Source organism: Geotrypetes seraphini, chromosome 8 (assembly GCF_902459505.1).
Source record: "Geotrypetes seraphini chromosome 8, aGeoSer1.1, whole genome shotgun sequence".
NCBI lineage: Eukaryota > Metazoa > Chordata > Amphibia > Gymnophiona > Dermophiidae > Geotrypetes > Geotrypetes seraphini.
Genome location: NC_047091.1, coordinates 27,140,504 through 27,284,682, shown reverse-complemented (window position 1 = coordinate 27,284,682; position 144,179 = coordinate 27,140,504). Strand labels below are relative to the sequence as shown.

Genomic DNA, 144,179 nt, shown 5'->3' with positions numbered 1-144,179 from the left:
GGCTGGCGCTTCTAGGGCTACTATTGCATGCTAGATCAAGGAGACTATTGCTTCCGCTTCTCTTCTGGGGCAGCAGCCCGTTCCGGAGTTTCTCAAAGCTCATTCTACTCGGGGTCAGGCGGCTTCTTGAGCTGAGTCGTCGCTCGTGCCTCCAGTGGACATTTGTAAGGCTGCGGTTTGGTCTTCCTTGTATTCCTTTGTCAGACTCTTTCGGGTAGATGTTCTGGCGCGTCAGGACGCGGTGTTCGGTGTGTGTGTTCTGGTGTCAGCCCTTCGGGGGTCCCGCCCGTGTGAGGGACTGCTTTGGTACGTCCCATTCGTAAAGATTAACCTCTACTGGTCTGGAGAGTGCTAAAGAAGGAGAAATTAGGTTCTTACCTGCTAATTTATTTTCTTTTAGCTTCTCCAGACCAGTAGAGGTCCCCACCCTGTCTGTTGTTGTTGTTGGGGCTGTTTCGCGGGCAGTTTTTGTTTTTTGCTGCGGGTTCTAGTATTTTTCTAGGGCCAGGGAGAATTAAAGAACAGCGGCTGTGGCTCGGCTGGCTTAGCTGGCGAGCTGTGGGGACATTTTCCTTCTGGTATTTCTCCTCTGCATTTTCCAACAGCATTTGGGTATGTTATTTGTTACTCCTGTTCGGAGTATTGTTTTCTTTCTGTTTTCCAGTTCTTAGTTCTGCTTGGCTATTCGGCAGACTGATGTAAATAGAGAAGGGAGTATATTATATACTGTCCCACAGTTTTGTTTTCAGTCTCCACCTGCTGGTCATGATTGGATATATACCCATTCGTAAAGATTAACCTCTACTGGTCTGGAGAAGCTAAAAGAAAGTAAATTAGCAGGTAAGAACCTAATTTCTCCTTCTGCATTAACGCCTTCCTGATCCCAAACCACTGTGGCCATGACCTTTCCTGATGACTTCTTTGGCCTTGCAGAACCTGAGTGCCACCATTGCATGGACTGTTGTTTTGTCTCAGAATTATAGTGGTGTAACCATGTTTCATCAACAGTAACTACTCATTCCAAAAAGTTGGCACCAGCTCGCTGAGAATGCTGCAAAATCAACTTGGAAATGTCCACTTGGGCCCCCACTTGGCTGACAGCTTCTGCATATCCAGCTGCTCGTATCTCTGGAATTTTGTAGTGTCTCAGCAATTGTTTTAGCTGATATTCACTAATCTGCCAAAATCAGGTCATGGACATGGTCAACAATTTCAGGAGTTGACACTGTTTGAGGCCTCCCAGACTTTGTCGCATCCAGGGCTGTGGAGTCTGTAGATAAATGTTCCGACTCCTCAGTTTTTTGTTCTTCAGACTCCGACTCCAGGTACCCAAAATTTCCTCCGACTTCTCGACTCCGACTTCACAGCACTGGTTAATTTTCAGATCGTTAAAATGGAATGTCAAGTTGAGAGAAATGAGCATTTTTGACACCACCTTCTTTTTGCTTTTAATCAAGGTTCTAAGGCCGCAGAAGCTGCTTGCAACATTTGTGCTGTGTATATAGTGGGTGCTATAGCTGAAAGAATCGCTCGTGATTGGTATGCCAAGTTCAAAAATGGAGTCGGTAGCTAAATGTTCCGACTCCTCAGTTTTTTGTACTTCTGACTCCGACTCCACAGCCCTGGTTGCATCTTCAGTCTCAAAATCTCCACACTCAAAGTTTACACACCACTTCTTCACTGTGGAGTATGATGGGCGTTTGCATCATACATCAATGAATTTCTTCTGGAGTTTTCCTCTGCAGGAATAGGAACTTCGTGATTGCTCAGAGTTCCACACTTGAAAATTCCACACATTTCATTGACGTGATTTGAAACAATGTGAAAACATAGCATTACGATTCTGCAAATTGGCATGTTACAAAATAAAACACCACTCTTTTCAGCTACAGTGGCAAATAACGCTCAGAATTTAGGAAGTTAGTTGGGCTGAGAACATTTCAGCACCCCCTCGTAGAGTCTTCCTTTATAGAGAGTTAAGAATGGATGAAAGCTTTTGTTCTTGTCTTGCTTCAAACTGTTGCCTTCTGCTCTTGCTGGTTCTCGTTATAGCCTTAATATTTAATATTGAAGATATATTTGCACGCAGAAAGATCCCAATTATTGTGGGAGGCACCAATTATTATATTGAGTCTCTCCTCTGGAAATTTCTGATTGATACCAAGGTTTGTTATTTTGTGCTTCAGCTCAGGACTGCTTTGATATTTTTGAAAAACATTCTTTCCTATTTGTCAAGTGATGTGAAATTATCTATTTGTGGGTAGTACTTTTGTAATTTGTTGCTAGAAATTATTTGTTTCGTCATTTCAGAAAATTGCAAGTGTTCAGTCATATTTGAGTGCTATAAGAGATGGCAGTCAGTCCATTTTGAAGCCTTATTGTTGACTTGGGCCCCATTTATAGAATAGCGCATGGCACAAGGGTTTCCTTGTGTGTATATTTAGGTTTGGATCCCCTGAAATCTGTAATACTTTGCGTGTGTCTGTTGATCGCCCCCTTTTTAGTTGTGGGGAGAGTGTGATTCAGTACCCTGAGGTCAGAGCTGGTATTGTGACATCATAATGCCTCATTCCACCAATAAGAGCCAACCTCATCAGTGATGTCAGAGTAGCTTCATTGTCTTAAACTTGGCTCACTTTTGCTACATTTTGATTTCTAGAGTGGTGCAGTGGTTAAAGCTCCAGCCTCAGCACCCTGAGGTTGTGGGTTCAAACCCCGTGCTGCTCCCTGTGACCCTGGGCAAGTCACTTAATCTCCCCATTGCCCCAGGTACATTATATAGATTGTGACGGGGAAAAATGCTTGAGCACCTGAATAAATTTATGTAAACCGTTCTGAGCTTCCCTGGGAGAATGGGATAGAAAGCTGAATAAAGAAATGATGCCCTTCTCTTTATAGAGTAGTGCTTGGATTCAAATTGTTGCCAATAATTGTTGGTGCTAATTGACTTGTTCAAATTGTGTGCCCAAATTTGCATGCCATCTTAGGGCTGTCTGTTTCTTGTATTTTACTGCCTCTGTTTAAGACATATATGTGCTTATGTTTTCTGAAAGATTGGCCTGTAATATAGAGTTAAAAATAAGATTGTGGATTTAGTGCGTCTGCAGCATATTTCTGGTGGTGATATTTGTACAGTGTACTAGTTTGCCTCTTTTTCTGATAGCATGAGAGACGGGACCGGGAGAACTTTTGTTGTTTAATGTCTGACCTGTAGGTGCTTGAAAAATAGTGGTCTAGTAATATTTGAGCTTTTGCTGAAATTCCTGTAGGAGATTTCTAATGGAGATACGAGCAAGCCTACGACTAGCAGGACATTGGAACTAGAGCAATTGGACGGACCTGAGCTCTACAGACACCTCAGCCAAGTGGACCCACAAATGGCATCCAAGCTTCATCCTCATGACAAGCGCAAACTGGCAAGGTATGACCCCCACACTGTATCATTTGTAGCTAAACTGTTCAGACAGAATTAGTCTCCTGTGGCAGAACTGCTGCTCACCTCTTTTGCTTCTTTTTGGGAGTTACTAGCCTTCACATCTTCCTGTTACAGTCACTGGTCTACTGTCAATATCTGCCCCTGTCCAAAATCCTCCTGCTGCTGAACAACTTTTATACAATACTGTATCTTAATAATCCATTGCTAATATCACAGTCAATCATGCTATCGACATGGCGTGATGTCAGATCAGATAATGGGTTGACATGCACTGACAGAGGAGATGGCCAGATCCTGTGCATCCAATCTGATGTCCACATTCACAGATGGGGTACTGAAATGGGAGGAAGACCATTAGAGGAGGAGGAGGAGGCTGTGGGTAGCCCAGGAAGGCAAAGATTCAGGCAAACTGCCAGTAGAGGTTGCTGATAACTAGCGCACACAACTGACCCCAGAATGGTGTGTGTAGAGAAGAGGGTACTGGCCACTAGTTTTTAATTTAAAAAGATATATTTTCCATTCTTTGATAATCTGCACATGTTATAGTAAAACAGTAAATCAAAGGGGTTTACAATATAAAACAAATTTTGAAAGGAACGCCATTAAAACAGATAAAGCCACCCTATCCACACCACACCTGCCCTACTCTCTCAATACAGCCTGACACATCCCTTCTATTTCTGACCCTCTTGTAAATTTCCATGACACAGTATTGTACCATAGGCTGCACAACTTCGAGAGTCAACAGAGCCAGATCGATTGCTGGTGGTTTTAATGGCTGTAAGATAGAGCTTTTAGGAGGAGCCAGAGGCAGAATATTTGAGTCTGGGAGCAACAACAGAAGAAAAGAGCAGGGAAGGAAAAAAAAAATGAAAATCTTCCATGTAATTTACCAACTATGGAGTCCTAATCACAGAATCTGACACTAAGCCAAGCTGCTATAAGGAGGTGGGAACCTTGGTGGTAATATTGTTTGTTCTTGCTTTGTTTCCCCTTCTTACCTAACAGTGTGTCTGTGCTGACACAGTGAGTGAGGAGGACACACTTTTGTTAGTATAATGTACATAAATCTCGAGACATCAATGCATTACACCCGACCTGCTGTTTGGTGGAAGCTAAAGAGGGGCATGGGGGCCAAATTTTTCCCCATTCCCGTGGGAACTCATTTTCCCATCCCATTCCTGCAAGCTCCGTCCTCAAACATTTTAAAATCATAAGTGTCCAAGGCTTGTGCTGTTGAGGCAGAGCTTACAGGACTGGGACAGCAACAAAACTCATGGGGACGGGACGGGGAAAAATTTGTTCCCGTGTCATTCTCTAGTGAAAACAAACATGAGTGTCTTGGTTCTTTTAACAAGGTCACTTTGGCGTCCAGTTTCTAAGAGGAAAGGGAGAACAGTGCAAAACTAAGGAGATGCCAGAGTGAATTGGGAAGTCACGGAGAACTTCTGAAACTGGAAGAGATGCTTTGTGAAAAGAGGTTATGTTTGGTCTGGGTTTGCCCATTTTCAGCCCTCTTTCCCTTCCGTTTGCTTCATTACTCTTTCATATTGGCTGGAATTCTTATTTTGTAAACCACTCTCCTGCTAAATTGTTGAAAGATGATATATATCAAACCAATGACATCTAATGAAGTGTACTTCCTGTATGTCTGCCTTGTTTGGTTCATATGCATCAAGAATGTGGTCACTAGGGTTGATGGTTGTGGATCCCTCAAGGTGGAAACATTGCTGGCCTGAGGAACAGAAGCCTGATCTAAGAATCGAGGGTCAGATTCAATAAACGGTGTCTAAGTGCTAGGCCTGCTTGTAGAATCATGCTAAGCACCGGTGAGGTAGGCAGCAATATATTAGGCCAGGTTTTACCAGGCTAAATTACCGGTGGCTGTCTCACACTCCTAGCGACACCTATTTAACACGACCAGATCCATCCCAAGCTTCACCTACTATACCATCTACTCCTTATCAAATCTAAAATGTTCAAATTACCCAACATGTATTACCTAATTTCACGACAATTCTTATGTAATCCACCTATATATCTTGTAACTTCATGACAACTCTAATGTAATCCGCCTTGAACTGCAAGGTATTGGCGGAATAGAAATCACTAATGTAATGTAAGTCAAACATGCCTATTCTCTGCCCCTAACCATGCCCACTTTTCAGGTAGGCGTCACTAGGTGCTGCTCTGAGTTCGGTGTGGTCAATTACCATAACTTGGGTTGCATATGGATTTTAGTTAGGCTTTGCCAGGTATCCACAATTAGAGCACCTGGTAGCATATAACAGTCGTCCTTTCTGAGGGGATGCTGAAAAGTTTTCAGCCCAACCAAGAAGAGAATGACATGGATATGGTTCAATTGGTGATCTGAAACAGTGTCAAAACATAGAATATCGTTTCTGCAAATTGGCACTTGACAAAATAAGATAACACTCTTTTTAACTACAGTGTCAGAATAATACTCAGAATTTAGGAAGTTGGTTGGTTGGCTGAGAACTTTTCAGCACCCCCTCATGTAGAATCTGGCTCCAACTGCATAAGAGCAGGATGGGGTGACTTTTTTTTAATGCTTAGCATAAGAGCATAAGAATAGGTTTACTGGGTCAGACCAATGGTCCATCAAGCCCAGTTGCCCGTTCTCATGGTGGCCAATCCAGGTCACTAGTACCTGGCCAAAACCCAAGGAGTAGCAATATTCCATCTACCAATCCAGGGCAAGCAGTGTCTTCCTCCATGTCTTTCTCAATAACAGACTATGGACTTTTCCTCCAGGAACTTGTCCAAACCTTTCTTAAAACCAGTTACGCTATCCGCTCTTACCATAATCTCTGGCAATGCGTTCCAGAGCTTAACTATTCTCTGCATGAGAAAATATTTCCTCCTATTGGTTTTAAAAATATTTCCGTGTAACTTTGAGGGGGACCCTAGTCTTTGCAGTTTTTGACGGAGTGAAAAATCAATCCAGTTTTCAAAAGAAGTAGTCATTAAGTTAGAAAATATTGATTCAAATTTGAAAACTATTGAGAAACGTTCCCTGACTATGGATTCGCAAGTATCAACATTACAAACTTTATCATCTTCTGTCCTTAAAGATTCACATATTACCTATACAAAATTTGAAAAGATGGAGAATATACTTCGGGCAAAGAATCTGAGACTGGTTAACTTTCCAAAAACTCACTTATTGACCCCAGAAATTTTGATTCGTAAGTATTTTAAAGAAGTTTTGGGGTTACCAGATCCAGATTATTTGCCCATAACAAATATGTATTATATCCCGCAGAGAAAGAAAGTTTCGGCAGAATTGGGAGTAGACCAGTTGGAACAGATAGAATTTGATTTAACTGGTTTTTTAGAAGACTCACAAGATGTAATCCAAACTAGGTCTACTCTATTAATAACTTGTGCTAGGGAATTAGATAAATCTTTAATCATGAAAGCTTATTTTCAAAATAAGCAAGCAAAGTTTTGTGGATATAATGTATTAATATTTCCAGATGTAGCCCAGGCAACACAAATGAGAAGAGGCATTTTTTAATTTAAAATCAAGATTGTTAGTCTTAGGAGCTACTTTTTATTTAAAATTCCCATGCAAATGTTTAGTGAAATTTAAGAAAAGTGATTATATATTTTGGGATTCTATACAGTTGGAACAGTTTCTAAAGCTTCATGAAACACAAGTAATTGCCACTTGATTTAATTATAATATGAGTTCAGTAGAATTGTGCACCGTAAAATTGATCTTAGTTTAAAGATCTTGATTATATTTTTAGTTTATAGTTGAAGTTAAGATCAGGATAATCTCCCGTAATGAGGACTAGAGGACAATGATAGTAATGTAAGATTAACTTTTATTATCAAAGATTGTGTTATTATGTTCCTTGTATTATTATTTGTATAAATGATAATGTTTAAAATTGATAAATTAAAAAAAAAAAAAAATCAATCCACTTGTACCCGTTCTACTCCACTAAGGATTTTGTAGACTTCAATCATATTTCCCCTCAGCCTTCTCTTTTTCCAAGCTGAAGATCCCTAACCATTTTAGTCTTTCCTCATACGAGATGTGACTTTCAACCAGTCTTGGAAAATAAAGCTGCTGTTGTTTGCTCTCAGCAGGAATGTTATGTCCTCTTGCTCCTTTTTTGTAAATTACATAATGAAAGGATTACAGTTAACTGAGTAAAAGTTCTTTAAGCAGCCCTCGTTCTTCTGAACCTCTCAGAGCAACTGTGATGGTGAGAGAATCACAAGTTGCCTGACACTTGTTAATCTGTTTCCTCCACAATTTATATTACTACTAGTCTTTAAGCCCATTACATTAACGGGTGCTAGAATAGATGTGTCTGTCTGTCTGTGTTTCTTTATCTCTCTCTCCTTGGCCGCTGTCTCTATCCTTCTGTCTCCCCTTCCCCCCCCCCCCCGAGCAAAGCTGTCTGTCCCCAGCACCTACCTCCCCCCCAAATGTTTCCCCATGGCCCTCTTCTGTCTTCCCCCCCCAGAGCAAAGCTGTCTGTCCCCAGCATACCTCCCCCCAAAGCAGCCCCTTTTCCCTATCTCTCCATGGCCCCTTCTGTCTCCCCCCCAGCACACCCCTCCCCCCAAAGTAGCCCCCTTTCCCTCTCCATGGCCCCTTCTGTCTTCCCCCCAGAGCAAAGCTGTTTGCCCCAAGCACACCCCTCCCCCCCAAAGCAGCCCCCTTTCCCTCTCCCGCTGACTCTCTCTCTGGCCCCCTTTCTCTGTCTGTCTTTCTGTCCCTCTCCCTGCCCCTGTGTCTTTCTTTATTTCTGTCTCCCTCCCTCCCGCTGTCTGTCTGTCATTTTTCCCCATTTCCCTGTGCAGCAGCATTTCCATCCCACTTCCCTATGCAGCAGCAACAGCATTTCCCTCCTATACCCCCTTTCCTGTGCAGAAGCAGTAGCAGCATTCCCCCCCCTTTCCCTTCTCTTCCCTGCTCCGTTTGGCCCCTCCCCCTTCTTTTACTGCTGTTGTCCTGCTCGATCTGGCCTGCTCCTGACCCTCCCACCGCCGACAAACCTCAGGGCTCCAGCTGCGTAGGCAGCACTTTAAACACGCTGCTTCGCGGCCTTCTACTGCCGATTTCCTCTGCCGCGTCTGTCTCCGATGATGTCATCAGAGACGCGGCAGAGGAAATCGGCAGTAGAAGGGCACGAAGCAGCGTGTTTATAGTGCTGCCTACGCCACTGGAGCCGGGAGGTTTGTGGAGGGTCAACAGCTGGAGCGGGGCTGCTGTCCACCACTCGGTTGCTGCCACTGGTGCTGCCTACGCCGCTGGAGCTGGGAGGTTTGGAGAGAGAGAGCACAGTCGCGCACATGCGCCTCCAGCCCCTGCAAGCGCCGTGAGCTGTCATTTAGAATGTTGCCACAGAAGCACACCTCACGGCGCCAGGACTCACAAATTTTTGAGAGCGCATGCGCGCTCTAGCATTTTATTATTATTGATAAACATCAGACAGATATTTTATATCAGTGGTTCCCAGTCGGTTTTTTGGGATAGCCTTGATGAATATGCATGAGAAAGATTTTCATATAATGGAGGTGACAGTTGTGCATCTCTGCTCCATACAATTCATTAGGACAGGGTTGGGAACCACTATTTTTATATCATAGTGTAATATTTTGTGTAGGTTTAAATAATAGTCTAATGTAAAAATTAAATATTTTGTAATTTACAGAATTTACTCTGTTTAATTCTTGGAAAGACTGAGAGCAAAACTATACAAAGATGGCTTGAAACAGTCCAGACAATGTTTTTTGCAGAAAATACAGGTCCATGGATTGTGCCCTTCATAGGCTGCTGTATAGCTGCAAGGTTCACAAGCTTGTAGAGTCCTAGTATTCCCTATCTCTGCAGCAGCAGAGAGTTGGAGGAATTGGAGTGGATTCTATGGGGCAGGGGTTTGGATGGTTCAAGGCAGAACAGAGGTTACTGGCATTGCAGGGCAAGGTTCTAGATCCCTCTCCCTTTCTCATCCATTTTCTCTACTTTATTCCTGCCCAAGCCCTTTGACAGCACAATCAATTTTGAAATTAAAATAAGAAGAAAATATAGGCAAAGCAGATACAATAGAGGCTGCAGTATCAGTAGTGAAGGATGACTTGGGCTATAATGGCTCACTGTGGGGCCTGTATTAGTACCTTATTGAGTTGGCCAGAGAGATGCTTACTCCCTCTGGCTCTATTCAACATAAGTATGGAAGGTCTCAAAACATTTTCAAAGTAAACAGTAACTTATAACTCACGGACCTCAGTGGTACCGTCTGCATGCCACTAAACTTTTAGAACATGCAGAGCCAATGGCACCCCTAATCGTCATTGGTCCCTTATATTTTTTGTCATTTTTAAAGATAATTTAGTTTTAATTTATATTTATATTTCAAAAACGTATGCCAGTACTTATCTTTAGCTACGCGGGTGTCTTAGGTACCTGAGCCAACCGGAATCTTAGGCCTCTCTTACAGTGCATTCTGGGATGCACTGGGAATAGCTTAACATTCCGATTGGTCAGATCCCTTAGGCCACCCCCTTCTCTCCCTAAGAGATCCCACATGCCTATCACAAGCCTTCTTGAATTAAGACACAATCTTTGTCTCCACCACCTCAACAGGAAGACTATTTCACACATCTACCACTCTTTCTGTAAAAAAGTATTTCCCTAGATTACTCCTGAGCCTATCACTCCCTTATCCTATGCCCTCTCAGTCAGTCAGTCATTTCATTGGTTTTCTATCCGTTTCCAAATACAATTCAAACTCTTACAGACCTACAAATGCATTCACTCGGTTGTCCCTGCTAGAACATTATGAATTCATGAATATTTGGAGGCATAGGTAGAACAAAAGGATTGAACCTGTTTTTCTCAGTCGCACAACCTTACTGAAGAAGTATGGCTTCAAAATGTAATTCATATGTTACATTTTAAACCAAGTAATACAAATAATTCACCGGAAAATATATAGAATTACAGATGGGATATTCAGACTCCCATAAGTAGTTGCAAACAGTCCTGCCTTACATTTTTATGTAGTGATAAGACATTTTGAAGGGAAGAGCTGGCCTTCATGATTTGTGGGTATTGGGAGAATGTTACAAGGTAGAGGAGCCACTGATGGAGTAGTAGCTCACTGGGTCCCCATTTTAGAGGGTTTTCAGAAGCCTATAAAAGATTGATCATGGTAGAATGAGATCTGCAAAAGCTGAGCTGATCCTTACATAAAATCGCTTTGAATTTTGATAGGCGGGATAACAAATTTTAATAAACTTGAAACTTTTGAGAATGGTTAGAGCCATGGATAAGTTGAAGTGGGGGGAAAAGCAGCTGAAGATGCCAAAGATTCATGTACTAGTCATGGAAATCAGAAGTGGTACAATGCTCATGGGCATGGAGGATCGAAAGACTAAGACCTTGCTGAAACAATTCTGGAGGTTTTGGAGAAACAAATGCAGAAAGAATTTCCATAGGACTCTCGCCTGCTTAACTGTTTTTTGAAAGTTCAAGAAAGGGAAAAGCAAAAGCTAAGTACGATAGCTAGATGGTTCAGAGAAGCATTGCTTTGGCCTCTGTCATGAGTGGTCAGCAACCAGGGTCATGCAATCTCTTGAGCTGAGCTATGCCCAATTTCTCAGGCGGAGATTCAAAGGGCAGTCGTCCTTGCACTTGTTTTTAATGCTACCTGAGCACATACATTGAAGATTTCCTCTCAGTTGAATGGGTTCCTTTATTAAATCCTGTGGTATAGTAGGACTCGAGAGGGGAAAAGACCAAATCTTACTTTCTTCTCCATAATTCTCCCGAACTCTCTCTCTCCCCCCCTCCCTCCTGGCAAATTCTCTGACCAACCCCCTCTCACTGGCCCCCCTGACTCCCACCATGAAGCCATCACTCTGGCCCCTTATTCTCCTTCTCTGCTCCCTCACAAACACTTCCCATTGCCAAAAACCTCTCCCCCCAAACTCTCCCGATACTACATTCACTAATAACATCTGCCCTGGCCTCAGAATCCCCACGCTAGTACTCACCAGAACCCACCATTTCAAAAAGCACCGAGGAGTCAACCTCACCTCCTTAAAGCCTGTTCCCCCAGCAAACCTACCCAACCTTACCTCTGACTCTCTCACCCCAGTCCCTACACTCTGTTGTAACGCCAGATCTGTCCGAAATAAGACCCAAATAGTAAAAAAGTTACTCGAAGATTTTGATCCTGGTTTTTTGTGCATCACTGAATCATGGATCGAAAAAGATGACTTACTCACTCAAAACGAACTCTGTCCCCCTGGCTACCATGGCCTCTTCTCTCCCAGAATAAACCGGAAAGGAGGAGGTCTGGCCCTACTCTACAAATCATTCTTTAATGTCGAGCTCCTCGAAAAGGGCAGCCATTCTTCCTTAGAATTCATGCTAGCTTCAATAAATGACGAACTTCATCCCCACCCATTAGGCATCCTGCTACTTTACCGCCCACACACCCCCTGGAATGTATCCTCTGAATTTGTTCTTGAGACCATAACAAGGGCTATCTAAAATTCCATAGACTACTGATTATTGGCGACATAAACCTTCACCTAGATGATAACACCAACAAGGACACAACTGATTTCAAAGACTTCCTCACTTCCCTAGGCTTCACTGCTCCTCCGCCCACCCCTACCCATGAAAAGGGGCACTCTCTTGACATCATCAGCTTTCTTGACCTGACTGAGCACAAAACTTCCACTGATGAGACCCGTTGGGAACATGTCCCCTGGTCCGGTCACCTCCTAGGCTCTTTCTGCCTCCCCATCTTCATGTCAGTCCTTGGTACCCCAACCCGAGCCACAAACTCTATCACCTACCGCAAAAAAATCACAAGTGAACTGTTCTAGTCCCAGTTTCTCAACAAACTCCCTCCTCTTCACAAACACACGGACCCAGACTCAAACTGGCACAACCGGGTGACTCTTTCCGAGATCACGTACCATGCTTTTGCCCCTCTATCCACTAAACCCATCTCTTACTCTCACAAGGCTCCCTGGTATCTCCCATACCACAGGGAATTAAAACAGAAATGTCGGGCCCTGGAGCGAAAATGGAAAAACTCGAAATCCCCTTCAGATAGACAATCCTGGAGAGACAACACCAAGTTCTATAACTCCGTACCAAAAAAAGCTAGGAAGAATTTCTATGGAGGTAAAATCTCCAGGTCGAAAAACCAAAACAGTACATTGTTCCACATCTGGCGCAACCTAATTTCTAAAAATGACTCCTCCTCCTCCCCCTCCCTCCCATCTCCAAATGACCTAGCCAAATTTTTCAACGAGAAGATCACTACCATAAAGAGTTCGTTCCCCCCAGCTATCTCTTACAACTCTCTTCCTTCGAAAGACTCCGACCCTATCCCTGCTGACAGATCATGGACTACTTTTGAACTCGTAGCCGAATCCCAGATCTCTAAACTTTGTCTCAAACTTAAATCCTGCAAATGCATCCTAGATCCTTTCCCATCCTACCTTTACGAAAACATTCCTGCGCAGGCCATCTCTTCCCTTACCAGCCTTATAAATAAAGTTTTACTATCAGGCCTGTTCGCCACAGAAATGGGACACATTGCCTTATCCCCTCTTCTGAAAAGAGCCGATCTCGACCCTTCCTTACCATCGAACTACCACCCTATAGCAAACATCCCTCTTTTAACAAAACTTCTAGAGACCATAGTCGCTACTCAGCTCTCCTCTTACCTAGAGAGATTCTCCATTCTACAACACTACCAATACGGATTTAGGCCCAATTTCAGCACCGAATCCCTCCTAGTTTCCTTAATCTCAAAGGTGCAACAACTACACGCTCGAAACAAATTTGCTGTTCTACTACAGTTTGATCTCTCCGCGGCTTTCGACGTCGTTCACCATGACATACTAATTTACCAACTTTCTGAGATAGGAATAGACTCCTTTGCCCTAAAATGGTTCTCAAACTTCCTTTGCTCTCGTTCCTACATTGTCAACACAAATGGCTCCAAATCCGCTTCGTGGACACCATCTTGCGGTGTCCCACAGGGTTCTCCCCTATCCCCTATTCTCTTCAACATGTATATGACCTCCCTGAAGCTCCTCAAACTATCCCCCCTTGAAACAATATACACATACACTGACGATATCCTTATCCTCCTCGAAACAGACCAGAACCTCACAAACCTCCAAGAGAACATCACTTCATGCATAATGAGACTTCACGCCTGGTCCCTCTCTGTACAGATGAAATTAAATGAATCAAAAACAAAATTACTCTGGCTCGGCCCAAAATTAGAATACCTGCCCACCCTCTTCACACTACCCACAGAACCTGCTCTGCACCTTGAGTTCTCAAGCAAGGTCCTCGGCATCATTATCGATTCTTCCCTCTCCCTCAACGATCACCTCAATTCCTTGGCAAAATCATGCTTTTTCAGCCTCCACATGCTGAGAAAAGTAAGATCCTACTTTCACCAAAAACATTTCACCGTCCTTGTACAATCCATCATCCTATCCAAACTCGATTACTGTAATGCCATTTATTTATGCCTAACAAAAAAAAGTCTTCATAGACTCCATCTTATCCAAAATATTGCAGCCAAGCTGATTTTTGCAAAACGCAAATTTGATCACGTCTCCCCACTACTTACCAATCTTCACTGGCTCCCAGTACTTTCCAGAATTCATTTCAAATGCTCCTGTCTGGCTTTCAAGATCATTCAAGGCATCCTTCCGCCCCTAATCCCTCTATCCTTCATCGCCTCGACGCCTGCTACCACCAGATCCGCCCACAGACATAAACTATCTTTCCCCTCTCCACACGGTATTCTCTACGCAGGCAAACTGGGAAATCCCTCCTCTCCAAAATCACGGGCCTTTGGAACGATCTCACTATTCCGCTGCGGAACTTGGGCTCCCTCCAATTATTCCGCAAACAACTGAAAACCTGGCTTTTTTCTAACATATAACATTTCTTCTCCTGTTTACATCCCCTCTATTCATATGCTCTTGTAAATCTTTCTCCTCTCTGTTCTATTTCTGATTAAGCAGTATAACAAAGTTTTAAGAAACCTTGATGTATTTAAGATGTATTGCACAGTAAATGATCCAAGTTTCCTTTAAGGATATTGTAAAACAGCACAATTTGATCTTTGCTGCTCCTCTTGCTGAGATATTCTTCTGATGAAAATAATTGTGTTAAGCATGAGATGCTACAGGTATCTCCTTTTGATGCAGGAGTCTGGAAATTTTTGAGGAAACAGGAATCACTCATAGCGAATTTCTTCTTCGTCAGCATGCAGAGGAAGGAGCAGGGCCTCTCAGCGGACCTCTCAGATATCCAAACCCCTGCATTTTGTGGCTTCATGCAGATCAGGCAGGTAAGGTGTCTGCGCTCTTAGTGCATGTTGGGGAGGGAGATGGTAGTAGAAGGGGCAGGGATTGGAAAAGCACTGCTGGAGATTGCAGACGAGATTTTAAGTTCTTCTTTACGTGGATACTTATAAAATATCACAGTTTCATAAATTGTGGTTTATACTACATATACTTCATCAAACCTGTGCTTCTGCTGTTTGCAGTGTGGAAAACCAATTTAGAATAAATGGAGTGGAATTTTGAATAAACGGAGTCTGCCAGTTTGTTTTAATACATGCATTTGACTCCGTCATTGGGGCATACCAGGCCAGTCTGGTTTTCAAGATCTCTTCAATAAATATGCCTGAGAAAAATTAGCATTCACAGCCTCCATCGTATGCAGATGCGATGCAGTGTCATCTGCCACCTCCCAGCAATTAGGTTCAAAGTGGATTAACAGTTAGAACTGATCTACAGAAATCTTCAATCTTTTCCAAAAAGAGAGATATGTAAATTCAATCCTTATTGCAATCGGTAAAGAAGACCAAAATTGAACTTCTGGTAAGAAAAAGCTAATTGCAAAGATTGCTTATATCTAATCCCAGAAAATAATGGAAAGTAAAGCAATCGATGATCTTCAGCCCAAGAAGATACAAGGATTAAAGGAAAAGAAAACAATCCAATCATATTTAGGACAAATTCCTGCAAAAATTCTATAAATCCACTGTGGCAGTTTATCTAAGATTTAAAACTTTACTGGTAGCAAGTGTAGCCTTAATAGACAAGGAGTAATGTAAACTAACACTTAATTCGCTTTTCCCCTGTAAAAGTCCAAAACGGCTTACAATTTTAAAATTATATTAATAGAAATTACTAACAAAATTTTATACAGAGTATCGTCACAGATTTACAGCCATCTAATTTTTCTACCTTATAAATCAAACCTTTTTTTTTTTTTTTTTTTATTAAACACTGTCTTTGCTGCTGTATTTTGTGCAAACTGCAATCTAGATAATAGATCGATAGAAAGCAATAAAGACCATTATAATAGTCCAGAGAAGACAATGATTGGGTTAAAATAGCAAAATGTTTTTCAATAAAAAAAAGAACTGAACATTTCTAAGTTGGCATAATTAAAAAAAACAAAAAAAAAAAAAAGGCTCATAATCGCCACATTAATTTGTGGTTTTAAAGATATGGCATCCAGTTAAACCCTGAGGACTTTAGATATACACTCTGACGTAAATCTGTCAGTAAATGTTAATTATGTGGGGTAGAATTTCCAGAGCAATTTTGGTTTTTTTCTTTCTTTATTTTTAAACCATGTGCTGTATTCAGTAACTCTCTGTCTTTTTAATGCACGGAGAAATGAAAGATATATTCATAGTGGGAAACTTGACTGGCTGGTTATATTCTGTGAACTATGTTGAAAATACCGTGAAGCAAGACATAAGGAACGAAAAATCAACCCATTTGTATTGGAATGGGCTCAGGCATTATGTTAATGGAACAGAATTTCTGCCAGAGATGGTACCTAGATGAGAGTGGATGCAGGGAGATTGTCAGCTCTGCCACCCCTATTAATTTTCTTATTTGGCTTCTGACAGTTCTGAACAAGCGGTTGAGTAGCAGAGTGGATGCGATGATATCTGCTGGATTGCTACGTGAACTGCAAGATTTCCACCAACGTTACAACCAGTGGAAAATTGCTGAGAATTGGTGAGTAGTAGTGCTGCCCGATTCACGATTCAAATCGATTCAATTTTTTTAAAAATCGGCCTCCCAATTCAATGGCCGACCCTTCCCCGTGCCTTCCTAAAGCAGGAGCTGCAGCACTGCCTCTTGCTGGCCGTCCGCTGCTACTCCTGCTTGAGTGGGGAGGGTCAGTCAGAAAGGCCTCCCCCAGCTTGCCCACTCTTGCCTCCCCCAGCTTCCCCACTCTTGCCTCCCCCAGCTTCCCCGCTCTTACCTCCTTAAGGCTAATAGGGCAGCCTGCAGGCTCGCTGGTGTTATAGCGATACCTGCAGCTGCCCGTGGTCCTCAGCGGTATGTTCTTTCTGCTATGTCCTGCCCCTGCTCTGATGTCAGGGGCAGGATCGCAGCAGGCCTTTGTGGGGGGAACAGGTCTTCACAACAGGGAGCAGGCCTTCAGGGCAGGGAGGCAGGCCTGTGCAAAGGGAGGAGGAGGAAGGAGTAAGAGAGGGGCGGGGAGATGCCAGACCTGGGGTGAAGTGAAGGGAAGAGAGAGACTAAGCCAAAAAGAGGGGGAAGAAAGCAGAGGAGAGGTGTTGGACTAATGGAGAGAGGGGGAGAGAGAAATGCAAGACCACAAGGGGAAGGGTATAAGAGGGACAGATACTGCTCCAAAGTAGGTGGGCAGGATGGCAGGAGAGATAGTAGGAGAAAGCCTGTACCTGGGGAAGGGGATACAGGAGGTAAGGAAGAGAAAAAGGTGATGCTGGATATGGGGAGAGATAAGATGCTGGGCATGGAGGGAGCATAGGAACAGGGACACAAGGGGAACAGTACTGGAGAGGAGAATAGAAACACAGAAGATAGATGCTGGATGAAAGGGTAGATGAGAAAAGGAGAGATGTTGGATGGTGGGGTCCATTGCTGCAGCTGCGGGGGGATAGAAATGAAAAAAGGAAAGATGCCAGACCTCCGGGAGAGGAAAGAGAAATAGAAGGGAAGGACAGAGATGGAAGATGGATGGTTAGCATGGAGAAAGAAGGAGAGCCTGATCAGAAGACAACCAGACCAACATGTGACCAACAAGATTTGAAAAATGACCAGACAACAAAAGGTAGGAAAAATAATTTTATTTTCTGTTTTGTGATTACAATATGTCAGATTTGAAATGTGTATCCTTCCAGAGCTGGTGTTGGACCACAAACTGGAGCTAGGATTTAATAGAGAGAGGAAAAGTATTTTTTGTTTGTTTGTTTTGTTTATATCACAGGACCAATGTGGGTAGGAGAGGGCAAAGGGAGTGAAGAGGCTATAAAATAAACCCACCAGGATGTTTGAAAAAACCACCCAATTGGGCAGGAAAATCGAATTGAAAAATCAATTCAATAAGCTGAATCGAATTGAAATTTTTTTTTCCCCTGAATCGGGCAGCACTAGTGAGTAACTGCAGCTTGGTTATTTCCTTCAGCGATAAGAGGATATTTAGCTTGTGTATTGTATCATCACTACTGGAGCTCATGGAAACCACTCAGAATTGACTCCCCATTCATTAGTAGTGGTATAGAAGCTTCCAATAAACAATAAATATTGTTATCCATCTGTAAAGAAAAATATATTTCTCAATGCTGTTCTTGGCTAGCTAATATATTGATAGGGTATTACTGTGAGGACGGTTTTGTAATTGAAGATATATAGTTAATACTGATGGGGCACTGTCATGAGGAGGTCTGAATATTTATTTAAAAATACATTTGCAGCATGAGAACAGAGTTGGAGCCCTAATTGGGGAAAAGAAGGTTCAGCCTTGGAATATGTGTGGAGCAAAACTCACTAGAGTGACTAGAGAAGCAGGCTGAGAACCAAGGAAGGAACGGTTCAAATCCCAAATCTCCACTGACACTGCTTTTGGCCTTGGGCAAGCCATGCCACCCTTCATTGCCTTAGGTAAAAAACTTGTAAGCTCTCTGGGGCAGGAAACATACCTGCTGAATGAAATAACTTTTTTTCAGGCTTGGAAAGTGGTATAGAACGGGTACAAGTGAATCAATTTTTCACTCCATCAGAAATTACAAAGACTAGGGGACACTCAATGAAGTTACAGGGAAATACTTTTCACTTAGAGAATAGTTAAGCTCTGCAATGTATTGCCAGAAGTTGTGGTAAGAGTGGTTAACGTAGCTGGTTTTAAGAGAGGTTTTCCTCCTGGAGAAAAGTCCATAGTCTGTTATTGAGATAGACATGGGGGAAGCCACTGCTTGTCCGAGAATGGGCTACTGGGCTGGATGGACCATTGGTCTGACTCAGTTAGGCTATTCTTGTATTCTTAAGAAGAATTAAATCTCTCTCTCTCTCTCTCTATTCCCTTAGTCAGAATTATCAGCATGGCATATTTCAGTCTATTGGCTTCAAGGAGTTCCACGAATTCCTGACCACCGAACCGATGTGTCCACAAGAGACCAGGGACTTGATGCTTCAAAAAGGTGTGAACTCCTTTAACTGAACCATAGGAATTATTTGAAAGGTTTCTAGGGAATGGTCGCTACTTTAACTATCTGCCATGGAGTTTGGGCAAGTGGGCAGCAGGTAGAGAAGACATAGATGGATTCTTTGCATTTATTTGTTGGGTTTGTACATTGGGGAAGAGGTTGCTTTTAGCAAAAGGGCTGGACACATAGTTCTGGCAGTGGGAGTTACAGGATGCAGTCCTTTAACTCCATTTCTGTTACAATGCCGTAGACCACATTTAGGGAGCAATTCATCAATGGGCGCTTGTTTTCCCTCTACTTTTCATAACCAGTAAGTTCTCTGTGCTTATGCCAGCTTTTCTTCAATTCGGTTACTCTTTCTGTCTAAGACCACTGAAATCCATGCCACATTTCAGGCACAGGAAGGAGTTGATGCTTAGTGGTTGGTTCAAATTTTGCTTCTTGTAATCTTAGGCAAGTCACTTTGTCTCAGGGAAAGAGTGTTTGTAATTCTCCTTGAACTTGCATTTGGAAAGATAAGTAATTTTGAATCTGAAATAAAATCCACCACCTTTTCGGTGAAGAAATATTCTGAGTCTTGTCTTTTTGGGAGCCTCTTACTGGAATCTCTTGTTCTTGTACAACAACCTCTGCAAGCTTCACATGTGGGTTTTTCATCTATTCCAGCCTTGGCTGCAAAACATAGAAATAAAACCAACCCCATCTGCGACACTCCCTTGAAGCTCAGTTTGTTTCTGCAGCCTTGCTGAGAATTTCTAGTTTCTTTTACTCGTGATTTTCTTTTTCTTTTTTTTTTTTTTCAAAATCTTTACTCATTTTTATATCTCACAACAAGTGAACAATAATACAACAATTGGTTCATACAAATCACTTGAAAATCTTTTCTATTATCATTGTAAATACATAAATTTAAGTCCCTTCCCTACCCTCCCCTTCCACCAATAATAAAATTCAAGCATATTATATATCTAATATAATAAAACTCTAAGCCGCGCATGCGCACTCCCACCTGCGTGTGCCCGTTTTCTGTGAGCTTTAGGGCACCGCAGGTAGGAGTGCACATGAGCGCAAAGCTCGCTCTCTCCCTCCCCGCCGAGGCGGCTGTCGGCGGCTGCAGGCTTGGCGGCGGGTTGGACAAACGTACCCAGAGCCGTGGCAATTGGCCACAAGATATAATTGCCTATTTCTATGACTTCAAAGTACTGATCTCCTGGCGCAAAGCCCAGTCAAGCAACCGACTTAGCGGATAGGATACCGGGAAAGATGCGACCATCAGAAACCGGGTAAGTTGGACTGTTGTTGGGCCTTTTGTTACTGCTTCGGGTCCGGGGGTAATACTCTGTTTGATTGCTTACATTGGATAAGTGTTGGGGTTACTGTTTGAATGATTGTTGTATATATGGCCTGAGCACATGGAGAGCCCTTTCTCCTGAAATCTGGGCATGCCGGGGGGAGGAGGGTCTACCTGTGATGGAGAGATGGAATGGGGGTGGGCGAAGAGTGAGAGGGGGGAAGTACTTGAGGGTAAGCTGTGAGATAACCACAGGGATCAGCACTAGCAAGGTAGGGGGTCTTTCTTCTAACCTAGGAACCTATTGGGAGTGTTGGGGGGGCTGATGGCTTTCTTATTGCAGCTACATGGTAGTTGTAATTAATGGGTTAAGTGTCTGAGCTGAGGCTTCTATGGATAAATGCACGATGGCTTAATTTTGGACCTAAGAGACATCTGTTGTTTCGGGAATTGTTACGTTTCAGAGCCCATATTGCTTTACTTAAGAACATAAGAATAGCCTTACTGGGTCAGACCAATGGTCCATCAAGCCCAGTAGCCTGTTCTCACGGTGGCCAATAAGGCACTGGGAGTACTATGGCCACAGGACGGAGGCACTGGGGGCACTTAGGACATGGGAAGGGGGCACTAAGGACATAGGATGGGACAGTATGGACATAGGAAAGGGGCCACTGAGAAACAGGCAGCCATGGCACAACAGAGAAATACCGGGGGCCAGGGAAACAGAAACAGAAAGAAAGATAGACAGGGGGCCAGGGAGAGACACAGACAGAAAGAATGACAGACAGACAGCATCCAAGGAGAAAGAAACAAAGGAAAAAAAAAAACCCCAAAATAAACATCTACTCTAGCACCCGTTAATGTAACGGGCTAAAATACTAGTAAATTATATTCAAAGATACTGAAAAGCCAGTACCATATATACCCCCCTTTCCATTCTTATAACATACTATTTGTGCAAAAAAGGTGTCTAATCATCACAATATGCTGTCAATGGCCCCAAATCTTTTAAAAATTATTATAGTTCCCTTTTTGTATGGCAATTATTCTTTCCATTTTATATATATGGCACAGTGAATTCCACCAGAAGGTGTAATTAAGTCTGGTGTAATCCTTCCAATTGCTGGTGATATGCTGAATGGCAACTCCTGTCATTATTAATAAAAGTTTGTTATTTGCTGAAATTTGACTTTTTTTCTCATAGATGTTCCAAATTAAATTGTGCAAACCACACAAAAACAGAAGGTCAAAACAGTTTTCAATATAGACTTCTTCAGCTAAAGCATTAGCTCTTAACTCATGGACCTCAGTAGTGCCATTCCATGCTATTAAACTTTAAGCATGCAAGACCCCTGATCGTCATTGGTCCCATGTAATTGTGATCATTTTTTAATAGTTTTTACTTTAAGTTTATAGTATATTTAGAAAACATATAACTTATCTTTTAGCTACGCGGGTGGGGGTACGCACTCCCACCCGCGTAGCTAAAAGATAAGTTATATGTTTTCTAAATATACTATAAACTTAAAGTAAAAACTATTAAAAAATGATCACAATTACATGGGACCAATGACGATCAGGGGTCTTGCATGCTTAAAGTTTAATAGCATGGAATGGCACTACTGAGGTCCATGAGTTAAGAGCTAATGCTTTAGCTGAAGAAGTCTATATTGAAAACTGTTTTGACCTTCTGTTTTTGTGTGGTTTGCTGTATTTGATTTCGGAAGGCTCTAAGAACACTATAGCCACAGCGAATTTGTTTGCCAAATTAAATTGTGTCATACGATAGAGCTACATGATTTTCTAATAAACAATTAATTTGAGACCAAATTGAATTCCAAAAGGCCATGATGCAGGGGCAGAAAAATATTAAATGATCAAGAGTCCCTGCTTCCAGATTACAGTGCCAACATCTATTAGACTTAGAGCTATCTAACTTTTGTAACCTAACTGGAGTCCAAAATGCTCTTTGTAATAAAAAGAACCAAGTTTGTCTCATAGATGCAGACACTGTACATCTCATTCTCCAAGACCAAATACGTGGCCATTGAGATGCAGAAATTTGATGCTTAATCTCAATGCTCCAAATGTCTCTAAGACCAGTCTTTGGTTTTTTATTCATATATCCAGATATTAATTTATACCACTGTGTGGCTTGGTATCCCAAAAAATCTGCCTGAAAGCACAAGAATTCCAGACTATACTGACTATTAAGAATTTTCCCTCCTGAAAAGTCTGCTTCAGCTGCAACCATTTAAAGCTTCGTGATTTGTTTAGACCATATTTATGTTGCAACTGTGAAAAATCAAGCAGTTTACCATTGGAAATAACATCATTTAAAGTTCGTATGCCTGCAATAATCCATTGCTTCCAGACAATTTAAAAACCGCCAATTTTGATCTTGGAGTTTAGCCAAATAGATTGGGGTTTGTTTGTTTTTTAAATCTTTATTCGTTTTCATATCTTACAACAAGTGTATAATATTCAATCAAAAATAAATTTTACAAATCACTTGATATTCTTACTTATAATCATCAAAACACAAAAGAATCCCTCCCCACCCATCCCACCCATTAGTAATAAACCAGTTAAAACAAATATCATATATCCCAATCCCACCCTACTTATAACCTTATATAATAAAAAAGGGGTGGTTAAGGTGTCTGATCATTAGAATATGTAATCAATGGCCCCCAAATCTTTTTAAAATTATGATAATTTCCTTGCTGTATAGCAAGCACTCTCTCCATTTTATAAATATGACAGACTGAATTCCACCAAAAGGTATAATTAAGCTTAGTATAATCCTTCCAATTTCCAGTAATATGTTGAATGGCAACCCCCGTCAGTATTAGTAAGAGTTTATTATTATTTGCTGAAATTGGACTCTTTAATCTCATAGATGTACCAAATAAAATAGTATCATAGGAAAGGGCAACATGATTTTCTAACAATGAATTAATTTGGGACCAAATTAACTTCCAAAAGGCATTTATATAGGGACAGAAAAAAATTAAATGATCTAAAGTCCCAGCTTCTAAACTACAATTCCAGCATCTATTGGACCTAGAGCTATCCAACTTCTGTAAACGAACTGGGGTCCAAAAAGCTCTATGCAGCAAAAAGAACCAAGTCTGTCTCATAGATGCTGACCTTGTAGTTCTTATTCTCCAAGACCAAAATCGTGGCCATTGAGAAGCAGATCATTTTGGTAGACCTTTATCTGGAGAAGTTGTAAAGCTGGCTTGCTTTATTTCCTTTTAAAGTGACATTTTTGTTTTTAGCTATCCAGACCTTGAAGCAAGTGACACAGCGATATGCCCGAAGGCAGAACCAGTGGGTTAGGAACAGATTTCTGAAACGTGAGTACTTTTTCTTCATAAAGAATTATGAAGCATACTCATATTTTTTAGGAGATGTGTATACATGCATGGAGGACCCGCATACATTCAGGCTTAAAATTGTATGAGATAATTAGAGACCTGTTCTGTAAGTACACAGGTGCTTATGTTGCTTTTGTAAAATATTTATTATTTAAAAAACATATACCCCACTTAAACCTAAGTGGTTCACAAGATTTATACACAATTCTTAAAAACAATACAATGAATATTTTTTTAAAAAATTCTTCAACAGTATTAAAGTGAGCAGCTTTCAAGAAAAGGCCTCTATAAATAGTTGTTTTTAATACCTTTTTAAATCTCTGAATGTCAGAGAGCATCCTAAGTAACCTGGTCAGATTATTCCATAGTAGCACCCCTGCCACTGAGATTACTGAAGCCCTCATTTTTGCGTAATGAGGAGTGTGTGGCGCAGTGGTTGAAGCTACAGCCTCAGCACCCTGGGGTTGTGGGTTCAAACCCCGTGCTGCTTCTTGTGACCCTGGGCAAGTCACTCAGTCCTCCATAGCCCCAGGTACGTTAGATAGATTGTGAGTCCACCGGGACAGATAGGGAAAATGCTTGATAGGCGGTATATAAAAACCTAATAAACTTGAAACTTGTCAGCCCTTCACTAACTACCCATAATGGCGCTTCTGACCTCAGTGCGTGACCTGGTTGATATACTTCCTGCATCTAAGTTGGATACCAGAGGATATAAAAGTGTATCACTTTATAAAGTTCTTTTGTTGATTTTTTAAACAATCCAATATTTCACTGGTAACCAATGAAGTTGTTTCAGTAAAGGTGAAATATGCTTCCTCCACGGATCAACCGAGCTGCTACATTTTGAACAACTTGCAAAGCTTTACATCTGGCAGCCGTAATCCCCAGATCCACGCATTACAGTAATCTGATCGTTGAATGATAACAGTTTGCACAGCAATCCTAAAATCATAATGTGGCAACATCACTTTTAATCTACTAAGCACTGATCATAGCCAACACCTGTGCCTGCATACTCAAGGTAGCATCTAACCAATCCCCCAGTATCTTAAGTTGCTTATGTTTTGGAATTCTCATATTATTGATTTCAACATATTGAGGCCACCTATAGTCGTCATCCGTCCCATTCAACATTACATCAGTCTTTGTAAGATTGAGTGCCAATTTGTAATCCGTCATCATACACACACAATTGTCAGAATTCATTGAAAAAACTTTCGCTTTACATCCCTGCCAAACAGGCTTTCGTTCATCACATTCAACTGAACTGTCTCTGCTAGGCCTTATTTCAACTCTACACTACTATCTTGACTACCAAAAATCTGTCCTTCTTATCTCACTTGACCTATCTGCAGCCTTTGACACCATTGACCATTCGCTTCTCCTAAATAGACTTAAAGAGTGCGGTATCACAGGAATGGCACTATCTTGGTTTTTATCTTACTTTCAAGAACGCAGCTTTAAAGTCTTTGCCAGGAATGAAACCTCTCCACCTATATCATTAACGTATGGGGTCCCGCAAGGTTCCATTCTTTCCCCATTACTATTTAATATCTTTCTATCTCCACTCTTAACTTTAGCACAATCTATCGGATTCACGATCTTTGCCTATGCAGACGACATACAACTCCTTCACCCAATCAATATTTCCAATACGTCCGACATAAAAGATATAAACAATAAACTGGACTCCATAAACGATTGGCTTCATTCTAATAAACTTTCTCTCAACATAGATAAATCTCGTGGTCTTCTATTTTCAACCAAAAATTCTGAATTTCTCCCAGAAAAAATTTATATTAAATCAATCCCAATTCAAATGGAGACAAAAATAAAAATCTTAGGAGTTATCATTGATAAAGATCTATCATTCCATGACCATAGTAGTTAAAACATGTTTCTTTAAACTACGCATAATTCGTTCATTGACCTCAATTTTAGAAACCGAATCTATCAAAATTCTTGTCCATTCTTTAATCATCTCTCACCTGGATTACTGTAATTCCCTACTCAATGGCCTCCCACAAAAAGAAATTCGACGTCTTCAACTTATACAAAACACCGCAATAAAACTCATCTATAACCTAGGTAAATATGATCATGTTACGCCAGCTCTGAAAGAAGCTCACTGGCTACCCGTGACGCATCGAATCACCTACAAAATTATCCTTTTGTCATTTAAAATAAAATCTTCTCACCTGCCGCTATATCTTCACAAACTTCTCATTCCTCAGCGCGCAACTCGAACTTTGAGATCTTCAAATCAAAATCTCTTATTGATTCTGTCTATAAAAGAGTTTTACTACACACGAAAAATAAATTTTGCGGTAACAGCCCCGACATTATGGAACTCTCTTCCACAACCACTTCGAGACGAACAACATCTTGACAAATTTAAGAAAAACTTAAAAACATTTTTATTTCGTGATGCCTTCTTTATTATTTAATTTCTCTCTTTTTAATTTCTCTTCTATTTAATTTCTCTCTTTTATAAACATTTCATATATTTTATCCCCATCCAACTTGTTTTTCTCCCAACCCCTCTTTCTCCTTTTTCTACCTACAATGTAACTTTACCCATCCATTCCCTCTATCCTCACTGTCAAGTCCATCTTGTTAATGTCTTTAATGTTCACTATATATTATTCAAATTACTAAATAATTCTTCAATTGTTCTTATTCTTATCTGTCTTTTTTAAATTTAATGTAAACCGTCCAGATATTTGCTTGATGGTCGGTATATTAAAATCTAATAAACTTGAAACTTGAACTTGAAACTTGATCTGTGTATTGACAGTTTTGGTTGCAGCTCCATTGTCTAGTCATCCATTGCAAAAAAAACCTGGAAATCACTTTTAAATGTTGAAATACATTTCCTAATGATACCAGATACAAGTTAAACATTAATGCCGGCAACACAGACCCCTAAGGAACCCCCCTTGCAAATGGGTACAACTTCAGATACTTGGTCATTTAGAAACATAGAGTATGATGGCAGAAAAGGGCCATCGGCCCAACAAGTCTGCCCACTCAAAGAACCCTCCCTCTAAGAATTTCCCGGAGCAAACCCACTCCAAGAACCCTTCCTCAACAAGAACCCTCTTTTTAAGCATTTCCCCGGAGCGAACCTACATGTTTATCCCATCGTCCTTGTATTCGAATCGCGCATTGTTGGAATTAAAATACAAACCAAGCAAACACTGTAACATCTATTCCCAATGTCCTAAATTTACCCAATAGACACAAAGTAGCAGCTTATTTGGACTTTAGCACATGGTAGCCCTTTATGACATCACCCTCTTCATTCCGGTTGCCTATTCTGCAAATGGTCTGCTGCAACAAATGGTTATTGGAAAATTAATGGAAGCTTTGCTGAAGGAAAGATAGGGAATTTCTTCAAATCTAATGGGTTACAGGATCCGAGGCACATGGCTTTACTAAAGGTATATCGTACCAATCAAACCTGATTGATTTTTTTGATTGGGTGACTTGTGCTATTTGTAATTTACTTAGATTTCAGCAAAGCCTTCGACACGGTTCATCATAGGAGGCTCCTAAATAAACTTGATTGGCTGAAGTTAGGGCCCAAAGTGGTGAACTGGATTGAAAACTGGTTGAAAAACGGATGCCAGAGGGTGGTGGTTAATGGAATTCACTTGGAGGAAGAAAAGGTGCGTTGTAGAGCTCCTCAAGGATCGGTGCTGGGGCTGATTTGTGAGCAACATTGTCGAAGGGTTAGAAGGAAAGGTTTGCCTTTTTCAGATACCAAGATTTGTAACAGAGTGGAGGGAGTGGAAAACATGAAAAAGGATCTTCAAAAGTTAGAAGAATGGTCTAATGTCTGGCAACTAAAATTCAATACAAAGAAATGCAGAATGATGCATTTGAGGAGTAGACATCCAAGGGAGGTGAGAGGGACCTTGGGGTGATAGTGTCTGAAGATCGAAGTGTTGGGTATGTGGGGAAATGTGGTGTGTTTTGTGGAGGAGAGGATGTGTACGAGAGGGTGGGTGTGCAGCGGTGTATTAAGGGGGGGCAGGGGCGGACTGCCCCATGAGCTAGCACCTCTCCACCCACCCCCGTAGCTCTTTAAAATCTTCACCAGCACGAGCAACCACTCTAGCCTGCTGCTCGTTCTGGCCTGCCTCCCTCTGAAATCACTTAAGAACTGCCATCTCCGGATCAGACCCATGGTCCATCTAGTCCGGCGATCCGCACACGCGGAGGCCCTATCCGGTATATACCTGATGTAGTTTTAGTCACCCATAACCCTCTATGCCTCTCGTAAGGAGATGCGCATCTAATTTGCCTTTGAATCCTAACACAGTGGATTCATTAATAGCCTCCTTTGGGAGAGCATTCCAGGCGTCCACCACTCGCTGTGTGAAGCAGAACTTCCTGACATTTGTCCTGGACTTGTCCCCCCTTAGCTTCAAACCATGTCCTCTTGTCCGTGACACGTTGGACAATGTAAATAATTTATTTTTCTTCTCTATTTTATTGATGCCTTTCAGTATTTTGAACGTCTCGATCATGTCCCCTCGCAGCCTCCTCTTCTCAAGGGAGAACAGTCCCAGTTTCTTGAGTCGTTCCTCATATTCCAAGTTCTCCATACCTCTTATTAGCTTCGTTGCTCGTCTCTGAACCTTCTCCAGTAGTTTTATATCCTTCTTTAGGTTGGGAGACCAATGTTGGACACAGTATTCCAAGTGTGGTCTGACCATTGCTCTATAAAGCGGCATTATGACTTTCTCCGATCTACTCGTGATTCCTTTCTTTATCATGCCTAACATTCTGTTTGCTTTCTTTGCCGCTGCCGCGCATTGTGCCGACGGCTTCAGGGTCCTATCTATCAGTACACCCAGGTCCTTTTCTTGTTCGCTCTTACCCAGAGTTGCGCCTGACATTCTATACTCGTGTTCCTTATTCTTATTACCTAAATGCATTACTTTGCATTTCTCCACGTTGAACTTCATCTGCCATTGCTCTGCCCATTTCTCTAACCGATACAAGTCGCTCTGGACTTCCTCGATATCCTCCTGCGATCTGATTGCCCGGAATAGCTTTGTGTCGTCTGCAAACTTAATGATCTCACTGGATATTCCGTCTTCCAGGTCATTGATATAAATATTAAATAGGATTGGTCCAAGTACCGAGCCCTGGGGCACACCACTAGTCACCTCCTCCCAGTCTGAGTACTTCTGGGTTGTGGGGCCAGGAAGTGACATCAGAGGGAAAGCCAATGCCTCAGAAGCTGCTCATACTGCTGAAGATTTAAAGAGGTACGGAGGGAAGGGAGGGCGTGAGGGTGGCAGAGAGGAGAGTGGAGAGAAGTGCTCTCTACTACACCGGATGATTCGGTTAAAGCGTTCGGACTATGGAGTATCTTAAGAAGTGTTTGCTGCCATTAAAGACTGGTATGTGACTGGAAAAGTAAGATATAAAAACCAGGGAGGTTTTTCAGCCAAACGTGATGAGAGGAGACTTGAACATTTCTTCTGACCCCCCCAAGTCTGAGGCTAAAGAGATTTCAGAATATGAAAAAGAGGTTAACAGTGGGTAGAGATTATTAGCTGTATAGGAATAATATTCAGTCACCAACTGGTACAGTTAATGTTTAATATTGCAAATAAACAAGTGGCTTATGCTTGATTTCAGGAATTATTTCTGTTATTTTCTTTTAAAATATCTTACTGTCAATCACTACTGCACAATGTGATTAATTTTGATTAAAATGTTTAATCTTCTTTCAGCCTTAGTAATTACTTTGACTGAATGTACCGAACTGTACCAGCTGATTAACCCTTCCCCTTAACTGTATCCATGACATCCTGTTTAGATTGTAAGCTCTTTTCTTCTTCTTTGTGACTCTGGTAGCACTATAGCAGTGGTCTCAAACTCGCAGCCCGGAGGCCACATGTGGCCCACCAGGTACTATTTTGAGGCCCTCAGTATGTTTATCATAATCACAAAAGTAAAATATAAGTTTCTTGATCATATGTCTCTTTAGCTATAAATGACAATATTATTATTAAGACTTAGCCAAAAGGAAAGATTTATAAACTATAAAGAGTTTTATCTCATGCAAAATTGTCATTTCTTTAATAAGACATTAACTATTTTTTTCTGAGGCCCTCCAAATACCTACAAATTCAAAATGTGGCCCTGCAAAGGGTTTGAGTTTGAGACCACTGCGCTATAGAAATAATTAATAGTAGTATCACTACTCAAGCCTGCTGAAATTGTATCAATGATTTGATTCTATTCTTATTTGTTTCTATTCTGCACTAATCTCATAGTAGATTCTAGGCGAATAACAATAATTAAACAAAATAGTGTGTCCAAACAATTTCTGTTGTCTAGTTGCTGTAACCCACCCCAAACTCTGCTTGGGAGGATCTGGTGGATTTTAAAGCCCGCAAATGAACTCATCCTTCCCAAACCTAATCATGTCCTCCCAGGCATATCCAACCATATTAAGACAACAGAGCAGGTCCATTGACCAAGATCAAAGTGCACAGGGAGGAAGGACCATGGGCTGATGTTGCTTCTCTGCCAATCCAATCATTGGAATCACTTCAAATAACAGATCTAACTCCCACTGAGGCCAGCACCATGCATTGGCCGATTTATTTCCCAAGCCAAGTTCATGACCCTTTGCATTTTAATTAACACTCGCAAATAAAAGGTTGGGATGGTTGGTGAATTTTGTACAATGTATGATCAGGCGCTTGTTATTCTGACTGTGTTCCACAGAGAAGAACTACCATCTAGCCCTGATTCTGATACTTCTGCACCCTATTGCTAATGAATCAGGAGGTTTTTATGTTTTTATTGTACACCACTGAGAACCTTGGATTGTGTGGTTATAGAAATAATTAAAAATGGTTCGTGTTGCAGGTCCTGGACCCAACATACCTGCTGTCTATGGTTTGGATGTTACTAATATTTCAGATTGGGAGGAAGATATAGTGAAACCTGCTCTTCAGCTTGTAAACAGCTTCCTCCAGGTACTTTAATGAAAATGCTTTGTGGAAAAATTCCATTCATCATATACACCTGGCTGTAAAAGCATTTTCTCCATTGAAAGACAGAAAGATTTGGTGCCAATATAAATGCATCTCAGCTCCAAAAACTAAAGAACACCCCTAAAATGCTAAGACACCTATTATATTCCTTGGGTTGTCTTAGCATATAGCATGCACTAAATCAATTACCGCAGTCACCAGCTTAAGCAAAACCCTGATGTTGAACCTAGGAATTGCCCTACTGGGACAGACCAAAGGTCCATCAAGCTCAGTATCCTGTTTCCAGCAGTGGCCAACCCAGATCCTAAGTACTTGGCAAGATCCTAAGTAGCAAAACAGATTTGACAGATTGAGCCATATATTTTGCAGGCTTGAAATAAATTCATAATTTATCCAGATAGTGGCTGAATTGCATTGCTATCCATATACATTTTGGCCTGCCCCCACTCCTCACCTTATCGAGCCCACAAAGATTTTGATACTATCTGCTTATTTAGTGATTTAAATGGTGTGTTGATATCCATATTTCAGATCAGTTTTCAAAATACTGAGACCATAGGTACTTTTAAAGCTACATTTTGTTCCAAATGTCATAGTATTTTGAAATTTGGCTTCATAAGAACATAAGAATTGCCATCTCCGGATCAGACCCTGGGTCCATCAAGTCCGGTGATCCACGCGGAGGCCCCGCCAGGTGTACCCTGGCATAGTTTTAGTCCCCATATCACTGTATGCTTCTCAAGGGAGATGTGAATCTAATTTACCCTTACCACTCTATGCCACTCTTAAGGAGATGAATTCGATAATAGGCTTAACTGGTGATTAATACAAGGAGAATGCAAATTTTCACTATGGGGGTATTCTGAACCACCTTTGGATACCCTGTATCAGATAAATTATTATTGTGTTTCTTCACGGCCCTCAGAGATGCCACCAAGGGTTCACATGATCATAACCCCTGGCTTTATGCACCCAATCGTCACCAGGTCGATATTAGTGCAAAAACTAGTATAAAGTTTTAAGATGAACTACTTTAGTTAACTTTTGAAATTGACTTAAAATAATAAATATTGATAAAGAATATTAAATCAATACTTAGCTTAACCGGGGTGGTGGTTGACAAGGGATATAACAGCCAACATGTTTCACCCGTAGAGGGGGTTTCCTCAGGGCTACTATCCCTACAACAAAAGACTAGCTTTAGTGAGGGGAACGGTAAGCATGATATTGAAAAACATCCACACTAGTTATACAACTATAAACTCGTACCTTTCTGTTGTATTGTTGGATAGAAATTTGATTCAAAACGTTGTCCTTAGGTCCCCCTGGGGGTTGCGGTGACGTAGTGGGTTGTGACTTTAGGTCCCTCCCCCTGCACACCCCGCTTCCGGTTTGGGGATATTTAAAGATTTCTATACCATGCCGCGGCCATCTTGAGAACTTAGATCGGGTGGTCATGTCGTGAACAACAATACAACAGAAAGGTACGAGTTTATAGTTGTATAACTAGTGTGGATGTTTTTCAATATCATGCTTACCATTCCCCTCACTAAAGCTAGTCTTTTGTTGTAGGGATAGTAGCCCTGAGGAAACCCCCTCTACAGGTGAAACATGTTGGCTGTTATATCCCTTGTCAACCACCACCCCGGTTAAGCTAAGTATTGATTTAATATTCTTTATCAATATTTATTATTTTAAGTCAATTTCAAAAGTTAACTAAAGTAGTTCATCTTAAAACTTTATACTAGTTTTTGCACTAATATCGACCTGGTGATGATTGGGTGCATAAAGCCAGGGGTTATGATCATGTGAACCCTTGGTGGCATCTCTGAGGGCCGTGAAGAAACACAATAATCATTTATCTGATACAGGGTATCCAAGGGTGGTTCAGAATACCCCACATAGTGAAAACTCTTAAGGAGATGTGCATTAGAGAATGACACGGTGACGGTTTACCCGCGGCCACCGCATTTAAGCCGCGGGTCACCGCCGAAAACGGGGAAGAAAACTAGCAGTCGCTGCGGTGACGGGGACAAGGCCATTCACCGACCGCGGAAACGGTGAACAGGTTTGTCCCCGCGGGCCAATGTACCCCCTTCTAGGAACCGCTATTTCACCGTGCTCCTCATTTGTCATTTCAACCCTTCCTGCCAATCGCAGCAGAAGGGTACCCAACCCCTCCTGCCGGTCCTCCCAATGGCCTCCCCTAAGATCGCCGGCAGGAGGGTACCCAACCCCTCCTGCTGGACCCCCCCCCCAACGAACCCTCCCACCCCGGAACCCCCTTAGTCTTACTTTTCAAGTTGGACCGGACAGCTCCTCGCTCGTCTGGCCAGCAGGCCTGCCTCCGTGCAAATGAGGCGGGCCCGCCCCTCCCCTCCCCTGCCTAACCCACAGGATCCTAGGGCCTGATTGGCCCAAGCACCTAAGGCCCCTCCTATAGCGGGAGTGGCTTTAGGTGCCTAGACCAATCAGGCCCTAGGATCCTGTGGGTTGGGCAGGGTAGGGGCGGGCCCGCCTCATTTGGACGGAGGCAGGCCTGCTGGCCAGACGAGCGAGGAGCTGTCCGGTCCAACTTGAAAAGTAAGACTAAGGGGGTTCCGGGGTGGGAGGGTTCGTTGGGGGGGGTCCAGCAGGAGGGGTTGGGTACCCTCCTGCGGCGATCTTAGGGGAGGCCATTGGGAGGACCGGCAGGAGGGGTTGGGTGCTGCGATTGTCGGGAGGGCCGTTGGGGGGGTCTACAGGAGGGGTTGGGTGCCCTCCTGCCGTGATCGCTGGGGGGAGGGGAGACTTGCAGCCGTAGCCGCGGTCACTATGCTAATCACGGCAGCATTTAAAGTACATGTCGTGTTTGTTTTTGCATTGCTAGCCCCAGGGGTGGTGGAAGATTAGTGATTGAAAAACTGTATGAAAAATAACTATTTTAAATTTAGTGATCAAAATGTGTCAGTTTTGAGAATTTTTATTAATTAATTTTTTCTCTGCGTGTTTTGTTTTTGTATAGTTATTAACTAATATTTAACTAAGTTTTAAAGTTTTAAAGAATGTTTCCTTTATACGTAAATAAAGAAAAGTGAATGGGATTGCAGTGGCGGTGACGGGGCGGTGAATGGGGTGGCAGTGGCGGTGACGGGGCGGTGAAGAGGATGGTGAGACGGGGACGGGGCGGTGACGGGGTTGGTGAGACGGGGACGGGGCGGTGACGGGGATGGTGAGACGGGGACGGGGCGGTGACGGGGACCAATTTTTTCACCGTGTCATTCTCTAATGTGCATCTAGTTTACCCTTAAATCCTAGAACAGTGGATTCTGCAATTACTTCCTCTGGGAGAGCATTCAGGTGTCCACCACTCGCTGCGTGAAACAGAACTTCCTGATATTCGTCCTGGACCTGTCCCCCCCTCAGCTTCAGTCTATGTCCTCTTGTCCGTGTCACATTGGACATTGTAAATAACTGCTTTCCCTGCTCCATTTTGTCGAATCCTTTCAGTATTTTGAAAGTCTCGATCAGATCCCCTCGTAGTCAAGGGAGAACAACCCCAGTCTCCTAAGTCGTTCCTCGTAGTCCAGGTTCTCCATACCTTTCACTAGCTTCGTTGCTCGTCTCTGCACCCTCTCTAGCAGTTTTATATCCTTCTTTAGGTATGGAGACCAATGCTGGACCGCAGTATTCCAGGTGCGGTCTGACCAAGGCTCTGTAGAGCGGTATTATAACGTTCTCTGATCTACTTGTATTCCCTTCTTTATCATGCCTAGCATTCTATTTGCTTTCTTCGCTGCTGCCGCACATTGCACTGACGGTTTCAGTGTCCTATCAGTACACTCAGGTCCTTTTCCTGTTCAGTCCTGACACAAGAGTTTCTTTATCTTAGCCATGTGCATACAGTTTGCCTATACTGGCGCTTCAGTCATGGGGCTTGAAAATTGATCACATGTGAGGGTGGGAGATTTAGAGATCCTCAAGACAGCGGTAGTTACTATTCCAGGTGACTGGAATTACACTAATAGGCACAGGTTCTGGATCTCTTTAGAGGAATCCCAGTCTGGTCGAGGCGGCAGCTCAAAGCACAGGTATAATTTCTAGTTTATCTTTCTCAGCACGTTTGCAGTCATTACTGTGGGATGTTACTAGAGAAACAATTGCTGAGTTAGCTAAATCTATGATTCCTCAGGTAAATCCTTGTGGATAAAAGTCCTGCACTCATCGGCCCCAGTTCTGGCCCTTAAGCAGTGACCTCCAGCTCTGCTGACCTGGGAAGCAGACTCCATCACCTAAGGAGAGATGTTTCTGAGCTCAGAGTCCGATTTTCTTATTTGCAGTGAGAATTAGTGTTTGTTTGACTTGGTTATAACTTTTATCTTGCCTGTCTTTTCCTTTACAGGGTCAGAAACCAACAATAGAACCTGTAATGATGCAGAGCAGTATCACTGAGGGCAAGTGGACTCGTCATACGTGTGAACTGTGCAATAAAATTCTCATTGGGGATGAACGGTGGGCAGGTAATGTTCTGAAGAGAGCAAGAATGGATCTTAGTACCCTAATCTAATCTAATCTAATCTAAATCTTGGGTTTATATACCGCATCATCTCCGCAGATGGAGCTCGACACGGTTTACATGGTTAGGGAAGGAACGGAACTCCAGTGGAATTATATAAGTATGAGAGAAGAGAGGTTGGTGTGAGAGTGCCAGGAGCGGGACGGGGTTACGTTCTGGAGAAGAGCCAGGTCTTCAGATGCTTACGGAATGGTAGAAGGGGGCTCAAATTGCGGAGAGGGGAAGGGAGACTGTTCCAGAGCTGAGTGATTCTGAAAGGGAGGGAAGAGCCAAGTTTACCAACAAGGGAGATGCCTTTTAAGGAGGGGTAGGATAGTTTTAATTTTTGAGTGGATCTAGTGGAGGTTGGATTTGAGGAATTCCAGGATAGAGGGATAAAAGGAGGAAGGATACCGTGGAGGATCTTGAAGGTTAGGCAGGCACATTTAAAGTAGACCCTGGAAATACCCTCTAAAGACTGGGTTGTTGTGATCAGAAAATGTGTCCGGTATCCTGTGAACTCTACTTACAAGAGCCAGTTCAGCACACACCTCGACAGGGTGTCCATATGTGCTAGCTGGAACATGTGAACTCTGCCAGCCTTCCACAGATGACCACCATCTTCCTGGAATAAATGTCTCGCATCTATCTTCCTCCGCTGTGACTCTTACACACAAACACCATCATTATCGTCATAATACATACTCCCCCACCCCCTTCAAACATACATTTGTACATACTCACTGTTCCTACATCCCCTCATGGGTGTATAACATAAGAACATAGAGTTGCCATACTGAAACAGACCGAAGGACCATCAAGTCCAGTATCCTATTTTCAACCGTGGCTATTCCTGGTCATAAACACCTGGCAAGCTTCCAAAAGAGTAAAACAGATTTAATGCTGGTTATCTTAGAAATAAGCAGTGGATTTTCTCTAGTCTATCTTAATAATGGATTATAGATTTTTTAAAAACCCTGCTAAGCTAACTGCTTTCACCACATTCTGTGCTTATGAATTCCAGAGTTTAGCTACACATTGATTGAAAAAATATTCTCTCCAGTTGTTTTAGATTTACTACTACTACATTTTTGGAAGAGTAAACAAATGATTTACATCTACCCATTCCTTTCCTGATAATTCCTAACCTTCTGTTTGCTTTCTTGACCTCCAGAACACACTGAGCAGAAGGTTTCAATGTATCATCAGTGATGACACCTACTGTAGATCCTTTTCCTGGGCAGCGACTCCTAATGTGGAACCCTGCATCACATAGCTATAGTTCGGGTTCCTCTTTCCCACATTCATTATTTTGCACTTGCTCACGTTAAATGTTATCTGCCATTTTGATGCCCAGTCTCACAAAGTCCTCTTGCATGTTTCATAATCCTCTTGCGATTTAACAACTTTGTGTCATCAGCAAATTTGATTACTTCATTGATCACATAAATATGTAAAAAAAAAAACCTGGTTCTAGCACAGATTCCATGATCTACCCTTCTCCACTGAGAATATTGACCATTTAAACCCACTCTCTGTTTTCTGTCTTTCAACCAGTTCTCAATCCATAAAAGGACATTTCTGTATCGCTTGGTAGACTGGTCCTTACAAATGGTTATATGCCTCACTGCTACCAGCAGGTGGAGACTGAGCACAAACTTGTATATCAGGCTAGAATCTGCCTAGCAATTCAGTCTTCCTCAGTCTCCATTAAGCAGATGGTAAGACTAATTCGGCTCCCCTCTTAGTACTGATGGAATTTTGTTTTGGACTCCTGGTTTCCCCTTTTGTGTCGGCTAGAGCTTGGACAGGTTCTGTTTGGGGATCCATCCAACCTCAGGGGTGTTAAACTCGGCGGGTCTCGTTGCTGGGTCTCTCCCCCCACCTTCCTCCCCACATTTTTGTAGAGGTGCCTCAGTTGGCAACCTGGCCCCCCTGGTTGGTCAGCTTTGAGAGCTATGGATTCTGTTCTGACTAAGTGAGAAAAAAAATATAATTATGAGGTGTGCCAGTCTAAAGGGCAAAAAGCTGCAGTTTTTGTTGGATTTTTTTCTGTTCTTTCCGCCAGTCTAAAGAGCTCAATTCCCTTTAAAACTGCCATTTGTATTGTTTTTTTCTCATCTAACCAGCACTTTTATTATAGTTAGGGTGTTTTTCAGCACAAAGAGCACTTTTTAAGGGGGAAAAAAATGCTCATTGTGCTCCAGACGCAAGGTACTCGTGGCCAGCCTGTGCAAGCGTTATGCAGGCCGGAGCGGTGGGGGAGTCTTGTCAGCAGTGGTTGACCTTTTGACCCATCCTAAATTTGAAGGGGGTCAATAGGGCTCTTCATGTGCCTTCCTTCCGCATGGAAACTCTGCGGTCTGTGATTCTGGCAGTTCAGCCGGGAGAGTTTCTGACCTCTCTAGATCTGACCGAGGCCTACTTACACATTCCTATTCGGGCCTCCCATTATCCCTTCCTTTCACTTTGCAATCTTGGGGCAACACTATCACTTTTGTGCACTTCCCATTGCTCTGGCCACGGCTCCACTGAAGTTCACCAAGGTGATGGTGGTTGTTGCAGCGGCGTTGCGAAAAGAGGGCATTCTAGTTCATCCCTACCTGGATGACTGGTTGATTCGAGCGAAGTCGTTCTAGGAGAGCACCTGGGTCACGGTTCGGGTGGTGGAGTTTTTGCAGTCGCTGGGATAGCTAGTCAACCTTGCCAAGAGCCGGTTGTCTCCTTCTCCGCACCTGGAGTATCTAGGAGTGCTGTTCGACACCTCCTTGGGGAAGTTCTTCCTTCCGGAGGCCTGGGGAAACAAATTACAATCTCAAATTCGCCTTCTTATGGCATCCCGGTGTCCTCAGGTGCAGGATTTCCTCCAAGTCTTGGGGTTGATGGTGGCTTCCCTCGATGTGGTGAGGTGATCACGAGCCCACAAGCGTCCTCTTCAGTATGCTCTTCTTTGGTGGTGGTTGCCTCAGAGGCACAGTCTAGCTCATCCTGTTCCGTTTCCAGGCTTGGCTCAGTGCAGTGTTCGGTGGTGGCTCCAGACCTCCCATCTTGTACAAGGGGCGAGTCTGGACCAGCCGCAGTGGACGGTGCTGCTCACGGATGCCAATCTTTTAGGTTGGGGAGCTCAGTGTCTAGGTCACTCAGCTCAGGGCACCTGGTCCTCGGAGGAGGCTTCCTGGTCGATCAATGTCTTGGAAACCAGAGCCATCCGTCTGGTGCTGTTAGCCTTCCAGTCCTTTCTGATGGGCATGTCAGGGTTCTGTCGGACAATGCCATGGCGGTGGCCTATGTCAATCATCAGGGGAGCACCAGGAGCACTTTGGTGGTGCAGGAGGCGGCTCTGCTTTATGGTCTGGGCAGAATTTCACCTTCAGGACATCTCGGCTTCCCACATAGTCAGAGTGGAGAATGTTCAAGCGGACTTCCTAAGTCATCGAGTGCTAGATCCCAGAGAGTGGTGTCTTAGCCCAGTGGCTTTTCAGTTGATAGTGCAGTCTTGGGGTCAGCCCCTCATAGACTTGATGGCCATAAGTGTCAACGCCAAAGCATCCCGCTTCTTCAGTCGTCACAGAGACGGTCAGGCCGAGGGCCTGGATGCTCTGGTTCAAATATGACCAACAGAAGAGCTGATGTATGTGTTTCCTCTGTGGCCTTTAGTGGGCAGAGTTCTCCGCATAATTTGCCATCTGGGCCTTGTGATTCTGGTGGCTCTGAATTGGCCTCAGCGACTGTGGTACACGGATCTAGCGAGGCATCTGGTGGCAGATCCTCTTCCTCTGCTTCTCTTGGATGACTTTCTAACTCAGGGTCCCATTCCAGTGTTTTATCCGGGTCCATTTTGGCTTGGCTCTTGAAAGGGGTAAGAAGGGGTATTCAGATAAAGTGATCTCAACTCTCTTGGGGTCCCGGAGGCTTTCCACCTCTCGGGCTTATGTGAGGGTTTGGCATCTATTTGAGGAGTGGTCTCTTTTTGCACTTCCCTGCCAAACATGTTAGAGTTCTTGTAGGATGGCCTGGATAGGGGACTGACTTGGTCTTCTCTCTGGGTTCAGCTTGTAGCCTTGTCAGCCTTTCAGGGGTTATTGAAAGGTCAGCGTTTGACTGCCATTCCTGATGTGATTCGCCTCTTGCGGGTAGCCAAGTTGCTCAAGCCTCCCATACGACCCTCTGTTCCATCTTGGGATCTGAATCTAGTGCGCCCTCCTTTTGAACCGTTGGGTGACTGCATTTTGAAGGATCTTACTCGTAAAGCGGTCTTCTTGGTGGCTATTACTTCAGCTAGACATGTTTCTGAGCTGTAGGCTTTCTCTTGTAGGGCTCCCTTCTTGGAGTTTTCTAGGGAGCAGGTTGTCTTGAGACCTGTTCCTTCCTTTCTGCCAAAGGTAGTTTCTTCATTTCATGTCAATCAGGCAGTGGTCCTCCCGGTGTTGGGTGGCCAGGAAGGCTCTTCTCTCTTATGTGCAGAGGACCCAGGAGATCAGGAAATCAGTTCATCTCTTTGTCCTTCTAGCGGGTCCTCGTAAGAGGGATGGCGCTTCTAAGGCTACTATTGCGCTCTGGATCAAGGAGACTATTGCTTCCGCTTATCTTCTGAAGAAGAAACCTGTTCCAGAATTTCTTAAGGCTCATTCCACTAGGGGTCAGGAAGTTTCTTGGGCTGAATCTTCTCTTGTGCAAGGCAGTTTGGTCTTCTCTGCATTCCTTTGTAAGACACTACCATGTGGATGTTCAAGCGCGTCGGGACATGGTATTCAGTGAACGTGTTCTGGTGTCAGCCCTTCGGGGGTTCCACCCTCAATGGGTACTGCTTTGGTACGTCCCATTCGTAAGGACTATACCAGTCCAACAAACGATGCAGAAGGAGAAATTAGGTTCTTACCTGCTAATTTTCTTTCTGTTAGCTTGTAGACTGCTATAGACCCCCACCTTGTCTGTCTTTGTGCAGTGATTGAGTGTTTTTGTTTTGCTCGTGTGCAGATTTTGTTTTTTCTGCAGGTTCTAGAATTTTTCTAGGGCTGGGAAGAAGTAAGAACAGCAGCTATGGCTTAGCTGGTGAGCTGTGGGGATGTTTTCTATACCAGGATTAAGTTCTACACATGCTCCAACAGTAGTTTATAAGTATTTGTTGTTTTTTTTCATTCGGAGTGTGTTATACTGTTTTCAGTTGAAATCTTTCTTAGGTTCTGCTTGGCTATTCGGCAGACTGAGTTGCTAGGCAGATTCTAGCCTGATATACAAGTTTGTGCTCAGTCTCCACCTACTGGTAGCAGTGAGGCATATAACCCATTCGTAAGGACTAAACCTAATGTGATTACTGTATTTATTTTTTTCATCAAAATGGGACATCTATTAATATTCAGTCCCGCCCCACCCCCAATTTCTTTTATTCATTTTCATGTACACACAATATCTTATTAATTCATAATGGTAAACATAAAATATATTTTTTAAAAAACCACAAAGCACACTGTACGCAGAGAAAATGTTAATTATCATTTACAAGTTTCAGGGTTTTTTTTCAAAGATGTCAAGGCAGATTACTTTAAAATATGCAATGTCACCTCAGTAACTATAGAAAAATTGACAAATATAGTGCAAAATATAGACAGCAGATATAAATTCTCAAAACACATTTTGATCGCTAAATTGAAAATAAAATCATTTTTCCTACCTTTGTTGTCTGGTGATTTCATGAGTCTCTTGGTTGCACTTCCTTCTGACTGTGCATCCAATCTTTCTTTCTTTTGCATCCAACATTTCTTTCACAATCCAGCCCCATCCTCCTTTGGGTCCAGGTCTCTCTCTTTTTTCCCTCTATTACCCTCCCCAGATCCAGGGTCAGTTCTCCTTTGTACCTTTGTTCCAGGTCTCCCCCTCTCTCTCTCTCTCTGTTTGAACCTCCCATATTCCTGCATCTGCCTCCTGTCTTCCCCTTTCGTCCAGGCCTTTCTCTCTGTAGTCTTTCTAATCTGCTTACAATCCCCCCCTCTTTCTCTGCCTCTTTCTCTCCTTCTTTCCTTCCTCCCTCCCAGCAGATTTTAGCATATCTCTCTCCTCCTTTTCCCCCCTCAGATCTAATATCTGTCTCCTTCCTCTTTTCCGCCTCCCAGGTCTGGTATCTGTCTCCTCCCTTTCCCCCCTGCTCTGGCATCTCTCTCTCCGCTCCCTTCCTCCTGTTCTTCCCTGGTCTTCATTCTCAATTTATTTTCTGCCTCTTGTCTAAATTATTTTTTTTTAATATTCAATCCTCAATTTCCCTCTTTTCACTGTGTCTACCTATAGCTTGCCACCTCTTTCCCTCACCCCTTCCAGTATCTAACTCTATCCTCTTCCCTCAATCCAGCTTGTGCCCTTTTTTCTTTCTCCTCCTCACTTCCTTCCAGCGGCTGTCCCTCCTCTCCTCCACACTTCCATTCAGTGTTTGTCTCCCTCTCTCTACCCCTTCCATCTACTGTTCACCCTCTGTTTTGCCCTTCCATTCACTGCCCTCTCTGCCCTTTCCATCCAGTGTCCGCCCTCTCTCTCTTCCATATGGTATCTTCCCTTTTTCTGTGCTCCTTCCATAAACTATCCTGTGCCCCTTCTCTCCTTTGTACATGATTGATTTCAGCTCTGACACCTCTCCATTTTTCTCTCTCTGTCACCACCCCATCCCCTATGCTCTTGCATCTCTCTCTTCTCCTTTCTTTCCTTCCCACCTCATGGTCTGGCATCATCCGTTCCCTGATTCCTTGGTATCTCTCTCCTTTTCTTCCATCTTTCCTTCCTCCTTCCCTCCATGCCCTAGCATCTCTTCTTCCCTCCAAGCCATGGCATCTCCTTTCATTCCTTCCCTCATCTTCCTTCTCCCTCCAGTTTGGTACAGCAACACTCTCCCCTGCAGCTCCGGACTTCCCTACACCTGCTCCCCCCAAATTGCCGATGCTTTGGTTCCTCTTCTTCCTTCCTCCCTACCCCCAGCGGGACCCTGCGGCACCATCAGGTCTCACTCCCTCTTACGTCAGCCCTGCAGCTCTGGACTTCCCCACACCTGCTCCCCCCCCCCTGGATCGCTATTATTTTTAATGTTATGGCTGCCATGGTGCTGTATCCATCAGAGAAGACTTCTAACCTCGGCCTGCCCCGGAACTCTTCCTGCAACAGCAACTTCCTGTTCCTGCCTAGGCGGGCGGCTGTTGCAGGAAGAGTGTGGGGAAGTCCGGAGCTGCAGGGCCAGCATTAGAGGAAGTGAGAACAGGGCAGTTAAGCGTGCCGGTCCAACATCACCTTCAAAACCAGGGGGGGGGGGAGTTTGAAGCGGCGGTATGCAGCAGCAGCGGGGGCCAGTCCGGGTGGGGGGGCAGGCTTCGGCGCTAGAGGGAGGGGAAGCGATTGCCTGTCCCGTTGTCCCCATGGACAGCTTGGGGACGCTATCCCTGAAAACAGGACATTTCAGCATCTTGAAGCTGTACGTGGGGACAACGGGACAGGGGATCTAAAAAGGGGACAGTCCCGTTCAAACGGGATATATGGTCACCTTAACTAAACCAGTTTACAAGCTAACAGAAAGAAAATTAGCAGGTAAGAACCTAATTTCTCCTTCTTCCTTTCCCATGACTTTCTAATTTCCTCAGAAGTCTTTCATGAGGTACTTTGTCAAATGCCTTTTGAAAATCCAAATACACAATATCAACCGGTTCACCTTTATCCACATGTTCATTCACCCCTTCAAAGAAATGCAATAGATTGGTGAGGCAAGATTTCCTTTGACTAAAAACCATGTTTGCTTTCTCTCATTAATTCATGCTTTCATATATGTTCTGTCATTTTGTTCTTTATAATAGTCTCTACCATTTTGCCTGCCACTGACATCAGATTCACCGGTCTATAATTTCCCAGATCTCCTCTGGAACCCTTTTTAAAAATCGGCGCCATGTTGGCCACCCTCTAGTCTTTCGGTACTATGCTTCATTTTAAAGAAAAATTACAAATTACTAACAATAGTTCTGCAAGTTCATTTTTTAATTCTATCAGCACTCTGCGTTGTATACCATCCAGTCTAGATGATTTGCTACTCTTCAGTTTGTCAAATCGCCCTATTGTATCATCCAGTGTTACAGGAATTTGTTTGTTTCTCTGACTCATCAGCAGTGAATACCATTTCTGGCACTGGTATCTCCCCCACATCTTCCTCAGGCCTAGATTCTCAAAAAAATGCATAAAAAATCGATGGGCTGATGTCACAGCCGTTAAAGTAGTAATTTTTTAAAAAGTGAGTCATTCTCCAAAAAATGCTCCTGCAAATGAGGTTGGCGGAGAATAGCAAAGACTCGCAAAATTTTCATGTGCTCATCGCTGGTGATAGTGATGGGTTCAAGCACAGAATAAACAAAAAAAAAAACCAACCCCCCAAAAAACCAACAAAAAGTTATTGTAGTAGTTTTTTGAGTATGTGTATTATAGCCCCCCTCGGCAGCGGGAGAGATACCCAACCTGCTGCCAACCAAAACACCACCCCAGCAGTGGGAGAGGTGCTCAATCTCTCCTGCTGCCAACGAACACATCCCTCGTCAGTTGAAGAAATGCCCAGTCTCTTCCACAGTCAACCAACACACCTCCCCAGCAGCGGGAGAGATACCCAATCTCTCTCACCATCAACCAACACCCCCCCAACCCCCCTCGGCAACAGGAGAGATGCCCACGCTCTCCTGCCACCATGCAACACCCCCCTCTCGTGCCTCTGACCTTCCCCCTCTCCCCCTTATTTTACTTTAGATGCCTACCCCATCCAACCAGCTGGGCCACCTCTTCAAAATGGTAGGCCTTCCCCTCCCCAGTACATCCTGGGATGCACCAGGTGGGGGCCTGAGGCTCTGATTGGCCTAGAGGGTTGGTGTGTGTGTTAGTTGGCAGCGGGAGAGATTGGGCATCTCTCCTGTTGCCGAGGGATGTGTTCGATGGCGGTGGGAGAGATTGAGCACCTCTCCCACTGCTGGGGTGGTGTGTTGGTTGGCAGCAGGAGAGATTGGGTATCTCTCCCGCTGCCGAGGGGGGCTATAATACACATACTCAAAAAACTGCTACAATAACTTTTTTTTTCCATTAGCCACAGTCAAAACACATGCTACAAGATAAGAGCCCATTTGCATGGCAGTGTCGGAGACTCCTAGAAAGCTCACTAAAGACCGCGATAAGCCATTTTGATAATCTGCCGATAAAATGCATCCAGGCCAAACCAGTTTAGTGACCGCATTAAAGACAACCTAAAGTTTTGAGAATCTGGGCCTCGGTGAAGACTTAATCTCTCCACTATTAAATGTCATCTAAAGGTCTAACTCATGTTTTTTCAAGGTCTCTCTTTGCCTTCCTTAACAGTGCTTTTTATTTGACTGGCTTTTCCTTATGTCGTTTCCTATTATTTTCAGTCCAATCCTTCTACTTTCTGAAGGATTTTCTTTTAGCTTCCTTCACCTTACTTGTTAACCATTTGGCAAACTACACTCATACATGTAGACCCAAAAGTAAAAGTATCAATCCACACACCTTCCTCAGATTCACATTGTTTCCTCATCTGTCCACTAAGCTGTGCTACTGGGACATTGGAAGGTGGACGTTCACACATGCAGCTTAGAAGAAGCTGTGGAATAGACTAAAGACTCTGTTTTTTGCTAATCTCATCATGGCCGTTTGCTTGGGTTTCTCCTACAGTCTGATAAAATATATTATGTTTTATAGTCATAAATCTACAAAAATATTCACAATATAATAGAATAAAAAGTAAATATCCTGCCATTTTCTGATGAAAAAAATTGCTGTTTCTGTTGGAGCATTCCATTAATTGATTGTTTAGTAATAAGTTGTTGCCTGGTTTTGTTTTTTTGCTGTTATAAGAACACACAAAATCTAAGGCCCACCTCCACTATGTGAAGAAGAAAAGGAAGCTGGAATCTGCAACCAAACTGTCAAATGCCATCCAGGCTACCGTACATGAGAAGCAGGCAGAGGATGAGTCTGAACCCAGGAACTATGCGACACTGCAGCAGAATCCGAGGGAGGAAGAGCATTGGAAAAGCTGAGTCAGCACTGAACTGAGAGGAGGGGGGTTGTTTTGTTTTCCTTGCAAGCATCTTATTATTATGTTGTGCAAAAATATTTCAATAAAGAATTTTAAAAAGAAAAGCTGAGTCAGGCCTAGGCTCCACCGAGTCCAGAATCTTTTCATGAGCTGCCCATCTGGCTACTAGTAAACTGTTTTTATATCCAGCTGTATTTTCGACTTTGATAATTACCTCCAGCCCAACGATAATTTTTTGGGGGGTTTAAGAACCTACTATACCACGTTAGCACTGGAAATGAAAGCATCACAGTCATCCAGTGAACATTACAACGGGTGACTGAAGGCAGAACCATAATCACATACTTTAACTTTATCCTAACTGAGAAATAAACACTTTTTAAAAACTGCTGCCTTGCTCTTAGCACTATTTGAAATGGTAAACAAGTTTCCTGTTAACTTCTTCCAAGCCAGCCTTGATTTAATAAACTTCAGTTACCCCCTGTCCATCTTCTCTTCTAGTTGGCAAGCCCTAACCTCTTCAGCCTTTCCTCATATAGAAACATGATGGCAGATAAAGGCCAAATGGCCCATCTAGTCTGCCCATCCACAATAACCATTAGACAAATTTAAGACCAAACTTAAAAGTTTTCTATTTACAGATGCTTTCAATGATTAAAATCTTCTGCATTGCTTATCTAATCTTCTTTGGAAATTGTCATTGTCTCCCTTCCTAATGTACTTCCCTTGAATTATTATTGAATTTAACAACAAATGTAACCATTAAATAACTTCCCTTTTGTTTTATTATTATACGTAGATGTAAATGTATTGATAACTGTTTAAATAAGTTTACTTTTTTTACCCAAATTTATTGTATGTCTGAATGATATGTTATCTAAATTTTTGAACTATTTGTACATCGCCTAGAATTTTGAATAGGCGATAAATCAAACTATTTAATAAACTTGGAAACTCTCTCTCTGACAGATCCCATGTGCCCCCTTTATCATTTTTGTCACTCTTCTCTGTGCCCTTTCTAAGTTTTTTACATCTTTTTTTGAGTTAGGATAGCTAAATTGCTCACAGTACTTGGTATGGTTGTAGCATGGATTTATACAGTAGTTTTATAATATTCTCTATTCAGTAATTCCTAACATTGCACCTCATTAGTTTAGCTTATTAATTTATATTCTGCATAATTAACTATGCCAATAACAGAACTCACATAATCACAAAACATGTGGGATACAGTTAAAAACAAAAATATTCATCTTTACAACTTAACAAAACTTCTGCCCTTGACTTACTTATTCAGTAAGCTGAAAAAGTTTCCCAAAGAATAACTGTAAAATAAATGTTCCATAAAATTGGGCCTGCAATAGAAAAAGTATTTTGTCTCGTATCTTCAATTAACAAGTGCCATCAGACCTCTGGGTCCTATTGGGCTGATAGACTGTCCCCAAATAAAAAGTGGAAATAAGAAGAAACAGAGGCTACAGACAAAACGATGCTTGGATACAGATTGGAGAGAGCTGAAGGATGATGAGGAATAGTCAGGGCTAAATTTGCAGGTGACTGGCTAATGCATCTTATAGGTCAGAGTCAAAACTTTATATAGGATGTACTTAGGTAGGGCTAGTCTCAGGGCGCTGGTCTTTGACCAGAGGGCCGCCGTGTGAGCGGACTGCCGGGCACAATGGATCACAGCAGCGGCAATTCTTATGTTCTTATGATTTGAAATCGGTAACCAGGGAGCGGAGGGGGTAAAATAATCTTTGGGCACGAATTAAAACCCTGAAAGCTATATTTCATACTGAGCGAAGTCTGTCTGTCAAAAGAGACTTCAGAGTTAAGACCTGCATAAGTGATCTTGCAACAGTTCAAAGGACTGTGTGTTTAACCCTTGCATTTTTGAATTCTGCCACTGTTTTTGTCCACAACACCTGCACTGGAAGGCTCTTCCAGTTATTCACCAGCCTCTGTTTGAAAAAGTATTTCCTGATGTTACTCCTAAGTCTACCATCCTGCAACATCGATTCATGTCTTATTAGTTCTACCATTTCCCCGCCTCTGTAACAGATTTGTTTCTAAATGAATATCTTTCAAGTGTTTAAACGTGTACCATATCTCCCCTGTCTCTTGTTTCCTCGAGGGTTTATAGATTCAGGTTTCAGCTGAGTTTTAGAAATAAGGTTGGAAATCAGTTCAAACTCAAGAATTTATAGTGAAAGGTGCTTTAAATTGATAATTTAAAATTATTGTTGACAATTACAAAGCTTGTTCTTGTACTATTTAATTATATGCTCTATTAGGTGGTTTCTAAACAACTAATGGAGGATCCCAGAATAAAAGGGGAATATTGTAGACCCTTGCTTATTAGATGGAGTGCAATTTGATGGGATCATTTGGTTCAAAGCAACATATCAAGTTTATTGATGATAAAATAAATAATACTAGATTTCCTCACTGTATTTATTGGCTTAGAGCAAAAGCTTGTTAGGACCTCCCAGAAGAAAGATCATCTCCTTCATACTAGTTCAGAAGAACAACCCCTCCCCCCAACAACCTTTTTTCCAAGGAACCTGGAGCTTCACTCAGCAAAGAGCCTTCCTCCTCATCTTCCCTAGTAGTGCCCAAGGGCTCTTTCCAGGACCTTGGAATCATAAGGTCAGATCTGTCCTCTGGTGGTTGTGACTCCTGTCTCTGAAGTAACCCTTTCCCCAGTCCTATCCGATCTAAACCTAAGGCTTTTTATTGGATTGGATTGGATTTATTAACTTGATGGACAGCAATCTACAATAGTGGCAATAGTGGTTTTAGATTATCTAATCACTGGCACAAAATTAACTTTATCAAGATAAGCATGATGCTAGCTGGCTCACTTCTTAGCATTGACAGGAAAAATTATTTCCTCTGCTTAGATAAGCAGAATTTGTGTGATGGGAACAGTTAGCGTTAAAAGATCTAATAGCTGGTAATGTATAGCATCGAAGCTGGCAGTAGAAGGTGCAAGCTTGTTGATTTGGGACTAATTTTCTATCGTGTTTCAAGGGTATAAAATTTTCAATTTGTATGTTGTGTTTTATTGGCTGGGAAGTTTGGGGGAAGCAAGAAAAAAAGGAAGTACTAAACAAAGGGATTGGAAGGGTATCTGTGGTAATGAGTGGACAAAACTACAGGCTAGAGCAGACATGGGCAACTCCAGTCCCCGAGGGCCGGAATCCAATCGGGTTTTCAGGATTTCCCCAGTGAATATGCATTGAAAGTAGTGCATGCAAATAGATCTCATGCATATTCATTGGAGAAATCCTGAAAACCCGATTGGATTCTGGCCCTCGTCTGGGCTAGAGGGTTTGTATCCTAAGATATGGGCTTGTAAGAAGAATCTGCCACAGCCATCAAACTTTGGAAATGGGTGTGGTTCTATTGGGCTGGCAAAAGGTAGATGTGGACTTTCATAAAAGCAACAATGGCTACTGGACTAGATGGTCTACTGGTCTGACCCAGTAAGGCTAGTCTCATGTTCTTAAGTCTTCCTTTATTCCTCCCTCTCTATGTAAGCCACTCAGCTCTCTTTGTACTATGGGCAGGATAGTAAGCCCCATTAAAATAAACCCAGATATGCTAGCTGCGTTCAAGTTCAAGTTTATTAATTTTAATATACCGACCATCGAAGACACCTGGCCAGTTTACAATGTTAAAAAATAAATAAATAAAAGGTTAAAATTAAATTATTATGAGGGGAGGGGAAGTGTGAACATTAAATGGACAGATTACAAGTACGAATGTGAGCTTGAGGGTGAAGGAAGAAGGGAAAGTTAATAATTACATCATTAAAAAAAAACAAAAGGAGAGGAAGAGAGGGGGAGGATATAACATCAGGAAAGGGGATCGCTTCTTGAAAGCGATTCGTATTTAGTTTGCTAGCTGTTGCAGATAAAATGTTTAAATGCTATGGTATGTGTCTTTGAATAAGAACGTTTTTAGTTTAATCCTGAATTTGTCGAGTGAATTTTCAAGGCAGAGTTGAGGTGGCATGGTGTTCCATAGAGTAGGAGCTACAATGGAGAAGTTAGTTTTCCTAGTGTAATAGAATTCTTTGATGGAAGGTATGGTCAGTAGATTCAGATCGGCTGATCTAAGAGTCCGGGGAGGGCAAGAAGGAATGATAAGTTTATAGAGAAAAGATGGGAGATGCAAAAGTTTAATTTTATAGACTAGCATTAAAGTTTTATAGGTGATACGGTGGGTAATGGGTAACCAGTGAGCTTCTCGCAGAAGAGGAGTAACATGATCATATTTCCCAACCTTATAGATAAGCTGTTTGAATGATAGACAAGACAGGATTGTGATAAATGATCATAGAAACATGATGGCAAATAAAGGCCAAATGGCCCATCTAGTCTGCCCATCCAAAGTAATCATTATCTCTTCCTCTCTCTAAGAGATCCCATATGCCTATCCCAAGCTTTCTTGAAATCAGACACAGTCTCTGTCTCCACCACCTCTTCTGGGAGACTGTTCCATGCATCTACCACCCTTTCTGTAAAAAAGTATTTCCTTAGATTACTTCTGAGCCTATCACCTCTTAACTTTATCCTATGCCTTCTCACTCCAGAGGTTCCTTTCAAATAAAGGAGATTTGACTCATGCGCATTTACGCCATATAGGTATTTAAACGTCTCTATCATATCTCCCCTCTCCATCCTTTCCTCCAAAGTATACAGATTGGGATCTGTCCCCATATGCCTTATGATGAAGACCACACACCATTTTAGTAGCCTTCCTCTGGACCGACTTCATCCTTTTTATATCTTTTTGAAGGTGCGGCCTCCAGAATTCAATATTCTAAATGAGATCTCACCAAAGTCTTATACAGGGGCATCAATGCCTCCTTTTTCCTACTGGCCATACCTCTCCCTATGAAACCTAGCATCCTTCTAGCTTTCGCCGTCAACTTTTCATCCTGTTTGGCCACCTTAAGATCATCACATACAATCACACCCAAGTCCCGCTCTTCCGTCGTGCACATAAGTTCTTCACCCCCTAAACTGTACTGTTCCCTCGGGTTTTTGCAGCCCAAATACATGACCTTGCATTTCATAGCATTAAATTTTAGCTGCCAAATTTCAGACCATTCTTCAAACTTTGCCAGGTCTTTCTTCATGTTATTCACACCATCCAGGGTATCTCATGTAGATTTTGATATCAGCAGGGGGAGGTACGGGCACAAACAACCTACCTGGCAAGCTAAGCTGGCAATACTTTTTTGAGACTAAGGTAAGTAAACACCGATCTGGGTCAGGGGAGAGTATACACACTTTAGAGTCTGGGGTTGGCTCACATTATAATTCTGGGTCACATTGTAATTCTGGGTCTAAGGGGAATACACATTGTAATTCTGGGTCTAGGGGGAGTACACATTGTAATTCTGGGTCTAGAGGGAGTACACATTGTAATTCTGGGTCCAGCGAGAGAACACACATTGCAAATTGTACTAAAGGAGTTCAAGTAGCCCAAGCGGGAATACCCCCACAGGGTACACACATTTCCGAGTCTGGGATAGGAACACACTAGTTCTGGGTCTGGGGAGTCCAGGTTAGGTGCACGTTGTAACTCTGGGTCTAGGGAAAGTACAAAACATGCGAATAATGCTAAAGGTGTCCAAGTAGCTCAAGCGGGAACATCCCCACTGAGACATAAACATACAACATGGAGGGCTATGTACGTAAATGCCCACAGTCTGGGAAACAAGATCCTGGAATTAGAAACAGAAATGAGGAATGCCGACCTGGATGTGGTGGCGATATCTGAGACCTGGCTCACGGATTCCCACGGGTGGGACATGGTCATACCGGGTTACAACTTGCTTCGCCGGGACAGGGAGGGCAAAATGGGAGGAGGTGTAGCATTATATACTAAAGATGACATTAAGGTCATCAGAATCACAGATGTCCACTACACTGGGGAATCCCTTTGGGTAAATTTGGCCAGAAGGAAGGACAAATGCCTGTATCTTGGCATAATATACAGCCCCCCAAGACAACAGGATAACCTAGATAAGGAATTAATCGGAGATATAGAGAATATCACCTTGCGTGGGGACACAGTATTGTTAGGTGACTTCAAAATGCCTGATGTGGATTGGGACACGCTTTCCTCTGCTTCCGGCAGCAGCAGGAGGCTATTAAACTCTATGAAGGGAGCAAGACTCAGGCAACTGGTGTTGGAACCAACAAGGGATCAGGCAATACTGGACCTGATACCAATGGAGAAAGTGTCACAGAGGTCTCGGTGGGTGACACATTGGCCTCCAGTGACCACAACATGGTATGGTTCAATCTCAGGAAAGGTTTCACTAAATCTACCACACTGACCAAGGTCCTCAAATTCAAGGACACAAACGTCAAAGAAATGGGAGACTTCGTTCACCAGGCGCTACAAAGCCAAGCAGAAACTGATAATGTGGAAGAAATGTGGTCGACTTTGAAAGCCACCATACAAGAAGCAACAAACCGCTATGTTAAATCAGTAAGTAAACGGCGAAGGAACAATAAGCCACAGTGGTTCTCTGCGGAGATTTCGGACCTCATCAAGGAGAAGAAAAAAACATTCATCTCTTACAAACAATCAGGGAAACAGGACTCTAGGGAAGTCTATCTGGCCAAGTCAAAAGCCGTCAAAACAGCAGTTAGGGAGGCCAAATTCCGCATGGAGGAGTCTCTAGCGAAGAACATCCAGAAAGGAGATAAATCCTTCTTCAGGTATATCAGTGACAGAAATAAGAACTCAGGGCGGGATAGTACGTCTTAGGAAACCAGACGGAGACTATGTAGAAGCGGACTCGGAAAAAGCCCAACTGTTAAATGAATACTTCTGCTCAGTCTTCACCCGCGATGCGCCAGGACTCGGCCCTCAGCTACAAACAAGGGTTGACGTAGATGACCCATTTAGTAATTTCGAGTTTACACCCAGCGGTGTCTACTGCGAGCTGTCAAAGCTTAAGGTTAACAAGGCAATGGGGCCTGACAACCTACACCCCAGGGTGCTCAAGGAGTTGTGTGATGTCTTGGTGGAACCGCTATCCGCGCTCTTCAATCTCTCCCTTAGTACGGGTAACGTCCCATTGGACTGGAAGACGGCTAACATCATTCCACTCCACAAGAAAGGCTCCAAGATGGAGACAGCAAACTACAGACCGGTGAGTCTCACATCAATAGTGTGCAAACTAATAGAAACTCTAATCAAACGCCAATTGGATACGATCCTGAACGAGGAGAATCTATCGGATCCCCGTCAACATGGATTTACTAAGGGGAGATCCTGCCAATCCAACCTGATCAGCTTCTTTGACTGGGTGACGAGGAAGCTGGATGTTGGGGAGTCCCAGGACATCGTATACCTGGACTTCAGTAAAGCATTCGATAGCGTACCACACCGCAGGTTGCTGAGCAAGATGAGTTCTATAGGATTGGGCAACACATTGACGAAATGGGTTGGGAACTGGCTTGGAGGTAGGCTTCAGAGAGTTGTGGTGAACGGCACCCCCTCCGAAATGACGGAGGTAATCAGTGGAGTGCCGCAGGGCTCGGTCCTGGGCCCTATCCTATTCAACAGCTTTATAAGAGACTTGGCAGAAGGGCTGCGAGGTAAAATAACATTATTCGCCGATGACGCCAAACTAAGCAATGTAGTGGGCAAAAGCACAACAGACATAAATTCAATGTCCGACAACATGTTGCACGACCTACTCCTACTGGAGCACTGGTCTAGGTCCTGGCAACTCAGCTTCAATGCCAAAAAATGCAAAGTCATGCACCTGGGCATCCAAAATCCATGCAAGATTTACACCCTTAATGGCGAGATCCTAACAAGAACTGAAGCAGAACGAGACTTAGGGGTGATTGTCAGTGAGAACATGAAGACTGCCAATCAAGTGGAGCAAGCTTCATCCAAGGCAAGGCAAATCATAGGTTGCATACGCAGGAGTTTCGTCAGCCGTAAGCTTGAAGTCATTATACCATTGTATAGATCCATGGTGAGGCCCCTCCTGGAATACTGTGTGCAATTCTGGAGGCTGCATTACCGTAAGGATGTGCTGAGACTGGAGTCCGTCCAGAGAATGGCCACCCGAATGGTCTCGGGACTTAAGGATCTCCCGTACGAGGAACGGCTGGATAAGTTGCAGCTGTACTCACTCGAGGAATGCAGAGAGAGGGGTGACATGATCTAGACATTCAAGTATCTCACGGGCCGCATCAAGGTGGAAGAAGATATCTTCTTTTTCAAGGGTCCCGCGGCAACAAGGGGGCATCCGTGGAAAATCAGGGACGGGAAACTGCACGGGGACACCAGGAAATTCTTTTTCACTGAAAGGGTGGTTGATCGCTGGAATAGTCTTCCACTTCAGGTTATTGAGGCCAGCAGCGTGCCTGATTTTAAGGCCAAATGGGATAGACACGTGGGATCTATTCACAGAGAAAGGTAGGGGAGGGTCATTAGGGTGGGCAGACTAGATGGGCCGTGGCCCTTATCTGCCGTCTATTTCTATGTTTCCATGTAGGAAAATTGATTAGGGAAGTGCCTCAGGGATTGGTCCTGGGGTTGGTTCTAGTCAGTCTGTTCTTGAATGATACTGTGGAGGGAAATCTGTTTCTTTTTGAAGATGATCCAAGGTTGTACATCCAGGTTGAAGCAGACAGAATGAGGAGTTTGGTAGTACATAGTAAGAACGCACAAAGTTGTCCTAATTTTTCTGCTTAAAACATTCTACTCTTGCCACCCTTCCCTAGCTCCCTCTAGCTTCTCCCTTTTTCTCTTTCCTTGAGGCTCAACCTTCCACTTTTCTCCGTTTCCAGGCTCTAGACCTTATCCACACTCTCTCTACACCAGGGATCTCAAAGTCCCTCCTTGAGGACCGCAATCCAGTCAGGTTTTCAGGATTTTCCCAATGAATATGCATTGAAAGCAGTGCATGCACATAGATCTCATGCATATTCATTGTAGAAATCCTGAAAACCTGACTGGATTGCAGCCCTCAAGGAGGGACGGTGAGACCCCTGCTCTACACCTATCAGACCTAAATGTCCTGCTTTCTAACCTCTCTCCCAATACAATCTATCTCCATAAAAGAATAGCCATATTGGGTTAACCCAATGTCCGTCTAGCCCAGTATCCCAGTCCAGGTCAGAAACCCAAATACCTTTTCTTTCTCTATTTTTCCTTCCCTGTGCCTGAACCTCCACTCTTTAGAGAAAGCTGACACATGGGCATTGCAGATGTTTAAACAAGAAGCCTTACTGCCCTACTGCTGAATTTTGCTTTGAATATTAGTTCTGTGTGGGTGAGAAATTTAGAGCAAATTCTCCATTGTGTAAGCATCCACCACCCTCTCAATTAACAAAGTATTTTATTCTTTCTCAAGCCTCCCAACTGCTGCTGCCTTTGAACCCTTATTTTCAGCTTCTCCTTCCATGGATATGCTGTAGCTCTTTCTGTCTCCATGAATGATATATAATGTCGGCCATATGCTATTGTGCTGAGCCATCTCTAAATTAGACTCCAGGGCTGTATACAGTTCTCGAGGTAGGATATAATCAGACACCTCTAGAAAGACAATATGATGAGAGGTACCAGCTCTGGATGATATTGAGCAAACTCCTTCACTTTGTGTCTAGGGAAGAGTAATGTTTAGTAATGGTTTAGTATCCTTAATTGTTTTAGAAAATATACAAATGAATGCTGAACCCATCCCAATCTGCCCATTCTTTGCCTTGGGGGGAGGCAGGGTAATAGTTTTATACCCAGATATTCTGTACCAGGCCATAGCTGGATACTGGCGCTGAATGTCTAGATATTTGGCAGGTGCCAAATGTTATCCATGTTCAATAACATCTAGTTCTGTCTTAGCACCACCCCAAGGCCACTCCCACACTACCTGGATAATGCTGCTGAATCTGTCTGAGCCTGGTGCTGCAGCCTGGATAACAAGCTTTACGTATTAACACGGTGATAAAATTCATCACCATTTCTATCCCTGCGGAAAACAATCCCGTGTCATTCTTTAGTATCGATCTCAACCGCCGTCCTTCTACACCAGCATTCTTCAATGCAAGGCTTGAGGGTCAGTGGCTGGAAACCATCCCGTGTCCTTCTTTAGTGTCCATCTCAACCTCAGTCCTTCTACACCAGCATTCTTGAGGGTCAGTGGCTGGAAACCATCCTGTGTCCTTCTTTAGTGTCTAAGTCAAAAATAATAAGAAGTGAGGAAAAAGCTCTCAAAAATATGCAAAAGTGAGAGGTCAAAATCAATGACGAAAATATAACTAGAACCAAGACTTCTCAATGAGTAAATCAAATAGTGAAACTTAAATATGAATGTTGAAAATGTAAAATAAACCAATTTTTCACATACACTCAGATTTGTGTAATCCGACCAAGAGCCGTGGCTCCTATAGCCAAACAATTAGAAGAGACTGTTTCAAATTATGAACACAAGTTGTTGTCCGAATCACATAGCAACTATTTCTCTGGCATTGAAGATTTGTTTTTCTCCTTTGGGTTCCTCAAAACAGACCCTCGAAACATGGTCCATGTTGGGACCTGCTAATACATCTTAATAATAACTTAATAATAATAACTTTATTTTTCTATACCGCCATAGTCAGGTTGACTTCTAGGTGGTTTACATAGAAAGAAGGCTGGACAATCAGCGAATTACACAGTGTGAGGAAGAAGTTACATAATAATTAGGGAAGCATAGTGAAGGAATACATGAGAGAAAGAAGTTACATAATACATTGAGGGTGTAAGGGGAAAGAATATCTGAGGGAGGTCATCTAGTTAGGCAAGGAATTTGTCAAATAGAGCGATTTAATTGATTTTCGGAATGTGTTGTAGGTCTGTTCGGCTTTATTTATATGGTTTCCCAGCCAGGACTGCTGTCTGTTTGATTGGAACATGAAGGTTCTGTCTAGGAAGGATTTGTATTTGCAGTCTATGATCTTTGGGTATGCAAAGATGCTTTTGTTTCTGGTTGTACGTGTGGGGTTGTGTAAAGTGAAGTGTGCTTGCAAGTAGGAAGGTGCTAGGCCCCAGGCTTGTTTGTAACAGATGCATGCAAATTTGAACAGTATTCGCGCCTCCATTGATAACCAGTGTAATTTTTTATAATAGGGGTTGATATGGTCTTTTTTCTTCAGTCCGAAGATCAAGCGAACTGCAGTGTTTTGCACTAATCTTAATTTTTGTACTGTTTTTTTGGGGATGCCCAGGTAGGCGATGTTGCAGTAATCTAGGGTGGATAGGATCAGCGATTGCACCAGTAATCTAAAGGATGTTGTATCAAAGTATTTTTTGATAGTCCTTAGTTTTCACATCGTGTAAAAGCATTTCTTCACCAGTGGGTTTGTGTGGTCAGTCATGGTTAGGTGAGTATCTAGAGTGATACCCAGTATTTTTATGGTTTTGGAGATTGGGTGTTCATGGTTGTTTATTTTTAGTGAAGTTTTTGTTATTTTGTCGTTGGGGCTTGCCAAGAAGATTTTTGTTTTCTCTGTGTTTAGTTTTAGTTTGAAACTGGTGGTCCATTTTTCGATTTCCATCATAGTACTTAAAGCTAAGTGGAGTGGTTTTTCCTCTTATTGCCATTGAGAACAAAGTTAATAATCAATAGAGCACGTAGCCTCACTCACTTGTTTGTATAGTGTGACCAGCCAGATATTCTACCTGCTCAAGTCCCAGTTAGGACAGAGAAAAAAGTGGAAGAAAAGAAATCCTGGAGAGGAATTGGGAAGGGACAAGTAGTTACTGGACATAATAATAGCACTGTCCACCGGGGGAGCCCAGGAGGCCCTTGGAACACTGCCAGGGCTGACAAAGCAGGGCGTTTCCCCAAGGTACTTAAACCTGTGTGTAAGAACAGAGAGGGAAGCCAGCTAGGGAGGAGGTTTAAACCTTTCCTCCCTAAAGAGTCCTCTCAGCCAAGCAGGAGCAATGGCCCCGTTCCAATGGAGGTGCTAGAGGAAGGTCAGGTTGAAGATCCTGTGTTCCCTGGAGAGTTACCGATGGAATTGGAGGAAGGTTGGTCAGAATTTGCTCCTCAAGTCCCTGAAGCAATGCAGGTGGACTTTGCCTCCATTTCCAAACAGTGAGTGTGATTTTGGATGCTGGACTGTTTAGTGAATGTTTTTTTTTTCTTTTTACAAGCTTGGGAGTGAGTATTGGGGAGAGGTTTTGCTGTTATCCTGGGTGGAAACTGTGAAAGTCAAACTAATGACGGTCTGTTTGCAAAACCTATCACTCCCTGGTTTTTCCTGGCAGTGTGTGGAACTAGCCAGAGGCTTGTGAAAACTTTGGCATTTTTGGGAGGTGAAGATAAATGCCTAAGACTGTATTGTTGTTTTTTTGTTGGTTGATTTTGAAAATTGCCTGCTTTATTAGCAGCCCGGGTTTGGACTGAGGTGGACTACAAACCCAGGACACAGCTGAAGTGTCCTCAGTTCGGAAGGCAAGGCAAGGACTGGTTTTGTATACTGGCTTTGTCCTATTTGAGTTGTTTATTTTTTGTTTGTGCTGCTGTTTAAACATTCTGACCAATTTAGCAGCTGTATGAAGAAAACTACTTACCTGAATTCAGGAAGAATAAATAAGATTATTGTTTTGAAGAAATAAATGATAATGACTTTGTTTTGTTTTTGATTCAATCTTGGAATCCAGTCCTGCAGGGTGGCTCCAGGCCGGGCCACACGTCAGGGTGCTATTTTGTGGCTAGCCACTGAGGGTGCTATTGAGCACTGTTTGGAGCCTCAGTGGACCACAATAGCAAAGTCATACACAGTGATGGGATGGTGGGTTCAGCTATAGGAGCCACGGCTCTTGGTCGGATTACACAAATCTAAGTGTATGTGAAAAATTGGTTTATTTTACATTTTCAACATTCATATTTAAGTTTCACTATTTGATTTATTCATTGAGAAGTCTTGGTTCTAGTTATATTTTCTTCTTTAGTGTCTGTCTCAACCTCAGTCCTTGGCTGGATACCATCCCATGTCCTTCTTTAGTGTCTATCTCAGCCTCAGTCCTTCTACACCAGCATTCTTCAATGCAAGGCTTGAGGTTCAGTGGCTGGAAACCATCCCGTATCATTCTTTAGTGTCCGTCTCAACCTCAGTCCTTCTACACCAGCATACTTCAGTGCAATGTTTGAGGGCCAGTGGCTGAAAACCATCCCATGTCATTCTTTAGTGTCTATCTCAACCTCAGTCCTTCTACACCAGCGTTCTTCAATGCAAGGCTTGAAGGTCAATCGCTGCCCATTCATGCTCTGATTCTTCCCTTTCTCTCCTTATGAATAAACAATTTTTATTCATAACAACCGAGAAATACACAGCAGTGAATGCCAAGGCAGTCAACATCAAATACAAAGAAAATGAAATACAGACATGTAGTGTTCAGAAGTTGTAGTCACCAAATACTTTTACCAATAAAGAATTCCTGAAGGAAAGAAGATGGAAAAACTGCCACATCCTGCCCCTCCCTCCCAAAGTTCCCCAACAGACTACGGGCGACTTAAAAACTTTTCGAAAAGAAATCAAAACCCTACTTTTCAAAAAATTTATCCAGATATCTTAACCCAACCCTTCCCCCTCCTCCTAGATAAATTCTCCCCAAAACCTCCACTTAAATAATCTCTTCCTCCCCAAAATACCAACCAAGTATTCAGATCTCTGAAATGTAACGTAATCTTATTTGTACTCTAACTGTAATCTATTTGTTATATCACACAGTAACGTACAGTCAATTTAATATCCAATTTGCAAGTTCTTCCAGAATTAATCCAGGTACCTCTCCTCCCTTGTAACCAAAAAAACCCCCAAAAAACCCAAAACTGTTGTAACTTCACTGGAAATGTCCAGTTAGCTCTTTTGTAATCCGCCTTGAACTGCAAAGTATAGGAGGAATAGAAGTCCCTAATGTAATGTAATGTAAATGACCCCTCATAGAAAACCTTCCAAGGATTTGTACTCTTATAGTCCTTCCCTCTCCTTAAAAAATGACATTGAAATGATTTCCCATGGGGATGAAAATGGTGATGAATTTTGTCACCATGTCATTAGCCTGTAAGCAACTTTTAAGCACCTACATGCATGAATAAAACACTTGTACACAATCAAGCAGAGGTATAGCCAGACCTCATATTTTGGGTGGACCACTGGGCAAACTGGGTGGGCACTTGTGGTCTCCACATCCTCCCTTCCCCCCCAACCTGTTGGCCAATTCAAAACATTAAAAAAAAACCTATTGCAAGGGTCCTCTAACACCAAGAACTGCCTTTCTGACTTGCTCCTGCCTTTGCCCTCCTTGTGCATGCTCAGTTTCCACAAATGCATGAAATTGAGTGTGTAAGGTAGGGGGGGAAGCCAGTGTCACGGGCTGGAACGTGGGAGAGGCAGGAGATCTTACTGAGGTGGGCTTGAGGATCCCCATCAGCCACAACAAGGGCGTGAGAATTTTGGGGGTTTGCCACTCCAGTCAAGATCTCTCTAAAAATACCCCCAAGTGTGTTTTGTGTGTAGCAACATACAGTTGCTGTGGTGTTTTTATGTTTTTAAAGGTTTTGATGATTCAGTATATAAGACTAAGAATTAGATTAGATAAAGACCTGGTTTTGCAGATGTGTAGTTTCTAAATACACTCTTTCAGTCTGAGTGGGGGGGGGTTTCCTTCTCCCTATTGTAGGAGTCCTTCTATTTGATGTAACCTTTCCCTGTGTTTTTACATAGGTCGCCTCTTCCTCCTCCTCAGTGTATTGTAACTGCTTCCATTCTCACAACAATGTAACCCTTTCCCACAATGTTTTTATTTTGTAACGCGTTCCCTTTTATGACAGTTGTACCTTCTTTTATGTGATGTCAATTTCCCCCATGATGTTGCATGGGTCTCTTATCTTGTAAATCACCTATTCTAGAGAAATATGGCATGATTAAGAAATCCTGATTAGATTAGATTGTCTTCATTCACAGCAATTTGGGAAATTTTCCCCATTTTAATGCAGAGCTCTTCTGTTACTGCGGAATGGGGAGCACTGCCTCTCATTTTAGCTGAGTGCAGATTTATGTTGTACAGGCTATCCTTAGTTTAATTTTCTGTTTCATCAAAAAAAATGTTGCTATATTATCCATTTCAGATACATACTGTCGCCCCCTGCTGGTGGGTTGTGTATGCAGCTCTTGCAGACATATCTCAGGCTGCTGAAGAGGGCTGGATCTGCTTCTCAAACTGTCTACTCGTTAAACCAAGACAGGATCCGAGAGACACATATAACACAGTCTTTTACGTTTTCACTAGAATCTTTAATCTTGAACTGCAAGATTAAGTTAAATTCCTAGTACAAGATGCAGCAGTTCCCGAAAAGTTCATTCACTTTAGCCCTGTATGCATCAGGATAGCATCCACGATGTCCAGCTTTTCCATTCAGTGGTCTCAGCTATACTGAAATATCTCCTGATATTTTTTCTGTCATTTCTATTTAGAAGGTTCTTAACATAGAAACATAGAAGATGACGGCAGAAAAGGGCTACCGCCCATCAAGTCTGCCCACTCTGCTTACTCACCCCCTGTCTATGCCCTAATGACCCAATTTCCTTATCTTGTCCCTCGTAGGGATCCCACAGGGGTATCCTATTTATTCTTAAAGTCTGGCACGCTGTCTGCCTCGATCACCTGCACTGGAAGCTTGTTCCAATGATCAACCACTCTTATGTGATAAAGTCTTGTCCTATTTTCAGGCTAGCTTTAAGTTTCTTTCACACTCCCACAAAATCCAAACTCAATCCCTGCTTGTGCTGTCCAGCTGCCACCTTAAACCCATTGGCTTTCCAAAACTAACTGCAACTTTGTCAGCTTCAGTTCAGAAGATGTCCCTGAACTGCAGGTTCATAATTTTAGTTGCTTAAAATACTGGCTGCAATCTCCTTTCTGCTCTAGCTGAGGTATAGCCATCCTCCAGTTTTTAGGGGGAATTGTGCAACACATTTCCTTCCTCCCCTCTCCATGCATTAAATATAATCCCTTTGCTGGTGGGGATAAGAGATTCACTACAAGATCCAGCCCACTCTTCCCTGTAGGACAAGGGAAATCGACAGCGTTTCTCCAGCCCCCGCCAACAGGACTCATGCAAGAGCTGAGTGCGTTGGCGACTGGAGTGGCAGCTCAGGCATCTCTTTGGCTTAGGGATACCATAAGGCTCTCAATGAAAGTAAAACCTCCTCCTTTTTTGGAGGGGGTCTCAGGCCCCCCCTGCAGCCTTCTCCTAGGGTCCTTGTACAGATCTTTACTGCTCAAGGAAGCGGGTAAAGGGGGACAATCCCACCATAGCCCCAAACCTCCCTGTGACCATTCCCAAACTGAGCAGCAGGCAAAAGCTGAGAGGTTTGCTTCCAAAAGAAAAACATTCTCACCCACTGTCTTTGATTGTGTGAAGTCCATCTCAGCAGAGGAATAATCCAGAGCTGGGCCGGGTGTGGTATCTGTATTTCAGGTGAGGTCCCCTTCATTATGCAACCTGTAAAGGAAGAGACCCCCCACTCCAAATTATCACTAAAAAGATCTCTTTTTCTCCTCCCCTGTTATCAATGAAAGAGGAAGGAACACCTGAGATACTCCTTGTGCCAATCTCTGCCAGGAGTGAGCCCCCACCCCCCATCACCGATAGATAATTCCTTTTTAGAGTATTTCTCTGGCTTTGACTTTGCTGTGCAGCTAACATCACAGAGAGAGGTCTAATTTTCCGCAGAACAGGCTCCAGTTTCCATAGAAACCATTTGCATTGGCTTTTGGAATGATTTTCTTCTTTCTTTCTTATCTCGAGTCCTAACAGTCATCAGAAAGGATTTTAGAGCTCCACCAGCATCAATCTGGAAGCTTTGTGCTCCCTCGCCAGCACTGCCAGATGCCAGATCCTGGGGGGGGGGGGGGGAGATACAGGATCCAATTCCCCACCAGCTGCAGGTCATGGCAACGTAGATGCAGGTGGTCCTGGGGTTCTGGCCCTATCCTGGGGCTGTTTTACTTTAGGGGACTCTGGTCCTTTCTGTAAGTCCAGTAATTGTAGGTAGCCCTGCTCTGTGGACTCTGTGGTTCTGTCTGTGTGGAAAGGCAGTTCTTTGTTCCAAAGGTAGCTCAGTCCAGGATGGCATTTCAGGGAAGTGGGTGTCGAGGAGAAGATTATGTATGTAAGTGTGTGTGTGGAGGGGTTCTTTATAACATTGACTCCCGGGCATTGGCCAAAGACCCAAACAAACTGGATTGTAGTCCATTCCTTGAATTGAAATTCCCTGCCAGGTCAGCAGATTCCATGAGAATAAACCTAGGACTGAATTAAAATATCATGATTTGTTTCAACTGGCACATCTGAAGGACCCTTGATTCTGGCACCTCAGCAAATGTTTGACAAGCAAAAAACAAGGAACAATTTTCATAGCCACACCTGTAGTCTTATTCTTGCAGCTGACAGGCTCCTCTACCAATCAGTGATAGAGCCAAACCAATCAGGTCTCTTCCCATTGAGAGGAGGCAGGATCTATGCAAATCTGTTCAGAGCAGAAGCGAGGAGAGGGGAAGAAATTCCATGACAGGTGTGGCTTGAGCAGGTGGACGAGCAAGACACCCCTACAGACAGAGCCATCATCCCTGGGCTAAAACCCCTCACCTGAGTCACCCACCACAAGGTAAGAATGCAGGCATATGCTCTGCAGCTTGCTAAAACATTAAACTCAATCGGAGCCTTTATTAAATGCTCGTATGCTCTGAGTAAGCTGAAGCCCTATTCCTGGCTGCAGTATTTTAGCTGGTGGTGGTATAAGCTGTGTCTCCTCACAGTAGCTCTTTGGCAAGATGCAAGCACTGCGTTAGCATTAGAATTTGAGAGCCTGAGATCACATTCCTCATACCTGGGCTTAGGAGTGAGGTTCATTACTATCCTGGTGGGTGCAAAATTAACCCATTTGGAGCCACTGCTCCAAGAGAGATTCAACCAGCAAGCATCATCGAAGCTAAGAAACTGCAAGTCTTTATCCTTTAGTTGTAGCTCGGCAATAGATACGCTTCTGAAAAGTTTCAAAAGGAAGCAGCATGAAGTGCTGAGCTGCTCACTATTTATTGGATGACCGGGTCATATTACAGCTGTCCTGGCTAATTTGCAGCACCATAGCCCGTTGGTAACTGGTACATCCATACAGGCCCGTCTACCTATTTACTGAAGGGAACAAAGTCAGCCAGCTGTTCTCCATGATTGCATGGATCATTGGTACTCCTTGCACTGGTAGTTGCCTATGTGACAGTAAACCAACCACCCTCCTTCCTCGCGTTATGAGCAATGAGTCATTGGCTGCAGGATGTAGGAGGAGAAGAGGCTAGGAGTCGCACAAAGGAGCTGCAACCATTGGCTCTGCTCTTCCTTCTGCTTCCTAACTTTTGATCTGCCTCCTCATTCTGTTTCATTTTCTGGTGGGTCATTATGCACGGGATACTTGTTTTTCAAGGATATATTTTCCTTTCACATGTTTGCATTGTTCCAATGAAATGTCTATGATGTAATTGATTATGTGAGCCTGGGGGAATGAGTTTGGCCCACAGAAGATTCATGTAAACAAGGCTGAGGTTATTTGATGCCCTGGATCACTAGAATTTGGTGTGTTGGACCAGTGACTTCCAGTACAGTTGTGCCTGATGAAGAGGGTTTTGCTCCCATAAATCACTCAAGAAACACACTAAGTTTATTATACTGTATTTGTGTTGCCAAAGGGAAAATTAGGATCCCTAAAAAGGTGTAACTCAACAAGAAATTCTGTTCAAACACTTTCACTTTTTTTTTACCTTTTGTAAATATATAATAACAATATAAATGATGGCAGATAAAGACCCGAGTGGCCTATCCAGTTTACCCAACCATACATGCTCCATAAATTAATTATTTAGTTTAAATCGGTGGTCTCAAACTCGTGGCCTGCCAGGTACTATTTTGATGCCCTCGGTATGTTTATCATAATCACAAAAGTAAAATAAAACAGTTTCTTGATCGTATGTCTCTTTAGCTATAAATTACAATATTATTATTAAGACTTAGCCAAAAGGAAAGATTTATAAACTATAAAGAGTTTTACTCATGCAAAATTGTCATTTCTTTAATAAGACATTAACTTTTTCTGAGGCCCTCCAAGTATCTACAAATCCCAAATGTGGCCCTGCAAAGGGTTTGAGTTTGAGACCACTCATGTAAATGGTCCTTTTACTTAAATATTTCTGGGCCTACTATTGGAGTCTCCATCAAAGCTCACTCCAGCCCATCCTCAACTGAATGTCCATATTCCAGATACAGGCCGTGCAAGCCTGCCCAGTACTGGCCTTGGTTCCTTCAATGTATACCCATTATTTTCTGATTTGAGATCCTGTGTTTGAACTCTGCCACCATGTTCTTCTCCACCCCCTCCCTCGGTAGACTTCACTTGAAAAATCCTTATTATTCAGACAGGGCAGTGGATGTTGTGGGTTTGCTTGAGGGGGAAGGAATACACACACAAAGCAATGTATGTGACACTTGAGTCACTTCCTGTCCACAATCATGATTGTGTGGAACTTGCCATAGAATTGGAGAGGGAGGGTGCTTTAATTACAGTTCCTCCCTCTTCTACCTGAAATTCTTCTCCAGACGCAGCCTCCCTTGATGCCCTTGCCCCCTTTCACCTCTTTTGTTTCTGGGCCTGACTGCCATTGTCATCTTCCTCCCTGAGCCAACTACAGCAACAACAGCGTGTAATTACAGGCCCTGGAAAGCTCCTCAGGATAATATTTATTTGAATTGTTAGCCCATCCTCCCAAAGGAGCTTAGAATGGGTTACAGGTCAGATATAGGCAGTCCCCAGGTTAAGAATGTCCGAATATGTCAGACTCGTACTTACGAACCGGGGTCCTGCCTCTCCCTGTCCCAATGCAACATTCCTCCCTTCCATTTCCCAATTCGTCCCTCGTTGTCCTTCCTTCCCTCTGTTCTGTGTGCCAAATTTGTGCCTCCCAAGGGAGCGTATATCCTCCGAAAGGCTCCCTCCTCCCAGCTGCACTTCTCTTCACAAAGCCACGAGCAGCCGCTCCTGCACGCGGCTGACTCAGAAGCCTTCCCTCTGATGTCAGAGTAGCTTCATCGCATGTTTCCTAGTCCTAGTATATTGTAACTACTTCGATCACTTTGTATTGTAACTACTTCGCTGATTGTCCAGCGCCTCTTGTTGTAAACCGCCTCGAACTTTCATGGCTTTGGCGGTATATAAAAATAAAATTAGTAGTAGTAGTATCCAAATAGTCTACAGCAGGGATCTCAAAGTCCCTCCTTGAGGGCCGCAATCCAGTCGGGTTTTCAGGATTTCCCCAATGAATCTGCATTGAAAGCAGTGCATGCACATAGATCTCATGCATATTCATTGGGGAAATCCTGAAAACCCGACTGGATTGCGGCCCTCAAGGAGGGACTTTGAGACCCCTGGTCTACAGTGTTATCTGATTCTTCACGTTATTGTCACTGTGGCTCTTCTGTGCTCACTCTCTCAATTTTAGCCTCTAGCTCCTGTCCATAAGGACGTTCCATGCATTCACCCTCTCTTTGTGAGGACATATTCTTTAATATTGATCTTGAGTCTACTCCTTAGATTGTCATATCATCCCCCTATTTTACACCTTTCTTTTTACTGCAAAAGATTTGCTTCTAATGCATTATTAATAACTTATCACACATATACTTGTAAAGGGGCTAAGAGAAGCACCATATTAATTTTTGGATTAAGTATCCTCATCCTCAGACATAACTCAGTATCTGCTGGGATGTGAGTTTATAGGTAATGTTGTACCATTATCATTGTGGCAGCATCTATTTAGCTTCTACAGTAAAGCTATTTAATTTAACATAAACAACTTATAGTCTGCTTTTCTTTCAATGGGCTGTACAAAGTGGATTACATTGATTAACATCAAATTCATATACAGTAAATTCAAATATAATAGATTAAAACTCACATGTAATCAAGAAAAAATATATAACTAAGCTTTTCATAATCCATCTGACCTTCCTTTTAACCCCCAGCAAATTGAGCAATGATCTATGTCTTAAATGTATGGTCGTGTATGATGTTATATGGGAGTATATATAATAATAATAATAATAACTTTATTTTTCTATACCGCCATAGTCAGGCGACTTCTAGGTGGTTCACATTGAAAGAAGGCTGGACAGTCAGCGAATGATAAGGAGCCTAAAATAGAAAAGTTACATAAACAAGGTACATACTAATTTAAGTTCCATGGGTAAAGAATACATGAAAATTGGAGCTTCCTGAGAGATTGAATAGCGTTTACAGGGGGTTTGTTTTAGTTTAAGGGTGGTCTGTTTTAGTCAATGAATTTGTTGAATAGGGCGGTTTTTATTGCTTTTTGGAATGCATTGTAAGTCGGTTTGGGTTCATTTTGGGCATACAACCCAGTGCATAGGATAAATGTTTGCATTGTCCATTTTTCTGCCAATCTTATATGAAGATCAGGGCTTGAGCTAGGTACCTCATTACCAATTCAAGAGAACAAAAGAGAAAGAGGGTTCTGTTTTATGTTCTTCCAAGTTAAAGATGAGGATTGGACTGTGGCCAGAAAGCTACTGATCTGAAGTCATTGAAGGAACTTGGGAGATGTGAGTTTCTGCTCTGAAACCCCTCCAGGTTGGGGTTGACCATCCTCAAGGTCAGAATGGCTGAACTGAGGAAAGGCTCCTGAAAGTCAAGGTGATTGATGGATTGAAGACTAGAAGTGCTAAGCATTTGGAAGTTTTGCCTTTTGGTGGATTTATATTCTATTGGGTTTAGTGAGCTTAAACAGAAGAAAAGGGATTTTTGGGGAATTGTCCACACAGAAGTTTCCAGAGGTTAAAAAACCTAAAGGACATTGAAGAATTGAAGGAGTTTGGGATTTGAAGTTTGCCATATTGGTCCCAGAAGTGAGAGAACAGAAGGAAATTGAGCCATTGGTCTGAGTTTATACTGTGTCAGTCAGAGAGGAGAGAATTCAAAGCTCCGTAGAAAAAATAGTCTAGCAATCTTTTCTCCTAGTTTAAATTTAATTGTTAGAACCCTAGAACAGGTATTTTTTTAATTCATCTTGCTGTAGTTTAGTTTTCCCACCTATTCCAGGCACCTCTATTAATTTATAGTCAGTTATCTCAATGAAGATGACGAGAGGAAAATTTGTCAGCCCAGGGTATTTTGATCAGTAAAAGATTTTCCCAAGCAATCATTTATATGCAGGTCAGTGAGATGCAAACTCTAAATGAAAGCATAAAATATACCAATTAATTTTAAGTCCCTTTATATTAGATTAGTATCCCTACTCCCAAAGCAAGTTTAAATAACTTGCCAATATTAAGATGCAGATAACAGTCCAGCAGCAAGAGAGGTGCTATTCAGATTAACTCTTGGGTAGTGAGAGGTCCTATGTGTTCACTCGGTGCAAAGAGCTCCTAGCTGTCAGAGAACAAGTCTGAGCTCTTGAGGCTACATAGTGAAGGAGCTGAGGCAGACAGAGTAGCATGTAAAGGAGACCTACAGGGGGACATAGTAGAGAAGACACATCTCTCATATGGCAACCTCTGTACTGCCTTGGAGAAGGGATGTCCCCTGGAGGTCCCTTGGAGAAGGGAGGTCACCTGTACTGCCTTGGAGAAGGGAGAGCATCACCTTCTCAGGAGGTACCTTGAAGAAGGGAAGTCACCTGTACTGCCTTGAAGAAGGGAGAGCATCACCTTCTCAGGTCCCTTGGAGAAGGGAGATCACCTGTATTGCCTTGGAGAAGGGAGAGCATCATCTTAATGAAGAAAGCAGTGATTCTGTAGCCAGGACCTGATCTCCAGAAGATGCAGGATGCTTCTCCAGGAGCTTCTGCCCAGAAGGAAAGGATTAGGATGGATATTTTAACTGGAAATTTGAATGTTAGGCATGTAGATAGCTGGATGGCTGGTGGATATGAAGAGCTTTTTGTTGCTTTGCCTGCCTGATACAAAGGTGGTGGACCTCACACATCACCTAAATAAGAATTTAGACTGTGCAAGGAAACACAGCTGCTTGTTTTGGTACACGTGGAAGCCAAATTTAGGGTCTTAGGTAGAAAGTTGAAATCCAGAATCTACAGGATATGATTTTCAGAGATTCTCCTCATTCCACGTGCAGGTCTCATGAATGGGCAGAACTCCAGAATGAGACAATGATGCAGGGAAGAGGGATTTAGATTTGTTAGGAACTAAACAACATTCTGGATAAGGGAGAGTCTTCTAAAAAGATGGGGTCCACTTTAACTGGGATAGAATCAGGCTGCTGATGCTAACATTTATAAAGGAGATAGAGTAGCTTTTAAACTAGAACCTGGGAGAAACCTGATAATCTCACTTTGTGACTACCTTTGAAAGATACTATCAAAATTAGGGAGGTTAGACGCATCATTATTAATTCCAAAGAAAAACAGAGTAAGCATAGCAAACTATCCCTGTCAACTGCTGTGCAGCTTGTAAATACAACCCCCTCCCCCCCCCAACACACACTGTATACAATAGCCTAAAAAAAACAAAAAGAAACGAGAGTTAAGAATATATAGCACTAACCTCCCCCTTTACAAAACTGTGGCGTGATTTTTAGTGCTGGCTGCGGAGGGAACAGCTCCGACACTCATAGGAATTCTAGGAGCATCAGAGATGTTACTGCTGTGGCTGGCACTAAAAACCACACTACGGTTTTGTAAAAGGGGTGTAAATTAAGAAATAGATATAATAAAGCATTTCAGAGATGGTGAAAGAAGAAGAACTGATAGAACACTGTGATATCAATTATATTGTAATGATAGGAGTGGATCAAATTGGATAGGGGGATGGCGGCATTATATGTTAAAAAATACTGATTCAAAGGAAATAAATTCAGAAGGAACCAGATAGCAACATGGAATCCTTATGGATAGAAGGAAAAAGAATACTTGTAGGAATGTGGTAGGAATAGGAATGTATTATCATCCACCTGGATTGAACAAAGAAACAGATGAAATTTTAACAGAAATTAGGGAAGCTAAAAAAATTGACCACACTATAATAAGGGCGATTTCAATTACAAGAAAATCTATTAATCATCATCTCTAAAATTTAACCATCTCTGTGGTCTAAACACCCATTAAAAAATGGATATTACATTAGTGATTTCTATTCCACCATTACCTTGCGGTTCAAGGCGGATTACATATGAATTTGTCAGGACATTTAGAAGTACATAAGTAATAGTCTGGACATTTTCTGAGTTGCTAAGGATTGGAGAGTCTTGCAAGTGATGCTTGAGATAGACCTAACTGTGTTAGTTTGGTTTTATGTATTTTTTGAATAATAGGGTTTTAATTTCTTTTTTGAAGGTTTTGTAGTCTATGGTCGAGATCAGTAAGTTAGAGAGTTGGTGGTCTAGTTTTCCTGCTATAGTGACTAGGAGATTGTCGTACATTTTTTTTTCATTTGACGTTTTTGGTCAGAGGGTGCTGAATGGTGTGTGGGTTCTCCTGTGTCTGGTTGAGGTAGATTGGATTAATCGGTTGTTCCAGTAGGTCTGGGCTGTCTCCGTTTATGGCATTTTAATAGTAGGCAGTAGAATTTGAAGAGTACTCTCGCTTGTATTGGGAGCCAGTGTGAGTCGTGGTATGCCTCTGTGGTGTGGTCGTATTTCTTCAGCGAGTAGATAAGTCTTAGGGCTGTGTTTTGTACTGTTTGTAGTTGTTTTATCATGGTTGCTGGGCAAGGGAGATATAGTATGTTGCAGTAGTCTATTAGACCTAGGACTAAGGATTGTAACACGAGTTGGAACTGTTTTCTGTCAAAGAATTTTCGAACTTGCCTTAGGTTTCTCATGACTGCAAATTATTTTTTTATTGTTTTGTTGATTTGTGGCTGCATAGTACATCTTCTGTCTATCAGCACTTCCAGGAGTTTTAAAGTGGGTTGAATGGGGTAGGAGATTGAGTTTATTATATAAAGTGGAGAAAAAAGACCTCGGTCAAATAATGCTCACCAGTATTCGAACTGTCAAGCAGACAAAAGCCTAGGGCACAACCCTCCTCCCCACACTTAAAACCAATTTTCTGCATTATAGAGATATAAACCGGTGGAGATCAAAAATAATAAAAAGAAGGCGGCTCCATTTAACACTCATCAATTACAAAAAAACATAAGCACAGGTCCTAATCTTCTCTTTTACACTCTCCATCAACAACAAAAGTGCTTATCTGTTCTAACAATCTAGGTATGAAATGGTCAGCTTTCTGAAAGGAGGGAGGTGAATAGTAGAGTGCCACAGGGGTCTGTACTGGGATCAGTTCTTTGGAGCACATCTCTAAATGGGCACAATGGATAAAGGCTACTCAGTTGTTAAATCACCTGCAAATGATGAGAAATTGTGGGAGGAGCTTGAGAGACCAGAAGACGGTGCATCCTAATGGCAGATTCAATTTAACATGGACATGAGAAGAATAACTGAAATATTTCTCCTGGGTGATGACTCCTAATATGGACCCTACTATCATTTAAGTAGTTCATCATGGACAATACATTGAATCTTCTCATGAAAACCAAAACATTTAACCTCCATATATCCCTCAGGAAATTATTTAATTCAAGCAGATCAAAAAAGATATATTTAATCCCCTGACAGTTAATTAAACATTTACATTTTTGGAGTCCTTTGAAATCATTGATTGAGGCTTAGATCTTATTTCTTGATGTAGCTCTTCTCCCTCTCTCTCTCTCTCCCCCTCTCTCTCTCTGCTGATGGCTATATATTGATTATTTTTCAGCCTTTTTCTATAGATTTCCTTGATTGTGTTATGAATGTTTCTTGGTTATTTATATGATATGTTTTTTAAAAATCCTCTCCCCTCCCCCATCTTTTACTAAGCCACAGTAGAGGTTTCTACCGTGGCCTGGAGCACTAAATGCTCTGACTTTGCGCCAACACTCATAGAATGTGATAGTTAAACTTATTTATGAGAGATTTCTCCTCTTTCATAGAAAGAACACTGACGGCCAGAACAGTAGATTTATGTATTTTGTTTTCTCTCCTGTCCTCCCCAAAGAGCTCAGAGCAGATTTGGATCCATTAAAAAATTTTGGCCCATATTCTATAAATGGTGTCGTAACTTAGGTGCCGAGAAAATGCTGTTTAAAAGCGGATTTAATAGAAAATTCAAGGTGCCTAAAAAAGGCACCAAAATTGCACTTCCAGAGGCACTTGATGGTGTCTGATGCTATTGTGGGCTTGGCTTAATGCTGGAAGTGGCCGGAAGGCGCCTACATAGGCGTGAGTCACATCAAAGGTAGGCCTTGAAAACCCTGGGCTACCTTGCCAGAGGTGCGATTCTCTAAACGGCACCGTTGCATGATTGACACTTCTAAGGTGACCGTCCATGTTGTTTCTGGTCCATAAACTTTTATGACTGGTATTCCTTTGTATTATGGATCATTGATGATTCCATCTTGTTCTTCTAATTTGAATTAAATGGTAGTTTTCCTCACTTCTAAAAACAGCTTCTTCAAGAGGGTCAACGCCCAGATTTTGGCATTCATTATCGACTGATATGTGAGCTGAATTATCTCTTACAAAATGTAAAGTTTTAGTGAAAACTTGGCTTTTGCTGATCTGTTGGGTCATTTACCCTATTTTACATTTTGCTTAATTATTTTTGAATGTCTTCCTTTCCCCTCCTAGAGTTTCATAACATTGACTCTTAGGTTTTATTGTTTGAGTTTAAATTGTGTGTGCCTTATGTTGATAATTATTTGTTCAATTATTCAAGGACAAATCAAAAATTGAAGGCAATTGTTAAATTATGCGATAACCGGAACACAGCTAGTGAAATGCAACAAATGTACTGGTACATTGCCTGTTGGATAGTTTGTCTACACACAGTGCAGCGAGATCAGAAACCTAGACCCTCCAATACAAGATTGCACCATCGAAGAACAACATGCAGTAGAGTGCTTTCAATGGGCAGAGGGAAATTCACCATTGGATAAGTAACTTACACTTCTCCCTCCGTATTCACAGTTTCGACTATTCACGGTTTTTAGTTTGATGGCTTATCCCCCCCAAATTACATCAGCTTGCAAAGAGAAATCACTGATTCTAAGCATTTACAGAGAAAATCGCTGATTCCCAGCACGTGTTTTCTTCTCCTTCAGGAAAAGGCCAGGTCTCCCACTATGTTATTCGCGGTTTCACCATATCCACGATGGTTTTTAATAGAAAACAGCTAATAACATAAGCAAAAGTTATTTGCGTTTTTTCTGTATTTGCTTTTCTGTTAATCCCCTATCACAGCGAATACGGAGGGAAAAGTGTAGTTTATTTGGCTTTTCCCTTTAGTTCATACTGACATCATGTCTTGCACATATTTTGTGCAGTTTCACCATCTTTTTATGTAAATGACTAATATCACCAGAGAGATTTATATACAGAAGAGGAGGATAAGAAGATCGTAGCACAGGAGAAGAAAATAGAGATCGTAGCATAGGGAAAGGAAATGAAGACAAAAAATTACCAGGACTTAAATTGCATGTATACTGATGCAAGGAGCCTAAGGAACAAAATGGGAGAATTAGAAGTCATGGCCAAAACTGAGAACCTAGACTTCATTGGGGTCTCTTAAACATGGTGGAATGAAAAAAACAAATGGGACATAGCACTGCTGGGGTACAAACTCTATCGCGAAGACAGGTCAGGTCAGAAAAGAGGAGAATAGCCCTATACATAAAAGAAAGCATACACTTGACCAGAGTGGACACAGCAGCGATGACCAACAAATTGGAATCACTATGGGTTAAAATACTGGGAAGGAAAGGGCTCGAGATAAAGATGGGCCTGTACTATCGTCCACCTGGGCAAACTGAGATGAAGCGAGAATGTAAAAGCGGTAACACGATTGTTATGGGAGACTTCAACTATCCCGGGATAGACTGGAGTCTTGGAAACTCAAAATGCGCTAGGGAGATCAGATTCATGGAGGCTATGCAGGACTGCTTCATGGCGTGGATAAATGTTTTAGTAGTGTGCTCAGAGGAAGGGTCAGATTTTGGTAATATTATAGAGGAAGAAGCAGCAGGTTTTAGTGATATGTTGTATCTGGGTGGTGAAGGACACAGAGGAGTCAAAGATGGCCCCAAAATTACAAACAGACAAAACAGGAAGGATGAGAGTGTTGTCCACGGAGATGGAGAATGAGGGAAGCGGAGAGATGGACAGAAAAGGGAAAGTCAAGAGCACACGTTTGAAGGAAATGATAAGAGAACACATGTGGAAATGATCACAACCTTGAGAATACTCCCTCATGAAGTCTGAAGGTGGGCCATAGGGATGCCCCCCCCCCCCACTGGAAGTATTTAGTGACTCTTCTTCACCTCACTAGAATCCAAAGTGGCTCCAATTTAAAAATGAATAAAGACCACAGCTCTAGAGAATCTGTACGACCTGCAGTCTTGCCTCAAGTGTTCTAATGGAAGAGACATCGTGCCTTTACCTGGTGCTAAGGAGGTTGCCATGGTTACTCCTGCACTGTTCAGAGCCTATTCTTCGCAGTGGCAGAATCCCTGAAGCTATCACAGGCAGGCCATTTTTTTCTTTTATTTGGAACAGCTTTTTTTTTTAGCGCATGAAAATCTCTATAATTTTTTTTACATATTCAGTATCAGAAAATCAGGTTTTCACATAGTGCATCTCATAGAAAAGGCTTCATTTACCCAATGGTTTTTTTTATACTCTGTTTATTCAAGAAAAGTAATACAGCAACAGATAGCAAAGATAAACAGTTGCATTGGACCTGTATAAAATCGATAGAATGTTTATACAGTAACCAAACAGAAAAATGAGCCCAAATCTTGATTCTTATAATCCGGGCTCAGCCAATATTACCCAGGAGGCCAAGGAGACAGCTATTCAGGAAGGTGAGACAAATACAAAAATGTCAGACCTGAAATGGTAAAAGAGCTGACAAGAGGCAACGCCACCCTGGACTTGGTACTAAATGGCCTCACGGGACCGACAAAAGAAGTAGAAGTTACGGTACCGCTGGGGACGAGCGATCACAATGTGATCAACTTTAAGCTTGACATCGGGAATAGAAAACGTGCCAAAACCTTAACCAAAACCTTTAACTTTAAAAAGGGCAAATACGATCGCATGAGAGCCATGGTGAAACAACGACTCAAGACAAAGGTGGACAAACTTGAAACGGTAGACCAGGCATGGTCCCTACTGAAAAATACTATCACAGAAGCACAAAATCTCCACATTCCAAGGATCTCCAAAGAAGGAGAACAAAAGGTAAGGGAGAACCGGCATGGCTTACCAGACAGGTGAGGGAAGCCATAAAAGAAAAGAAGGACTCTTTCAAAAAATGGAAACACATGAAAACAACCGAAGCATGGAAAAAACATAAAGATGATCAGAAGAAATGTCACAAGGCGGTGAGGGATGCCAAAAAAGACTATGAGGAAAAAATAGCGCAAGAGGCCAAAAACTTCAAGCCCTTCTTTAGATACATGAAAGGGAAAAAACCCGCAAAAGAGGTGGTGGGACCCCTGGACGACCAGGGAAGAAAAGGGTACATTAAGGAAGATAAACAAATTGCAGACAAACTAAATTCCTTCTTTGCATCCGTCTTTACGGATGAGGATACCGCAAAAATACCAGAAGCACTGAAAGTGTTTAGTGGAGTAATAGACGACAGCCTCACCACAGTTGAAGTGGAGTTGGACCAGATATACTACCAGATCGACAAACTTAAGTGACAAATCCCCTGGACCGGATGGAATTCACCCAAGAGTCTTAAAGGAATTGAAGGTTGAAATCGGAGAGTTATTGCAAAAACTCACCAATCTGACAATCAGAACTGGACAGATATCAGATGACTGGAAGATAGCGAACATCACGCTAATTTTCAAAAAAGGATCGAGAGGAGAAGCGGGCAACTACAGACCTGTGAGCCTTACGTCTGTCCCTGGAAAGATGGTTGAAGCACTGATCAAGGATAGCATAGTCCGGCACTTAGATACACACGACTTGCTGAAACCCAGTCAACATGGGTTCAGGAAAGGGAAATCATGTTTAACGAATTTACTTCAATTTTTTGAGACCGTGAACAAGCAAATTGATAGTGGAATGCCAGTGGACATAATATATTTGGACTTCCAGAAAGCATTCGACAAGGTTCCACATGAAAGACTTCTCAGGAAACTACAAAGCCATGGAATAGAGGGAGATATACAAAGGTGGATAGGCAAATGGCTGGAAAACAGAAAGCAGAGAGTGGGCATAAATGGAAAGTTCTCAGACTGGGAGAAAGTGACTAGTGGTGTGCCCCAGGGCTCGGTACTTGGGCTGATCCTATTTAATATTTATATCAATGACCTGGAAGACGGAATATCCAGTGAGATCGTTAAGTTTGCAGACGACACAAAGCTATGCCGGGCAATCAGATCGCAGGAGGATAGCGAGGAACTCCAGAGCGACTTGTATCAGTTAGAGAAATGGGCAGAGCAATGGCAGATGAAGTTCAACGTGGAGAAATGCAAAGTAATGCATTTAGGTAGTAAGAATAAGGAACACGAGTATAGAATGTCAGGCGCAACTCTGGGTAAGAGTGAACAAGAAAAGGACCTGGGTGTACTGATAGATAGGACCCTGAAGCCATCGGCACAATGCGCGGCAGCGGCAAAGAAAGCAAACAGAATGTTAGGCATGATAAAGAAAGGAATCACGAGTAGATCGAAGAAAGTCATAATGCCGCTGTATAGAGCAATGGTCAGACCACACTTGGAATATTGTGTCCAACATTGGTCTCCCAACCTAAAGAAGGATATAAAACTGCTGGAGAGGGTGCAGAGACGAGCAACGAAGCTAATAAGAGGTATGGAGAACTTGGAATATGAGGAACGACTCAAGAAACTGGGACTGTTCTCCCTTGAGAAGAGGAGGCTGCGAGGGGACATGATCGAGACGTTCAAAATACTGAAAGGCATCGATAAAATAGAGCAGGAAAATAAATTATTTACATTGTCCAACGTGTCACGGACAAGAGGACATGGTTTGAAGCTAAGGGGGGACAAGTCCAGGACAAATGTCAGGAAGTTCTGCTTCACGCAGCGAGTGGTGGACGCCTGGAATGCTCTCCCAAAGGAGGTTATTAAGGAATCCACTGTGCTAGGATTCAAAGGCAAATTAGATGCACATCTCCTTACGAGAGGCATAGAGGGGTATGGGTGACTAAAACTACATCAGGTGTATACCTGACTGGGCCTCTGCGTGTATGGATCGCCTGACTCGATGGACCATGGGTCTGATCCGGAGAAGGCAGTTCTTATGTTCTTATGATTAGGCTGCAAGCTGTGTGATATCGAGAATATAAGGCATATGGGGTCTGCCCAGTTGTGAGCTGTGGAATGCAGGATCTGCCTTATTACAACATAAGAACATAAGCAGTGCCTCTGCTGGGTCAGACCAGAGGTCCATCATGCCCAGCAGTCCGCTCACGCGGTGGCCCATCAGGTCCAGGACCTTTATAGTGATCCTCTATCTATACCCTTCTATCCCCTTTTCCTTCAGGAAATTATCTAATCCCTTCTTGAACCCCAATACTGTACTCTGTCCTATTACACCCTCTGGAAATGCATTCCAGGTGTCCACCACCCTTTGGGTGAAGAAGAACTTCCTAGCATTGGTTTTGAATCTGTCCCCTTTTAATTTTTCTGAATGCCCTCTCGTTCTTGTAGTTTTCAAAAGTTTGAAGAATCTGACCCTCTCCACTTTCTCTATGCCTTTCATGATCTTGTAAGTCTCTATCATGTCCCTCTAAGTCTCTGCTTTTCCAGGGAAAAGAGCCCCAGTTTCTCTAATCTCTCAGCATATGAAAGGTTTTCCATACCCTTATCAATCATGTCGCTCTTTTCTGAACCCTCTCGAGTATCGCCATATTCTTCTTAAGATACGGTGACCAATATTGGATGCAGTACTCCAGATGCGGGCACACCATCGCCCAATATAACGTCAGGATAACTTCTTTCGTTCTGGTTAACATAAGAACATAAGAAGTTGCCTCCGCTGAGCCAGACCAGAGGTCCATCTTGCCCAGTGGTCCACTCCCGCAGTGGCCCATCAGGCCTATTGCCTGAGCAGTGGTCCCTGACTATTTCTATAACCTACCTCTACTCCTATCCCTATAACTTACCTCTATTCCTATCTGTACCCCTCAATCCCTTTGTCCTCTAGGAACCTATCCAAACCTTCTTTGAAGCCCTGTAATGTGCTCCTGCCTATCACAGCCTCCGGAAGCGCATTCCATGTATCCACCACCCTCTGGGTGAAAAAGAACTTCCTAGCGTTTGTTCTAAACCTGTCCCCTTTTAATTTCTCTGAGTGCCCCCTTGTACTTGTGGTTCCCCATAATCTGAAAAATCTGTCCCTGTCTATCTTTTCTATGCCCTTCAGGATCTTGAAGGTTTCTATCATGTCTCCTCTAAGTCTCCTCTTTTCTAGGGAGAACAGCCCCAGCTTTTTCAGTCTGTCAGTATATGAGAGGTTTTCCATACCCTTTATCAGTTTAGTTGCTCTTCTCTGGACTCCCTCAAGTACTGCCATGTCCTTCTTGAGGTATGGCGACCAGTACTGGACACAGTACTCCAGATGCGGGCGCACCATTGCACGATACAGTGGCAGGATGACTTCCTTCGTCCTGGTCGTGATACCCTTCTTAATGATACCCAACATTTTGTTTGCTTTCCTTGAGGCTGTGGCACACTGTGCCGATGTCTTCAATGTTGTGTCTACCATCACTCCCAGGTCTCTTTCAAGGTTACTTACCCCTAGCAGTGATCTCCCCATTTTGTAAGTGAACATCGAGTTCTTTTTCCCTACATGCATGACCTTGCATTTCCCTATGTTGAAGCTCATTTGCCATTTTTTTGGCCCACTCTTCCAGTGTCGTTAGATCCCTTTGGACCCTGCTGTTTAGTTTGGTGTCATCCACAAATTTAATAACCTCACATTTTGTTCCTGCCTCCAGGTCGTTAATAAATATATTGAACAGGAGCGGTCCCAGCACCGACCCCTGCGGAACTTCGCTCGTGACCCATTGCCAGTCTGAGTAATGGCCCTTTACTCCAACCCTCTGTTTCCTGTCTGCCAGCCAGATTTTGATCCATCGGTGGACCTCCCCTTGCACCCCATGGTTCCATAGCTTCTTTAGCAGTTGTTCGTGTGGTACCTTGTCGAAGGCTTTTTGGAAGTCAAGGTAAATGATGTCTATGGATTCCCCTTTATCCACCTGGCTGTTTACCCCCTCAAAGAAGTACAATAAGTTTGTGAGGCATGACCTACCCTTTCAGAAGTCGTGCTGCTCCTTGTGACCCTGGGCAAATCACTCAGTCCTCCATAGCCCCAGGTACGTTAGATAGATTGTGAGCCCACCGGGACAGATAGGGAAAATGCTTGAGTACCTGATTGTAAAAACCGCTTAGATAACCTTGATAGGCGGTATATAAAATCCTAATAAACTTGAAACTTGAAACTTGACTCGACTTTAGCTGTCCATTGTTTTCTATGTGTTCACAGATGCTGTCTTTAATCAGTGCTTCCATCATCTTTCCCAGGACCGAGGTCAAGCTCACCGGCCTGTAGTTTCCCGGGTCACCCCTTGAACCCTTCTTGAAGATGGGCGTGACATTTGCTATTTTCCAGTCCTCCGGGATCTCTCCAGTTTTTAAGGATAGTTTGCATATTTGTCGAAGTGGCTCTGCTATTTCGTTCCTTAGTTCCTTGAGTACCCTTGGGTGAATGCCGTCCGGACCTGGCGATTTGTTGCTCTTTAGCCTGTCTATCTGCCTGAAGACATCCTCTTGGCTTACCTCAAGTTGGACCAGCTTATCATCCTGATCTCCATTTACGATCTCCTCGGGTTCCAGAATGTTGGATGTGTCCTCCCTTGTGAAGACTGACATGAAGAACTCATTTAACTTGTCAGCTATCTCTTTTTCCTCCTTTACCACTCCCTTCCTGTCTCCATCATCCAAGGGCCCCACTTCTTCCCTTGCATACCTGAAGAATGATTTGAAGTTTGTTGCTTCCCCTGCCAGTCTCTCCTCATATTCTCTTTTTGCTTTCCTAACCACTCGGTGACACTCCCTTTGATGCTCTTTGTACTCCTTTAGGTTGTCCTTTGTTTGGTCCTTTTTCCATTTTTTGAACGATGCTTTTTTGTCACTTATCGCCTTTTTCACTGCATTTGTTATCCACACTGGGTTTTTTGCTCGATTTTTTTTTTTGCACCCTTTCCTGAACCTGGGGACGCACAGGTTCTGTGCTTCGTGCACCGTACCCTTGAATAGGGTCCAGGCTTTTTCTACGGACTCCATCTTCCTTGTGTTGCCGTTGAGTTTCTTTCCCACCATTTTCCTCATGGCATCATAATTCCCTTTTTTAAAATTGAGTGCTGTCGTTGTGGTTCTTTTTACCTTTGATGATCCAATTTCTAGCTTGCACTGGATCATGTTGTGATCACTGTTTCCTAGTGGGGCTAGTACCGCCACCTTTCTTGATAATTCCTAGCATTCTGTTCGCCGCCTTAGAAGCTGCTGCGCACTGTGCCGATGGCTTCATTGTCTTGTCCACCAGTACCCCCAAGTCCTTTTCTAGGCTACTTTCACCCATTACCAGCCCACCCATCGTATAGCTGTACATCGGGTTTCTATTTCCTACATGCAAGACTACATTTCTCTACATTAAACTTCATCTGCCATCTTTTCGCCCACTCTCCCAATTTGTTCAGGTCCCTTTGTAAATCTCCGCAGTCCTCTTTAGTCCTAACTCCACTAAATAGTTTTGTGTCATCTGAGAATTTTATAACTTCGCACTTCGTCCCTGTTTCTAGGTCATTTAAATATACTGAACAGCAGCGGTCCGAGTACCGACCCCTGCGGAACACTACTCGTGACTCTCTTCCAGTTAGAGTAATGGCCCTTCACTCCCACCCTTTGCCTCCTACCTGTCAACCAATTTTTGATCCATCTATGTACGTCTCACCCCATGGTTCTTCAGTTTCCGTAGTAGGCGTTCAGGGGTACCTTGTCAAAGGCTTTTTGGAAATCTAAGTATACGATGTCTATGGGGTCCCCGTTGTTCATCCGTTTGTTAATTCCTTCAAAGAAGTGCAATAAGTTCGTTTGGCATGATCTTCCCTTGCAGAAGCCATGTTGGCTTGTTTTCATCAGTTTGTTCCTTTTTAGATGCTCATCAATGCTGTCTTTTATCAGCGTTTCCGCCATCTTCCCAGGAACTGAAATCAAACTTACTGGTCTGTAGTTCCCCAGGTCCCCTCTCGAACCTTTTTTAAAGATGGGCATAAAATTAGCTATCTTCCAATCCTCCAGGATCACGCCTGCTTTCAGGGATAGAATGCAAACCTGCTGTAGTAGTTCCGCTATTTCCTCCTTTAGTTCTTTCAATACCCTACGGTGAATTCCATCCGGGCCTGGAGATTTATCAGTTTGTAATCTATCTACCTCCTTGCATATGTCTTCAAGGCTTACCTCCATGGATGTTAATTTTTCTGCTTGATATCCTTTAAAGATTTTTTCAGGTTCCGGTACGTTGGATGTGTCCTCTTTTGTAAATACTGACGAAAAGAACATGTTTAGTCTATCCGCCACTTCTTTTTCCTCCTTCACCACTCCTTTCCTATCTCCGACATCCAGCGGTCCCACCTCCTCCCTTGCCGGCTGCTTCCCTTTAACATATTTGAAGAACGGTTTGAAATTTCGTGCTTCTCTGGCTAGCCTCTCTTCATATTCTCTTTTTGCTCTTCTAACTGCGAGGTAACATTCTTTTTGATGCTTCCTGTGCTCTTTCCAGTTCTCCCCGGTTTTGTCCTTTTTCCATTTCCGGAATGAATTTTTCTTATCTCCTATCACTTTCTTCACTTCTTTAGTTATCCACGCCGGGTCTTTTGTTCGGCTCTTTTTGCATTCTTTTCTAAATCTGAGGATATACAGATTTTGAATAAAGACCAGGCTTGCTCTACAGTCTGCGATTTCTTTGAACTGTTCCTAAGTTTCTTCCTTACCATTACCCTCATCGCTTTGTAGTTTCCTTTCTTGAAGTTAAACGTTGTCGCTCTGGTTCTCTTTCCCTTCGGTATTCCTACTTCAACTTTGAACTTGAAAGCTGTTTCCCAACTACTTCCACTTCCATTGCAGGTCCTCTTAGACCATTAAGGATTAGATCCAGAGTGGCATTCCCTCTCGTCGGTTCTCTGTCACAACCTCCTCCGGGAGAGCATTCCAAGCGTCCACCACTCGCTGTGTGAAACAGAACTTCCTGACATTAGTCCTGAGTCTGCCGCCCCTCAGTTTTAGTCCATGACCTCTTGTTCGAGTCACTTTTGACAATGTGAATAGCGAAGTTTCTTGCTCTATTTTGTCGAAACCTTTTAGCATTTTAAAAGTCTCGATCATATCCCTTCGCAGCCTTCTCTTCTGGAGGGTGAACAATCCCAGTTTTTCGAGGCATTCTTTGTAGCTCAAATTCTCCATACCTTTTATTAGTTTCGTGGCTCGTCTCTGCACCCTCTCCAGCAGGGTTATATCCTTCTTTAGGTAGGGAGACCAGTGTTGGACACAGTATTCCAAGTGTGGTCTGACCATTGCTCTATAAAGCGGCATTATGATGTCCGCCGATCTACTCATGATGCCCTTCTTTATCATGCCCAACATCCTGTTTGCTTTCTTTGCCACCACTGCGCATTAAGCCGACGGCTTTAGGGTCCTGTCTATCAGTACACCCAGGTCCCTTTCTTGTTCGCTCTTGTCCAATGTTACATCTAACATTTTATATTCTTGTTCTTTGTTTTGCCTGCCCAGGTGCATCACTTTGTATTTTTCTATATTAAATTTCATCTGCCACTTTTCCGCCTATTTCTCCAGTTGGTTCAAATCTCTTTGAAGTGCATCTCTGTCCATTTTCGACCCAACTGCCCGACATAGTTTTGTGTCATCTGCAAACTTGATTATGTTACTTGTTGTTTCCTCTTCTAGGTCATTTATGAAGATATTGAATAAAATGGGCCCAAGAACCGAGCCCTGGGGCACGCCGCTCGTCACCTTCTCCCAGTCCAAGAACTTCCCATTTATGCCCACCCTCTGCAATCTGTTCTCCAGCCATTTGCCTATCCATCTTAGTATATCCCCTTCTATTCCATGGCTTTGTAGTTTCCTCATGAGCCTTGCATGTGGTACCTTGTCGAATGCTTTCTGGAAGTCCAAGTATACGATATTCACCGGTTCTCCGCTATCAATTTGTCGGTTCACCTTCACAAAAAATTGAAGCAAATTTGTCAAACATGATTTCCCCTTCCTGAAACCGTGTTGACTATCTCTTATCAGGTCATGATTATCCAGGTGCTGCACTATGCTATCCTTAATTAGTGCTTCAACCATCTTCCCTGGAACCGATGTAAGACTCACAGGTCTGTAGTTTCCTGGTTCTCCCCGTGATCCCTTTTTGAAGATTGGGATGACATTTGCTATCCTCCAGTCATCTGGTATTTGTCCGGTTCTAATTGACAAGTTAGCTAGGGATTGTAACAGTTCTCCGATTTCTACCTTAAGCTCCAGAATTCAGCTGCACAATTTATATTCTGGGAGAGCCGCTATGCTCACGTTATCCTTCTCCTAAAGTTCCCATCCATTTCAGACTACAATTCAAACTCCTCTTACTGCCCCTCACTGTCTCTCTTCACTTATCGCCCCCTATGCTTTATGGAGCAGCCAGTTCAGGAACTGACAAGAGGCGAAGCAATTCTAGACCTAGTTCATAGTGGAGCACATGAATTGGTGCGGGTGGGAGATAATAGTGTTGGGTCTGCTTGATAACAGTGATTTGATATAATCCCTGGAATAAATTCACACAGGAAATCTAATTCAACCACATTTAACTTTAAAAAAAGTGTTCTATGATTACTGGAGTGTAGGTGGGGTCATGGTCCATCTGTATTTGTGCATGGCATCCAGCCTTAGGACTATTACTGTACTGACCAGGCTGGGGATGGTAGGTCTATAAAACAAGGGAATCAATTCATGAAGAGTTGCAAATGAAGGTGCCCAGATCAAGTCAGCCAGGTCAAGGAAATCCAAAACAGAAGCACTTATGATGTCGCCAATTATTTACTAGTTGATCTTCAGCCCAATGTGGTCAGTGGTTTTAAAGCCGCTGACCCAGATCCACTCCACTCCAGCCTATCCAAATCATCTTGTCCAGTCCATCCTATACCAAATTGCCATATACGGGAGATGCTTTGACAGAAATGCGAGGACAGTGCCAAGCAGATTTAAGATGGTTTGGATAGGCTGGAGTGGCCTTCAACAGCGACTGCAATAGTTGAAACCCGGTGGACTTCTACAGTCTATGGGCCAAAAATATCAAAGGAAGACAATTTAATCATGAATTAATGTGACTGTTGGGCAGACTGGATGGACCATTCAGGTCTTTATCTGCCTCATTTATCATCAGAACCAGCACTACATATCCAGGTCTTTGGTGAATCCAGACGTTAGGTGGGTAAAAATGAAATAACACGGTAAATGACAGAGATCAAGACCCATGTGGTTCATCCAGTCACCCACCACTCTGTGCAGATTACACTCCTTCATAATTGAACCGGGCCAGTTGGCAATTTGTCATCATGCTTATCGCACATATAGACAGTTCCATGTGATGCCAGAAGACCATCACACCATACCTGAAGTCTGAAGAATGGCCTCAACACAGTCACTTTCATTGTCACTGATTCAACCAATATTCCAGCCACATTGCTAATTAACCATCTGTTACTGTCTGATTTCAACCTGAGATATTTTCCCTTCCCCCCTTGTACTGTTTATGCAGTCCTATCTGCCCGGTTAGGTGTGGGGGCACTGGAGCCGAATATCACTGTCCTGGACTGCACCAGCATGGCCCAGATGGTACCAGGCAGTTGGAACCAGTATTCAGCAGCATTGCTCACATAAGAGTCATCAGCTTTGGTCTTCCTGGGCAGGGCCTATCCATATTGAATATTGACCCCTTACACCTTACATGTTCTTTGATGAATCGGCTGTCCTCTAATCTCCACCTTGCAGGGACTGTGTTTTCTGTACTCCACTCACTTGGTTGAATCCCTGAATTTGGAGATAGCGCTCAGGACAGAAGAAGAGGACAAGAAACTCTCTATCTGGTTGCCTTTATTTCTTGCTTGTTCCAGAGTCTAATCCCTGCTTTATCTACAGATTTGTCAGTGGGTTATGAGAGAGGGTTTTTTTTATTTTTCTATTCATGAGGCTTGTCTCATTTCCTCCTTTGCAGCATCGTGATGGGGAAGCAGAACAGTAAACTTGCTCCTGAAATGCTCGATGATCTGGTCAGAAGCACTGAATTCTCTGAACAAGAGCTCAAGCAATGGTATAAAGGTTTTCTGAAGGACTGTCCCACTGGCATCCTCAATCTTCATGAGTTCCAGCAACTCTACATCAAGGTACTTGGGCATGGGACAAGGTGTATATCGGAGCTGAAGAAAGGGGCAAAAATGTTTCTTTTTCCAATTAATTATATATGATATAAACATACAGTCAGAAAACTTCAAAATAAAGGAAAAAATAAAATCACAGAGAAAGGAAGACGCCCAAAATTAAGAATAAAACTTTTCATAATAATTCTACATAGCCTCAACACTTGCTGTAAAAACAAAAACAAAATATACATTTATTAGCCTGATAATGTATTAAAATGTTTACATGAGAAAGGCAGGAGTCCCCAGTTGCAACACCCAAAGCTCCAAAGACAATTCTTGTCGAATATGAGCGTGGATGGTCCTGGAGACATCAGGGAATACATTCACTCTCTAGCCACAGAAAATGCAGCTTAAGGGCAGTAACTTTATCATTTTTAAGAAAGCAGCCCATCTATACCATCTTCTAATCTCTATTATCTCTTCCTCTGTGCCTCTGATGCTAGTTAAAGACCATATGGCCTATCCAGTCCATGCATTGACACCATCTACTATCTCTTAGAGATCCACAGCCTTGTCATTCCAACTTACCGAGAAATTATTTATGAACGTGCCCGCCAATCCATTTTCTCAGTACATAGTCCTACACTTTGCAACTTGCTTCTCGTCACTATGTGCCTTCCTTTCAATTGAAAGAGATACCTCATCTGCATTGATGCCATGGAGGTATTTCAACATCTGTATCACACCCCCATCTTCTGCCTTTCTTCCAAGGTATACATATTGAGGTCTTTAAATCTATGCCCATACACTTTATGATAAAGACCACTGGCCATTTTAGTAGCCGCTCTCATGCCACTTACATAGTAATATAGTAGATGACGGCAGATAAAGACCCAAATGGTCCTTCTAGTCTGCCCAATCTGATTCAATCTAAAAATTTGTGGGGGTTCTTTCTTCTTCTCCTTAGTTATTTCTGGGCAAGAATCCAAAGCTCTGCCCGGTACTATGCTTAGTTTCAACTACTGAAGTCTCCGTCAAAGCTCACTCCAGCCCATCTACACTCTCCCAGCCCATCATCCCCCAAACGGCCATATACTGAACACAGACCGTGCAAGTCTGCCCAGTACTGGCCTTAGTTCTTCACTATTTACTATTATTTTCTGATTCTAGATCCTCTGTGTTCATCCCACGCTTCTTTGAACTCCGTCACCGTTTTCCTCTCCACCACCTCTCTCAGGAGCGCATTCCAGGCATCCACCACCCTCTCCGTAAAGAAGAATTTCCTTATATTGCTCTTGAGTCTCCCACCCCTCAACCTCAAATTATGTCCTCTGGTATTACCATTTTCCTTTCTCTGGAAAAGATTTTGTTCTACGTTAATACCTTTCAAGTATTTGAACATCTGAATCGTATCTCCCCTGTCCCTCCTTTTCTCTAAGGTATACCTATTCAGGGATTCTGGTCTCTCCTTATATGTGTCTTGTCGCAAACCTCCTATCATTTTTGTCACCTTCCTCTGGACTGCTCCTTCACCAGATAGTCTCCAAAACTGAACACAATACTCCAAGTGGGGCCTCACCAATGACCTGTACAGGGGCATCAACACCTCTCTTTATACAGCCCAGCATCCTTCTGGCAGCAGCCACCGCCTTGTCGCACTGTTTTTTCACCTTTAGATCTTCGGACACTATCACCCCAAGGTCCCTCTCCCCAGATGTGCATATCAGCCTCTCCCCTCCCCTCCCAACATATATGGCTCCTTCCGATTATTAATCCCCAAATGCATTACTCTGCATTGAATTTTAGTTGCCAGATTTTAGGTCATTTCTCTAACTTTTGTAGATCCTTATTCATGTTTTCCACTCCCTCTTCGGTGTCTACTCTGTTACAAATCTTGGTATCATCCGCAAAAAGGCAAACTTTTCCTTCTAACCCTTCAGCAATGCCACTCACAAACATATTGAACAGAATCGGCCCCAGCACCGAACCCTGAGGGACTCCACTACTCACTTTTCCTTCCTCTGAGTGACTTCCATTAACCACCACCCTCTGGCGTCTGTCCGTCAACCAGTTTCTAATCCAGTTCTCCACTTTGGGTCCTAACTTCAGCCCTTCAAGTTTGTTCAAGAACCTCCTATTAGGAACCGTGCCAAAGGCTTTGCTGAAATCTAAGTAAATTACATCTAGCATATGTCCTCGATCCAACTCTATGGTCACCCCATCAAAAAATTTATTCAGGTTCATTTGGCACGATTTACCTTTAGTAAAGCCATGTTGCCTCGGATCCTGTAACCCATTAGATTCTAGGAAGCTCACTATTCTTTTTATCAGCAACACTTCCATTATTTTTCCAACAACCAAAGTGAGGCTCACCGGCCTGTAGTTTCCCGCTTCAACCCTGTGACCACTTTTGTGAAGAGAGACCACATCTGCTTTTCTCCAGTCCCCAGGAACCACTCCCATCTCCAGAGATTTGTTGAAGAAGTCTTTAATATGACCCGCCAGAACCCCCACTTTAGATAGCTTTAGGCTGGATATTCTTCATTTCTAGAAAGTTGACCTGTCTCCTGCTTAAACAAGATTAGGTCACACCGTTCTGTTCTTTTTGTTCTGGTCATGGTATGTACAAAGTCCTGTGTATGGAAATCCTAAATAAGCCCTCTGCTGCCCTCTTGTGGCACTGTGTACTCCATGCAGGGGGATTGCTGACATGCTTTCTGGGTTACAAAGAATCTGGAGATATTAAGATACTCAGATTTGTACATAAGTTGTGCTTTTTCTAGAAAGAGGAGGCTCAGGGGGGATATGATAGAGACCTTCAAAATACTTAGGGGCATAGAGAAGGTGGACAGGGACAGGTTCTTCAGACTAAAATGGACGACAGGTACGAGGGGGCACTCAGAGAAACTGAAGGGAGATAGGTTCAAATCAAATGCAAGGAAGTTTTTCTTCACCCAAAGGGTCGTGGACAAATGGAATGCGCTCCTGGAGGAAGTGATCCGGCAGAGTACAGTACAGGGATTCAAACAGGGATTGGACAGATTCCTGAGGGAAAAGGGGATCGTGGGGTACTGAGGGAGGTGCTGGGGTGTTGCATAAGTATAGACAGCTCACCAGGTCGTGCAGGTGCAAGGCTGGAGGGTTAGGACATTGATGGGAAGATAGGACTTCGATGAGAAACCTAGGGGGCAAGGGGGCCCATTCTGGTGATTAAGGCAGGTCATGACCTGTTGGGCCGCCGCGGGGGCGGACTGCTGGGCGGGATGGACCTCTGGTCTGACCCGGCAGAGGCACTGCTTATGTTCTTATGTTCTTATATGTGCTTAGGTACTGTTAGAAAATCCCACCACCTGTTCCCGCCAAGAAAGTTCCAGCAATTGTGCATATGTCAGTCATAACTCTGCTGCCGGGAATGCCTACATTCGTTCCTGGTAAAGGCACACCCTGACAGTGTGAGTGCATTGTTCTACACTCGTTCCTGAAAGGAGCACAGCACTGTTTTCTTGCTCGCATTTGTGATCCCTAAGTAATGCCAACATGATAGCAGAAATCCCAAAGGGGGAATCATCGCTTTCACTATCCCAGGAACAACAAACAAAACTCCACAGTGGTTGAGACTGAAAATGCAAGGTTTTCACTAACAGCTATGAGCCGAGGGGAGAAACAGCCATGAGGGTGGCCAATGCAGCAGCTCCAGTGGCTGCTTATCCTTCCCAGGGCCCAGGCTTGAAGGACACAATACAGCAGCTCCAGCGGCAGAGGGTGGGCACGGCAATGAAGCAGCTTCTCCACCCTGGGTCCGGGATCCCCATCAGCCACCGCAGAGGTGCCAGATTACGAACAGAGAGGGGAGGGGGAGAGTATAATTTTGGGGTGCAGTGAGGAGTATATTGAATTGTCTGGGCATGTAAGTAAGCAGGTGGTATCTAGAGAGAGGATAGTAGTGATTATTCAGTCTGTTATCTGGGTAAGTTTTAGTTCTGCTCTAGCTCTGGATAATGCTGAGACAGTCTGTAAAGCTATGCCGGATGGAGAGCCACAGCTAAAGGGAAACATCCAGATAAATGATGAAGTTATCTGGATATTGCCTTTTGAATATAATGCATATAACAAATAAGAACATAAGAATAGTCTTACTGGGTCAGACCAATGGTCCATCAAGCCCAGTAGCCCATTCTCACGGTGGCCAATCCAGGTCCCTAGTACCTGGCCAAAACCCAAGGAATAGCAATATTCCATGCTACCGATCCAGGGCAAGAAGTGGCTTCCTCTGTGTCTTTCTCAATAACAGACTATGGACTTTTCCTCCAGGTACTTATCCAAACCTTTCTTAAAACCAGCTACGCTATCCGCTCTTACCACAACCTCTGGCAATATCATCAGACATTAAATTTTTCTTAATGCAAACTAGATTGAAAAACTTAAAAGTATAAAACAGGAAAAAGCTGATAAAAGAGCCACCTTTTAAGCTGTAACTGAAAGTTGTGGTCCTTATTGAGTCAGGGGCAGTGACCTCAAGACACTCAGCTGGAAGAATGGAACCAGAATTAAGCTGCCGGTCTGCACAATAAGTCAGAGAGCTCTCGATGCTTCTGTCCCACTTCCACTGGAAGTCACCGCAGCCTGTGTGGTGTCAGGATGCAGGACTTTCCCAAAGCAGAATGACCTGCCCACTGCATTGCAGTCAAGCAGGGACATAATTTTGGAGCTCTCGCCTCCCTTGCACTCCCCGCACATAGCTGTTTGCAATGCTCTAGTCCCATTGCTAGCTGTGCAGCCATATTTTTGGAGTAATTGTAGATCTGCAGCTTGGTCTTGGATAAATCACAGTAATTTAACTGGCTGCTCCCCACAGCTAAATTGCTATGATCTGTGAAGAGGCTTAACTGGTGAAAGCGTTTAATTGTAGCCATTAATTGGTTAATTTTGAATTTGCTCTCCCTCTTGTGGGATAAGATAAAGCCTTGCCCACTTCCCAAATCATTACATCTGAAGAGCCCCTCCCTACACTATCAATTAAATGCAGGAAAAGTTCTAGGTTGTTAATTAGAGACTCACTTCACCGAGTGTGAAAATGCAGTGCAGCCTGTTTCACCACAAAGTGCCCCCTTGTTTAACTGGCCATCTCTCGATCTTAAACTGGTGCCCTCATTTGGCTTGTACTACCCCCCCCCATCTCACTCGTGGTTTTGGTGAGGAATTGTGCAAGGTCTCAAATCCACACTAGGTTTGTGGAATGTGATTTAATAAATAAATATTGCTTCAAAGACCTTCTGAAGAAAATGTTTTAGAGGGTTTATTGGGAGCAGAAAGTGTCAACATTGTCAGCTGAATTCTACTGGTACTATTTATGATTTCTATGGAGCTACCAGAAGCACGCAGCGCTGTACATTAAACACTCAAGAGATGATCGCTGCTCAAAAGAGCTTCCAATCTAATTAAGACAAAGGTGAACCTAGGCATTTTGCTCAGGGAGGGATTTACAAGCTCTGCGATAGTCTGGGTTCTGGGTCATTGGCTGTGGTAGTTACATCAATTCATATATTTAATCATGCTGAACATATAACTATGAAAGTCGCTATTCAAAAGCACTTAACAACTCCTGCTGACTGGGATATCAGACAGTGGTTCTGAATTCCTTTTAAACCCCCTCTGAATATCCATATAGACTAGTGGTCTCAAACACGCGACCCGGGGGCCACATGCGGCCCGCCAGGTATATGTATTTTGAGGCCCTCGGTATATGTATCATAATCACAAAAGTAAAATAAAACAGTTTCTTGGTCATATGTCTCTTTAGCTATAAATGACAATAGTATTATTAAGACTTAGCCAAAAGGAAAGATTTATAAACTATAAAGAGTTTTACCTCATGCAAAATTGTCATTTCTTTAATAAGACAGTAACTATTTTTTCTGAGGCCCTCCCAAGTACCTACAAATCCAAAATGTGGCCCTGCAAAGGCTTTGAGTTTGAGACCACTGATATAGACCAACTCTGCACTTTGCAGATGGGGGCGGGGACGTTCCGTCTGCTATCTGGATAAATTATCCAGATAACTTAGGACAGATGGCTGGATAAAGTTATCTGGCTTTGTCACAATCTGGATACGTTCTGATACGACCACTTTATCAGAATATTCAGCACCAGATACTGTCCAGATAGTGGCACAATATCTGGATACTTTGAGCACCTCAGCCAGTGTTTAAAAAAATCCACTGACCATGGCAGCTAAATATTGATTGAGGGCACTGTTGATTTAGTTCTGCCTTTCAGCTAGTTGCTAAAGAGATAGTTTGAAAATGATCTTAGTTGTTATTATTTTTTTTAACTATCCTGAAAAAATCTTTGCCTCCCAAAACAAACACATTTTAGCTTCTACTATCACAAACCTGTTGTGTTTAACAGATCCACACACAGCTTGCAAATCACATTGAGGGATACGGGAAAATAGGGTCTTCATCAGGGAACACCTGGATTGGCCTCCGCGTGTGCGGGTCACCGGACTGGATGGACCAATGGTCTGATTCGGTGGAGGCATTTCTTATGTCTTATGACTGGGGTACAGGCCTTCCAGCTGATCCAAGCGGGGCAAATCTTCTGCAATAAGGGTGACCAAGTCAAGGGGACATTATTAGGGTGTGTTATTTGCTAAATAGCAATAATATGCATTATATTACTGTATCACACATGAATAAAAATTACTCTGGGATATAGAGTGATGAGAAGCAAGCATGCAAAATACCTCCTTACTCTGTAAAGTGAATCATGCAGCTTGTAATGAACAGCAAATTGTGCTTTAGCTTCTAACCAGCAGTCCAATAAGCCATACTCTCCCTCCGTTATATAGGTCCAAAGCTTTGGAATAATCTCTCATCACACATCAGGAACCTGCCCACTTTAACTGAATTCAAGACATCACTCAAAACACATTTCTCTAGGCAGGTCTTTTACTGGTTAAACCATTTATGTTCTCTGTTGCTCTTAATTGACCAGGTACCTCTGCTTATTGCTTTGATGCATGAGGGTGGTTTGAAAAGTGAGGTTAAACACAAACAAATCATTTTTAAAATTGGACAAAACCTGTTTTTCTGATGGGATGGAAAAACTGGGCACTCGCTGGTCTAAGTGTACAGGCTGCGATGGATTCTATGATGAGAAATATAACTGGTTTGGGGTGGTTTTTTTTTTATTTTTTAATATTTGTTTAACTTTTTTTTTTTTTTCAAAACGGATTTTTACCATTTTAATTTTTATGTAAACTGATGTGATGCGATTTTGGCCATTCTGTGATAAATCAAATTTTAATTTAAGATAAAGATGACCCTTTTTGCCTGAGGGCTCAGATCACTGTCAGCCCACCCCTGTTTGGGGGAGAATGTGACTTATTGTCCCAGGAGCATCAGGCTGCAGGTTGATTCCCAGGTGGAATGAGTAATGTCACTTGTGAGGCTGATCATAAACTGCATTATGTACTGTATGTGCCGTGGGAGTCACTGAGAAGATACCGCACTTAGTGACTCCTGGGGTGAGCCAAGATGCAGCAAATCCCAACTTTTACCAAACCTCAATAACTCGCCCCCATAGTGATGCACTTATAGCCTCACCCAAGAAAAGCACAGGCAATTTCAAACTCAGAAAGAGAAATCTTATTGGGAGACAACCTTTAAAGGAGAACCGCCCTCCAAAAACATAGAAACATGATGGCAGATAAAGGCCAAATGGCCCATCCACATCATCCACTATCTCCTCCTCTCCCTACATGCTAAGGCTCTTAACATTTGCATCTCCTCTTACTGCATTGTGAGGTCATAGAGCTTTATGGTTATAGAAACATGATGGCAAATGAAGGCCAAATGGTCCATCCGCAGCACCCACTATCTCATCCTTTCCCTATTGGCTAAAACTCTTTACACCTGAATTGTGATGTCATAGAGTTTTATGGTTATAGAAACATAATGGCAGATAAAGGCCATATGGCCAATCCACAGCATCCAATATCTCCTCCTCTCCCTATTGGCTAAGGTTCCCACTATCTCATCCTTTCCATATTGGCTAAAACTCTTTACACCTGCATTGTGATGTCATAGAGCTTTATGGTTATAGAAACATAATGGCAGATAAAGGCCATATGGCCCATCCACAGCATCCACTATCTCCTCCTCTCCCTATTGGCTAAGGTTCTTTACACCTGCATTGTGATATCAAAGAGCTTTATTGATATAAGCTAAGGTTCTTAACACTTGCATTGTGAAGTCATAGAGCTTTATGGTTATAGAAACATGATGGCAAATAAAGGCCAAATGGTCCAGCCTCAGAATCCACTATCTCCTCCTCTCTCTAAGAGATCCCATGTGCCTCTCCCATGCCTTCTTGAATTCAGACACAGTCTCTATCTTCACCACCTCTTCCATGCATCTACCACCCTTCTGTGAAAAAGTATTTCCTTACAATACTCTCTTCTTCTCTTACCTGTTACAGTTTTTCCCATATGGAGATGCTTCCAAGTTTGCACAACACGCTTTCCGCACGTTTGACAAGAATAGTGATGGTACCATTGACTTCAGGGAATTCATTTGTGCGCTGTCTGTCACATCTCGGGGAAGCTTTGAACAGAAATTGAACTGGGCCTTTGAGATGTATGATCTAGATGGAGATGGCAAGATCACCCGCCTGGAGATGCTGGAGATTATTGAGGTACCGGAAACCCATTCAGCTAAAGTGTCACATTAGTTAGTCTGTTAGGGCTGCATGTGCCAGATCTTGCAGAGTCTGCCTGCCTGGCAGCTGCACAGCCAAATAAATACATATATGTAATATGTAAACTGCTTTAACTGTAGCCACAGAAAGGTGGTATTATGAAACCCCATCCCCTTTCCCTTAGACAAGCAAGCAATGGGACATAAGCTCACACACACAAGCTGAAAGGGGCATGGTTAAAGAAGGTCTCTTATTTAACACAAAGGACCCCCTCCCTTTCAGTGTCCAGCCACAAGCTACCACACCAGCATGCTGCTGCTCAGACATCTGACCACCGCCAGGCAGAATGTAGTGTATGAGCATATCTTCTAGCACTCCAGAGGTTTACATAGTAATAGAAAGGGAAAGCAGCCACAGGTGCAAGAAAGGACAAACAACCATGGTGAAGAAGAGGAGAGAATATAATATTACATGAAGGGAAGACCAAGGTTGGGCTGGGGGGAAGTCACCTATCACCATCACTGCAGTCAAAGAAACATTAATCAAACAGTGATGGATAAGTTGCCGAGAAGTAGAAAGCCATTGCTTGTGATTTGAAATTGGAAAGGGATAGCCCTAACCTGAGATAAAGAGGTTTGTTGTTCCAAAGAACAGAACGGAAACATGAAGAGCAGGAGTGATGCCAAGGCAACAGGAAGGGACTTCAAAATGACATTCAGGAGTGTAGGGTAGGAGAAGGATAGTGAGAAATAGGAGAGCCCTGAAGATTGAATCTGATACATGAGGATAAGAACCTTGGAAGGGATCCTCCTGGAAGAGATTTGAAGGCAATAATCCAATTTAGAGAGAACCAGTGCCAGCAACACGATATGGAGAGAAGATAGATTGTGGTTCCTTCTCAAGCTACCACAGTGTAAACAACATGGGGGCATAACATGGGATATGTGTAGATGAAAGGAAAGATCCTGGTCAAGAGTAATGGCTCTGGAGGAAAGGGTGAAAATCAGGAATTCATACATAAGAGTTGCCATACTGGGACAGAACAAAGGTCCATCAAGCCCAATATCCTCTTGCTAACACATGTTCCTGGCAAGATCCCAAGGAGTAAAACAGATTTTATGATGCTTATCCTAGGAATAAGCAGTGGACTCAGGCTTCACCGTGTTGAGTTATAGTTTGTTTTCTGAGAGCCAGTTTGGAAGATGAGGCAATAAACGTTGAAGGTTGAATAAGAGTTGGGGTGGGGGGGAGAAGCTGTATAGATAAAGTAAACTCAAGAAAGATTCTGAAGAGTGCTGAGACAATCAAACCTTGTGGAACTCTAGAAAGCAAATACCAGGGGGTAGAAATGACCAAGGAGGGGTGGGCTATGAAAGAATGGCCAGTAAGGAGAATCAGGTTCCAGAGGCTAAGGTCAGGCAGCTTCAAAAGAAGTGTGTTATGGCTACAAGGTCTAGAGAGATCAGAATAACTTGAAGGACGAAAAGGAAGAAAAGAACGCTATTAATAATAGAAAAGAGACACCATACATGATACGGATATTGAAATAGAAAATATCCCAGGGATGGCCTGGTCTCTCTTATTAGTGTAAACTGCCCTGAACCTGGAAGGCTAGTGCAGGTTATAAGCATTAAATGGAATGTCATATAATACGAGGGAATCTGTACCAGACTCTGACCAATTTTCTCGGTAGGTAATTTACAGTACATTTCAAGTACATATCTTGCTTGTATTTTTTGGGAGCTGAAACCTCAGATGGTGGGATGGTAACTAGCTAAGTCGTAAATACAATATAGTCAACCCTCGGTGAAAGAGTGTCCATAATTGTTGATTGTCTGTTGTTTCCAGGGGAAGGCCTAGAAATATAAAGAAAGAAATAAAACCATAAGAAATCTAATAGATTTGTTTAGATGTAAGAATGTTGGTTTTGATGAGCATCTGCCTCCTCAGGTTCTCTTGACAGTCTTTCCACGGGCATTACAGGACAGAGAAAGTGTTCGGCTTCAGCTCCTTCCCTCTTTATACTGCTGCTGGATCACAATTTCTCTTCAACCTCTCATATGCTCATAGTAAGGTTTAACCTCAGGCTTGTCAGATACATCAGTGTAAGTGATAAAAGTGAACATGAGCCATCATGGGCTCCACTACCAATTCGTCTGCATCTTCATCTGAATCCTCTTCCTCTCCTCATGTCCTTGCTCTGCAGCCTCCTCACTAGAACATTTGATAACTGAGATCTGTTTCACTGTCATCCAAATATCATCTAACGTTACAAGAGCATGTGCAGGGAGGAAGATGAAACACACCCTCTGCAGAATCCAGGCCGTCAAATCTGGGTCCATAAAATTGAGGGTTGACTGTACTTTCCATTACTGTAATCATGAGTCAGAGTCCTTAAAAAGAGACTTCAATGTAGATTTACTTTCTCTCTAGTAACGATGACTTTTTATTTTCTGTCTCCTTTTCATCTCACATGAACACATGCTGAAATGCCAACTCACCGCATCCTTCTCCAGGCTATTTACAAGATGGTGGGGTCAGGGATCATGATGAAAGTGAATCAGGATGGACTGACGCCTCAGCAACGTGTTGAAAAGATCTTCACCAAGATGGATAAAGACAGAGATGATCAAATCACTCTAGAGGAGTTCAAAGAAGCAGCAAAGAGTGACCCCTCCATCGTCCTCCTCTTGCAGTGTGATATGCAAAAATAGAAGCAATGTTTGTGCTAATAATCTTGTCACAGTCCAGCCGACCACCCCTGCCTCAGCCCTTACAAGTCTTGTATACTATATTTAGAACCTGTTCCCCTGAGCAAAATATTTCTTAACACCCCCCCAACATCCCCAAACTGAACTCCATATCAGATACTCTCAGTCAAAGTGAATCGTAAAACGTCACAATCTCTCATACCTCAATCTGATTCTTAAAGCCAGAATAGCTGCAGCTGATCCTAATTTACCCATCCCTAAAATGAGTGAAAATGTAAGTGGTATCCACAGCTGAATGATGGTAAAGGAAAAAGATTTCTTCCTCTGTTCAGTAGCAGGAATGGTGAGCACCTGACAGCTCAGAAGACATGGGAGTAAAGCAGTGGCCTAAACCGGGGTCCCTTTTTTTAAAGACAGGTTCCCTGGTAGAGCAACCATGATGAACTCTCAAGCTACAGGCAAATGCTGGTTTCCAGAGCTGAGATAAAAGGAGGCATTTCTAAGGTAGGAAAACAGAGTGGCCTAGTGGAAGAGCTGATGCCTCAACACCCTGAAGTTGTGGGATCAATTCCAACACTGCTCCTTGTGACACTGGGCAAGTCACTTAATCCTCTATTACTTCAGGTACAAAATAAGTACTGTACCTGTATATATGAAATCTGCTTTGAATGTGTAACTACAAAAAGGCAGTACTGTATACATGTCTCAACCCTTTCCTTTTGGGTCAGTATTGAGCTACAGGGGTTAGTGTTTTGGTTTTTTTTTTTTTATGCCAGCTGCCATGAATTAACAACAGATATTCAGTGCCAGTAGCTAGGTGGTAGATAGTGTGGTAGGATGGATGATATCCAGTGCCCTATTTGGTTATCTAACTGGGTAGAGTTAAGACAGCCTTTTTGCTGGATAGTTATCCAGTTAGAGTCTGAATATGGCTGCCAACCAACTCTGTGGACTGCCCTTCATCTGCCCACAGATCACTGCAACACTCTAGGTAGTACAGAGGAGATCTTTGAGGAAATTCAGTGGCTCTCTCCGGATAAAACAGAGATGGTCTATGAGGATATCCAGTGGCTCTGTTCAGATAGTGTCACTGAATATTCCGGATGGGCCTGACTATCGCTGCTGACTGAATCCCTGTCCACTTGTTTTCAGATATATATGATCTATTTTGCTCCTTTAGCAGATGGGAAATGCACACCCATTTTGAACAAGTTTGTGACGTTAAGGTGCCTCCTTTTAGGTACCAGGACATTTAGGCCCAATTCTCTTATCCTTCTCCTAGCTTGAGTTTCCTTCTCTGTGCTGCTCTAGCTGAGCTCCCATCCTGCATCTTCCTAACAGCACTGCTGCCTCTCTTAGGCACTTGCAGGGCTGTTATTAGGGTGTAGCATGTGTTATTCTGGATGGAAGGTCCTTCAGTTTGCATTAAACTGTTCAACACTTGCCACCTCAAGAGCTGAAGGTGGTTGACATTGAGCTGTAGTAGTAGCTTGTGTATTAAGAGTAGTTAATGTAGCTAGTTTTTAAAAAGGTTTGGACAAATTATCAGAGGAAAAGTCCATAGTCTGCTGTTGAGACAGACATGGGATGGTAGCATGGAATGCTGCTACTGTTTGAGTTTTTGCCAGGGACTTGTGACTTGGATTTGCCTCCATGAAGACAGGATACTAGACTAGATGGACCATTGGTCTGACCCAGTAAGGCTATTCTTATGTTCTTAAGAATAGCACAGAAGGTGAATTACACACTTCCATAGTGAGTTGACAGGTAAAAGGCTTGTCTTGTTAATAACGATCTACAAATAGACCCTGCCAGTCGTAAGGGCAGTTTTAAAGGACTGTAATTATGCATTTGTTGTACAGCTTCAGCTTTGATTACTTATATAGACAGAGAGAGATAAATGTGGGTAATTCTCGTCATACAGTGGGTTGTGGATAGTTGGAAGATGTCAGGACCTTCCATGAATGTTAGATGACATGATCAGTTTTGGTTATTTTGGTGTGGCAGATATGATTGATGTTGCCTTGAAGTCTTGTTACTAGGGTCATGAAACCTCTAGCTCAATGTTCTTCAATGCAAGGCCTAGGGGCCAATGAAACCTCCTGGAGCCCTCTGGGGCAGCCCTCATCATCATTATGGCTGTTTTTCTGCTACTCTTTACCTCTCTACCCAAGCTCATGACACAAAGAGGAAAGTGGATGGGAAGAAAAGCCACATGCTTAAAGGAGAAGGCATTTCTCAGTAGATGAAGAAAATGCATGTGGAAATGCTGACCTTCTTCAGCATACAATAAAAAGTTTGAAGATAGACTGATTGGGCAGATGTCATTGACACACACTGGTCAGCAGTGTCCAGAGGAGCCAAGGTGTTAAAATGATTGGGGTGCTAAACCCAATGGAAATTACTCTTTCCTGGTCAATATTGAGGGTGCTCAGGCACCTGCCTCCTATGGCAGTGTCATAGCCTTGCGTGGAAAGATAGTTGATGGTTCTCCTTCAGCTCTGTTGACTCCAGCTTAAAAATGAATGAAGACCAGAGTTATCCTAGCCAACAGCTTCTTAAGCTGTGTGTTGGGACCCAAATGGGCTTTCCAAAGTTGCATCATTGTGCTACACCTCTGGGGGTGAGGGGGTCACATAATATTTTTTTTGCTGAAATCATGGAGTCACAGTCACAGAGGGATTGGGAAGTACTATCCTAACCTCCAAAGGGAAGGATTTTATGATAGTTTCGTATCTAGGGTTACCAGATTTTACGAGGGAAGCAGGGAGAGAACATAGCTGGGGTGCTGCTGGAGAGAAAAAAAACTCAGGCTGAGATAAGAGAATCAGGCCTGAAAGTCCTGGCACCTAAAGATCTCAGTACCATAAAGTCCTGTGCTTAGGTGAAGCCTAAACGTTTTGTTCCCATGGGGAGGTCATAAGGAGCAGCACTGGGAGATTTGGGACTTGATCCCTGATTTGGAATTCTCCTAGTCAGTGGTAAAGTTGTTCACTGCAATATAAGTCTTTGGGAGTCATTTTTAAACCCAACAGGGAGCTGGTAGGCATACGGGTAATTTGTACCTGTTGACCACAAGCAATTTTTCAAAGGGAAAATGTCCCTCAGGTGTTTTCTTCTGAAAATGTAGAGCCAGTTTCTCGTTTCTGACTCTGAATTGCAGATAGAAATCTTGCACGCGGACTGTGTGGACACTTTTCTCCTGCTGAATCGGAGGAAGAGTGTCGGGTTTTTGTTCAACTGCCAAATTTTAATCCTGGTGATTGCTTTCACTGGATTTATCATTTCTGCCCTTGCCATGGTTAACGTAGGGAGCAATAATTTTTCACCAATAAGGAAAACTACACCCAGATAGAGCTGGCTCTTGTCCCTGGAAATATTACGCATGGATATGGATCTGCTCTTTCTGTTAGTTACAATGCCAGCAATTTTAGAAGGTTTCCTGGGTTCTACAGATGGAAAGAGCCAATTCTGAAGTCAAAACACAGTTGTAAGTGTGCATGGCATGGTGTTTAGAGTTTACAAAATGCAAAGTCTGGCAGGCTTTTGATATAGAAGATTGTTTTAAATGAATAAATGTGCTTGTGGGCCTGCCATTGCTAAGACACTTGTACAGTAGAAGCAGCAGCTTTGGAAGGGACAGTGTATGTTCCTCTCTTGTATGCACTCTCCCTGTGTTAGTTTGCATTCTACCACATTCCCTGCATGCAACATGCCTGTTCTCTTCCCACCTCCACACGGTACAATGAGGCTGGCAATACTCAGAAGCCCCATTTCCACCAGTAAAACCTATTTGGCTCACCCACTTGTCTAGGCCTCATCCTGCTCGCCCCTCACCACTGAAGCAGATCTTTGTTGCTGCGCTATGCAGATGATACAACGCTCATCTATCTACTGAGAAAAGTCAAAGCCGAAAGTCATAATATAAGATTAGAACTGAACATAAACATGATGGAAAATGATGAAGATTTTGATATTGAAGGCAATAGAATAGAAGTTGTAAAGGATTTCAATCTACTGGGCTCTTTTGAAAACAAAGAAGCAACTAGCAGGGAAGAAATACTCCGCAGAATAGCACTTGGTCGCTCTTCAAAGGAGGCTTTCAATAAAGTATTCAAAGGCAAAGAAATAACACACCAAACGGAGATCAGACTTGCCCACGCACTCGTTTTCTCAGTGGCCAATTATGGATGCGAAAGCTGGACACTAAAAACCTGCCCAAATCGGCACATGGACGACCTAAAAGACAGTTGGTCCAAGTGCTGATAATCAAACCAGGTTTTTAGACATATTCAGAGACTTTTTAGGTCTCTGAATCTTGCTGTGCACCCAGAGCTGAAAGGGGCGTTTTTGAAGGAGTGGTGAGGGCGGGATGTGAACCGGCCTAGATTTAGTCATATTGCAGGGATAATCGAAAGTTTTGCGAGGTTGCCTGGACAGAACTTATACGTTGTGACTTAGGCGATCTACAAATAGGTCGAAGTGCCCTAAAGGTATCCAAAGTGACCACATAACCACTGCAGACACAAAATACAGACACCACACACTCCCCCAATGATCACTGGCCCCCCCTCCCCACATCTGCCTCCAAAACATCAGCACCTGGCATAGGAAAGCCTAGTAGAGCTGCACAGAGGTGGCTTAAGTAGATGGGGGTGGGGGGTGGAGAGGAAGGGCTAGTGAACCATAGCAAGGATGACCCAGGCCCATAAGCCACTCTAACCACTACATTCATGGTGGAAAATGTGAGCCCACCAACCCCCCCCCCCCAAATCCCACTCTACTGCCATATAGGTGGCACCTGCAGCCATAAGGGCTATTGGGGTGGTAGACAGATGGGTATAGTAGGTTTTAGGGATATTTGGGGAGGGGGGGCTCTCCATGACCTGCAAGGGAGTTGTGGTGAGATGTATATGTGGCACCCTTTTTGTGAAGTTCACAGCAGTGCCCTGTAAGATGCCCCACTACTCTGTTGCCATGTCTGGGTGTCCAGTCCATCACTTTGCTGGCCCTGCCCACATCCAAAAGGTCTTGTTCTAGGACGATTTTTTGGACGAGAATGTAGTATAAAGCTAGCGGTCTGGACAATCAAATGGCTGGACATAGAAGCAGACGATTAAAAAAATAAATAAATAAAATAAAATTGGGGATGTATTTTTTGAGAATGGACTTTGGACACTGCTAACTTTGAACAACTAGCACCATGGCCCTAAACAGACTTAGACGTTTCTGTTGACTTGATCTGCTTTTGCTTCTGACTCTTGACTACTCTGGTAGATGAGAAACTGCTCAAGACCAGCCCCAGGAGTGCATTTGACCTCTGACTGCTTTACACATTTGGACAGTTGACCACCCCTCTCACCTCAAAGTAGAAATGGGTCTGGAGGCCCCACAAAATGACAAATCACTTTGGCCTATGTAATGATGTACAGGAGCAACCATCAGAGAATATTCAAGTGGCAGATTTGCCCTTCCCCCCCCCCCCCCACTCCCTCTCCTATGTTTGACTTGACAATTAAGGAATAATTTTGTAAATATCCAGCTAAATTTAGAAGGTGGGACACAGGTGAATGCCAATATTCTGGTCCTTTTTCTTGCACGCTACCATATATGAATGTTAATGACTGGTTAAGCATCGTTCTGTAAACACGCATGCTATGTCTTATAGTGGGTATTCACATACAGGGAGTCTGGGCGGGGCAGATTGCTGCCAACAATCACACCTAGACTGCGGGCACATTCTTGACACATTCTACTGGTAATCTATCAAGAAAAAGTGGCCTCTGCTTTTAGGCCCCGAAGAGACAGGTTCAGGGGCTTCAATGTGGCACCATATTCCAAACAGAAGTGTATTTTATGCATGCGCTTTCTGTGTGCACCCCTGCTCCCCCAATGCCTGTGCATGGCATGCAAATCAGTGCACGTTTCTTGTTGGTGAACGCACATTTGAGACCACAGAAAAAGGCTTTATAACTTTATTGTCTCTTTCTCCCTCAACATGTGGTTTCTTTCTTTTCTGAGCTGATGTCACATCTTCTCACCTTTGGTTGCCCCTTCTGTGGCCTCAGGACACTTATTAACCTTTAAGAATCATAAAATGTGTCTTACCGTCATTATTAAATAAAAGAGAGTATATCAGACCTGGGAGAGGCTTAGCAAAGCAATGAAAATGTGAAAAGATTCTTGTCCTGTCTGCAGGCATATTTCAAGTGGCACAATCTGGTATCCTGCAGAAGAACCGCCAAATATGCTTCTCTTCCTTTCTCCCTCCTCTCCTTTTTGAACGATAGATGGTGGTTTTTTCCTGTTCTGTAAACTGTTATTTATGCGTTCCTTCCTAAAAGTGGTGTATATACATATATATATAAGTTGTAAAGAATAAACATCTCCCGAGTGCAGCCCTTGAAATAGAACCAGTTCCTTACTCCCAGAAATTTTCAGCCCAATGGAGGGGGGTAAGATTCAGTCAACTTTGCTCAATTTTGTCTGGCACCTATCCGTGCTGAAAATCCGACAGCTGGAAGCCTGTTGGGAGTTACCCAGCCCCCCACATACATCTTCAGCCTTTTGGCATAGTTATCCGAGTACCACTGTTGAATGTCTGTGGTGCCTGGGTAATCTCCTGGCTCTGCCCCAGCCCACCCTGGCACTAACCACATAGTTCTCAGGGGTCTCCTTAGACTTTCAGCAGCACTATGCAATTATTTGCTACTGAGAATTTGAGGATCACCCAGTCAGCGGGAGATAACTGGATGGGAGCCTCTCCTACACATTTATAGGTATCTCCCACTGGATTTCAGGCCCCAGAATGATCAAGCAGCAAACGAAAGATAACCCCAGACAAACCCCTAGAAGCCCCCTTCTCCCAGCAGAGGGGTGTAAAGGCAGAAGCAGGCAGACCTGCTGAAGACAGCAGCAACAGTGGAGGGAAGGAAGGAGAGGTGCTGAGTTTTACCACAGAGCCCCTTCATCTTTTTCTAACTCAGCAGAACAGTTCTTTGCACTGTTGGGTTTGGTTCTAATATTCTAACTGAAAAATTAAATGCATTGAACCATTCCTGGCTTTATCTGACACGAGAATCGTCGCAAAAGGGCTAAAGGGATTTTCATTTGCTGAAGCATGTAGACCTTTAGGGCCCCTGTTACAAAGCCGTGGTTGCGATGCGACTGCAGTAAGTGCAGTGAAACCCAGGCATCGTTAGCGTGGCTTTGTAACAGGGGCCCTTAGTGTGGTGCGTACTGTGCAATATTGCAAGGAATTGCGTAAGCTTTCAAGAACATGAGGCAGCCCTTGTCTGATTGCAGCAATACACAGAGAAAAAGAACATTTGAATACACTTGTACATTTTATGTCTGTATGTTTTCTTTGTTTTATTCATGATTATGTATTGTACAATGTAATGCACCTTGGTTCAGACAGAATCTAAATTAATAAACCATGATTGGGTCATTGGGCTTTTTTTTTTATAAGGTGATACCTTCTTTATTGGCTAGAGCAGCGAGCTGAGGTCCAGGGGAGCCCAACTCAGATTCCATCTTGGACGTCACTTAGGTGTGGCAGGCTGGATTAGGTTTTTAGGAGAGGTCAAGACACAAACACACAATTTGCATGTAAAAGCCTTGTGTTCTAGCTCATTTGTCTCCCACTCTATAAACAAAGCTTGGCTTACCTCAGCCAAATTGTGCCTGCCTAGGACCTCTCCGATTGCCTAAAGTCCTCCCGTAGTCCCACCCCTCTGACTCAGCACTGCTGCAAACGCAGGGCATTCTGGGACATGTAGTTTTCTTTTAACCGTCTAATGCCCCCCCTTCTGCCCAGAAGCCTAACTGCAGTCTTAGAGAGTGAAAAGCCCTGGCTCCTTTTACAAAGCTGCAGTAGCGATTCCCCTGCCATTCAATTCTTATGGGCTTCAGTGTATTTGCTGCGTGAGAGTTGCTACTGCTGCTTTGTAAAAGGGGCCCTTAATCCTCCATTGCCTTAGGTAAAAATGAAAGCTTAGTGCACAATAATTGTCGCATGGCCCAGAGACATAAAACAGGATGCACAGCATTTAGCTAAGATATATATAAAGTAAAGTCCCTAGCCTTAGACTGTGAGCCCTCCAAGAACAGAAAAATACCTAATGATGTCCTTCTTCAGCTCAGGTAGGAGCAAAAGATGACAGTTCATAGAGAAAGAACATAAGCAATGTCTCCGCTGGGTCAGACCTGAGGTCCATCGTGCCCAGCAGTCCGCTCATGCGGCGGCCCAACAGGTCCAGAACCTTTGCAGTAATCCTCTATCTATACCCCTCTATCCCCTTTTCCAGCAGGAAATTGTCCAATCCTTTCTTAAACCCTAGTACCGTACTCTGCCCTATTACGCCCTCTGGAAGTGCATTCCAGGTATCCACCACACGTTGGGTAAAGAAGAACTTCCTAGCATTGGTTTTGAATCTGTCCCCTTTCAATTTTTTCGAATGCCCTCTTGTTCTTTTATTTTTCAAAAGTTTGAAGAATCTGTCCCTCTCCATTCTCTCTATGCCCTTCATGATCTTGGCTCGGCCCAAAATTAGAATACCTGCCTACCCTTTTCACACTACCCACAGGCTCGGCTCTACACCTTGAGTTCTCAAGCAAGGTCCTCGGCATCATTATCGATTCCTCTCTCTCCCTCAACGACCACCTCAATTCCTTGGCAAAATCATGCTTTTTCAGCCTCCACATGCTGAGGAAAGTAAGATCCTACTTTCACCAAAAACATTTCGCCATCCTTGTACAATCCACCATTCTCTCCAAACTCGACTACTGTAATGCCATTTATGTATGCCTTACAAAAAAAAGTCTCCACAGACTCCAGCTTATACAAAATACCGCAGCCAAGTTGATTTTTGCAAAACGCAAATTCGACCACGTCTCCCCACTACTTACCAATCTTCACTGGCTTCCAGTGCTTTCCAGAATTCATTTCAAATGCTCCTGTCTGGCTTTCAAGATCATTCACGGCATCCTTCCGCCCCTAATCCCACTATCTTTTAACGCCTCAAGGCCTTCTACCACCAGATCCGCCCACAGACATAAACTATCCTTCCCCTCTCTGCATGGTATCCTCTATGCGGGCAAACTGGGAAAGTCCCTCGTCTCCAAAATCACGGGCCTTTGGAACGATCTCACTATCCCGCTGTGGAACCTGAGCTCCCTCCAATTATTCCGCAAACAACTGAAAACCTGGCTCTTTTCTAACACATAATCATCTTTCTAACATAAGATCATTTCTTCTCCTGTTTATATTCCTTCTATCCATACACTCTTGTAAATCATTCTCCTCTCTTCTTATATTTTTAAGCTTTGTAAACCGTGTTGAGCTCCACTTCCGTGGAGATGATGCGGTATATAAACCTAAGGCTTAGTTTAGTTTAGTAAGTCTCCTCTTCTCCAGGGAAAAGAGTCCCAGTTTCTCCAATCTCTCAGCGGATGAAAGGTTTTCCATACCTTTTATCAGAAAAGGGCGAGAGGGAGGGGAATAGCTCTGTTATTTGCTCCGAGTTTACTTTCTTCCCTGCAAGCTGCTGCTCAGGAGTTATTCCTCCAGAAATTAAACCCTGGATTCAACCAATGTACTACTTGGTATAACATTCTAGTTGTGCATAATTGAACTCTTTTTAGTTTGCATATGATTGTATGCTGTCGCTATTATGCACACAATTTTTTGATTTAGATTTGATGTATTAGATGCTATTATGGCTCTGATTTCAATTATGAATGTTGTTAGAGTTAACTATTTAATCATTTTATATAATTATTGAATTATCTTCCCCTCATTTATTTTGTTTGCATTACTGCTTTATAGGGTTGATATATGCTTAAGGCCTTACTATACAATATCGCTATTTTGCACACTGGCATGGTTATATACCACTCCTGGCTATGTTTTTAGCCAAGAGGAATCATCTATAACAGTGGTCTCAAACTTGGCCCCCGGGATTATACAGAATAATTCTTTATGGAACTGCAGGGATCAGACGGACTCCACCTGACCAGAAGAGGCAAGAACGTCTTTGGACATCGACTAGCCCGCCTACTTCAAAGGGCTTTAAACTAGGTAAGTTGGGGGAGGGTACCCACTCATGTACCAGCGCAGTAAGTAATTTTCCAGGAGAGGCGAGTCGACACTCCATTTCTGAGACCGAGGTAAGTACACACAGTAAAAATAATACTATAAGAGCCACTCAAACTCAGGCGGGAAATTCTACACAGGGTCTTAGCAAACATAAAGTATGTATGTTAATGCACACAGCTTAGGCAATAAAATTCTAGAATTGGAGACAGAAATAACGAACGCCGACCTCGATGTAATAGCGATATCTGAGACTTGGTTCACAGACTCACATGGGTGGGACATGGCTATACCAAGTTACAACTTACTTCGTCGAGACAGAGAGGGCAGGATAGGGGGTGGGGTAGCACTATACACTAGAGATAACATCAAAGTTACCAGAATCACGGATGTCAAGTACACCAGGGAATCACTCTGGGTGAACCTGGCCAGAGGAAACGAAAAATGCCTGTATCTTGGCGTGGTATACAGACCTCCATAACAACAGGAAGACAAGGATATGGAATTAATCAAAGACATAGAGAACATCACTTTACGAGGGGACACGGTACTGCTAGGGGACTTCAATATGCCCGATGCTGATTGGAACACACTTTCCGCTACTACCAGCGGTAGCAGAAGGCTTTTAACCTCCATAAAGGAGCGCGACTCAAACAAATGGTACTGGAGCCCACTAGAGATCAGGCGACACTGGACCTGATACTCACCAACGGAGAAAACGTTTCAGAAGTTTTGGTAGGCGATACGCTAGCCTCCAGCGACCACAACATGGTATGGTTCAACATCAAGAAAGGCTTCACTAGATCAAACACATCAACAAAGGTCCTCGACTTTCGGGGCACTGACTTTAAACGCATGGGAGACTTCGTTCATCGGGCGCTACAAAACCAAGCTGAAAACGTTAATGTAGAGGCTATGTGGTCAACCCTGAAATGCACTTTGCATGAGGCAACAAACAGCTATACAAAGACAGTAAGCAAACGCCAGAGGAAAAACAAGCCCCAGTGGTTCACTGCAGAGATCTCGGATCTTGTTAAGGAAAAGAAAAAAGCTTTTATTTCCTACAAGCAAACAGGAAACAGGGTGGCAAAAGAAGACTATCTGACCAGGTCTAAAGCAGTCAAAGCGGCAGTCAGAGAGGCCAAGATTCAAATGGAAGAACATCTAGCAAAAAACATTAAAAAAAGGGGATAAATCCTTCTTCAGATACATTAGCGACAGGAAACGAAACACAGATGGGATAGTACGCCTCAGGAAAACAGACGGGAATTATGCAGAATCGGATTCTGATAAAGCCAAACTACTAAATGAATACTTCTGCTCAGTCTTTACCTGCGAGGCGCCGGGGACCGGTTCACAGCTGCAGGCAAGGCAAACCTCAGAAGACCCGTTTCAAAATTTCAAGTTTACATCCGGCAGCGTCTACTGCGAACTATCAAGACTCAAGGTGAACAAAGCCATGGAACCGGACAATCTACACCCCAGGATTCTTAGGGAGTTGTGTGATGTCCTGGCGGAACCGCTATCCATGCTCTTCAATCTTTCCCTGAGTACCGGAAAAGTCCCCTTGGACTGGAAAACGGCTAACGTCATTCCACTGCACAAAAAGGGTTGCAGGACGGAGGCTGCGAATTACAGACCGGTGAGTCTCACCTCAATAGTAAGTAAACTCATGGAAAGACTTATTAAACACAAATTAGATATGATCCTGATCGAGGAGAATCTACAGGATCCCCACCAGCATGGATTCACAAAGGGAAGGTCCTGCCAATCCAATCTAATCAGCTTCTTTGACTGGGTTACAAGGAAACTGGATATGGGGGAGTCTCTGGACTTCAGCAAAGCTTTTGATAGTGTCCCGCACCGCAGATTGTTGAGCAAGATGACATCGAGGGGATTGGGAGCAACATTGATGACATGGGTCAATGACTGGTTAAGCGGTAGACTCCAGAGGGTAGTGGTTAACGGTACCCTCTCCAATACATCAGAGGTGACCAGTGGAGTGCCACAGGGCTTGGTCTTGGGACCGATCCTTTTCAACATATACATAAGAGACCTAACTCAGGGGATTCAAGGTAAAATAACATTATTCACTGACGCCGCCAAACTATGCAACATAGTAGGTAACAGTGCTTTGCCCGACAGTATGGAGCAGGACCTACTCTTATTGGAACATTGGTCCTCAACTTGGCAGCTAGGCTTCAAAGCTAAAAAATGTAAGGTCATGCACCTTGGCAGCAGAAACCCGTGCAGAACTTACACACTAAATGGTGAGACCTTAGCTAGGACTAAGGCAGAACGTGATTTGGGAGTGATCATTAGTGAAGACATGAAAACTGCCAATCAGGTGGAGAAAGCTGCATCCAAGGCTAGACAAATGGTGGGATGCATCCGTAGAGGTTTCGTCAGCCGGAGGCCTGAAGTCATAATGCCCTTGTATAGATCCATAATGAGACCTCATCTGGAATATTGTGTTCAATTCTGGAGACCACATTATCAAAAAGATATGCGGAGAATTGAGTCGGTTCAACGATGGTCTCGGGACTCAAGAACCTCCCATATGAGGAAAGACTGAATAAATTGCAGCTATACTTGCTCGAGGAACATAGAGAGAGGGGGGACATGATTGAGACGTTTAAATATATCACAGGCCGCATCGAGGTGGAAGACGATATCTTCTTTCTTAAAGGACCTTCGACCACAAGAGGACATCCACTGAAAATCAAAGGTGGGCAATTTCATGGTGACACCAGGAAGTATTTCTTCACCGTAAGGGTGGTCGATCATTGGAATGAACTTCCACTGTAAGTGATTAAGGCCAGCAGCGTGCTAGATTTTAAAAAGAAATGGGATATGCATGTGGGATCTCTAGCGGGGTGAAGTTCTGAGGGTGGGTCTTTAGCATGGGCAGACTTGATGGGCTATGGCCCTTTTCTGCCGTCATATTCTATGTTTCTAACTTGTGCCTTTAGTGTCCGGTAGTTGTGTCTACAACCGCCTTCAGCTCTCACCTCCAGCACGAGATTACACTGCCTCTAATAGTTACCTTATGTTCTGGAACGTTGCCCGCCTCACTGCTGTAACCTCACGCAAGCGCTTTCCTGCGTCTCACTCTGTATGTGATTGTGAGGTGGAGTGGAGAGGACAATCGCGTACAGACGCAGGAAAGCGCTTGCGTGAGGTTACAGCAGTGAGACGGGCAACATTCCAGGACGTCCCAAAGAGTAGCAAGATTCCATGCTACCAATCCCAGGACAAGCAGTCCTGTCAAAATCCAAGTTTCCAAGTAGAGAATGACACAGTGACAAAATTCATCACCGTTCCCGTCCCCGCGGATAACCGCGGGAAAACATCCATGTAATTTTCTAGTGTCTAATTTCAACTTCGGTCCTTCTACACCAGCATTCTTCAAAGCAAAGCTTGCGGGTCAGTGGTTGTGCTCAATTATACTCTGATTCTTTCTTCTCTCCTTAAAGAATGACATGAATATGGTTTCCCGCGGGGACGGGACCGGTGATGAATTGTCACCGTGTCATTCTCTATTTCCAAGTTTTATTAAAACGCCTATCATAGATTGTTAAAAATAAGGGGGAGACTTACAAGGACATATTGACAGACAAATTTGGACCAGACACGAAAACAATGGGCAAGTATAGATGAAATATAATAATTACAAGAAAGGCCAACATAAAAAGGAAAGAAGACGAGGAGGGGGGAAGGAATGTCCTTCAAAAGGAAACTCCAGATTGATCTTTCCTCCAGGAACTTGCCCCAGTCTTTGTTTAAAAACCCTCTTGCAGCGCATTCATTTTAACCTCTTCTGGTTTGGGAAATGCACAGTCCCGGGGCTCCAGTCCAGGTTTTGTCTGTTGCTATTTTTTCACTGGTGAGTCACTCGTTCTGCATTTAGTCGGGGTCTTATCTTCTGCGAAGCTGTCATGGTTTGCTGGCTCGCCAGCGTTAGACCAGAGTGACCCGAATTTCGATCAGCTGCTCCTCCTCCTCCACAGCCCGATCGAGGCTCCGGGTGCGATGCCCCCATCTCTCCCCTGGCAGATCTAAAGCAGCGGGGCATGAGCTCCAAAGGATCATCCGGAGGGGATGAAGCCAAAGCCTTCTATGAAGCCCTGGCCCCCAAACACAGACCCAAGTCGGTGAGTTCCACCTTGCTAGACAGCAGCAGCTGGTGAAATAGGCCCCGTTGTCTGCTCGAAGGGGGTGAGTGATGGCAGTGTCAGAAGCTGAGCAGCAGCAATTACTCCGCAGATGAGGCAGACGCTTGATCTTGGGTGGGATTGTTTTGCTGGACTGGTACAGAGTGACAAGTGCTTTAGAGACCAGTCCACATCTGCCGTAGCATTGTTGGAGGGATGATCGTTTGTTGTGATCCTGATAGAAAGAACAATATAACATATTCCATGCTGGGTTTTCTGTGCCCGTCGGTGGGAAATGAGATGGTGGCTTCACGAATTGCTACAGATGGAAATACTTGGTTTGCTGGTTCTATCATGGCTGTTACTGGTGGGGAAACTCTTGGTGTGGTCACTGTTACTCAAACAGAGCCACTCAACTCCAAGCTCCTGTTGCTCGGGCAGGGGAGAAGCAGATAAAGAGAAGCTCCATCTGTTTTGTGTTGGGTTGTTCATGAAACCAGCATTTGTCCCTATGTTCACATCTGAACTTTAATTTGATCCTGGGGAAACCACTAGAGCGCTGCCTCTGTCTTCACATTACCAACTTGGACCCAGCTGGCCCTGTCCATTTGGCTGTTCTGCTTCTGATTGTAGAGTTAAAATAAGCAGGGAGAGGGAGGAATTCTGGATAGGTGGAGACTGCAGGCATAGAGAAAAGAGCTTTGAGAAAGAGAGATTGACTACAAAGTGACAGAAAAAAATGAAGGATAAAGGTTATTATTGGGGCATTTACATACAGGTAGATATATTCCTTTTTCTAGAGGTCTTACAATCTATGTTTGCAGCTGACGAAATGAAGGCTCATATAACTTACCCAAGATGGCAAGGAGTGGCAGAGAGATTTAAACCTGGCTTTTCTGGTACTCAAACATTATTCTCTAGCTGTCCTGGTGGGCTCCCACTCTATCTAATGTACATCAGGCAATGGGGATTAAGTGATTTGCCCAGGGTCGCAAGGAGCAGTGTGGGATTTGAACCCACAACCTCAGGGTGCCAAGGCTGTAGTTCTAGCCACTGCACCACACTCCCCCCCCCCCATTAGGTTGGGAGTTGCAAATCAAGGCAGAAAAGAGAGAGAATAGTGCAGGTAGGCAGCATCGATTGCACGCTAAGAGAGAGAAACAGAAAGATTGCATGATGAGAGGGAGGGAAGGGGAAGAAAGAGAGAAACTGCATGGTGGAAAGAAGTAGGGCAGGATGCATAGACCATGGGAGGGAAACATAGAAACATAGAAGATGAAGGCAGATAAGGGCTGTAGCCCATCAGGTCTGCCCACTCTACTGACCCACCCCCAAGTCTACTATCCTAGGGATCCCACTCCTGGTAACAGGTTCCCTTGGCTTAACCCTCTAAGGGATCCCACATGGGCATCCCATTTGCTCATAAATTCTTGCACGCTGTTTGCCTCGATCACCTGCACTGGGAGCTCGTTCCAAGGATCAACCACTCTCTCGGTGAAGAAATATTTCCTGGTGTCGCCATGAAATTTCCCGCCCCTGAGTTTGAGCGGATGCCCTCTTGTGGCTGAGGGTCCTTTGAGAAAGAGAATCTCTTCTTCCATCTCGATACGGCCGGTAATATACTTAAACGTTTCGATCATGTCTCCTCTCTCCCTACATTCCTCGAGTGAGTACAGCCGCAAATTTTTCAGCCTTTCCTCGTACGATAGATCCTTGAGCCCCACGACCATCCTGGTGGCCATCCGTTGCACCGACTCTACTCTCAGCACATCTTTTCGGTAGTGTGGCCTCCAGAATTGCACACAGTATTCCAAATGAGGTCTCACCATGGTTCTATATAATAGCTGACGAAACTCCTGTGGATGCAACCTAACAACTGTCTTGCCTTAGATGAAGCCTTCTCCACATGATCAGCAGTTTTCATGTCTGCGCTGATGATCACTCCCAAGTCTCGTTCTGTTGAAGTTCTAGCTAAGGTCTCACCATTCAAGGTGTAAGTTCTGCACAGATTTCTGCTGCCGAGGTGCATGATCTTGCATTTCTTAGCGTTGAAGCCCAGCTGCCAGGTCGAGGACCAAAGCTCCAAAAAATGTAGGTCCTATGTCATACTATCGGGTGAATTGCCGTCTCTCACTATATTGCATAGTTTGGCGTCGTCAGCGAATAACGTTATCTTACCTTGAAGCCCCTGAGTTAGGTCCCCTATGCATATGTTGAAAAGGAGCGGGCCCAAGACTGAGCCCGGCGGTACTCCACTGGTCACCTCCGATGTTTTAGAGAGGGTACCATTAACTACCACCCTCTGAAGTCTACCACTCAGCCAGTCATTGACCCATGTAGTTAGTGTTTCTCCCAGCCCCATTGAGGGAAAGCGAGGGCACACACAGAGTGAGAGGAAGAAAGAACCCTATGTGAGATGCTAATATACGAAGGATCTTCAAAAAGCTTCTGCACTTTTCTTTTTTAAACACTTGTTTATTAAATATCTCAAAATCAAATGATGTCACTTTTCCACATAATCACCCTGTTGCTTGACTGACTAGTCACATGACATTCTACGACACGCCCTCTTACCACTTCTTCCACCCCAAGCATTTCCCGCAAAAATATGAAAGTGTGGAAACTTTTTGAAGGAACCTTGTACATGAAAGTTTGTTAATAGGGCCAGATGAGAATAACAGGGATTGATTTATTTAATGTGTTAAATTACATTAACCAAACAGGCCCTAACTTTGTAGTGAAGTAGGATTTGAAGCCTGACTCCCCTGGTTCTCAGCCCACTGCCCTAACTCCGGCACTAGAGAGGAGGGACTGCAGAACCTGGCCCAGGGAGCTGAAATTGAGATTCAGGAATCAAACCGAAATCTCTCTCGTGGCCAAACACAGAATCTGACTGAGACATCAAGCAATTCATAAGAACATAAGAATTGAAGGTCCATCAAGCCCAGCATCCTATTTCCAACGGTGGCCAATCCAGGTCCCAAGTACCTAGCTAGATCCCAAGGCGTAAAACAGATTCTATGCTACTTATCCTAGGAATAAGTGGATTTCCCCAAGCCATCTCAATAATGGCCAATGGACTTATTTTTAGGAAATTAGCCAAGCCTTTTTTAAACCCTGCTAAGCTAACTGATTTCACCACATTCTCTGGCAACGAATCCTAGAGTTTAATTACACACTGTGTGAAGAAATATTTCCTCCAGTTTATAAATCTACTATTTAGTAGCTTCATCGCATGCCCCCCTGGTCCTAGTATTTTTGGAAAGAGTGAACAAGCGATTCCCATCTACCCTTTCCATTCCACTCAGTATTTTATAGACCTCTATCATATCACCCCTGAGCCGTCTCTTCTCCAAGCTGAAGAGCATTAGCCACTTTAGCCTCTCCTCATAGGAAAGTCGTCTCATCTCTTTTATCATTTTTGTTGCACTTCTCTGTACCTTTTTCTTATTCCACTAAATCTTTTTTGAGATACAGCGACCAAAACTGCACACAGTTCCTAAAATTCTCTTTGTTTTCCTAGCAGCCACCACACATTGAGCTGAGGGTTTCAACGTATCCTCCACAACGACACCTGGATCCTTTTCTTGGGCAGTGACTCCTAACATAGAACCCAGCATCACATAGCTATAGTTTGGACTCCTCTTTCCCACATGCATCACTTTGCACTTGCTCACATTAAACGTCATCTGCCATTTTGACACCAAGGTGCTCTTGCAATTTTTTTCACAATCCTAAACAACATTGTGTCATCAGCAAATTTAATTATCTCTCTAGTTATTTCTATCTCTAGATCAGTGATTCCCAACCCTGTCCTGGAGGAACACCAGGCCAATCGGGTTTTCAGGCTAGCCCTAATGAATATGCATGAGAGAGATTTGCATATGATGGAAGTGATAGGCATGCAAATTTGCTTCATGCATATTCATTAGGGCTAGCCTGAAAACCCAATTGGCCTGGTGTTCCTCCAGGACAGGGTTGGGAACCACTGCTCTAGATCATTGATATATACAGTATGTTGAAAATCCATAAAGAAGCTTTTTTAAGAGGTCTCTCACATCTGGCTTTAGATCTCACCTAATATACATTTTCTCTTATTCCAGACTTCCATTGTACAATAAGCCTTTGTTTTTCAGTCTTCTACAAACAAGATCTGACTATTCAAATATTTTTGGCATCAGCGTGAGAAAGAATCTCTGGCATTGAGACAGGAAATACTTCAAACTCAACCTTAACCTTCCAAGGTCTCTTCTTTTCTCCTCCATCAAAAAGTGCCAGAGAGAAGAGATTTTAGTACTCATCTTTCCAATTCTGAGGTTGAATGAGATACAGATTAGTAAGATTTCTTCTGAGGAGGGATCCCAATCTAAACAACAGAGGGTGAAATAACTTCTCCAAGGTCAGAGTTGAAAGGTTTTAATCTAACATACAACCAATAATAATAATAATAACTTTATTTTTCTATACCGCCATAGTCAAATGACTTCTAGGTAGTTCACATTGAAAGAAGGCTGGACAATCAGCGAATTACAGAATGCAAGAAGAGAAATGTTACATAAGAAATGGGGGTTACATGAGAAATTACATCAGGTTTGCAAAGGGGAAATATCATAGTGAGTGAAGGTCATCTGTTTAGGTGATGAATTTGTCAAATAGAACGGTTTTAATTGATTTTCAGAATGCGCCTAAGGTCTGCCTGGCTCCTATCCCAGCTAAGAAGGGGCTCATAACTGGAACAGAGATAAAGGTGTTACAGTAAATAGAGAACAGGCTCCTGGCTTAGGTGGGGAAAGGGAAGGGGGACTTGTACACTGCCTTTTTGTGGCTTTGGCACTGAAGGATTGGGTGACTTGCCCAGGTTCACAAGGAGCAGCACTGGGATTTGATCTCACAACCTCTGGGTGCAGAGGTAGCAGCTCAACTGGTAAGCCACAGCCCTTCCTCTAAGGGTTTTATAGAGGGGTAAGAGATGGAGGTAGAGAAACGACTTAGAGAATGACTAAGAAACAGAATTTGTTCCTGCGGTTAATCGCAGGAAACCATTCCTCTGTCATTCTTTAAGGAGAGAGGGAAGAATCAGAGTGTGAATGGGCCCAGCCACTGACCCTCAGAAGGACCGAGGTTGAGACAGACACTAAAGACTGACACGGGATGGTTTCCAGCCACTGACCCTCAAGCCTTACATTGAAGAATGCTGGTGTAGAAGGATTGAGGTTGAGACGGATACTAAAGAAGGACACAGGATGGTTTCCAGCCACCGACCCTCAAGCCTTGCATTGAAGAATGCTGGTGTAGAAGGATTGAGGTTGAGACGGATACTAAAGAAGGACACAGGATGGTTTTCAGCCACTGACCCTCAAGCCTTGCATTGAAGAATGCTGGTGTAGAAGGACTGAGGTTGAGACAGACACTAAAGAAGGACACGGGATGGTTTCCAGCCACTGACCCTCAAGCCTTGCATTGAAGAATGCTGGTGTAGAAGGACTGAGGTTGAGACAGACACTAAAGAAGGACACAGGATGGTTTCCAGCCACTGACCCTCAAGCCTTGCATTGAAGAATGCTGGTGTAGAAGGACTGAGGTTGAGACAGACACTAAAGAAGGACACAGGATGGTTTCCAGCCACTGACCCTCAAATCTTGCATTGAAGAATGCTGGTGTAGAAGGTCTGAGGTTCAGATAGACACTAAAGAATGACATGGGGTGGTTTCCCGCAGGTCGGGGTCTGAAGTTTAAAGCTGCAGCGCTAAAGCAAACAGCTTCCACCCCACACTGGAGGCACAGCTTTCAATGCTCAAAAGAACAGCATTTAAACTATATGTGCACTGTGAGATTAAAAATAAGGTGGAGGAACATGCCTGGCACAAGAGTTCTGCAGTGAGCACAACTCTTGTGCACATGTGCTAGGCAAACCCTGAAGTGAAGTAAACATTGGCACTATTTTTCTGTGCTTTTAAATATAGGTTTTTCAAATTTCTTTCATTTGAAATAAAGATTTTAAACTTAAAATCAAAAGAACTTCTTTCTTCAAACCCCCCCCCCCATACACACACACAACACCAGTTCTGAGTTGGCAGAAGGTTCCCAGCAGTTATAAGCAGCTCTCCTAGGACAAGCAGGATGAGTCAGCCACAGTGGCTGACTATCCTGCTGTCCACGGAGAACCTACGTTACAGGTAAGTAACTACACTGGTTTGTTTGTGTGCTGTTCTCTGAGCATCGAGAGGGAAGAGCAACACTGGAGTTAGGCTCTGACCATCATTTTCAAAGAGGTGAGAGCTAAGCTCCAACCTGGGGAGGGGCAGAGGAGTAAATTCCTGTCTAGAGAATAAGGAAGATACTTTGGGAGGGGCGGTGCTTCGTCATGCCCACTCCAAATTAGACAGGGCTCCTGCTCACAGCAAGGGTTAAATCACACCCCCAGCCGACTGCATGGATCGCTCTCCAGCAATCTCGACGCATGCGCAGAACTGGAAAAAAACTTTTTTAAAAAAAACTTTACGTTTCACGAGCCTTTTTTTTTTTTACTTTTAACTTCGCAAGCCGTGGTTTTATCCTGCGGGTTAAAACCACGGGCTTGCACTGCAGGAGAGTCGGGGCAGAGAGCAAATGAGCAGGAGATCAGGGCAGAGAGCAGGGTGGCCGGAGCAGGAGAATCGGGGCAGAGAGCAGGGTCCTCGGCCGCTGGTTTTTGGATCGGCCAGCCCAGTCAGTGTGTCTGCATTTCTTTAGTGAATCGCTTCCTTCCTACTTTGCATGCCATTTCCCCTCATTTGCATGCACGGATCAGATCTGATCGAAGGATGGTCGGCCACGAGGTTAGTGAATCGGGTTGGAAGAAAATCGGCTCACTAAGTGGTTGGGACTTGATCAGTGGGCTTAGTGAATCTAGTCCATAGTAAATGGCAGCAGATAAGGACCCGAACTGTCCATTCAGTCTGCCCAATAGTCACACTCATTATACATTCATGGCTATAATAGTCTTTTTTTTTACTATTTCTGAGCAATGGATCATAGAAGTCTGCCAGTGCTGGATTTGCCATCGAAGCCCACTCCAGCCTATCCTAACCATCCTGTCACTGGAGCTTCTATCAAAGCCCTCCCCAGCTCATCCTAAACCAAATCACCATATATGGGACACAGACCGTTCAGGATTTCCCAGTACCGGTCTTAGTTTGTTTTATATCATTCATTTTCTAATTGGAGATTCCATCACCGTTTTCCTCTCCACCACCTCCCTTGGGAGGGCATTCTAGGCATCCACCACCCTTCTCCTCTACTGCCATCTCCTGACTCCATCCCTTCTACTTTGCTGCTCCGTATGCCTGGAACAAACTGCCTGACTTGGTACATCAGGTTCCATCTCTGGCAGTATTCAAAGCCATGCGAAAAGCCCACTTTTTGAATCTTCTTTTAAGTCCTAACGCCAACCAACTTGAAAAGCATTCATATCTGTTTGTCATTCCCCTACCCTAACCACTTCATCACTGGCTTTGTAATTCCCCTTTTTGTCCTGTTTGTTATCATAATTAGATTGTAAGCTCTTTCCAGAAGGGTCTGTGTCTTGCATGTGTCTGGTAGCACTATATAAATAATAAATGGTAGGGCAGAACACTTGTATCTTGCTCTTTTTTTCTCTCACAGCCAAAGCCGCAAAATGCTATAACCATTGCAGTGTCCTCACTCGCCCTTTTCCGTATGGAGGAAGAACAGAAAATTTACAGGGAACAAGGGCTTGAAGAATATGTGAAATATCAGCTGGAACATGAAAATGAGCCCCTCAAACCAGGTGCAGCTTTCCCCTTTGTGAAGGTAAGAATTTATCTTTCCTCGTCTGCAGCTACTCAGAACTTGTGCTTTCTGCCCCCCCCCCCCTCAAAGCCTCTAAAAGAGGCTTCTCTCTCCTATGGCACCCTGCCCCAAACCAGGAGACCTAGGACTGGATTGGTAGAGCACAGAACAAAAGGCTAGATTCACTAACCTGCCCAAATTGGAACAATCCATTTCCGATTCAGATAGAAATAGACGGCAGATAAGGGCCACGGCCCATCAAGTCTGCCCACCCCAAAGACCCTCCCCTACCTTTCTCTGTGAATAGATCCCACGTGTCTATCCCATTTGGCCTTAAAATCAAGCACGCTGCTGGCCTCAATAACCTGAAGTGGAAGACTATTCCAGCGATCAACCACCCTTTCAGTGAAAAAGAATTTCCTGGTGTCCCCATGCAGTTTCCCGCCCCTGATTTTCCACGGATGCCCCCTTGTTGCTGCGGGACCCTTGAAAAAGAAGATAAGTCCGACGAATTCTCTAACCTAAAATATGCAGATGGGGCGATCGGAAGAACGCCCCCATCTGTCTGCACGGATGCACAGACCCGTCCTAGCCACAACTTTTTGTTTAAACGTTAAACTTTTGCGAGCCCGTGGGTTTAACCACTTCGGGTTAAAACCACGGGCTTGCACAGGCAGTCAGGGCAGGCATGTTTGGGGCCCGACTCTCCTGCTCCTATGTGGCGGTAGCGGCAGCCTCTTCCCTCCTTCCCTTCAGTGCGAGTCCGCGGGTTTAAAGCTGGCGCTGCATTGCGGGGAAGGGCGGCAGAGAGCAGGAGAGTTGGGGCAGGCAGGCAGGGGGTTCGGGTTCAGGGCAGGCAGGCAGGCTCGTTCAGGGCTGCAGGAGGTGGGGCTGACAAGTTAGAAAACAGGGCGGCAGAAAGCAGGGCAGTTGCAAAGGGCTTCAGCGACTGGTCATGAGCAATCACTTTTTGCGAGCACAGTCAGATCTAAAAAAAGTTTAGTGAATCGCGTCTCTGCCTACTTTGCATGTAGTTCCCCTCATTTGCATGCGCACACCGGAAGCGGATCGCTACACAGGTTAGTGAATACTGCAGGAGGGAAATCTGGTTGCTAAGGGCTCGCAAACCGATCAGTGCACGATCGGTTTGCTTAGTGAATCTAGCCCTAAAGCCATAACCCAATCTTGTTTGTCTGATCATCCACCATTTTACCTGCCTACTGGCCCAGCATCTGGTAGCTTTGCATAATTTGGTGTGAATATGTTATAAGACATTTGCTTTTTGAGCAGTTTGGTATTTGTGTGGTTCTGTGGAGGCTGTTTATTTGATTATGTATCCACCTAGAAATGTGTATGATAGTGCTGTAGGGCTAATTAGGTGGTTAACTGATTAGCTAATAATTACTCTGTTGGCGCTTGTGGCTTTTCTCATCTGATGGAATATGATTTTCTCCCTCCTTCCCTGCCCCCCTCTTTCCAGATTGAATTGTAATCTGTTTAGCTATAGGCAGAAAATAAAGTAAAACCTACATCATTAAGAAATATCCTACTAAGCATCAAATTAAAACACATACAATCATTAATAACAGACATCAAGACAACCATCATGCAGAGATTAGCAAAGATAAAACAAAATCACCTTGCGCCGTTTCTTACCTCCAAAGTTGTAATTATCAATCTAAAAGTTGAGGCAACAGAAAATATGCCCAGAAGTCCAGCACCACAATTAAACCCCCAAAAGATGCTTTCAATTGGTCCTTAAACCCCCTTTTTTAACTTAACTTTTATATCCAAGGGGCCTCTGAAATGTTCTCAGCCCAACCAACAAAGTTGAGGGAATCTCCAGCGAGGGCCATACACTTAGCCCAGCGATTTTCCACTTTTTTTTTCATTTTATATTTTTCTGACGGAACCAAAAAAAGTGGGGAATCGCTGGTCTAAGACTGCCTCAGCTTTCCTGTTGGGCTGAGAACTTTTCAGCGGACCCTCGTACTGCCTGCAAACTGTTGATGTGGAGACAAAACCACTGGGGGATTAATGGGACAACTCCCCGTAATCTCTCCGGCGGAACACTGCTCAATGGTGGCTCTTTCCTAAATCCTAAACTCTTGATATCAGTCTTTTAGGACACAGATATTTAGTCCCCTTCTGAAATAGGGAATAAATACCTATGAGCGTGCCACACCCTTGTCTCACCTGAGACTGCCCAGACCACACCCTCTTGGCATTCCCATGCATTTGGGTTTGATGCATACCCCAACTTTGTAAAATGTTTATCAAATGCAAATATATTTGTCATATATTTTCTCAGCCCAGCCTTACATTGCTAGCTGTCAGCATTTTCTGTTGGCCTTACCAATGTCAGCAAAGGCCAAGGGAGATCATATCAGTTATATCTGACCTTGGGGCATGCCAGTGCAGACAGCCTCAGTATGCCTAAATTACATCTAAAGTATCAGTGCTTATAAGTAACAAAAGACCTTGGTACAGCTAATGTGCTAATGTCTGATACTTAAGATGGACACCATCCCCAGCTGCATAGTTAATCAGAAACCATTGTCTAGAGCACAGGTGTCAAAGTCCCTCCTCGAGGGCCGCAATCCAGTCGGGTTTTCAGGATTTCCCCAATGAATATGCACAAGATCCATTTGCATGCATTGCTTTCACTGTATGCTAATAGATCTCATGCATATTCATTGGGGAAATCCTGCAAACCCGACTGGATTGCGGCCCTCGAGGAGGGACTTTGACACCCCTGGTCTAGAGCAGTGGTTCCCAACCCTGTCATGAAGGACTACCAGCCAGTCAGGTTTTCAGGCTAGCCCTAATGAATATACATGGGGCAGATTTGCATGCCTGACACCTCCATTATATGCAAATCTCTCTCATGCATATTCATTAGGGCTATCCCAAAAACCTGACTGGCTGGTGGTCCTCCAGGACAGGGTTGGGAACCACTTGGTCTAGAGCAGGGGTGGGCAACTCCAGTCCTCGAGGGCCAGAATCCAGTCGGGTTTGCAGTGCATGCAAATAGATCTCATGCATATTCATTGGAGAAATCCTGAAAACCCGACTGGATTGCGGCCCTTGAGGTCTGGAATTGCCCACCCTGATCTAGACTAGAGGTCTGCACGGGGATCGCGGGAATCCCCCCCTAACCCACGGGACTCCCACGGGGACCCCCCTCTGGCCCACGGGACTCCCACGGGAATGGAAGGCTTTGGAAGCAGGGTTCGTTCATATAATATAATGGACACGTCAGCCTTAGTAAAAGAGGGGATTTATAAGTTAATTACCTGAACAGAAAACAAAAAAAGGGTTCCACCAAAGAGATTCCACAAGGAAAACAGCAGCGCAAACACAAAAGAAACTGTGGAATTGATGATCCTGTCAGAAGTAATTGCTGCTTTTTATGGGGACGGGCGGGGATGGAGGTAATTCCTTGTGGGGATGGGTGGGGACAGAGAGGATCCTGACGGGGTCGGGTGGGGGTGGAGAGGATCCTGGCGGGGACGGGTGGGGACGGAGAGGATCCTGGCGGGGACGGGCAGGAATGGGTGGGATTTCTGTCCCCGCGCAACTCTCTAGTCTAGACAGAGTGATACTGGAAATTAACAGCAACTCCATCCTCCAGTCCCTCTGTTTCAAATAGTTTACAAAAGACAGGGGTACTTAATATCATAGATTCTATGAGGTGAAATCCTTTCTCTCGCCTGGCTTACTCTTTCTCCCTGAAGCCTGGACCAACCCCTCTCTCTCTCTAGCAGTCTCTCTCTCTCTCTCGCAGTCTCTGAATCCACTCTATATTTGTAAAGCTTATTCCTATTTCTTTCTGTACATCTGTAACCCAGTAAATGCTTGATGCATCTTTCTAAACATTGCCTTTCTGTAATATTAAGCCTATTTCTGCACATTATATTCTTGATGCAATTGCTCTTGGCTGTCCTTGTCGTTAATTAACTTCCTACTACACCTTCTATGAGGGTATTGAACCCGGGACCATGTGGAGTGTAAAGCCACCACATTATATCATTGGGGGCTTGTTTGCTTCAACATTACCCCTCCAAAACTTTACATTTTGGGTGGGAGCTCATCCTTACATATTTCTCTGCATATTATATATTCTACGTTGCCTAGAATTATTAGATAGGCAGGTTAACGTCTTGCAAATGAAATGAAGTTTGTTAGAAATAAAGTGGCTATTTCATAGGGAATATTAGAAACAGAGATGACAGGAGCTCGATGGAGGGCCAAGATTGTGAATGATATCTCTGCTTGAAAGAAAGGAAAGGAGTCAAGCCTGATAACAGTAAGATATCCTCAGGGACAAAGATGGTGCCTTCAAGAGAGGAGCCATAGATGATGCAGGATAAATGAAGACAAGTGAGGGGGGCTGTTTGGGTGTTGTGAGAGAGATGGCAGCGAGCTCTAGGAGGCTATTTGAGTGAAGGGAGAGAGACTGCAGTGAGCTGAAGGGACTGGAAGCTGTATGGTTTGAGAGACAAGGGTCCTGGAAGGTGTTTGGGTGCAGTGTGTGCTCTGCAGCTGATTTCTTGATCTGCCTCAAATGAAGCTTGTTCCTTTGCATCCCTTCCAGGCTTCCCACTAAAAGAGATAAAACAATTTATTTTCTTCTGCACCACAGGCCCTGGAAGCAGTAAATAAGCACCTGCGTGAAATATATCCCGACAGTGAGGATCTCTTTGATATTGTTCTTGTGACAAATAACCATGCCCAGGTGGGGGTTCGTCTGATTAACACCATAAACCATTACAGTAAGTGACAAGTCAGTCAGGCGTTTTATGGATAACGTTTTTACAGGTTTTTGAACATGGAAAACCTGTTCTATACTGTATATGAAAAAGGGATTTTATAAAGCTGTGTGACTACACCCAAGCCTAAAAATACTCGCAAGAAAAGTGGGTCTTCCTTTACGTAGCAAGCATGTAGACATTTCTGGAGGTATAGTCTGGACCGAGCTAGGGCTATCAGATTTGTTTGTGCAAAAAAGAAGGCACGTGGCCCCGCCCCTTTCCACCCCCAGCTTCGCCCACACACAAACCTCGTCTCTTCTTCCCTGAGTCCAGGCTGTGTCTCTCCAGATGCAGAGCCGGGTTTTGGAAATCTGTCTGGGCACCCGGATAATCCTCTAAAAAGAGGACATGTTCAGGTAACCCTAGACAGAGAGGACATAGAACTGTGATAATAATAATAATAATAATAACTTTATTCTTATATACCACCACAATCTTACGACTTCTAGGCGGTTTACAATGAAGAGAAACTGTACAGACAGCGAATTACAGAGTATAGCATTGAACATCTAGTGATAGTAACAGGAGAGTTACAGGGTCTGTGTATTACACGGTTTCACAATGAGTAGCATTATACAGTCGACGATATTCAGAGCATAAGTAGGAGAAGAGAAAGGAGATTGCTCTTTGAGTTACAAAGGTGCAAGACTGCGAAGGTGAAAAAAATAACATAAGATGTTGATGAGAAGTAAGTTGTTAACTTGGTACATTTGAACGAAGGACGGGCACCAGTGGGAAAAACTGGTAACAATTAAAGATAGAAATTTTGGTAGACGGACTCCTTGGGATGGGAGGAGGCAATATCAAGCTTTTTCTGTCCAGGCAGCAAAAGGTATTTAGAACACCACAGTGCACAAAGGGGATAGGTAAAATTAGAGGAGGTAGATAGATCCCGTAAGAAAACTGATGGGTCGGATAGCTAGACCCACCCTTAAACCACATGCCCATAATGTACATACCTTCATCAGTAGGTCTAGGGTTGTCAATAGTAAGAGAAAGCTTAATAATTTGTGCAGGAACACTTTTCCTATAACATGTAAGCACATAGTTTGTAAAATACATGGGGAAAATGTAGAGCAGTAGAAAGCACAAGCCCTAGATCTGTTTCATAAAGGCACAGAGTCTTCACAAAACAGGCTTGCAATAGGCGTCCAGTTAGAAGATCCAACCCTTCATGTCCAGAGACTGCAGACTCAAGGATCCCTATGAACCAGGTGCCCTGAGCTTGGGGTTCTTACAGAGTCATCTGTCCTGGGACCTATATGGAGCATACAAAGCCTGGTGCCTCTACAGAGTCAGCTGTCCTTAGCGTGTGGCCCATTCTGAAACAGAAGTCGCGTAGAAACATGACAGATAAAAGCCCTCTCACCCTGGAGTTTTCTTTCAATTGAAAGAGACTGGCCTATTTATGCCACATAGGTATTTGAATATCTATATCATATCTCCCCTCTCCTGCCTTTCCTCCAAAGTATACCTATAGATATCGTTAAGCCTTCTGATGAAGGCAGTGATTGAGTCTATGGCCCCTACAGAGCCTGCACAGTCAGATGTACCAAGCACAAGGATTTTACAAAAGCAGATGTTCTCCCGAGCCTACTGCCCTTTATAAATCTGATACAGTGAGGTGTCCTTAGCCCTGGGCCAAGCTTGGGGTGTTGCAGTAGCACAGTTAGAAAGAAACAGACCCAACTGTTCTCCTCACTGGCTTCCGATCGAGGCCAGAATCGTCTTCAAATTTGGCTGCCTATGCTACAACACACTATTTGGCATAGCACCCACCTATCTCCTGAGTCACGTTGCCTCGCCCACAGAACATTACTGTTCACTTTCCCGACACCAAGGAGCTGCCATTACAAGAGATTCTTTGACAGGACATTAGCCTTTCAAGCAGGAATCTGGAACACCACCCTATGTGGCCTCCTCCTGAACTCTCTGTCATACCACTCATTCAGAAAAGCGCTAAAACCCCACTTATTCGATAAATTTATTTAACAGCCCAAGCCCCGGCTATTTTTCTTCCTACACGCCCCCACCCCACTACCTAAGCAACGCGTCACACCTCTAAATTGAATGCTGTAATCTCTATGCTTACCAATTCTCATGGTAATCTCAATGTACTCCTCTATTATTATACACCGTCTTGAACAGAAAAGGTATGACGGGACATAAATCTATTATTATTAATATTTAGTTATTGGGGTTTATTAACCACCTTTATCAAGAGATTCATCCCAAGATGGTGTACAGCAAGTACCATGCAACATAGAACATACAATTTTGTTAAGCAGCAATAGGATTTCCTATGAAATTCAAATAAGAGAAGTCTAATACAATGTCAGCGTAATACTTATGAAACGGCTAAAAAGCACAAATCAGAACATTCAAATAACATAGATATGATGCTAATGCTTCTCTGTAATAATAGCCGAGGGGTCAGGTGCAGTTATAGATGGGGACAAGATGGGAGGTAGAGTGTGTTGGGATAAACAGATGGTAGGCTAAACTCAAGGCACGTGGTTCATACTGATTTAGTTACAGAGGAACAATAAGTGTAGAGTCAATCATGCCATATATGAGGGATCTTCAAAAAGTGTCCACTATTTATTAAATATCTCAAAAGCAAATGACATCACTTTTCCATAGGTGAGCCGGCTTGCCTGACTGACTAGTCACATGACACTTCTCATGCTCCAACCATTTCCCGCAAAAATAAGAAAGTGTGGAAACTTTTTGAAGAACCCTCATATTAAAGGCTTCACCTGCTTTCTGAGTTAGACGTAGCCCCTCTGGGAGTAAATTCCAAAGCATGGGGGCCACTCCTGAGAAGGCTTTCTTTTGATGAGGGTACAGATAATGATGCTCCTTGAGAGGACTTCAAGGGAAGGGGAACTTGTATACTGCCTTTTTGTGGCATTGGCCTTCAAAGCAGTGGGCACTGGAGGATTGAGTGACTTGCCCAGGGTCACAAGGAGCAGCACTGGGATTTGATCTCAAAACCTCTGGGTGCAGAGGCAGAAGCTCTTCCAGTGAGTCACGTGTACATCTCAAAAATAACACATGTATCTTCTTTCTCCTCATCAGATCTATTTATCGAACGCTTCTGCATGACCGGAGGGAACAGCCCTATTGGTTATCTGAAAGCATATCACACCAATCTTTACCTCTCCTCTGATTCCCAGAAAGTACAGGAAGCGATTCAAGAGGGTGAGAAACAGAGTCAGAACTGGAACCTACCTTCACTATGTCATGGGAATTAGGGTTAATTCTCACTGCATGTAGGGGAGACAATCTAGGGCCAGATTCTATAAATCCCACACAAAAATGGGTGCCAAGACCTCAAGCGCTGTTGAATCCTGGATGCACTGACCCAGTATTTGATAACTACGTGTGCAACTTTTTTGCAACGTCCTTGACATGCTCATGCCCCTCCCACACCACACCCACTTTTGAGTTGCATGCAAATTCTCATGGGTGCGAGTTAGCTTGCAGATCATTCTGAACTGATTATTCAATTAATTCATTTGTGTGGGCATTTTAAGAGCGCACTCATATCTGGATGCCATATAAAGAATCCAGGTGTGTATGGCAGGAGCTTTTGGGTTAATTGTGTGTGTTTATTTTTAAACACAAGCAGTTCTACAGTTAATACTGTCTGTAAGAAAGGGTTAATAATCACTCTGGCTGTGGAAAGCATTTGAGCTTTAGTAACTCACTGGGACTGACAGAATCTGTTCCCATGTATGGCTGAAATCATTTATATTACAGAGCCACCTATATTATAATGGAACGAGTGAGACCTGTTCAGTGGAGACCACCTCTGCCACTTTTGATTTCATTCCTGTAGGAATTGCAGCTGCCACAGTCTTCAGCCCCAGTAAGGAGGTGCAAGTGTGTGAACAGCAGCTTCGAGTGGCTTTTGATGGTGACGCTGTGCTCTTTTCGGATGAGTCTGAGCAGATTGTCAAAGCACACGGGCTCGACAAGTTCTTTGAGCATGAAAAAACTTATGAAAACAAACCTCTGGCCCAGGTACCTCCTCTTCACTTATTCCCACACTGCCTGTCCCTATTCCCATGCATAGGCAGTTCCCACCCTTCTACCTGTGAAACAAGAGAAGAGAGCCCCCACTATGTATGGATGCCAAACATAACAATGTGACCATGTTTCTGCTCATAACTTCTTCACTGGGGATCTACAAAGTAATGAATTCCACCAAAAGAGCATATTGTCATAGCAATGGCTCACTTCTTTTCATTGGTATACTGAGGGAAACATTAATTACAACCACAATCCAAGCCACTGTTATCTTTCTGGAGATGCAACTTATGAGAGACATCAGCTTTCTTTTACTTGGATTTTGAAAGAAGATTGAGGTGGTCTACCTTGGTATACTAATGAAAATAAGGTAAGTCACCTCTTGCTATTACTCCCTTTTTACGTTGGATCATTTTAATGGAATTAAGAACTTTATGGCCTTTGAAGGCAGGAGCCGAATACAGCTGTGTACAGTTGTCATTATTATATTTTAGAGGAAAAACTGATTGAATAGACCTGAGAACTTGGCTATTTAATCAGTCTTTTGACGTGATGAGTTGATATTGGTATTACATTGCTTCAGCCATTCCTAGATCTGAGTCAGATTAGATGTATCCTTTTCCCTCTGTGTCTCTGGTTTATTCATAGTCATCCTGGCTAGTAAGTGTAATTTCCTAAATGCTCATGCCTAAAAAAATATAGAAAATGTCTGTTATTTCTTTGCTATTGTGACCAGGATAGTCAAAATTTGCAAATGACCTGTTTAAAACTTGAAAACACTGAATTTTCATCTTTTCATTCTTATAAAGTCATAAAAAGCAACATATGAATCACAATTAACATGTATTTACACTTCTCCCTCGGTATTTGCAGGGAAAAGGGCACAGCCGGACCGCGAATAGGGAAAAATCGCGAATATCTTCTCGTCCGGTTCTGACCCACCCCCGCCTCCCTCCTGCCTTCCCCCCGGCATCCTGGTCTTACCTAGTGGTCTAGCGGGCTTTCGGGGCAGAAGCGATCTTCCTACGCTCTTGCCCCGTGCAGATCGCCAATAGGAAATGACTGCCGTGAGTTCCCGTAGTCTCTCAAGACTACAACAGGAGCTTACAGCAGCCATTTCCTATTGGCGATCTACACGGGGTAGGAGCGTAGGAAGATCGCTCCTACCCCGAAAGCCCGCTAGACCACCAGGTAAGGCCAGGATGCTGGGGGGAAGGCTGGAGAGAGATGGGAACGTGAAACCCCCCCCCAAAAAAAAAAAAAAAGAAGCAGCAGCTGCTTGAGTGGCCCCACCAAATTCTTGGGATAGCAAACTCCATGGCTCTTGTTTATCCTCCTTACCATCCTGAAGAACAAAATGAAATTGTGGTCATGAAAACAATACATTTATTTCATCTATGACTAATATTATTAAAAAATTAAACATTCTAAGAAATTTTATAACAAGTTTCCAAGTTTATTTACATTTAAAATACCGACCATCAATGTCGGTAAAAGCATAATGATAAATATAAAATGGGGTAGTAAAAAAAAAAGTGAAACATAAAGAAGACTAAGACGTTGACATACCTGGACTTGAGGGAGTTGGGGGACAGGGGAGTTGATAATTGCATCATAAAAGTAAAAATAAAGGGAGGTATGAAGGGAAGGGGTATGACGACAAGGATTGGGGGTCGCTTCATAGAAGCGATTCTTTATGTGGAGTGTGCTGCAGTAAAGGGAGGTAATTATTATGTCACTCTGGAATGCGTCTTGGAATAAGAAGGTTTTGAGTTTGGCTTTGAATTTATCGAGAGAGTGTTCATGGCGGAGATGAGATGACAAGGCATTCCAGAGTGCAGGGGCTATAACGGAAAAATTTGTATTTCTAGTGTAATAAAGTTCAGTGTCAGTAAGTTCTGATCTGCTGATCTGAGGGCCCTTGATGATGAGTAAGGAATTATGTGTTTGTCAAGAAATGCTGGAGAGCGCGTAAGTTTTATTTTGAAGACGAGCAGGAGAATTTTATATGTGGTGCGATGTGAGACGGGTAACCAGTGCGCTTCTCGGAGAAAAGGAGTGACATGGTCGTATTTTCTAGCTTTGTTAATGAGTTTGATAGTTGTGCTTTGGATAAGCTGCAGATGATGTGTTTCTTTTTAATTGATCCCATGATATAAGGAGTTGCAGTAGTCAAGATGAGAGATGACTAATGAATGGAGTAGGGTTTCAATAGAGGCGGTTTTGAGGATCGAAGTTAAGGAGCAGAGAAACAGAATTGTCTTACCTTCCAGAGTTTTCTGGCAGTGCTTGCATGTAAAGTGAGGTGTCTGAGGTTTGTCTTGAAGCAGATGCTTCTATGGAGTACTTTTTCCCTCTTGTCTTGATAAATTGACCACATACAGATCAAAATGCATTTGCTGGATGTTTGCACCTTAGTAAAAGGGCCCCTAAGTTTACTTGGCTTAGAATCATACGCGGGTAGGGCTAGTCTCAGTTAGGGCGCTGGTCTTTGACCAGCGGGCCGCCGCATGAGTGGACTGCTGGGCACGATGGACTGCTGGCCACGATGGTATGAGCCAGCTGCGGCAATTCTTATGTTCTTATGAATCAAACTGGAATGTTCTGCAAAAAAAGATAAATTTCAAAGTATCAATGTACTGGTCACAAAAGCAAAGTTTTGTGGCACGGGCACAAAAAAAACACAACCCCAGTGGCGTACCTAGCATGTGTATAGCACCAACAAACACAGATGTATTGAAAACCAATATATAGAATGATAAACACTTTCAAATGGAGACTGTTATGATGTTCAAAATACAGTGTAAGAGCAGTGAAGGCTCAGTATTAGCTCAAAAAGAAGGAAAAAGCTTCAGAACAGGCCCTCCCACCTCCACAAAGGTGGATATAAAAGGTGGTTGAGCGATAACCTCACAGGCAAAACCTTCAATAAATACTGAGCACTTAAGCATAAAACTGTGCTTCACTGATATCTAAAAAGATTTTTGATAGAGGAAAAATCCACTTATCTTCTTGCTGATTGGCACACCAACGAAGGCCAACGTTTCACCAATAGGCTACATCAGGGTGTGACCCGACCGATCAGGCTTCTTTCAGAAGGAACTGCTGAATTTGCATGTCTAACAGGGCAAATCTCCCATGGCAAAAATTTCCCCTAAACATTCAGCCTCCAGGCATGTGCCTAGTTTTCTCACCCTTTAATTCTGTCCTGATTCGGACAACCAAGACGTCACTTCAGAATGTGGGTATGTTCATGTGTGTATCGGCACTTTGAGGGAAATTTTATAAAGAGATGAATACTGGTTCAGTCATTTACCATATGGATCTGGCTGCTTATGCCAACCCACTCCGACGTACTTGCTCTGGAGCGGAGTCGGCAGTCGCGCGCTGGAAGGTCCCGCGAAGACTCGTCTGCCGGCTCTTCTCCGGAAGAAGTAAGTTGCATCGGAGAGGGTGGACCTGGCTAGACCCAGGGAGTTGCGGCAAAGTCCTGCGATGACTGCGTCTGTGGGTCCACCCCCTCCGATGTAACATACTTCTTCCGGAGCAGAATCGGCAGATGAGTCATCGCAGGACCTTCTAGTGCATGGCTGCCGACTCCACTTCAGAGCAAGTAAGTCAGAGGGGTCTACCAGCAGCCGTGCTGAGGTGCAGGTCCTGTTGCACAGTAGGGCAGGACGACCCGGACCTGGCCGGCTGTGCACCCCCCCTAAGGCGTGCACCCGGGGCAGACCACCCCCCCCCGCCCCCCCCCCCTTAGTACATCACTGCACAACCCCAACCAAAAATCAAACCCCAATTTTGTTACATGGTATAATTATTGCTGAGGGACTGTCAAACAAAATAGGCAAGGGTGGTGTCTTTTCAACCAGTAATCAATCTTTTATTAACCAAGTAAAAGTCCCAACAAGGATCCCTGTTTCAGCATATGGTAACGTCTTCCTCAGGGGACACATAAGCGGTTGAGTAGCAGCATACAAAGCTTCACTAAAAGTGAAAGTAAAATCATTGCTGAATAATTAATTTTCCTTCCTCTTTTTTGGTGTTTTTAAGTTATTTCTTTTATAAATTTTATCATAAACCACATTGCTTTTATTAATTTGTAAGACAATGTATCAAGTTTAACCAAATAAAGTAAATAGCGAACTACAGACGTACGTTTCTTGTTCCTGAGGCATTGGTGTCCAACTTGATTTCTACTTCCTGTTTCTGCAATCCCTGTGCTTCCTAACTTCTGGGCTTGATAAATTTAAACTGCATGGATGCACATGTTATTCGCAAATGTGCCACCACTGTTGCCATTAGGTGAACTATGCAAATTCCTAGAGTACAAAACAGAACCCTCCCCAAGAAAAAAGTCCTTACGAAAGTGGCCTCTGCTTCTTTTTGTCTCTAGTCAGGGTGACCGGGAGGAGAATTCCAATGTAGAATCTCCTCTCCAACCACAGGAGCCAGCTCTGTGGGTCAATCATTTTGAAAAGTTGGCTCCTCCGTCTCCAACCTTCTGATCCTCCCCTATCAAGATTCCCTGCCAGCCCACCATTACCACTGCTTTGCAGCTGCACTGTGTTATCAGTCTGGATATCAATTACACTTCATTACATTCAGCAAGTCTTTTTTCCTAATGCATAAGGCATGATGGACCCCAGCTACATTATCAAGAATGAATGACTCCAAAGGGAAATTTTGCTAGACTTGTAAGGAAGCAATTGGAACTATGGAGCATATAATATTTCAATGTCCATATGTAGCTACTAGTTGGAGTCAAGTTTGGTTAACTGTGTCAACTTTGTTTGGTATATCCGAACCATTAACTAATTCAATAATTATATTAGGGGGGCTTCGGTATAAAGTTTGCATTAAACCTGTATAAAGCACTACTATTGAAGAACTTACCCCCTCCTTTACGAAGCCATACTAGCGTTTTTAGCCCCGGCCACCGCAGTAACAGCTTGGACACTCATAGGAATTGTATGAGCGTTGGAGCTGTTAGCACGGCTTTGTAAAGGAAGGGGTTAATAATTATAACAAAACTGGAATGTGTTATGCTTGCAAAGCAAATATGAGAAAATTGATGCAGTTAAGAGTGGCAGTATATGGGATAGTAGGTTAAAGTCACGACATCCTAAGACTCATTTTTTTTGTATTATATCGTATTAATATTATTTTATGTTTTAGTTTGTAAGGATTTCTTTTTTATTTCAATAAAATATTTAAGAAAAAAAAAAAGCACAGCGTGAAAACATCAGTACCAGAAGAAATGTTTTACCTAATAGAACTGGAGATGACAAACAAGTTTACTAGTATTTCCCTTTTTGCTTCAGATTTATATTTAATATCAGCGTGGATGAGTGATCTACAGTAGAGAAGGACACGGGGACATATTTTCCTGCCCCTGCCTCATCCCTGCTAGCTCTGTCCTCATCTGCACAAGCCTCAAACACTTTAAAATCATAGGTGTTTGAAGCTTGTGTGGTTAAGGCACAGCTTACAGGAATGGGGCAGGGACAGTGACAAAACTTGTGAGGACGGGATGGGGAAAAGAGTTCCCGTGGAGATGGGGAAAATTTGTCCCCGTGTCATTCTCTAGTCTACAGGTCAGAGCAGCAGGTTCAAACCCTGCTTCTCCCAGTGCTGGTCCTTGTGACTTTACCCTCTATTGCCTCAGATCCCTTTTATTTACTAAACGGTGGTATAATGGAGCATTGTTGCCCTATTATACCATGCAGAAATTTAGCGTGATTCATTCATCTGTGGCAGCTGCAATTTGTAGCCAAAATATGCAAAAAAAGGGCCACGCAGGCAAGAGAACCCTTCCCACCAAGAGGCCGTCAACCCCATTTAAGTAAGGATGTTAACAGGGCAGATGTGTTCAGGTCCCCTGCAACGTACCAGGGTCAGAGATGGGGTGAGGGCTGAGAGACTCTTATTGGGAAACAGATTAGGTTGAGGAAGAGATCAAAGGGAGCTGGCATTTCTTAAGAGATTGGGAATGGGGAGCTATTTTTATTTTAGTAAGGCATCCATTACTTTAAGCAGTTACCAGGGAGAGGAGGTTGAACCCAAGCTGTGCAATTCATTTTACACCGGGACAGTTAGGGAAAAATGCTTGAGTATCTGAATAATTTGTAATCCGCATAGAACTGTAGGATATGTGAAATATAAATGATACAAAAAAAAAAAAGCCAAAATGGTTTTGCATGCATTTGCTCAGAATTATTTAGGGGAGAAGTTATCTAGGTGTGATAAAAAGCAAGCTTTTAGCATCCCTTAACCTACCATGTGGTATCTCTGTACCGTAGCTTTGCTAAATGACTGTGAGCCCACCTCACATTCGGTTTTAATCCCTCAGCTCGATCCTCCTGGACTACATCTTAAAGGGACTCCCTAAGCAGTACCCCTCCCAATCCAAATCCCCTAATCACTGCCATCCCCCCCATCCACATAAAAAAACTAACCCTAGCACTAGGATCCAAAGTTAGTGGTGCCGGAAGCAGCAGTGAGTGGATATCGCTCCTGGAAGATGGGAGGGAGGGGTCAGAAGGGATCCCCTTAGATTACCAGGGGTCGAGGGGCTCACAGAGATTTGGAGTGAAGTGCTGAATTTCACTTCATATCGCTGTTCTGCTTCCACCTTTACTCAATAGATAGGCCAATTGGCCTTTATCTGCCATCATGTTTCTATGTTCCAATAGAAAAGTGCTAGATTTTAGATTTCAGTGCATTTCTCACAAGCAGGAGCAATATGATTTGAATGTCCACCGCTCTACCCTTTAACGCAGTGGTTTTTTATCACTGATTTTCCTGAACTAAAATTCAGAAGTAAGATCAGGGTGAGAAACTGGGGCTTAGTACAAGCACCGCCGGAAATGAGAAGAAGGGATGTTCCTGGGTTTCTGTTATGGGGACTGTCGGTTCCCTGGGTTATTGGATACTCAGTCTGGAGTGCATGTATAGTACTGGAAAGTAGAGGGATATATATATTCATTGGAAAGATCTAATGATACCATGTACTTTTCATACACAGGGGCCATTAAAGGGCTTCTTGGAAGCACTGGGAAAACTACAGAAAAAATTTTACTGCAAAGGTCTGAGGATGGAATGCCCGATTCGAACCTATCTGGTGACAGCTCGGAGCGCTGCCAGCTCAGGGGCTCGTGCACTTAAGACACTCCGGAGCTGGGGGCTGGAGACAGATGAGGCCCTGTTTCTTGCCGGAGCCCCTAAAGGGCCTCTTCTGGAGAAAATTCGTCCACATATCTTCTTTGATGACCAGATGTTTCACGTGGAAGGGGCGAAGGAGATGGGGACGGTAGCTGCACATGTGCCTTATGGTGTAGCGCAGAAATACATGCGAACGGCAGAAAAGAAATCTTCAAAGAGCTTGGAATAATACAGTTCTGAGACTTTCCTTGGTGCACTGCTTCTCTCTAATGCTGGTATTAAGTTAATGCAGATAGAAACTTCACACGCCTTTTACACCTCACTCCATCATATTTAAGTCCTTAACATTCAGCTCATACTATCCCAGAAACAGGAAGTAGAAATCATGATTGTTACTACAGCAGGAGTTGAGTCAACACACTTCTATTACAGTTTTGTTTATTGTAAACCGCCTACAAGTCGCAAGATTACAGGCGGTATATAAAAATAAAGTTATTATTATTATTATTATTACATTAAAGTTCAAAAGACTTCCAAAACTACATAAGCTGATCCGTAGCACTTTAATCACAGCATGAGCTGAGCCCCTACGCTTTCATGATGTCAGATGCTCATCTGAAGCACTTTAACGTAAGAACTGACTCCAGAGCTATCTGTGGCTCTAAATATTAATTCCAATAACAGCCGAGTCCCTGCACTTTCATTAAAGCAAGAGCTAGACTTTCATTCGAGCATTTTGGCTAAAGCAGGTGTTGTGTACGTGTAACACTTTGCATTTGCAGTGAGTCTTTATTAATTTTCTGTATTTGCAGCAGTGTGCATATTCTCTCTGTATCCATGCTACCGATCCAGGGCAAGCAGCGGCTTCCCACTTGTCTGTCTCAATAACAAGTTCATAGGTGTTGTGTGCAGGTGTCCACACTTATGGTCTGCACCTATATGAGGGCACATTATGGGTGGCTTAGCCTGTGGACATGCATCGTTCAAGTTATCCAGAGGTAGGCTTTGTTCAGAGAGGTGCTCCTCTCATAACCCACACAGAGAACACAACACCAGTTCTTTGTCTGCTAGGTACCATTTTCCAGTTGTTTTGAGCTCTAAGTTGGGCATTCAATTTCCTATGCATTTTACAAAAGGTTCTACCAAATGCAGAGGGGGGGGGGGGGAAAGCAGCATTACTCAGTGGCCTCCATGAATATTTAGCAGCTCCTTTTCATGAAACTACAGATATAACTGGCACCGGTTAAACAATGAAATTATAAAGAGGATTAAAGGCTTCATTATGATCATTTGGGAGGAGGCACAAAAGTTGAAAGGGACATTTTTCTGAATTTGGGGGCAACATTCAGTCTTTGGCATTGAATGTTTCTTTAAACTCTGGCTGAATTATACCCAGATATTCAGTGTTGGCTGCCAGCCAGGTATTGGGCAGCTTGCCAGCATGAGCTGCCCAAATGTTTGATAAACTATTGAGCTCCATTTTCAAAAGAATCTAGACATATTTCTTTTTTTTTTATGATATAAATATAATTTATTAAATGTGTGCAGCCATTACACAAGAGATGTGTATAAAAGCAGTGTCCAGGCAATAGGTGCGGAATTGGTTACTGTGGCAGGAGGCCTTGCATTACAGCGGCAGTGCTTGTCTGATGAATTGTTTATTTTGCTGAGAGAGTCTCTCTGGGAAATGGATGTCGAAAGAGATGATGAGGTCCCCTTTCTGCTTGGGATCCTTAGATAGTGGCATCCACTCTCCCGGCACTACTTTATTATAGGTGGGATGCACAATGTCATTAATAGGAATATTCAGAAGCCTTTCTATGTCTATCGTACAGCCAATTAAAGCCTTTCCCAGAGCAATACTGGTTACATATATCAGGTCATTCCCTTGGCGTTTAAACCTCAAAATAATCTAGACATATTTCTAAATCTGAATGACTGAAAACGTACCACTGCCTAGTTTCAGTTGCTGATAAAGTGGGGCAGCTCCAGAGGAATTGCTGTGGTTAGGGGGGTTAACTTAATGGGTCCCACATCAAGACCCAACATTCACCCTACTTTTCCTTGATCTACTGCTAACTCTGATGGGGTAAAAGGGGATGGGACTTAATATGCCTCTTTTTCTGTGTGGTTACAATCAAAGTGGTTTACATATTTTCAGATTCCTCCAACTTACCTTCCACAACTCTGACATCCTAATTCTCTGCTCACCTCTAATGCATAGCCACATTCCTCCTTCTCCCCAGACCTCCCACTGGTGCCTTTTGGAACTTAGTGCTGAAACTGGAGGGGGAGGGAAGGATATCTCTTAGTTCCCAAATATGAGAGGGGGGCTTGATGACTAGGAGGATGGGTAGACCTAAGAGCTGAGACCTTGGGGTAAGTGGGCAAGCAGAGGGCTCTGCAGTTTAGAATGACGGCTCTGGGAGGGAAGAATCTGAGACGGTTGTGATAAGAACATAAGAGTTGCCATATTGGGACAGTCCAAAGGGTCAATCAAGCCCAGTATCCTGTTTCCAACAGTGGCCAATCCAGGTCACACATATCGGGTAAGATCCCATTGGAGTGCTGGAACCAAAATGAATTTTCAGTAGGACTCCAAGCTTATATCTAGCTAGTTAAAACTGTGATGGAAAATGTTCTTTCTCTAGCCGATTAAACCACTGTTAGTGTGGATGGGCAGATAGATTGTCCATATTGTGTTCATCTTCTGTCATACACTGGGAGCCTACAAAAATGTACTATTCGATGTTTATTTTCTTCACTCTTTATGTATTATGCTTTGGGGATTTAAATGGGAATAGATTTGCTGATATTGCCTATTGCGTATTGTTAAACTCTATGCCATATTTATTGCTGTCAGATTTAATGAAGTGTTATTATTAAAAAGCCCTGAGGAGTGATATTTGAAAGTGTTGAGAGAGGCTGCTGAAATGGGAGTTTTCAACGTCTGTCTCTGTACTGCTTCAGACTCCAAGAGAACAGAACGTGAAGTGTAGGAGGGCAAGAACCAGCACAGCCTAGAGAAAAAAAATCATCATCTTGCCAAATTGCATTGGCACAGAAGAAAGAGAGCTTGAACCAACTGGGGACCACGCAGCATTACCGAACTGCTCACCTCTAAGCCACCAGCTCATGTCCAGCTGTGGCTATCGTATCAAGGCCCTCATCAGATTCGTGGTTTGGGTAAATTTACCGTATTTGGGTAGTTTCAAGTAGAAAATGAAAAGTGGATGGGTCATGAATATCCTTTTTTAATGTATTTATTTTTAAAAAATTTCTAACCCGCTTAAACCTAAGAGGTTTACAAAATACAAGCATAAATCATACAAACATTTAAAATAACGACACATAATTTAAGTAACATTCACCCCAGCCAGTAATCTAATCCAGTCATTTAAAAACTTCTATGAACAGAGCTGTTTTCAATACCTTCTTAAATCTCTGAACCTCAGGGAGCAATCTTAATGGTCCAGTCAAGTTATTCCATAATGATACGCCTGCCTTCGAGATTACAAATGCTCTGGTATTTGCATAATATGCATGTAACAATTCATTTGTTGCTAATCGCACGGTTCCCTCTGATCTTAAAGAACTAATTGGGATCTAATCACTTGCGTCAAATACCAAGGAATTTTATAATGAATAACTTTAAAAATCAATACTAGGGCTTTGAAAACAATACGATATTTGACAGGTAACCAATGGAGCTGTTTCAACGTGTTCAAATCTACTTTCACCACATATCAAATGTGCCGCTGCATTTTGTACCACCGTGATAAAGAGCATTGCAGTAGTCCAATCTTTGAATTACTATAATTTGTACCAGCAAATTAAAATCATAAGATGAAAGCATCGACTTTACTCTACTTAAGTCTCATGTGGAAGAAAGCAGACTTGACCACTGCCAACATTTGGTCTTTCATACTTAATGCTGAATTGAGCCAGACTCTTAAGTATCTTTAATTTCTGGTGTAACATAAATCTCATATTATTAATCTCAATTAGTTTCAGGCCATAATGGATCTTCAATTCTGCCAACTACCATCACAACTGTCTTAACAAGGTTCAGCACTAATCTATGGTCATTGCCTTGAACAGCTTCAAAAATTAACCTTTTTGCAATGGCTGCTGTTCAATAGGACTCAGATATCTGGCACTCTTCAAAGGGAAGTGAAAACAGCAGACGCAACTTCCATGTCACTTGGAAGTTACAAGTGATCTAGAATTTGTGTTTCTCATGAGGTTTGTGCACTGTTAATTCATTCTGCTGACTCCTTCCCTATCTCAAAAGCCTTTTCTTTCCTTCTTATGCTCCAGAAGTCTTTTGCACTCCTGTGTTTGTTTATTTGTAATAAAGTCCTTCCATTAGGCAGACAATTTTCAAAGCCATATTTGTAAGTAAACATTAATTTGTACAATATGATACATTTCCTGTTAGCTGGATTGGGACAGCTGAAAATTGCCACTTTTAGGGAAGGTATTCATGGGAAAGGGGAGGTTAGGGTTGGAAAACAGCAAGTGTAGATTGCATTTTCAACTCAATGTTCATTAGTTTTCATAGTCTGTTATTGAGAAAGAGATGGGGAAGCCACTGCTTGCCCTGGATCGGTAGCATGGAAGATTGCTACTCCTTGGGTTTTGGCCAGGTACTAGAGACCTGGATGGGCTACTGGGCTTGATGGACCATTGGTCGGACCCAGGAAGGCTATTCTTAGGTTCTTATGTATACAGAGTTGACAAAGGCGAGGCAGAAGTGAGTCAGTCTCCTTTCTTTTTGGGAAATTTGTGTAGACAGCATGCAAAAAGTATCCGTGGGCTGTAGAGGGAATTAGAGGTTCACATCTGTGGCTCTGTGTCATAAGGGAAGACAGACAATGTTAGTCTTATATGGGGTCCTGATGATCAATCACTTTGCAATATTATGGTAGCCTGTGTTTTCTGCTTCTGTGTCATGGGGTTTGTCATGGGGTTTTGGTACTGCCTCCTTCCTTCCTCCATGTCATCCCAATCCATCTGTACAGGATGTAGTGATCGCTCTTCTTCACCGCTGAACGAGAAACATGAGATTGTGTTCTGATGGGATACAGAATCTAATACAAAATCAATAAGAGTACGCTTATGGTTCCTGGATTATTTTTTTTTGTATTTTTACTTGTGTGCTTTTGATACAAGGGTATTCTTGTATTGTTTTGGTTTTACATATTTTCACAACATTAATTTGAGGAATTTCTTTCCCTTTTAACTGAGACATGAAATCATATTCTTGTGTATTTTTTTTAATGAAATCCAGGCCCTTCCTGTTTCCTATTCATCTTGCCTATGCTATGCAGTTCCTATTCTCCTGCAGAACCCACTGAGATGAAAGCTATGAAATAGAAACTGAGCAATACCACCTGCTGACATGAGGACAGGACAATAACTCGTAGCTGGTGTTGTAAAGTGATGACTGAAGAACTCTATCTCTGGAGAAATGCAAACTCAGCAGAAGATATTTAATGACAAAAAGAAATGACATTCTAAAAAGTCAACACTGAGGAACTTAGGGGTGTGCTTACAACATTGGGGTCAGAGGTGCCATTTTGAATGGCAGGGGCAAATGGGGCGGCTGAATAGGAGGACCGCTCTCATCTCTACAGGATGTTGTGATCGCCCTTCCTGAAAAAGAAACTTGGGAGGGAGGAGGGGGGACAGCTGGGGAATGGTGTTTAGGGGTTTCCCAATGGATCGTGGCTGGAGTCAAGCGCAGCCACGACAGCTAGAATCATGACCTGTCCTGATCCATGCTTAATGCAGTTTAGTAAACAAGCCACTTAGACTGCTTTGCTAAAGCACGTTCTCAACTGTGACTTCATGGTTTCACATAATAAAATACAGAGCTAGCACAAAGAAAAACCCCACTTCACTGACGCTCCCTCTCATGCATCTAATCTGCCTTAAAAGCATGTCTTTACTTCTTTCCTGATCACCAAGTAAAGGCAGACAACTCCACAAAGAGAATCAAAAAAATATGAAAGCCTATCGCTTTGTGCAACCTGCAACGTTCACACAACCGCTGCTGTGATAGAACTGGAGCCTGTAATGTACAATAGCTTATTAAAATGTGCCATATTGACTCAGCTAACTGGCAGATTTACAACTTTAAATTAAATTAATAGGGAGGAAAAGAACTGTAATATGCTGACAAGAAAGGTCATCACATTCACGCCCAAGCCTTTAACATTGTGACGAAAGGGGAGGGGGGGGCTAAGAGGGTCAAAATAAAGGGAATAGGGACAGGAGAGAAAGAACAGGGAGGGGAAGAGCAGTGGGATGCTGGAATATAGCTTTCAACAACCAGACATGGTCCAACTGCATTACAAGAGGGAAATGCTCCTTACTGCAGCTGGTCTTTTTATTCCCAAACCAACCAATGTGTCTAAACATTGATCCTGGTCCTGCTCAGAAGAGATCAGGCAGTGCAAATGGAATGGCTACAAATGGGGTACAGGGCCTGCGGGTAAAAAAAAGCTGTGATTTTGATCAGAGGAGGCTCTCCCCTAACCAGGGCCAGTTTTAATCATGTTGGGGCCCCTCTTCTACCTGCCTGTCTCCCAATTTCCCCACCCACCTTTAAATGACTTCTTCACACACAAAACAGACAGACAGACCTTCACCAAATATAGATCACAAATTAGAAGTAGAAATATGAATGCCAAAGCTGAACTGGAAATCCCCAAAAGTTAAACTCGGCAAGCACTGTACTTCATTTTGAATACAATCAGTGGCATAACCATGAGAGGGTGCTGGACCTCCTCAAAAATGAACATCTCCCTTGCTGTAGCTGGTGGGGATCCCCAAGCCTCACCAACTGACAGCCACCTCCTCAGGTCAGCTTGAGGATATTGCCATTAGCTGCAAAGCTTGCCAGACTGGAAGAAGATGTCTTCAGTTAGCAGGGCTTGGGAATGCCCCACCAGCTCAAGTATTTCTCTACTGCACTCAGGCCAGGAGAAACTTTGGTGCCAAACCACTAATTTTGGGCTCCAGACCCTCCCTCAAATGAACACAATACATAAATAATTGTGATGCACATATCCCAAAGCTAACATATCCCAGTTAATAAATTCAAAATAAAACAATTTGTTCTACCTTGTTGTCTGGACATTTTGTTTTTCCATCATCCTGGTCCCAGTTTCTCTTTCTGCTTTTTTGTCAACTAATTCTCTTTACATTGTCTGCTGTCCATTTTTTCTCTTGTTCCATTCCCTCCTTATGCCTGTCTCCAACATATTGATTTTTCCCTTTCAGCTTTCCTTTTTCTGTCCACTCAAATCTTGTCCTTTTTCTCACCCTTCTTTTAAAATTTTGAGTTACCTCTCAATTCTCAATTTCACCTCAGTCCCTAGCTCTCTAATTTCCCATCTCAATCCTTTTCCAGCCTCCTATTTCCTTCTATATACTCCTCATTACCACATTTCTACCACTGTACTCACTGTTCTCTCATTCATCTTGTCATCTCCTTTTTGACCTCATCCAAATAGCTCACCAATTTCAGAATACCCCTCCCTCTCTCCACTGGTCAGGCCATATCTCCCTGCCCCTTTCTCTCCATCCCCTAGCATCTTCTTATCCCAGCTCTCTTCCCTCCTGTCCTCCCATGGGTCCATCTCTCCTCCTCTACCCCCCCCCCCATGCTCCTACATTTTGCTCCCTCTGCTTTCTGTTGTTCTTCCCTTCCCCCTCGATGCTGAACAATAAAATGGAGGGGAAAAAATTGATGCTGCATCTCTCTCTCCCTTCCACCCACAGGTCTAACATTTCTCCCTCCTTTCCATCCCCGGTCTAACTTCTCTCCCTTTCTCTTCCTAACTGCCCCCCATCCCATATCTCTCCCTGCCTGTCTCCATTCCTCCCTCTGACCCACAGTCTCTCCCTTTCTCTTCCCAACAGTCCTAAACTAAACTAAACCTTAGGTTTGTATACCGCGCCATCTCCACAAGCGTAGAGCTCGGCACGGTTTACAGGGTTAGATTGATAAGGAGCTACAATGAAGGGTTATAGGAAAGGAGCTAGGAAGATATAGAGGGACAGGGTACCAAAGAGCGGGAGGTGTTAGATTTTTGAAAAGAGCCAAGTTTTCAGGTGTTTGCGGAAGGATTGAAGGGAGCTTGAAATTCTGAGCGGGGATGTGAGGTTGTTCCAGAGTTCTGTGGTTCTAAAGGGGAGGGATGTTCCTAGTTTTCCTAAGCGGGATATACCTTTGCAGAGGGGAATGATAGTTTCAGTTTTTGGGAGGATCTAGTGGAATTAGGGTTAGAGGAGTTCCAGAAGAGTGGGATAACGGGAGGGAGGATGCCATGTAGGATCTTGAAAGCTAAACAGGCACATTTAAAGAGGACTCTGGAGTGAACTGGGAGCCAGTGAAGTTTGGACAAGAGTGGGGAGACGTGGTCGAACTTGCCTTTAGCGAAAATAAGCTTGGCCGCGGCATTCTGGATTAGCTGAAGTCTATGGAGGTTTTTTTTAGTTAGGCTTAAATAGATGGAGTTGCAATAATCCAGTCTAGAGAGGATGGTGGATTGAACAAGGACGATGAAATGAGAATGATGAAAGTACGATCTCACTTTCCTCAGCATATGAAGACTAAAGAAGCATTTTTTTACCAAGAAGTTGAGGTGGTCATTGAAGGAGAGAGAGGAGTCTATGATGATGCCAAGGACTTTGCTTGAAAACTCAAGCTGAAGAGTGGAGCCAGAAGATAATGGGATGGAGGTGGGTAAGTGACCTAATATTGGGCCGAGCCAAAGTAGTTTTGTTTTGGACTCGTTCAATTTCATTTGTACAGAATGTGCCCAGGATTGAAGGTTCATTATACATGCGGATATGTTCTCAGCAAGGTTAGTGAGGTTCGAGTCGGTCTCAAGGAGGATGAGGATATCGTCAGCATAGGTGTAGAGAGTTTCCAGGGGGGATAGATGAAGGAGTTTCAAAGAGGACATGTAAATATTGAAAAGGATAGGAGAGAGGGGTGAGCCTTGCGGGACTCCACATATCGGCTTCCAGGGAGGGGATAAGGTACCATTTATGTTAACGGTGTAGGAGCGTAAGCGTAGGAATTTCGAGAACCAGTCTAGGACTGTGGAACTTATGCCTATTTCAGAGAGTTGGAAGATTAGGATATCATGATGGACGACGTCGAAAGCTGCGGAGAGGTCGAATTGTAGAAGTACAGCGAATTTGTTGCGAGAATGAAGTTGTTGTACCTTAGAGATTAGTGAGGCTAATAGGGATTCGGTGCTGAAGTTGGGTCTGAAGCTGAATTGGTGGGGTAGAAGAATAGAGAATCTTTCTAGGTAGGATGAGAGTTGAGTGGATATGATGGATTCTAACATCTTGGTTAGGAGAGGGATATTTGCTATTGGACGGTAATTGGAGAGAATAGAGGGGTCAAGGTCGGTCTTTTTCAGTAGAGAGGTTAGTGCAATATGTCCCATTCCCTTCAAGTGTCTCTTTCCTCAGGTTCAACTTTCTCCCTTCAGACCATTGCCCACCATCGCTCTCTGTTACGACCCCATAAGCTCTCCCCCATGCACAGTCTGGCAATTTTAATACTCTCCCCCTTCATACTTAAAAAAAAAGTACGGTAAGTTAATCCAGGGGGCTTCCTCAGCCCAGCATGTTCTCCCTCTTCTCTCCGCGCTGGTCCGATGTTGCCCTCACCTTCTGTCTTGCTGAAAAATCCGCCGACCTTGGCAATGATTCAGAAACGTTGCCAACGGCTCTCCTCCCTGCTTTCTGTCTGCCGTGGTCTGTTCCCCAGTGATGCAGCTTCCTGTTTCAGGTAGACCG

At 43.3% G+C, this 144,179-nt stretch overlaps 3 protein-coding genes across 8 annotated transcripts in view; all 3 read left to right on the top strand.

Moving 5' to 3' along the window:
• The window catches only part of TRIT1 (tRNA isopentenyltransferase 1), a 64,650-nt gene extending 18,413 nt beyond the window's left edge, over window positions 1-46,237 (top strand). The window contains exons 3-11 of one of the 2 annotated variants that reach the window (XM_033954402.1): window positions 2,067-2,165; window positions 3,270-3,421; window positions 14,684-14,826; window positions 16,408-16,519; window positions 18,860-18,972; window positions 23,554-23,631; window positions 30,556-30,665; window positions 35,065-35,182; window positions 45,088-46,237. In XM_033954402.1, coding sequence (XP_033810293.1) covers window positions 2,067-2,165; window positions 3,270-3,421; window positions 14,684-14,826; window positions 16,408-16,519; window positions 18,860-18,972; window positions 23,554-23,631; window positions 30,556-30,665; window positions 35,065-35,182; window positions 45,088-45,272 — 1,110 coding nt within the window. In that variant the 3' untranslated portion in view covers window positions 45,273-46,237. The remainder of the gene's footprint in view (window positions 1-2,066; window positions 2,166-3,269; window positions 3,422-14,683; window positions 14,827-16,407; window positions 16,520-18,859; window positions 18,973-23,553; window positions 23,632-30,555; window positions 30,666-35,064; window positions 35,183-45,087) is intronic. The other variant, XM_033954404.1, reaches the window with a different exon arrangement.
• A 10,184-nt stretch (window positions 46,238-56,421) lies between these two features.
• HPCAL4 (hippocalcin like 4) lies at window positions 56,422-100,103 on the top strand. 5 transcript variants are annotated; one of them, XM_033956951.1, is made up of 4 exons: window positions 56,422-56,526; window positions 84,739-84,907; window positions 93,365-93,580; window positions 96,100-100,103. In XM_033956951.1, the coding sequence occupies exons 1-4, from the start codon at window positions 56,519-56,521 to the stop codon at window positions 96,295-96,297; spliced, it is 591 nt and encodes a 196-aa protein (XP_033812842.1). In that variant the 5' UTR covers window positions 56,422-56,518; the 3' UTR covers window positions 96,298-100,103. The 5 variants fall into 5 exon arrangements, with proteins under 5 accessions (XP_033812842.1, XP_033812845.1, XP_033812841.1 ...); XM_033956954.1 differs by lacking the exon at window positions 56,422-56,526 and adding an exon at window positions 57,204-57,334; XM_033956950.1 differs by lacking the exon at window positions 56,422-56,526 and adding an exon at window positions 57,207-57,401.
• A 10,195-nt stretch (window positions 100,104-110,298) lies between these two features.
• NT5C1A (5'-nucleotidase, cytosolic IA) lies at window positions 110,299-137,816 on the top strand. Its single transcript, XM_033953656.1, has 6 exons — window positions 110,299-110,544; window positions 118,189-118,356; window positions 122,981-123,110; window positions 126,231-126,353; window positions 126,994-127,178; window positions 134,212-137,816. Exons 1-6 carry the CDS (start codon window positions 110,464-110,466, stop codon window positions 134,575-134,577), a joined length of 1,053 nt encoding a protein of 350 aa, XP_033809547.1. The 5' UTR covers window positions 110,299-110,463; the 3' UTR covers window positions 134,578-137,816.
• Window positions 137,817-144,179: the final 6,363 nt, after the last annotated feature.

What these genes read in the sequence shown, in the direction of transcription:
- HPCAL4 (XM_033956950.1), top strand. Translation starts at nt 57,262, where the DNA reads ATGGAGGTGCTAGAGGAAGGTCAGGTTGAAGATCCTGTGTTCCCTGGA. An exon ending in TTTGCCTCCATTTCCAAACA is followed by an intron (nt 57,402 to 84,738) that starts GTGAGTGTGATT and finishes CCTCCTTTGCAG; the next exon opens with CATCGTGATGGGGAAGCAGA. An exon ending in TCCAGCAACTCTACATCAAG is followed by an intron (nt 84,908 to 93,364) that starts GTACTTGGGCAT and finishes TACCTGTTACAG; the next exon opens with TTTTTCCCATATGGAGATGC.
- NT5C1A (XM_033953656.1), top strand. Translation starts at nt 110,464, where the DNA reads ATGAGCTCCAAAGGATCATCCGGAGGGGATGAAGCCAAAGCCTTCTAT. An exon ending in CCAAACACAGACCCAAGTCG is followed by an intron (nt 110,545 to 118,188) that starts GTGAGTTCCACC and finishes TTTCTCTCACAG; the next exon opens with CCAAAGCCGCAAAATGCTAT. An exon ending in CAGCTTTCCCCTTTGTGAAG is followed by an intron (nt 118,357 to 122,980) that starts GTAAGAATTTAT and finishes TCTGCACCACAG; the next exon opens with GCCCTGGAAGCAGTAAATAA.